The 129,776-nt window shown below is 45.0% G+C and overlaps 4 protein-coding genes across 9 annotated transcripts; 1 reads left to right on the top strand and 3 right to left on the bottom strand.

Annotated features, from left to right (window-relative positions):
- Positions 1–9,438: 9,438 nt before the first annotated feature.
- LOC106586717 (rho GTPase-activating protein 11A-like) lies at positions 9,439–22,239 on the bottom strand. 4 transcript variants are annotated; one of them, XM_014174316.2, is made up of 12 exons: positions 21,535–22,239; positions 18,841–18,908; positions 18,608–18,704; positions 18,233–18,489; positions 17,964–18,127; positions 17,715–17,855; positions 17,480–17,554; positions 16,898–17,071; positions 16,673–16,811; positions 16,309–16,417; positions 15,287–15,407; positions 9,439–15,142 (listed from the first exon to the last, which is right to left on the bottom strand). In XM_014174316.2, exons 1-12 carry the CDS (start codon positions 21,664–21,666, stop codon positions 13,563–13,565), a joined length of 3,057 nt encoding a protein of 1,018 aa, XP_014029791.2. In that variant the 5' UTR covers positions 21,667–22,239; the 3' UTR covers positions 9,439–13,562. The 4 variants fall into 4 exon arrangements, with proteins under 4 accessions (XP_014029791.2, XP_045571656.1, XP_014029878.2 ...); XM_045715700.1 differs by lacking the exon at positions 21,535–22,239 and adding an exon at positions 20,853–20,909; XM_014174403.2 differs by lacking the exon at positions 17,480–17,554.
- A 12,289-nt stretch (positions 22,240–34,528) lies between these two features.
- LOC100194557 (fast myotomal muscle actin 2) lies at positions 34,529–38,020 on the bottom strand. Its single transcript, NM_001139643.1, is given in 9 exon segments — positions 34,529–34,762; positions 34,885–35,066; positions 35,183–35,374; positions 35,513–35,674; positions 36,066–36,150; positions 36,260–36,370; positions 36,504–36,632; positions 36,799–36,949; positions 37,999–38,020. Coding segments are annotated over 8 exon segments (1,134 nt in total). The 5' UTR covers positions 36,928–36,949; positions 37,999–38,020; the 3' UTR covers positions 34,529–34,618.
- A 1,846-nt stretch (positions 38,021–39,866) lies between these two features.
- Positions 39,867–62,926, top strand: LOC106586505 (eIF-2-alpha kinase GCN2). Its single transcript, XM_014173926.2, has 39 exons — positions 39,867–40,259; positions 40,386–40,501; positions 40,806–40,908; positions 41,059–41,232; positions 41,309–41,389; positions 41,639–41,787; positions 41,877–41,977; positions 42,093–42,250; positions 42,369–42,907; positions 43,446–43,561; positions 43,707–43,861; positions 45,475–45,908; positions 46,005–46,068; positions 46,154–46,243; positions 46,480–46,602; positions 47,134–47,238; positions 47,477–47,543; positions 47,644–47,723; positions 48,041–48,142; positions 48,258–48,308; positions 48,499–48,735; positions 49,121–49,196; positions 49,609–49,730; positions 49,930–49,979; positions 50,106–50,274; positions 53,038–53,154; positions 53,291–53,356; positions 53,542–53,712; positions 53,862–53,996; positions 54,095–54,202; positions 54,470–54,598; positions 57,085–57,171; positions 57,393–57,505; positions 57,611–57,669; positions 58,067–58,170; positions 58,580–58,648; positions 59,937–59,981; positions 60,738–60,853; positions 62,468–62,926. The coding sequence occupies exons 1-39, from the start codon at positions 40,125–40,127 to the stop codon at positions 62,523–62,525; spliced, it is 4,974 nt and encodes a 1,657-aa protein (XP_014029401.1). The 5' UTR covers positions 39,867–40,124; the 3' UTR covers positions 62,526–62,926.
- Positions 62,927–63,884: 958 nt separating this feature from the next.
- LOC106586563 (cysteine-rich motor neuron 1 protein-like) lies at positions 63,885–112,308 on the bottom strand. 3 transcript variants are annotated; one of them, XM_014174117.2, is made up of 15 exons: positions 111,528–112,308; positions 106,748–106,909; positions 106,357–106,524; positions 94,829–95,071; positions 89,354–89,533; positions 85,976–86,179; positions 84,276–84,404; positions 83,310–83,463; positions 78,582–78,703; positions 77,193–77,411; positions 76,444–76,659; positions 68,816–69,037; positions 67,885–68,010; positions 67,137–67,315; positions 63,885–66,541 (listed from the first exon to the last, which is right to left on the bottom strand). In XM_014174117.2, the coding sequence occupies exons 1-15, from the start codon at positions 111,814–111,816 to the stop codon at positions 66,350–66,352; spliced, it is 2,805 nt and encodes a 934-aa protein (XP_014029592.2). In that variant the 5' UTR covers positions 111,817–112,308; the 3' UTR covers positions 63,885–66,349. The 3 variants fall into 3 exon arrangements, with proteins under 3 accessions (XP_014029592.2, XP_014029506.2, XP_014029673.2); XM_014174031.2 differs by having other exon boundaries at positions 106,357–106,527; positions 111,528–112,307; XM_014174198.2 differs by lacking the exon at positions 89,354–89,533 and having other exon boundaries at positions 106,357–106,527.
- Between the last annotated feature and the right edge of the window lie 17,468 nt (positions 112,309–129,776).

The following is a 129,776-nucleotide window of genomic DNA, read 5'->3' as shown; positions in this document are numbered from 1 at the left end:
CATTTTCTATAGGTTATGTTTACAAAGGGGGAGAGAAGTGAGGGGGCAGTTATGGTGTATTTTACATTCTGCTTTTTACATGATAGAAATTACATGATAATGATAATTACATATTAGTCAAAGCTCATCTCTAAGCTCAGGGCCCTGGGTCTGAACCCTGCCCTGTGCAACTGGGTCCTATTCCTGACTGGCCGACCCCAGGTTTTGAAGGTAGGCAACAACACCTCAGCCACGCTGATCCTCAATACAGGGGCCCCACAGTGGTTCATGCTCAGCCCCCTCCTGTACTCCCTGTTCACCCATGACTGCGTGGTCACGCAGGTCTCCAACTCAATCATCAAGTTTGCTGATGACACAAGAGGGGTAGGCCTGATTACTAACAACGACGAGACAGCCTACAGGGAGGAGGTGAGAGCCCTGGCGGAATGGTGCCAGGAAAATAAGCTCTCCCTCAACGTCAACAAAACGAAGGAGCTGATCATGAACTACATGACAGGAAAGAGAGCCCGCACCAGCCACATTGACGGGGCTGTGGAGCGGGTCAAAAGCTTCAAGTTCCTCAGCGTGCACATCATTGAGGACCTGAAAATGTCCCTCCACACTGACAGTGTGGCCCCTAAGACCCTCACAAACCTCTACAGATGCACTATCAAGAGCATTCTGTCGAGCTGTATCACCGCCTGGTATGGTAACTGCACAGCCCTCAACCGCAGGGCTCTACAGCCCGGTCAACCTAACGTATCACCGGGGGCACACTGCCTGCCCTCCAGGACATCTACAGTACCCAGTGTCACAGGAAGGCCAAGAAGACCAACAAAGGCCTCAGCCACCAGAGCCATGGCCAGTTCACCCCGCTACCATCTAGAAGGCAGAGACAGTACAGGTGCATCAAAGCTTGGGCCGAGAGATAAACAGCTTCTATCTCCAGGCCATCAGACTGTTATACATTCACCACTAGCCGGTCTCTGCCCAGTATCCTGCCTTGAACCTTAGTCATTGTTACTGTTACCCTGAACCTTAGAGACTGCTGCCCTATGTACATAGAGACATTGAACACTGGTCACTTTAATAATGTTTACATGCTGTTTCCCACTTTATATTTATATAGTATATTCTAGACATGTCTCATCCTATATAACTACTGCTGTATACACCTTTTCTTTTTATATATTCGAATCAAATCAAGCTTTATTTATACACACTGTCCATACGTCCATATATATGTCCATACTATATATATATGTCCATATGTCCATACTATATATATGTCCATACTATATATATATATATATATATATATATATATATATATATATATATATAGTATGGACAGTGTGTATAAATAAAGCTTGATTTATATATGATTTATATATATATATACTGTTCAAAAGTTTGGGGTCACTTAGAAATGTCCTTGTTTTTGAAAGAAAAACACATGTTTTGTCCATTAAAATAACATCAAATTGATCAGAAATACAGTGTAGACACTGTTAATGTTGTAAATGACTATTGTAGCTGGAAACGGCAGATTTTTTATGGAATATCTACTTAGGCGTACAGAGGCCCATTATCAGCAACCATCACTCCTGTGTTCCAATGGCACGTTGTGTTAGCTAATCCAAGTTTATCATTTTAAAAGGCTAAATGATCATTAGAAAACTCTTTTGCAATTATGTTAGCACAGTTGAAAACTGTTGTTCTGATTAATTAAAGAAACAATAAAACTGGCCTCCTTTAGACTAGTTGAGTATCTGGAGCATCAGCATTTGTGGGTTCGATTACAGGCTCAAAATGGCCTTCTAAGCAGAGTTCCTCTGTCCAGTGTCTGTGTTCTGACAGCTTCATTAAATAGTACCCACAAAAGACCAGTCTCAATGTCAACAGTGAAGAGGCGACTCCAGGCTGCTGGCCTTCTAGGCAGAGTTCCTCTGTCCAGTGTCTGTGTTCTTTTGCCCATCTTAATCTTTTCTTTTTATTGGCCAGCCTGAGATATGGCTTTTTCTTTGCAACTCTGCCTAGAAGGCCAGCATCCCGGAGTCGCCTCTTCACTGTTGATGTTGAGACTGGTGTTTTGTGGGTACTATTTAATGAAGCTGCCAGTTGAGGACTTGTGAGGTGTCGGATTCTCAAACTAGACAATGTAAATGCTGATACTCCAGATACTCAACTACATTGTAGAATAATAGTGAAGACATCAAAACTATGAAATCATGTAGTAAAGAAAAAAGTGTTAAACAAATCAAAATGTATTTTATATTTGAAGTTCTTTAAAATAGCCACCCTTTGCCTTGAAGACAGCTTTGCACATTCTTGGCATTCTCTCAACCAGCTTCAACTGAAATGCTTTCCCAACAGTCTTGAAGGAGTTCCCACGATTTTTCTTCACTGCGGTCCAACTCATCCCAAACCATCTCAATTGGGTTGAGGTGGGGTATTTTGGAGGCCAGGTCATCTAATGCAGCACTCTGTCACAACTTCCGCTGAAGTCGGTCCCTCTTCTTGTTCAGGTGGTGTTCGGCGGTCGACGTCACCGGCCTTCTAGCCATCGCCGGTCCACTTTTCATTTTCCATTTGTTCTGTCTTTGTTTTACACACCTAGTTTCAATTCCCCAATTACATGTTCATTATTTAACCCTCTGTTTTCCCCATGGTTTTTGTGAGTGATTGTTTTATTGTAAGTTCGGTCCGTTGTTTGTGGGCTTGGTATTACTTCCTGTATTTGGACATTTTGAGTAAAGTTCATTGTGTTACTCATCTCTGCTGTCCTGCTCCTGACTCCTCTGCACCAGCTACACCCAGAACCTTACAGAATCACTCACCCGAAAATGGAGTCAGCAGGAGCAGACAACCCCCCTTTGGCGGTCGAGGAGCGCGTCCAGCAGCATGCGACCATGTTGCAACATCTCGGCACCGCCATGGATCGCGTGCTGCAGACGATGGACTGATGGGAGAGAGGAGTTCTGCCTCCACCGGCACCACTACAACAGGCACCACAGTTCACCCCTCCTTCACCCGGTCCCAGTGGGATTCGCCGTCTGGGGGGAAGGAGAAGCAGTGTTGGACAATTACACCACCGCGTTCGGGCAGTTTTCGACCACCCGCCTGAGGGTAGAGCGGCGGGTGAACGTCTGTTCCACATGAGGCAGGGAACGAGGAATGCACAGGAGTTCGCCTTGGACTTCCGGACCCTGGCCGCCAGCGCGGAATGGAACGACAGGGCCCTGATCGATCACTACCGGAGCAATCTGCGCAAGGACGTCAGTCGGGAGTTGGCCTGCAGGGACACCACTCTTACGTTTGACCAGCTGGTGGACCTGTCCATCCGGCTGGATAACCTGATGGCTACCCGCGGGCGTCCGGATCGGGGCCTGTCAGTTCCATCCCCCAGCACCACCGCTCCGACACCCATGGAGCTGGGAGGTGCTGCGCTTAGGGCGACCAGAGGAGGGGCCGTTCCCTGTACCATCTGTGGTCGCAGAGGGCACACTGCTGGTCGGTGCTTGGGAGGTTCTTCTGGGAGTCGAGACGGCAGGCAGGGCACTCTCGTGTCACCCCAGGTGAGTCGGCACCACTCAGAGCCCCCTGTTGCTCACATGTTTTTGTTTATACATTTTCCTGAGTTTTCCCCGCATTCCCAGCATAAGGCGCTCGTAGATTCAGGCGCAGCTGGGAATTTTATTGACAGAGCCTTTGCCCATAGTTTAGGGATCCCCATTGTTCCTGTGGATATGCCCTTCCCTGTGTACGCCCTAGATAGTCTACCATTAGGGTCAGGGCTAATTAGGGAGGACACCGCTCCACTGGGCATGGTTACGCAGGAGGGTCACAAGGAGAGAATTAGTCTTTTCCTTATTGATTCTCCTGCGTTTCCCGTGGTGCTGGGCCTACCCTGGTTGGCCTGTCATGACCCCACTATTTTGTGGCAACAGAGGGCTCTCAAGGGGTGGTCACGAAAGTGCTCGGGGAGCTGTTTAGGGGTTTCCATCGGTGCTACTACGGTGGAAAGTCCAGACCAGGTCTCCACCGTGCGCATCCCCTCTGAATATGCCGATTTGGCTCTCGCCTTCTGTAAGAAGAAGGCGACTCAATTACCACCTCATTGACGGGGGGATTGTGTGATAAATCTCCTGGTAGACGCAGCACTTCCCAGGAGTCACGTGTATCCCCTGTCACAGGAGGAGACGGCGGCTATGGAAACATATGTCTCCGAATCCCTGGGGCAGGGGTACATTCGGCCCTCCACTTCACCTGCCTCCTCGAGGTTCTTTTGAAGAAGAAGGATGGAGGTCTGCGCCCGTGAATTGACTATCGAGGTATCAACAAAATACAGCTACCTGCTGCCTCTCATAGCCAGTGCGATAGAGTCAATGCACGGGGCGCGCTTCTTCACAAAATTGGATCTCAGGAGCGCTTACAACCTGGTGCGTATCCGGGAGGGGGACGAGTGGAAGACGGCATTTAGTACCACCTCAGGGCACTATGAGTACCTCGTCATGCCATACGGGTTGATGAAGGCTCCATCAGTCTTCCAAGCATTTGTAAACAAGATTTTCCGGGACCTGCACGGGCAGGGTGTAGTGGTGTATATCGACGACATTCTGATATACTCCGCTACATGCGCCGAGCATGTGTCCCTGGTGCGCAAGGTGCTTGGTCGACTGTTGGAGCATGACCTGTACGTCAAGGCTGAGAAATGTCTGTTCTTCCAACAGTCCGTCTCCTTCATAGAGTACCGCATTTCCACTTCAGGGGTGGAGATGGAGAGTGACCGCATTTCAGCCGTGCGTAATTGGCCGACTCCCACCACGGTAAAGGAAGTGCAGCGGTTTCTAGGGTTTGCCAACTACTACCGGAGGTTTATCCGGGGCTTTGGTCAGGTAGCGGCTCCCATTACCTCACTGTTGAAGGGGGGACTGGTGCGACTGCAGTGGTCGGCTGAGGCGGACAGGACTTTTGGTCACCTGAAGGCTCTGTTTACCTTGGCTCTCGTGCTGGCTCATCCGGATCCCTCTTTGACGTTCATAGTGGAGGTGGACGCATCCGAGGCTGGGATAGGAGCCGTGCTCTCTCAGCGCTCGGGTACACCACCAAAGCTCCGCCTCTGTGCTTTCTTTTTGAAGAAGCTCAGCCCGGCGGAGTGAAACTATGATGTGGGGGACCGGGAGCTGTTGGCTGTTGTCAGGGCTCTGAAGGCATGGAGACATTGGCTTGAGGGGGCTAAACACCCTTTTCTCATCTGGACTGACCACCGCAATCTGGAGTACATCCGGGCGGTGAAGAGACTGAACCCTCGTCAGGCAAGGTGGGCCATGTTCTTTACCCGTTTTGTTTTCACCCTGTCCTACAGACCAGGTTCCCAGAACGCTAAGGCAGATGCACTGTCCCGGATGTATGACACAGAGGAGCGGTCCATAGATCACACTCCCATACTTCCAGCCTCTTACCTGGTGGCACCGGTGGTGTGGGAGCTGGACGCAGACATCAAGCGGGCGTTACGTACAGAGCCCACTCCCCCCAGTGTCCAGCTGGGCGTCTGTACGTTCCATCTGCTGTCCGCAACAGTTTGATCTATTGGGCCCACACGTCACCCTCCTCGGGTCATCCTGGCATTGGTCGGACGGTGCGCTGTCTTAGTGGGAAGTACTGGTGGTCCACCTTGGCCAAGGACGTGAGGGTTTATGTTTCCTCCTGCTCAGTGTACGCCCAGTGCAAAGCCACTAGGCACCTGCCTAGAGGGAAGTTACAGCCCTTACCCATTCCACAACGGCCGTGGTTGCACCTATCGGTGGATTTCCTCACGGATCTTCCTCCCTCACAGGGTAACACCACGATCCTGGTTGTTGTGGATCGGTTCTCTAAGTCCTGCCGTCTCCTTCCATTACCCAGTCTCCCTACGGCCCTACAGACTGCGGAGGCCCTGTTTACCCACGTCTTCCGGCACTACGGGGTGTCTGAGGATAGTGTCTGATCGTGGTCCCCTGTTCACGTCAAGGGTCTGGAGGGCGTTCATGGAACGTCTGGGGATCTCGGTCAGTCCCCGAGAGTAACGGGCAGGTGGAGAGAGTAAACCAGGATGTGGGTAGGTTTCTGCGGTCTTATTGCCAGGACCGGCACGGGGGAGTGGGCGGCGTTCATCCCCTGGGCAGAGATGGCCCAAAACTCACTCTGCCACTCCTTCACTAACCTCTCCCCCTTCCAGTGCATACTGGGGTATCAGCCAGTTCTGGCACCTTGGCATCAGAGCCAGATCGAGGCTCCTGCGGTGGACGAATGGTTTAAGTGCTCGGAGGAGACCTGGGACGCCGCTCATGTGCACCTGCAACGGTCTGTGAGGCGTCAGAAGGCGAGCGCCAATCGCTACCGCAGTGAGGCCCCGGTGTTCGCACCGGGGGACCAGGTCTGGCTCTCGACCTGAAACCTGCCCCTCCGCCTGCCCTGCCGGAAGCTGGGCCCGCGGTTTGTGGGGCCATTCAAAGTCCTGAGGAGACTGAACGAGATTTGCTACAGGTTACAGCTTCCCCCAGATTACCGTATTAACCCCTCGTTCCATGTGTCTCTCCTCAGGCCGGTGGTGGCTGGTCCACTCCAGGAGCCTGAGGTGCGGGAGGTTCCTCCGCCCCCTCTGGACATCGAGGGGGCCCCGGCGTATGCTGTTCGAGCCATACTGGACTCGAGGCGTCAGGCGAGGGGCCTTCAGTACCTCGTGGAGTGGGAGGGGTACGGTCTGGAGGAGAGATGCTGGGTGCCGGTGGAGGACGTTTTGGACCCTTTGTTGCTGTAGGAGTTCCGGATTGCCCTGCGCCTCGTCCTCCGGGTCGTCCCCGAGGTCGGTGTTGACGCGCTGCTGGAGCCGCGCGTCAATGGGGGGGGTACTGGCATGACTTCCGCCGAAGTCGGTCCCTCTTCTTGTTTGGGCGGCCGTCGACGTCACCGGCGTTCTAGCCATCGCCGATCCACTTTTCATTTGTTTTGTCTTTGTTTTACACATCTGGTTTCAATTCCCCAATTACATTCATTATTTAACCCTCTGTTTTCCCCATAGTTTTTGTGAGTGATTGTTTTATTGTAAGTTCGGTCCGTTGTTTGTGGGCTTGGTCTTACTTCATGTATTTGGAAATGTTGAGTAAAGTTCATTGTGTTATTCATCTCTGCGGTCTTGCGCCTGACTTCTCTGCACCAGCTACACCCAGAACCTTACACACTCCATCACTCTCCTTCTTGGTCAAATAGCCCTTACACAGTCTGGAGGTGTGTTTTGGGTCATTTTCCTGTTGAAAATCAAATGAAAGTCCCACTAAGCGCAAACCAGATGGGATGGTGTATCGCTGCAGAATGCTGTGGTAGCCATGCTGGTTAAGTGTGCCTTGAATTATAAATAAATCGCAGACAGTGTCATGGAAGAAGCTTGGAACCACCAAGACTCTTCCTAGAGCTGGCCGCACGGCCAAACTGAGCAGTTGGGAGAGAAGGGCCTTGGTCAGGAAATTGACCAAGAACCCGATGGTCACTGTGACAAGAGCTCCAGAGTTCCTCTATGGAGATGGGAGAACCTCCACCATTCAGGCCTTTATGGCCAGACCGAAGCTACTCCTCAGAAAAAGGAACATGACAGCCTGCTTGGAGTTTGCCAAAAGGCACCTAAAGGATTCTCAGACCATGAGAAACAACATTCTCAGGTCTGATGAAACCAAGATTGAACTCTTTGGCCTCAATGCCAAGCGTCACGTCTGGAGGAAACCTGGCACAATCCTTATGGTGGTGGCAGCATCATGCTGTAGGGTTGTTTTTCAGCAGCAGGGACTGGGAGACTAGTCAGAATCGTGGGAAAGATAAATAGAGCAAAGTACAGAGAGATCCTTGATGAAAACCTGCTCAAGAGCGCTCAGTACCTCAGACTGGGGCGAAGGTTCACCTTCCAACGGGACAACGACCCTAAGCAAGACAACGCAGGAGTGGCCTCGGGATAAGTCTCTGAATGTCCTTGAGTTACCCAGTCAGAGCCCGGACTTGAACGCAATCGGACATCTCTGGATAAACCTGAAAATTGCTGTCCAGCGACGCTCCCCATCCAACCTGACAGAGCTTGAGAGGATCTGCAGAGAAGAATGTGAGAAACTCCCCAAATACAGGTGTGCCAAGCTTGTAGCGTCATACCCAAAAAGACTTGAGCCTCTAATCGCTGCTCAAGGTGCTTCAACAAAGTACTTGAGTAAAGGGTCTGAATATCTATGTAAATGCAATATTTCACTTTTTTTTCCTTCATTTTTAATACATTTGCAAACATTTCTAAAAACCTGTTTTTGCTTTCTCATTATGGAGTATTGTGTGTAGATTGATTAGGGGAAAAAACAATTTATTCCATTCTAGAATAAGACTAATGTGGAAAAAGTCAAGGGGTCTGAATATTTTGTTAATGCACTATTCCAGACTCTGACATTGCTCGATCTGATATTTCTTAATTTCTTTATTTTTTACTTTTTGGATTATGTGTTTATTGTTTTGTATTTACAGGCATTACTGCACTGTTGGAGCTAGAAACACAAGCATTTCGGTGCACTTGCAAATCTGTATGAGACCAATAAACTTTGATTTGATTCATTCCTTTTGGGGATGCCAATTGATACAGTGCCATGTGATAGGACTGTAGGCTATAAGAAAGTTTTACCACAAATAGGCTAACAATGTATGTGGCCCAACTGGATTGCACGCTACCATTTATTAATTCAATTTATAATGACAGAGCTAGTTTTGGCAATATATTCATGAGATGTAAATGGTAGACTCGGAAAAAATTGATCACATTTCATAGCATAGGCATAGTTCCACAAGACTAAATTGCAATTAAATTCATTTTTCAATAGAATAAACGTATTTACTGAATTATTCAAACTTTCCCCAATCCATAGGCTTCATGATATTAGCATTTTTGGCTAGGTAGTATGGGGTATGTTAATGCGAAACGTATCATGTTCTGTATCCTGAAATTATAGTTTTAGTGACCTGTTTCCGATTTGGAGAAATACAAAATAATTTTTTTATTTTTATTTATTTGGATGTATTACTTTGCAAACTGTTATAAATTAGGCCTACTAATATTTACGATTACTTAACGAATAAGCCACAAAACATTAGATTAAATTAGATCACAATATGTTCTGACCCAAGTGTTTGTCACCTGTCTCGCCAAATTGAGAAATGTTTGATTTCAATTAGACGTATGTTTAGCCTTATAGAAAACAGCCAAAAGTTGTAAAAATATATCATTAAAAACATATAAAAAGAGCTCATGCTTAGTGCGTTGGAAACTGTCATGGACACATGTGTGCTGTAAAGAAATTCTGAGAAATGAGCATGGCGTTTGAATATCTATTAGAGAAAAGCCCGACACACCCTACGGCAAAAATTGATTGTTTCGAAATGAAAACATAAGACATAACATAACAACATAAAACAAGTCACATTTTATTCCTGACATGTCCGCATATAGACTCCTTTGTCTCACTTGATTCCCGTCCATTTACACCTTTTAAGACCGTTTCATAAACAAAACTTTTATTGATTATGGGGCAAAGACAGTGCGTCAATATGTGTTATGTTTAAGCTTTAGTAGGCCTATAGGTTATAGCCTACACGTTGTTTAGGACAGGAACGATCCATATTTCACCTTGGCAAAGAAGCTGCTAGCTATGCATCTTAGAATATAAAAATAAAACAAATATGTTTTTCTATCGGATAAACCAGTCACAGTAATCTACCCCTTTGATTATTTTAGGCAACTTTACTTCATATTCGGTAGTCAGGCGTTTTTCCTGAGGCATACATATCCACACCCGTGTGCCAAATGACTGGCACAGCGCCTATGCTGAAGGTCTGCACAGGATATGTTGAGTTCTGAAACGAGTGGATTTGTTGATTAGGCCATGTTTGCAGTTATAACCGTAATCCTGAGTTTTACACTCTGTTGCTCGTCAGAGTCCTGCATTATTTGTAGGTCTACTGGCCCCATCTGCGCAACACATGGTTGGCGGTCAATATTCACAGCAACGTCAACATAATGCAAAGCCATGATAATATAAGGGGCTTTCAAACAAAAAGACATGCAGCGCACATTACGGTTGTGCACAGGACTGTGGTGAGTGTTGTGTGAAGGCAATTAATTGACGTGCCAGCAATGTGATGGTATTCCTATTGCTGAATCAATTCAATTAGTTGACAGAACTCGTCAGGATTCATTGTGTGCAATTATTATTTTCAGATTTAACACGCCATCATGGTGAAAAATGGTCTCCCTTTTAACCTAAATTAGTCTCAAATAATAAAACAATCTACAAATGGCTATTTTTAATAGGATAACAAACATCCATACTCCACTACCACATAGCTGATGTGTGTAGTGGGTCGTTAGGGACATCATATGCACTACATCCAGGATTTTTATTCCAGATAGTGACCATTGCGCAGTATTCAAGCATATCCACATATCCCCTCATCCCCTCCCCTCTGTCTATAATGTTTGAGGTCTAAACACCTCAATAACAACTATAGTTTATTTATTGATGTCCTCATGAATATTCCACTACCAGTGCTAAAGGTGTGCAGTGGTAAGGTCATTTGCCTGAGGTTATCAGACAAGCTTTTGATTCAACTGAGAGGAATTAGTGATATCATGTTGAACAAATTTTGTTATCCAAATTCTGTTACATTCCTATGGATCAATAGTGATATGCCTTCACAAGCTTCTCTTTCCCTGGTAGGTGAAAGTAGTGTCAGCACGTGGCAGACATTCTCAAAAAGACAGACAGGGCACCATCTGCTGGATTAAGCAGTCACATAAATCACAGATAAATCTCATATGAAATACAGTAGTGATGCTACACTGAACAAAAAATATAAACGCAACATGTAAAGTGTTGGTCCCATGTTTCATGAGCTGAAATAAAAGATCCCAGAAATGTTCCATATGCACAAAAATCACATTTATCTCAAATTTAGTGCACAAATTTGTTTACATCCCTGTTAGCGAGCATTTCTCCTTTGCCAAGATAATCCAGCCACCTGACAGGTGTGGCATATCAATAAACTGATTAAACAGCATGATTGTTACACAGGTGCACCTTGTGCTGGGGACAATAAAAGGCCCCTCTAAAATGTGAAGTTTTGTCACAAAATAGATGTCTAGTTTTTTAATCTTATGAACTTGAATATACTCTTCTTTCTAAGCAATTCATGATGGCTAACAAACTAGAGACGGCAATGTGTCTCTCGCAGCTCTTCATCTATTGCTCAGTAATGTTCATTCTACCTTTCTTAGGGTAAGGGCCAATGCTCCAATTGTTTTCTTTGTCTATATGTCTATTTAGAAAGCAATCCCAGTAATGTGAGATTGATAGATTAGGATCTAATTCATTTATTTCAATTGACCAATTTACTTACATGAACATAACTCAGTAAAATCTTAGAAAATGATTTCATGTTGCATTTATATTTTTGTTCAGTATACATTGCAGCTGCCCCAACAAGTGATTTTAGTACACCCCCTTCTGGAAGTAAATTGCAATTACCAGAGGTGATTGGCTCGATTCAGCCTCCGCACAATTTTTTCTTGAAGGATGGTCAGGTGGCCAAACAGTTATAACATTTGACTAAAACAATCATGTCAAACCTTTCATTATTTACATGATCATATCTCTCTATTATGCATGGGAATACTTTGGAACAGATTTCCAAAACTACAATCACTTGGAACGGATTTACTGTTATTTTTGTTTTGTTTTTTACAGTGTTTTAAAATCCGCCAGCTGGGGAACTCTGCCCTATATAATATGTCCTAAACAGCATGTGTGCAGACAGTATTATGAATTGTTCCCAAGTTAAGAAAAACATTTTTTTAATGTTTGGATCATTCTTTTTAACAAAAATGACAAGTTTTGAAATGGTCAGACTGCAATGTAGAGGTGCTTTAAATAAATACTGCTTGACAAGTTTAATTTATAAATTCCCCCCAAAAGTGTCTTGGTCAGTTCACATGTTTAATCCAAAGCAAATTAACAGTAAAAAAAATAGCCCTTAATTATATAAAAAGATGTAGGGAAACAGTTTTGTAGACCTTTAGCAAATTAGGACCACAAAGAAAAAATAAATAAAAGCAAAAATAAAACCTTAATGGGCAACTCCGCCACTTAACATTTGGGTTGTTATGAAGTATTTAGTGACGTCTTACACAGTCTGTGTAACTTTATGATTTCATGTATATTGACTGTTTAGTGATGCGCAAAACCAGAAATTGTTTTCAAGTAGGAGCCCTGAAATGACTAATAAAATAAATGGACAGTCATTTTCAGCTATCGATATAACCCATCTAGTTCTGATCATATGTTGCTCGGTTGTCTTCGTCTAATAACATCTGTAAATAGCCGCTCAAAAACCTATAGAATGATATGTATAGCTAGTTTACATCAATGTGTTTCTGTTGTTCAAGGCTCAAATTGCTATGATTCCATTTGGCAAAACCACTCCCACCATCAACAAAGTTGAATCTCCAAATAGCCTATATTCTCATTAGTTCCAATAGGCCTAATATTGTTGGATGGTTGCTAAGGCTGTATTTGGCAGCTATTGTTGATCACACTACTTCCAATGCAACAGGGATAGCTACTTAGCTAGCATTGCTAATGTCAAAAAATATACAGGCTTAAATGAGAGACTAGGATTCCATAGTGATTTGCCTGTAAATGGCATAATAAATGTGTTCTAACAGGCCTACATGTTGTGTGGACTGTTAATACAGTAGCTAAAATTAAACTCAGCTTTTATTGTTGCAAAAACCTATTTTGGATGTAGCAGTCAGGCTAGCTAGAATGCTAGCTAACCATCAGATACAGTAACTTATGCTTAGCATTCGTTAGCATCTACATTCTATTATTTAAGTGTAATGCAGTTGATTGGTGACAGTGGGATGAACATATATTCAGCATGATATACATGCAAGCATTATAATATGAAATGCACTCAGATGAAGCTTGTAAAGCTAACTGCCGACTCAACGGAGCATTGCATCCTGGTAGGTGAAACGCACCCTGGGAATTGTAGTATACTGTAGATAAGGGCCATGCAGAAGCTTAAATGACAAAAACTAGGAATCGTGCAGTATGACAGACAAAAATTTGTATCAGATCTTATGGTGGGGCATATACTAACAGCATAATAACTGGTTATAAAGTGGTGTTGTCCTTTAAACTCTAAAAGCTTCAAGCCATACACCCAACCGTTCAGCAATTGCCTTCAACACTAGTCTAACAGACTACAAACACCTTCAAAAATACACATTATTTTACACTGATATGGATGTGCAAAACTATTTTACCAACAGAGTAAACTACTAAGGCAATGCAACAGATCAGTCACCCCAAGCACTCAAAGAACAGCATCTAAGAAGTAAAATAAATTAAATCCCTGAAAACAACTGAAGACATAAAAATTGAGGGAATGTTTTGAAGCCATACAATGAGACAGCATATATCCAGATAGGGAGACCTGCATAGTGAAGGGTGAGTTCTACTAGACTAGAGGTCTATGGGCTTGGTAGCTGACAGCAGTCTGCCCTCGTTGAGGGGGTTCCTGGGGGAGCCTCTGTAGTAACACACATCCTTCTCAGCCACCTGCTGTACCACAGACCTCTCACCGTCACCTCCTGGGTCTTTAACAGGTGTGTCACCTTTGGCCTTCAGTTGTACCTTGTTGGTCACGTCGCTTAGAGTGTAATTCCTGGGTTTGCGGGCGATGCTGGCTGGCTTCTTGGGTGGGACTGGAGGAGGGCGGGTTTTTGTGGAGTGGACCTTGTCAAGTGTGGGGCCTCCTTGGCCGTCTGCCTGGCCCTGGTGAGGCTGGCACTGAGCCCCAGCAGACAGGCCACTCTCCAGGCTGACAGCCTCTCCCACAGGGATGGCGGTTACCTGGATGGAGGAGGTGATAGCAGCCGGTACAGGCCACCTGTCCCGAAGCAAGGAGTTGATCCTGCGGATAGACTGGCGCACAGGAGTACGCTGGAACTTGAGGGGGGACCTGACTGCTTTGGCCTGTGATTTGGGTGAACACAGGGTGAGCTTGTTGAAGCGCTGGATGTGGTCTACCACCCTTAGCCTGCGGGTCTCCAGCGTGCCTGGGGAAGGCAGCTCCACCGGCTGCTGTTCCTGCCTCTGGGGGTGGGCACTGGGTTCTGGGGATGCCACAGCCTCATCAACATGTACCATTACAGGCACTGTACCCACAGGGGGAAGAGGAGTCTTGAGCTCCTGAAAGTATTCCAGCCCTGAAGCTCTGTATGGAGTGGACTGGACCCCAGCAGCAATGCTGCGTGTGAAGTGAGCAGGGCTCTGGATGTCCAGGGCATCGATCAACTTGCTGCAGTTCACCTGCTCAGCCACAACATCTGCCTCTCCCGCCACAGACCTGTCACCAGCACACAGCGACCTGTCACCAGCACACAGCGACCTGTCACCAGCACACAGCGACCAGTCACAGGCCTTCTCTGACAGACTGCCACATCCTCCCACTTCAAACAGGGCACTATCTATATACAAGGGAGACAGAGGAACAAACTCAATCTGACCAAATGTGATGTTCTGGTCATCAGCCAGATGCCTCCAAGGAGTTGGCATGCCAGAACGCTCTTTGTTTGGTGACACACCTATGAGTGTAGAAGATTCAGAAGGAGTTGAATCTGTTGAATCGGTTTGAGTGTTCTCAGGCTGTGTTGCCTTGCCCCCTTCAGAGGGGGCACTGTCGTCCCTCAGTACTCCCTGTAGGTCGCTGCCGGAATCAGTGAAGGCTCTTTTGATCTTGAGCAGGGTGGGCCTGGTCAGAGTCTTGCTGAATGAGCCCTCACTCTCGAGGCTCTCTGCTCTGGAGGAACAGCACAGCTTCTTGGGGAAGCTGGCCACCATGGGGGGCTTGGCCATCACGATGGCAGGCTCGGAGTAGTAGTTGTTCTTCAGACACATGTTAATGGGGGTGTCGGTGAAGGAGCCTCCGCTGAAGACATGGCCCTTGTCAGGGGTCTCCCCACTCCAAGATGTCCGGAGGGCACTGCCGTCACACTGGGGGGTTAGCAGGTTGTCCTCTGACTTACTGTATAACTTGGAGCCTGTGGAGCAGTGGGCATTAGCAGACATCACTTCCCACAAGGGACAACAAACACTGATCCATTTCATGCATTACTTTAGCACTTAGCACAAATTATGAATGTACATTATAAATAATGTTAGTAGGTTTTAAAAAAGGGACTTACCCTTTGAGGCACTCTTGTTTCGCAAAACAGCAGGGCTAAATTTGGCGTCTTTGGTGAAGCAAAAACTGGTGGTGCTCTCTGGAGTGGCAAGTCGCCAACCAATGAACTCTGAACACCCTCTCTGAATCGCCAGCATGAAATAAGAAATTACATTGTTGGGATGGAGCCTTGTACTTTTTAGTCAATCATATAATGTTGCCTTACACTAAAACCTTGTTAAGTTATGTGAAATATTTCTTAAGTCTTCTTGAACTGCACTGTTGGTTAAGGGCTTGTAAGCATTTCACAGTAAAGACTATACTTGTTCTATTCAGCACTTGTGACAAATAAAGTTGATTTGAAAATCTGATGCATCATAATTTAAAGGGTCCTCAGGTGTATGGTAAAAAGTTACTCAGATGAAATTAGTGTTGGTCAATATTGTTTTATTAAATTGTAAATATACATCCGTATGCGCATTATAAAGTGACCCATGCATAAACCAAGTTACAGTTCAGGTAAATCTAATATTTGTTTAATATTAAATGTTTTTAAAGTCTTAAAATGTTAGATTTCACTTATTAAATATTTCAGATCCTAGAATATAAACATCTTGGTTCACTAGTTTATCAGTATAAACATTCCATCAAATGTTACAGAACAGTCATGCAGAAATAACGGAATTCTCGCCTTGAAAACAAGAACGTTTGATTTAAAGTAGAAGCTCACAACCTCAAAATGGTTTCCAGTCAATTTATTAACTGAGCATGCATTATTGAAAGTAAACATATGCCCAAACTGCCATAAAATCAACAGCCAAAAAAGAAAACCTAGAAAGATTAGAAATAAGTGCTACTGTGCAAAATTGTACCTTACAATTGCACCCCATGCATAAATGTAGATGATTTATTCTGATTAATAAAATTAGTCAATTTGCTAAAGGGAGGGTGTCATCGTCAAGGCTGGGATTGAGAGCAGTCTTTTCCTCCCATTTGAGGGGCAGATAATCAGTGTGAGGTTCATACATGGGTATCTGCACTTACAGGGTCTCTGCTGCTCTTGCCCAGGTTGAAGCGAAGGCGCAGGGACTTGCGAACATTTTCTTTCTTAGCGACCTTGGGAGAGAAGCAACCAGCCTTCCCCGACTCTACTCTGAAAAACAGACAAGAACATACTGTTTCAACCATTGTCAAGTTATAAATATTATACAATATAAACATTTAATAAGAAGGCCTCTTCTCCGATGCAACAGAGAGAAGTGTGACATGAAAAGGTTGGTGTGTTTGAGATCGTTATCAGCTTAGACATAACAGTTGTCATCTGCTTGAGCAATACAGGAACAGGATGCATTTTCAATTCCACATAGGATCAGGAAATAGCCTTTGATAAACCACATGATGCATGTACCTGTCGACAAAATGTCGGTGACTCAGTCGTTTGCTCTTTCTCCTTGCAGAGCTGGCAGACTGCCCGCTGGACCTCCCAACTGAGGCCAAAGCATTATGGGAGGAGTCGAGTGATTTTGAGGCACTTGGGTCAAGGTATCCTGAAAAACAGGAGCAACACACATGAATACTTTTTAGTAAAAAATAAAAACTGATTAAATACGGCTGTGAGTCTTTGTGAAGTTACCTGGTCCAGGAGTGGAGCTTCCACCGAACAGAGTATTAGGCAATAATTCTAAACCAAGGTTCTTTTTGATGGATCTCCGTTTCTTGTTGGAGAATCCATAACTATGACCAGATTCCAAAGGAATTTCTCTCTTGGAGCTGGGAGTAATTATCACAGGAGTTGCAGAAGAAAAGACTGTGGGGGGGGGGAAATAACAAGAGTGAATACACTATTAGGTCATAGTCTCCCACAGAAAAATATTCAGAACAGCTGAAATAATTCGCAAAAATTCTTGATTAGCATCAATTGAGAAAATTAAAGCCAAAAACAAGCACACAGACAGAGGAGGCAAGACAATTTGGCCAGGCATAAATCCTTAATGTAATAGCGGGAAAAGAATGACAAGACAGTGTTACTACTCATTCACTACAGAAGCGCAAATAAAAAAATATCTGAAAACAAATTTTAATTAAGAGTTGCATTTCTGTGAAAGACAAGCAGCTGATTCCTTGTTGCAGGCTGGATTAAATGAATGCGTCAGAGCTACGGGTCATTGATGCTCTCATTCGACGGCAGGAGGCGAAACCTAACCTCGGTACCTACCATATCTGTCTGACTGGGCAGTATTTGTGGGTGTTCTATTTGTTTTTAACTTATTCAGAGTTCCATTGACCATATCTGCAATGTAAAAACCATTCCATATCTTGAAATGCAATGGAGATTTACTGAGGAGGAAGAATAAGCCTATAACATTGGATCGTTTAATATAATTTCAAAGACGACCCAATGCTGGAAAAAATACAAATTCTACGGGCAATGTTCTTCCAGGGTATCTTACCCCCTAGACTGCGCCTGCATCTCCTCTTGGCCCCTGAATTTGAGTCCAAGTCCTCTAGTCGCTCAAGAGTAGGGGACAGAACACCTGCCTCACAGCCCAGCATGGCTGGAATCTTCTCCATGATGAACTGAGGTACCACACCTACCACACAGAGACACATTTTAGACACTGTTTGCTATGAACATCCCCTTTTAACTTTCAATCACCAGTTGATTGATGACACTACAACAACAAGGCTTGAACTGCTACCGAAGTCTGAAGCGTGTTCTATAAGGCAGTGGACCACAGCTGCCTGTTGCTTGAGGCGTTTCTCTGTGCTGGCGTTCATCTTGTCTGCCCCGTCTCCAGCGTGTAAGAGGTTGGGAGCCAGGATCACAGACAGGTTACTGCTGTCCATCTTATTCACACCACTCCTGAGAGGAAAAGCAAAACCAGATTGAGAAATAATGATTGACCAAGTCCAAAACGGTACAGTGTGAAATGATACCATTTAATGAGACAAACTTGTGAAATCATACCTTTGAGAGACTTTGTTGAGGAAGCCAAAAAAGTAACGTAGAATGCTCATGTTCCGGTCAGGCAGTACACAAGAGAGCAGCAGGGTGGCATAGGTCCTGTCCTCCTTTGTGGGCAGCTGCTGGGCCTTGAGGAAGGCATTATGCAGCTCTGTAGGCATAACAGGATCCGGCAGCTCCCTAAAGAACTGCTTGACCAAGCCAGCCACATCACACGGCAGGGCAGTGGACAGGCACCTCTCACCGTTATCCAACTTCACCTGCACAGAAAAAAACAAAAAAACTATACGGCCTTGTGTTTAACTATTCCAGCAGGCAGGGCCTTCCTATTCATAGCAAGGTCAACTCCAGCAGGGTCAATCTCTAGCCATCACTCACCCGGAGTGCTTTCAGACGAACAATGGAGCCAGACTTTCTGAACAAGCCCTCTGTATCCACATGCTCCAGCAGACTTGCACATGCATCCATGAGAAAGCTGGGAGAGCAAGGGAATGGGAGAAACATTAGACCTAAAAAAAGGACAGAGAATAGGCCTAACACACACAAATGAAGGACGACAAAATATTTTGTTAGAAAGTAGAAGTTCTAGCTAAGACAGGTGTTTATCTTACCATGGTATGCTCCCATTCTCCACATTGTACTGCAGAAGGCTCTCCAGTGGTACGCCAAACACTTTCACCTGGAAAACATGTTAAAACAAGTTCATTTTTGATTTCAATAAGGAAGGCTTTCCATGGCAGCTGGTTTAATTATCCTACATAGGCCTAAGCTCACTAATAAGCTTCGACTTGGTATCCCATCCAACTTCACGCCACAGAAATGTCTGTGAAAGGGCACAAGTCTTTACATGAGATTTGTCCCCATTTAACAGAAGGTCCTGAAAGCTGTTTTACAACAGTTGGGCATTTCCCTACCCAAGGAAGTAGTTTGTAACTCATCACCTGATCAAATACAAGCTAGCGCTATGTTGTGGCTACCAAGCGTCAAACATTCTGCTAAGTATTTTAGAGGGAGCGACTGGAAAATAGGTGCCTAGCTGTGCTTTTGAAAAACAACAGCCTATAGCCTACTACAGTATAATGACAGCCCTGTGCCTTTTACTTGGTACATTTTCTGCCAGTAAATTTCCCCTGCCCCATGGAAAGAAAGTACAACTTTAATGGACCAAACCAAGTGCCTTAAATCAAATTAGGCTAACTGCCAAAGGCACGCATGTGCCTTGTACTACAGTCTCATCACCAAGCCCAATTAAACAGTCCACTGCGCTATTATGTATGCCAAACGTGTCTACTATTGTCAATCTTTTGAATCATTTGCAACAATTCACTTCAAATTTTATTGGTCACATGCACATGGTTGCAGATGTTAATGTGAGTGTAGCGAAATGCTTGTACTTCTAGTTCCGACAGCAGTAATATCTAACAAGTAATCTAACAAATTCACAACGGCTACCTTATACACACAAATGTAAAGGGTTGAATGAGAATATGTAGATATAAATATATGGATGAGCGGCATATGCAAAATGCAATAAGATGGTATAAAATACAGTATATACATATGATATGAGTAATGTAAGATCTGTAAACATTATTAAAGTGGCATTGTTTAAAATCACTAATGATTCATTTAAAGTGGCCAGTGATTGGGTCTCAATGTAGGCAGCAGCCTCTCGGAGTTAGTGATTGCTGTTTAGCAGTCTGATGGCCTTGATAGAGACTGAAAAAAAGCTTCTCGGTCCCAGCTTTGATCTACCTGTACTGACCCCGCCTTATGGATGATAGCAGCGTGAACAGGCAGTGGCTCGGGTGGTTGTTGTCCTTGATCTTTTGGCCTTCCTGTGACATCGAGTGCTGTAGGTGTCATAGAGGGCAGGTAGTTTGCCGCCGGTGATGCGTTGTGCAGACCACACCACCCTCTGGAGAGCCTTGCGGTTGAGGGTGGTGCAGTTGCCATACCAGGCTGTGATACAGCCTGACAGGATGCTCTCAATTGTGCATCTGTAAAAGTATGTCAGGGATTTGGGTGAAAAGCCACATTTCTTCAGCCTCCTGAGGTTGAAGAGGCGCTGTTGCGCCTTCTTCACCACACTGTGTGGGTGGACCATTTCAGTTTGTCTGTGATGTGTACACGGAGGTACTTGAAGCTTTCCACCTTCTCCACTGCTGTTCCTTCGATGTAGATGGGGGGATGCTCCCTCTGCTGTTTCCTCAAGTCCACGATCATCTCCTTTGTTTTGTTGACGTTGAGTGAGAGGTTGTTTTCCAAAAACCACACTCCGAATGCCCTCACTTCCTCCCTGTAGGCTGTCTCTTCATTGTTCGTAATCAAGCCCACTACTGTTGTGTAATCTGCAAACCTGATCATTGAGTTTGTAGTTGTGCATGGCCACGCAGTTGTGGGTGAACAGGAGGCGGCTGAGCACGCACCCTTGTTGGGCCCCAGTGTTGAGGGTCAGTGTAGAGATGTTTCCTACCTTCACCACCTGGGGGAAGCCCTTCAGAAAGTCCAGGACCCAATTGCACAGGGCGGGGTTGAGACCCAGGGTCTCCAGCTTGATAATGCTTTTGGAGGGTACTATGGTGTTGAATGCTGAGCTCTAGTCAATGAACAGCATTCTTACATAGGTATTCCTCTTGTCCAGATGGGATAAGGCAGTGTGATGGAGATTGCATCTTCTGTGGACCTGTTGGGGCAGTATGCAAACTGAAGTGGGTCTAGGGTGGCCAGTAAGGTGGAGGTGATATGATCCTTGACTAGTCTCTCAATGCACTTCATGATGACAGAAGTGAGTGCTATGGGGCTGTAGTCATTTAGTTCAGTTATCTTTGCCTTCTGGGGTACAGGAAGAATGGTGGCCATCTTGACGCACTTAACTAGCTAGTTATGAACCCCCAACACAATTCAGACGGACAGACTAATCCAACAATGAACGCGTGAATTACAATGACAGGCTAACAAAAGTGCTCAGACTGAATGCAAATTAGCTAGTCAGCCAGAATGGTTCTCAAAAGGACTCTTTTCACACCACTTCGTTACGAAGTGACTTTCGCTAACGTTAACCCATCCATTTTCCTAACCTGCTGCCTAAATTACACTAATCTGTTACGTAAACAAACCACTTCCGTAAGTGTTTCTCAGTTTGCAAACAATGAATTTTAGCTAGCTAACGTTAGCTACCTAGCCCACCAACTGACTCATTCTGGCACTGTTTTACAACCAAAGTTTAACAATTATGTCTAAGAGTAACGTTATGCATGAGTGTTTATCTAGGTTGTAAACTAAACAAAAATAGACTTAGTTACCTTGTTGTTAGGTGTCAACTTGCAGCTGGTGCGTGCTTTGTTTTTGTTCCAATTCTTAGTCTTTATCCCATAAGCAGTACGAAGGTGTTGCACAATAGCCAGACGCATCACATTTCTTTCCATTACCTTCATCTTTCACCTTTCAAATTACTTTTACTGTGCCTTCTTAAACTTTCAACACATACTGTACCAACTTGCAGGTCTATGCTTAGCTATTATTATCCCTCTTGAATATAACGCATCAGCATAACAGCAAAATTAGTTATCGTAGCCCACGTCCGCACGTCCCCTTCCTTTTAAATTGCCAACAATTCTTTGCGTATGCCCTTCTCATTCAAAACAATCTAGCTAACTTGACATACCAAATCATTCTACATGTAACCTGCAACTAACTAGGTCGCCAAAAAGCAACCGCCGAGTCACTGCCAATTATCCAGACCCAGCTAGGCGCTATCATTCTCGTGTGGCTAGCCCACGTTCGAGATCATCTAACGTCAGCTAAATAACAATTCTCATAGCTAGCTAACCATAACTAATGTATATTACCGTATGCCTAATTCTAGCATTTACCTGAATACATAGCTATTCTCTTGTTTTTATATAATCTGAATTGCCGTAGCTAGCTATATTGCTTGCAGACTACGTTTCCCTGAAATATTTTTCCGCACATCTTTTAAACGGCAATAGCGTTTCTACTCGCTCTGCTCTGATTGGCTAGAGTGGGTTCAAAATATTAAGACCCACACAATGTTATTTTTCTTCTTCGTTGGGGTTTATCGGCTGTTGGCATCCAACATTATGGTGCATTACCGCCACCTAATGTACTGGTGTGTGGGCCAGAGAGAGCGAGAAACTAAATCCTAACTCAGCCCTGTTTCTATAAAAAAATATATAACAACATATTTGAGCCTATGGCTGCGTTTCAAACTCAAAGTACACAGCCCAATGGCTGCGTTTCAAACGCAAAGTAGACAGCCCTATGCCTTTGGGGGAATCCCCGCAGTCATATTTGTCGTCGGTCCAAATGATTAGCCAAGCAAGGGAAGTTTGCAACGTAAGGCCCTCAGCCTTTGTTTTTAATGGAGTTTGCGAGTGTCACTTCGGGGCCTGAAATTCAATTCGCAATGATTGTACATCTGCTAAGAAAAGTCCGCCAAAACTTAAAACCTCAATGTCAATTTGGAGTGAAAATACAAGTGCAAGTAAAAACGAATGTAAATAAGTTAGACATTTTGCTACTAATGTACAAACACGTCTCCTAAAAGTAATTATGTTTTAGTTTGGTGAGCTTTTGGAAATTGTCAAAATAAAACATTTGCCTTCTTCAGAAGTAGCTAGGCAGGCAAACATTAGTTTGCTTGCTATCATACAGTAGACATATATTAGTAATTATTTAGTAAATACAAGTTGACATGCAATCATAACTGACTGTGGTGCATATAAAGCACCCACAAGCTACTGTATCAATACATGCTCCACTGTCTCTGTTTCCTGGCAATAATCACACTTTCCTGTCGGATTATTTCCTATCACATTTAAAGTCTTACTCAACCGGCTGTGTCCCACCCTTAATCTTGTAACAATAGCCTCCTCTATTCTGCCCCTTCCTGCTGTCCTCCCTGTTTCAATATGCTTTGCGTTGTAGTCATGACAGACAAAGATATATAGTTAAGCAAACTTTACTTGGCATGTTGTCAACCAGCACATTACTAAAGTAAGTAACAACTGGTTTCTGTTTCCTGTGTAACATCAATATGAGTAACATCAATATTGCCTCATGTTCTTTTTTTTTTTTTTTTTTTTTTACAAGGGCAGACTCCTCCTAACTTTGGCTTGTAGTCCATGTGTGCAATAAACTGGAATGTGAATTGAATGTTTGTTTACTGTCTGACTGTCCATTCATTATTCAGGTGTATAGGTCTTTGGATGGCCATACAAGACCTTGTGTGGGTAGTGTTGATTACATCAGGAGGTGCTTGACCTGAGATGTTTGGATCTTCTTGTTGAGGTGCAGCGTTCACCTCTAGGTTCTGTTCAGCACCCTGCTGGGCATCAGCTGGTGCTCGGTTTACTGGCTCTGTGCCAGGCTCCTCAAGAGTGGGGAAATCCTCCTCTATTTCCCTGCTCTTCCTCAGGTGTCGCCTGTTCCTCCTGAAGACTTGTCTTTGTTCTGTCTTCACCTCATAGGACCTTTGCTCCTCAGGTCTGACTACTGTGGCCCTCTGCCACCACTGATTCTGTCCTGTGAGTGGCTGAACTCACACCCTGTCATCTCGTTGCAGCTCTGTGAGATCCTTAGCAGAGGTGGCATAGTACTTTGCCTGTTTCTGCTGTCTTTCTTTGAACTTCTCCAGCTGACAGTTTGCCATCCCCGGTCTCAGAAGATTTTCACTCATTATAAGTAGTGTCTTTGTACGTCTTCCCATGAGCACCATTGCTGGGCTGCTGTCTGTTCCTTGTGACAGGGTATTTCTGTGATCCAGCATGACCAGGTATTTTTTTTATTTTTATTTCACCTTTATTTAACCAGGTAGGCTAGTTGAGAACAAGTTCTCATTTGCAACTGCGACCTGGACAAGATTAAGCAGAGCAGTTCGACACATACAACAACACAGTTACACATGGAATAAATAAACATAAAATCAATAATACAGTAGAAAAATCTATATACAGAATGTGCAAGTGAGGTAAGATAAGAGCGGTAAGGCAATAAATAGGCTGTGGTGGCGAAGTAATTACAATATAGCAATTAAACACTGGAATGGTAGAATGTGCAGAAGATGAATGTGCAAGTAGAGATACTGGGGTGCAAAGGAGCAAGATAAATAAATAAATAAATACAGTATGCGGATGAGGTAGATTGGATGGGCTATTTACAGATGAGCTATGTACAGGTGCAGTGATCTGTGAGCTGCTCTGACAGCTGGTGCTTAAAGCTAGTGAGGGAGGTAAGAGTCTCCAACTTTAGTGATTTTTTCAGTTCTTTCCAGTCATTGGCAGCAGAGAACTGGAAGGAGAGGCGGGCGAATGAAGAATTGGCTTTGGGGGTGTCCAGTGAGACATACCTGCTGGAGCGAGTGCTACGAGTGGGTGCTGCTATGGTGACCAGTGAGCTGAGGTAAGGCGGGGCTTTACCTAGCAGAGACTTGTAGATGACCTGGAGCCAGTGGGTTTGGCAACGAGTATGAAGCGAGGGCCAGCCAACGAGAGCGTACAGGTCGCAGTGGTGGGTAGTATATGGGGCTTTGGTGACAAAACGGATGGCACTGTGGTAGACTGCATCCAATTTGTTGAGTGTTGGAGGCTATTTTGTAAATGACATCGCCGAAGTCGAGGATCGGTAGGATAGTCAGTTTTACGAGGGTATGTTTGGCAGCATGAGTGAAGGATGCTTTGTTGCGGAATAGGAAGCCGATTCTAGATTTAATTTTGGATTGGAGATGTTTAATGTGAGTCTGGAAGGAGAGTTTACAGTCTAACCAGACACCTAGGTGTTTGTAGTTGTCCACATATTCTAAGTCAGAACCGTCCAGAGTAGTGATGCTGGACGGGCTGGCCGGTGTGGGCAGCGATCGGTTGAAGAGCATGCATTTAGTTTTACTTGCATTTAAGAACAGTTGGAGGCCACAGAAGGAGAGTTGTATGGCATTGAAGCTCATCTGGAGGTTAGTTAACACAGTGTCCAAAGAAGGGCCAGAGGTATACAGAATGGTGTCGTCTGCGTAGAGGTGGATCAAAGAATCACCAGCAGCAAGAGCGACATCATTGATGTATACAGAGAAGAGACTCGGCCCTGTGGCACCCCCATAGAGATTGCCAGAGGTCCGGACAACAGGCCCTCCGATTTGACATACTGAACTCTATCAGAGAAGTAGTTGGTGAACCAGGCGAGGCAATCATTTGAGAAACCAAGGCTGTTGAGTCTGCCAATTAGAATGTTGTGATTGACAGATTCGAAAGCCTTAGCCAGGTCGATGAATACGGCTGTACAGTAATGTCTCTTATCGATGGCGGTTATGATATCGTTTAGGACCTTGAGCGTGGCTGGGGTGCACCCATGACCAGCTCTGAAACCAGATTGCATAACGGAGAAGGTACGGTGGGATTCAAAATGGTCGGTAATCTGTTTGTTAACTTGGCTTTTGAAGACCTTAGAAAGGCAGGGTAGAATAGATATAGGTCTGTAGCAGGTTGGGTCTAGAGTGTCTCCCCCTTTGAAGAGGGGGATGACCGCGGCAGCTTTCCAATCTATGGGAATCTCAGACAATACGAAAGAGAGGTTGAACAGGCTAGTAATAGGAGTTGCAACAATTTCGGCAGACAATTATAGAAAGAGAGGGTCCAGATTGTCTAGCCCCGCTGATTTGTAGGGGTCCAGATTTTGCAGCTCTTTCAGAACATCAGCTATCTGGATTTGGGTGAAGGAGAAGTGGGGGAGGTTTCAGCGAGTTGCTGTGGGGTGCACAGGGCTATTGACCGGGGTAGGGGTAGCCAGGTGGAAAGCATGGCCAGCCGTAGAAAAATGCTTATTGAAATTCTCAATTATAGTGGATTTGTCGGTGGTAACATTGTTTCCTAGCCTCAGTGCAGTGGGCAGCTGGGAGGAGGTGCTCTTATTCTCCATGGACTTTACAGTGTCGCAGAGCTTTTTTGAGTTTGTGCTACAGGATGCAAATTTCTGCTTGAAAAGCTGAGGTCAATATCCTTCCAGGATACCCGGGCCAGGTCGATTAGAAAGGCATGCTCGCTGAAGTTTTTTAGGGAGCGTTTGACAGTGATGAGGGGTGGTCGTTTGACCGCTGACCCTTTACGGATGCAGGCAATGAGGCTGAGATCTTGGTTGAAAACAGCAGAGGTGTATTTGGAGGGCGAGTTAGTTAGGATGATATCTATGAGGGTGCCCGTGTTTCCGGATTTGGGGTTGTACCTGGTGGGTTCATTGATAATTTGTGTGAGATTGAGGGCATCAAGCTTAGATTGTAGGATGGCCGGGGTGTTTAAGCATGTCACAGTTTAGGTCACCTAGCAGCACGAGCTCTGAGGATAGATAGGGGGTAATCAGTTCACATATGGTGTCCAGGGCACAGCTGGGGGCAGAGGGTGGTCTATAGCAAGCGGCAACGGTGAGAGACTTGTTTCTGGAAAGAGGGATTTTTAGAAGTAGAAGCTCGAATTGTTTGGGTACAGACCTGGATAACAAGGCAGAACTCTGCAGGCTATCTCTGCAGTCGATTGCAACACCCCCCCCTTTGGCAGTTCTATTTTGTCGGAAAATATTATAGTTAGGGATGGAAATTTCGGGACTAAGCCAGGATTCAGACACGGCTAAGACATCCAGGTTGGCAGAGTGTGCTAAAGCAGTGAATAAAGCAAACTTAGGGAGTAGGCTTCTAATGTTAACATGCATGAAACCAAGGCTTTTACGCTTACAGAAGTCAACAAATGAGAGCACCTGGGGAGTAGGAGTGGAGCTAGGCACTGCAGGTCCTGGATTAACCTCTACATCACCAGAGGAACAGAGGAGAAGTAGGATAAGGGTACGGCTAAAGGCTATAAGAACTGGTTGTCTAGCACGTTCGGAACAGAGAGTAAAAGGAGCAGGTTTCTGGGCACGATAGCATAGATTCAAGGCATAATGTTCAGACAAAGGTATGGTAGGAAGAGTGCATTGGAGATAAACCTTGGCATTGAGTAATGATGAAAGAGATATAGTCTCTAGAGACGTTTATACCAGGTGATGTCATTGCATATGTGGGAGGTGGAACAACATGGTTGGTTAAGGCATATTGAGCAGGGCTAGAGGCTCTACAGTAAAATAAGACAGTAATCCCTAACCAGGACAGTTATTGGCATATTGATATTAGGGAAAGACATGCGTAGCCAAGAGATATATTGTTAAACAAACTTTACTAGGCATGTTGTCAACCAGCACATTAATAAAGGAAGTAACAACTGGTATCCGTTTCCTGTGTAACATCAATATGAGTAACATCAATATTGCTACACTCCCCTCCCTGACTTTCCTCTGTACTTGAAATAAATGCCTGCCCTTAGTATCTCTGTTCCACTGCTCCTGCCATCTCTGCACCATCACTGTTCATATCAGGCTTTTTGCCTCTGCCTTGCTCATTGAAACTACAACATTAACATCCCCACTATTAAGTTCTTGTTTAGCCAGTACATCAACTGCCTCATTCCTCTTCACCCCTACATGGGCTGGGACCCAAGTAAATCTTATCTGTATACGCATCTGTCTTATCCTACTATGGGTTTGTAGTACATCATAAAGCAGGTCTTGTCTGCTACGTGAAGTAAATTACTGTAGACTCATCAACACTGCACATGTATCATAGCAAATAACTACTCTGTCTGGCTTGACTTCCTCCACCCACTGCAAGGCCAACAGTATGGCCATCAGCTCCGCTGTATATACAGCCAGATGATCTGAAATACATTTCCTGACTTTCACCTCACATTCCTGCACTACAAATGCTGACCCAGTACGTCTTGTCCTTGGATCTTTTGAACCATCTGTGTAAATGGCCACAAAATCCTGAAACACAGTATCCAGACATCTCTTAAACAAATCAGATGGATCAACACCCTACCTATCATTCTGTAGTCTCTCCAACACTTCTAGATCAACTACTGGAGGCGGGAGTAGCCATGTTGGGTTTACAGCAATAGCTACCGTTGGACTAAACTCCCTTCCATACAGTCCCATCTCTCTAGCCTGAGTATTAGCCACCCACCCAAAGCTCGTTTTCTATCCTCACTCATGTTCCTAGCATGCCTGTAAAATACCTTTTGCAGGATGAGTCACCCCATGTCCCTGTAGGTTGACCCAATAATTAATTGCCAGCTGCTGTCTCCTAATCTGCAATGGCATATCCCCCATCTCCACCTGTAGTGCAGACACTGGGGAGGTCCGAAATCCTTACCCCTGTATGACATCTAGCCTTTCCAATGAGGTCCGGGCTGTCGAACCATACTCTATACTGCCATAGTCTATTATAGATTGGATCAATGCAACATACATGGTCCTCAATGAGGAACGCCCAGCCCCCCACTCCTTCCCCGTCAGACAGCGCATCACATTTAGTACCTTCTTACACTTTCCCACCGCTCTCTCAATGTGTTCTGCCCAGGTCAGTCTAGTGTCAAAGCATACCTCAAGGAACCTGAAGGCCCCCACCCTCTCCAAGTTTATCACATATAACCTCAAGCGTACCTCATCTCCTACCTTCACCCCGGTAAAGAACACTGTCTGAGTTTTCTCTACAGAGAACCTGAATCCCCACTTTAATGCCCACCGCTCTACCTCATCAATTGCTTCCTGTACCTTCCTGACTATGTATGGCACATTTCTTCCCCTTTTCCATAAGGCCCCATCTGCAAATAACAACCTCCCATTATCCGTCCGTACCTGAGAGTAAACATCATTGATTATGATTGAGAACAACAGAGGACTAATCACGCTCCCCTATGGTGTACCATTATCCATCAGGCAGCTGCCTGATAGAGACTTCCCCACCCTCACCTGGATAGACCTTCCAAATGGGAAATCCTTTATCCAGTTCTACGTTCCTCCTCCTACCCCCATAATATCAAGCTTGATTAACAACCCCTCCTTCCACATCATTTCATATGCCTTTTCCACAGCTAAAACAGCCTCCTTGTTCACCTGAGCCTTCCTGACCTTTGTTTCTAAGTAGAGCACTGGGTCCAAAGTTCCCCTTCCTGAACACACTCCGATGTGGCAATACTAGCCCCCTGCTCTGCAGGAAGTAAGTTAGCCTCTCCGTAATCATACGTTCCATAATCTTACATACATGTGATGTTAAAGCTATTGGCCGATAGCTTGTTGGTCTCTTTGGATCCTTCCCTGATACCACTACTGCCTACTTCCAGCTGCTGGTAGTTTCCCCTCCTCCCACATTCTGTTGTACACCAATACCTTATCCAGTGCCTCATCACTAAGATGGGCCAACATACAGTAACACAAGTCATCTTTCCCAATTTAAGCCAGCCTTACCTATTTCCCTTTTCATCTCTGCCATGGTAAATGGTGCTTTCAAAGCATCATTTACAACCTCCCTCCTATCCAGCACTCCAGGGTGCTCCTCTCTTGTTCTCTCTCTTCCCCTCTGGAGAGCTATGCACTTGGATAAATGCTTTGGCCATCATCTCTGTCTTCTCCGCATCTATTACTGCCATTTCCACCCCACTCGTCAACATTGGATAATCCCACTGACCCACACAATGGAAATGCAGATGCCTTTAAACATTCAGTGCCTGTTGAGCAGCTACTGTACCAGAGTCTCTGACTGTTTATTGAAGTAAGTGGAAATATAGGTAGATTTGACTAATTTAAAGGCATAAAAAAACCACAGCCAATGCAGATTGCTAGACCTGCTCAGTATAGCTATCATATGTGTAGAATTATATCTACAACCTATTATCTGAGCTCCAGTCTGGCTTTAGGAAATCCCATTCCACCGACACTTGTCTACAATATCTAACTGACCACATCAGGAAGGAGCTAGATGGAGGTCTTCAAAAGGTGTTTGATACGGTGGATCATGACATTCTGTTAATCAAACTAAGAGCCATGGGCTTTAACATCTTAGCAGTAAAATGGGTTAGCTCTTATCTGCAAGGAAGAAAGCAGATGGTGTGGATGGGGCCCTGTCTAAACCCAGAACCCCAAGGGAGTGTGCTGGGTCCTCTTTTCTTTCTGTTGTTTATAAATGATTTGAAATCTGCCGTACATGTGACCTTTTCCTCTATGCAGTGGAGGTTCTAGCTTCTATGGCTCCCTGGGCGAACCCCCCCTTCAGCCCCCCCCTCAACAACAAAAAAGCACCATACTGCACTAACTGTCATTTTTATTCAGACATTTGGAACAACACAAGTACATAATCATAACATTTAAAACTATATAAATATAAAAATAAATACAAAAATAAGACTCATGAATATGAAGAAGAAGTAACAAAGACAAATAGAAACAAATTTGTGTTGATTTGGCACTCGAGCATCAATACATTACCCATTCCCCAACACTGTCAACCAAGAGTCAAGACTAAACCAATTCACCTTGGTGGTGTGCAGACTGGTATTATATTATTCTTAACAATTTCACACACACAAACCAGAAAGAAATGCAACAATATGTCTGTAAAACTATATATTCACAGTATTATCAATGAATTGTGGTTTATTTGGTAGCATTTTGTAGTGTGACTGAATTTACTAATTGCATTAGTACTGTACAAAGTTAAAGGTGCGCTATTTGATAGATTCCCCCGCTCCCCCTACCTCAGGCTTCCAGTGGGGAGACCTGAGGTCAACCTACCCTGCTCACCCTACCTCGGGATTCCAGTGAGGAGACCTGAGGTCAACCTACCCTGCTATCCCTACCTCGGGCTTCCAGTGGGGAGACCTGAGGTCAACCTACCCCCGCTCACCCTACCTTGGGCTTCCAGTGGGGAGACCTGAGGTCAACCTACTCTGCTACCCCTACCTCGGGCTTCCAGTGGGGAGACCTGAGGTCAACCTACCCCCGCTCTCCCTACCTCGGGCTTCCAGTGGGGAGACCTGAGGTCAACCTACCCTGCCTCCCCTACCTCGGGATTCCAGTGGGGAGACCTGAGGTCAACCTACCCCCGCCCTCTACCCATCTCGTACTTCTGAGTGGGAGATCTTCCCAGGCAGTAGCCTGCCTTGCTCACAAACTAGAATCAGGGCGCCCATTCCGACAAGGTTAATTGACCTACAGTCCCACACGGTGACATGATATCATTGACGTGACGTGCAAATGAGCGATAGAAAACCGATTGCGCAAATGTTTTTTGTGCGGTCGCCCCCGGCAAGATGCGCCCTGGACGGCGGCCCTTGTCACCTACACCTAAATCCGCCACTGCTTCTATGCAAATGATTCTGCACTGTTGGTTTCCCAAAAATACAAAAATGTGGTTGAGAAAGCCCTCAGTGCTGAACTTCTTAATGTCAGTAAATGGCTATATGACAATAAGCTGTCACTTCACCTTGGAAAAACAATGTCCATCTTGTACGGGTCCAAAGTGAAACTGAGGAAATCCCGTAAGGTGGTAGTAGGTGACGTAGTAGTCACAGCAAAAGACTCAGTTAATTATCTTGGATGTGTGCTAGATAACCATCTGACAGGGAAGAGCATGGCACAAAAAGTTATCTCCATCGAGAGCAACCCGTCAGGATGCTCTCGATGGTGCAGCTGTAAAACATTTTGTGGATCTGAGGACCCATGCCAAATCTTTTCAGTCTCCTGAGGGGGAATAGGTTTTGTCGTGCCCTCTTCATGACTGTCTTGGTGTGTTTGGACCATGTTAGTTTGTTGGTGATGTGGACGCCAAGGACCTTGAAGCTCTCAACCTGCTCCACTACAGCCCTGTCAATGAGAATGGGGGCGTGCTCGGTCCTCCACTTCCTGTAGTCCACAATCGTCTCCTTTTGTCTTGATCAAGTTCAGGGAGAGGTTGTTGTCCTTGCACCACAAGGTCAGGTCTCTGACCTCCTCCCTATAGGCTGTCTCATCTTTGTTGGTGATCAGGCCTACCATTTTGTGTCATCAGCAAACTTAATGATGGTGTTGGAGTCGTGCCTGGCCGTGCAGTCATGAGTGAACAGGGAGTACAGTGAAGACACTTTCCAGTTGGTCAGCGCATGCTCGGAGTACACGTTCTGGTAATCCATCTGGCCCTGCGGCCTTGTGAATGTTGACCTGTTTAAAGGTCTTACCCACATCGGCTGCGGAGAGCGTGATCACGCAGTCGTCCGGAACAGCTGATGCTCACATGCATGTTACAGTGTTACTTGCCTCAAAGCAAGCATAGAATATTATTTAGCTCGTCTGGTAGGCTCGTGTCACTGGGCAGCTCTCGGCTGTGCTTCCCTTTGTAGTCTGTAATTGTTTGCAAGCCCTGCCAAATCCGAAGAGCGTCGAAGCCAGTGTAGTACAATTCGATCTTAGTCCTGTATTGACGCTTTGTCTGTTTGATGGTTCGTTGGAGGGCATAGCGGGATTTCTTATAAGCTTCTGGGTTAAAGTCCCGCTCCTTGAAAGCAGCAGCTCTACCCTTTAGCTCAGTGTGAATGTTGCCTGTAATCCATGGCTTCCAGTCGGGGTATGTACGTACAATCACTGTGGGGACGACATCCTCGATGCACTTATTGATAAAGCCAGTGACTGATGTGGTGTACTCCTCAATGCCATCGGAAGAATCCCGGAACATATTCCAGTCTGTGCTAGCAAAACAGTCCGGTAGTTTAGCATCTGTTTCATCTGACCACTTTTTTATAGAACGAGTACTGGTGCTTCCTGCTTTAATTTTTGCTTGTGAGCAGGAGGATAGAATTATGGTCAGATTGACCAAATAGAGGGCGATGGAGAGCTTTGTATATGTCTCTGTGTGTGGAGTAAAGGTGGTCTAGAATTTTTTCCCTCTGGTTGCACATCTAACATGCTGATAGAAATTAGGTAAAACTGATTTGTTTCCCTGCATTTAAGTCCCCGGCCACTAGGAGTGCCGCCTATGGATGAGCGTTTTCCTGTTTGCTTATGGCGGTATACAGCTCATTGAGTGTGGTTTTAGTGCCAGCATGTTATGGTGGTATGTTGACAGCTATGAAAAATACAGAAGGAAACTCTCTAGGTAGATAGTGTGGTCTACATCTTATCATGAGATACTCTACCTCAGGCGAGCAAAACCTTGAGACTTCCTTAGATGAGTCGGATGGGAGTTATACACAACAGACACCCGACCAGGCCCAGATCCCCGTCATTCACTGGAGAAGGAAACAGAGATTTTGCAGAAAAAGAGGATGTGAGGATCAGGCGACCAGCTGTTGTTTACGTACATGCATAGGCCCCCGCCCCGTGTCTTACCAGAGGCTGCTGTTCTATCCTGCCGATAGAGTGTATAACCCGCAAGCTGTATGTTCTTAATGTCGTCGTTCAGCCACGACTCAGTGAATCATAAGATATTACAGTTTTTAATGTCCCGTTGGTAGGATATACGTGCTTTCAGTTCGTCCCATTTATTTTCCAGCAATTGAACGTTAGCTAGCAGGACGGAAGGCAAATGCAGATTAGCCACTCATCGCCTGATCCTCACAAGGCACTCTGATCTTTTTCTGCGAATTCTCCATTTCCTTCTCCAGTGAATGACGGGGATCTGGGCCTGGTCGGGTGTCTGCAGTACATCCCTCCCATCCGACTCATTGGAGAAAAACTATTTGTCTAATCTGAGGTGAGTAATCGCAGTTCTGATGTCCAGAAGCTCTTTTCGGTTATAAAAGACGGTAGCAGCAACATTATGTAAAAAACAAGTTACGACCAACGCGAAAAAACAAACAAAATAGCACGGTTGGTTAAGAGCCGATAAGACGACAGCCAGCCCCTCCGGTGCCATCTTCAAATAGCTGCATGTTGTAAGACTATAGCACGTGGGTGAGAAGAAAATGCCTGGGATAGCATATGGTCTGCCTCTTGGTGTCTATTGTGGATCATATTGTGATTGTCTTGTATACTGTATATTAGGGAATTATTGTTTTATATTCTAAGGGGTATGTGAGACAAGGGAGATGTACCTGTCCAGAGTTGTTGATTAGGAAATGGAACTGTACAAAGGAGCTTCCCCCTCCAAAAGGACCACAATGGAAATAAGCTTTAAAGCTTTATTGTGTTATCCTTGATGATTTTTAAAAAATGTTTGTGGAGGCGTCACCAGCTGGAGCGCCCTTATGTATGTATCTTAAAAAATAGTCTAACAAATGCAATCAATCAGTCAAAGGAAAACATGAATACCAAAAATTGTATTTACTTTTTCAATATTCAATATTTCTATGCACATTCCAGATAGATATGTAGATTGATAGATAAATTGATTAAAGTTGGCATATGGCATCTAGATAGGCCTATAGCAATGCCAAAAAGAGTTTAGAACAAATGTACTTACAAGGATCTATTTTTATTACAACAGTACATGTATATACAGTAAACAACACAGTATGAATGTAAGGATGAAGGGGGGGGGTTGATTATTTAGAAGCACTTCCTGTGGACAATAGAGGGGCCTGCCTCATCGTACTCCTGCTTGCTGATCCACATGGCCTGGAAGGTGGACAAGGAAGCCAGGATGGAGCCACCGATCCAGACAGAGTACTTACGCTCAGGGGGAGCGATGATCTAGAAGATAAACAGAGTACAGGGAATTGCTTAGTTTCACGTAGACCCACTGTAAATCAGAACATTACAATTAACTTGATGGTTAACTTCCTGAAGGTCAACATGGCGGGATTGTCCCTCACCTTGATCTTCATGGTGCTGGGGGCCAGGGCTGTGATCTCCTTCTGCATACGGTCAGCAATACCAGGGTACATGGTGGTACCACCAGATAGCACATTGTTGGCATACAGGTCCTTACGGATGTCAATGTCACACTTCATGATGCTGTTGTAGGCGGTTTCATGGATACCAGCAGACTCCATACCTGGTAGAAGATATTACAGAAGTCCATTAATTGGCACAGCAACACAAAACCATTGATTGTAGTAACACATTGTATTGCAACCATAATGTATAATGCAAACTGTAAGTATGAATTACCAATGAAGGAAGGCTGGAAGAGGGTTTCTGGGCAACGGAAACGCTCATTACCAATGGTAATGACCTGACCGTCAGGAAGCTCGTAACTCTTCTCCAGGGAGGAGGAGGAGGCAGCGGTGGCCATCTCATTCTCAAAGTCCAGAGCCACATAGCACAGCTTCTCCTTGATGTCACGCACAATCTCACGCTCAGCTAAGGGGGGCACGTTTCAATGATGAGAGGGAGAACATTTACATAACTGCACAGCAAGAGATTGCTCTAAACACACAGAAATTACAATAATATAAAAAATGAGGCATAACCTCATTGACAGAAGTTAGCTCTCCTTACCGGTGGTCACGAAAGAGTAGCCACGCTCTGTCAGGATCTTCATCAGGTAGTCAGTCAGATCGCGACCAGCCAGATCCAGGCGCATGATGGCGTGGGGAAGAGCATAACCCTCATAGATGGGGACGTTGTGGGTCACACCATCACCAGAGTCCAGCACAATGCCTATAGGGAGCAGGCAAGGCACGCTAGTCAGTCAGACAGACATACTGACAGAGGAATGGTCGGCTGTTATATGACAATCACTCCAAGCAGTTGTCACATCACAAACAAACAATGCCGCTGACATCAATGGCTACAGGTGTGCCACATACCCTGCCAAACAGGGATTAACATGTCCTTGACAACAGGGGAACAATTAATCTAGCCATCTCTGACAACTAAACAGCTCACTTACTCACACTATTGTTATACATGTGCATCAACTTGATTTGAGCTGTCTCCTGTTATGTTGACCACTAATGAGTGGAAGCGAACTACATATTGTATCAGTAATATAGCAACTATCCATGATTGACATTGGTACATATAAGAGGCAGTGTCCTGGAATACTGACCGGTGGTACGACCGGAGGCGTACAAGGACAGGACAGCCTGGATGGCCACATACATAGCGGGAACATTGAAGGTCTCGAACATGATCTATAACACAAGGATAAGAGAGACATTTCAGAAGTTTGCTTGACTGTTATGCTCTAACAGAAGACATGGATTTGAAATAAAGTGGCGGGAATAATGGAGTTAAAAGTACCTGTGTCATCTTCTCTCTGTTGGCTTTTGGGTTCAGGGGAGCCTCTGTCAGCAGGGTGGGGTGCTCCTCAGGGGCCACACGTAGCTCATTGTAGAAGGTGTGGTGCCAGATCTGCAAGGATACGAAAGAGTTCCCTGTTTGTTATGTTAATATGCTGCATGTATTTACTCCTAGTCTTGTGCCAAAGTCAATGCCAAAAACTCTGCAAGATGTTGTAAGAAGTGTGTAGTAATTTAGGACCCACCTTCTCCATGTCGTCCCAGTTAGTGATGATGCCATGCTCGATGGGGTACTTCAGGGTCAGGATACCCCTCTTGCTCTGAGCCTCATCACCTACATAGCTGTCCTTCTGACCCATACCCACCATCACACCCTGGATGAGAAAGAAGAGAGGTTAGGAGTGACACAATCATCACTGTAGCCTAGATGTCAGACTGCATACTAACATACTGCACCCTTTTTGACAGTTTCCCCCTATAAATGTGTGTCCGTACAATGGCACAATCTATACCCGCCCCAGTTACATTATGGTACAGTACCTGGTGACGGGGCCTTCCAACAATGGAAGGGAAGACAGCACGGGGAGCGTCATCTCCGGCAAATCCAGCCTTGACCAAGCCAGAGCCGTTGTCGCACACAAGGGCGGTAGTCTCGTCGTCGTCACACATGGTTAGGCTTTACTGGGATGGTCTGTGTGTGACAGTGAAACACAGGGGTGAGAACAGCTGCAACCCCCCCCCCACCATTGAAAGAATTTCAAGCAAGCCTATCCTAATTGGTTTGTTCACAACCACAGATTTATTACTGTACTCACATGAAAAATGTTCGCATCCGATATACAGCATTTTTTTTCTCTTGGAATAATATATTTATTTTACTACTGTAGTCAAATTCGTACAACTTGTCTTATAACTATTTTGAAAATGTTATCAATTCTTTGTATTTAAAATATCAGCTATCTACGATGTGTCCCATGTTATTTTTGTTCCAAACATGTTGTGAAGTTACTGATACTATGTATCAGCTGTCATGATTGTTCCTGGGACATTTTAGGGCTGCCTAGGTAGCTCCAAAAAGGGGCATATCAGTGGAAGCAGCAAGCAAGACCAGCTATCTATTTTAAGCCCCACCCCCTGGCTGCTCCACGCACAGCTACACCAAGTGCCACATTGACCTCCATGGATCCCTATCTGGAACTATTTCAGATATGGGAGAGTTGGAGCCAACCCAGAGAGCAGCTGTCGGCACATTGTAACACCTCTGTTTACAGCATGGCTCCTTGCTCCATCTGCCTATAATGGCTTCATTCATTAGACACTATTTAGTTCTGTCTCAATGTACCTGAACAAACCAGCGTTGGTTAGAGAATCGGTAACTGTTTACTAAGTTATTACACTGTATTTGCCTGCACCCTCCCCACAATCACCTGATGATAAATCGTTTATTATTCACAAATATCTGAATAGCTGAATGTCTTGTATTAATTTGGAGAGATAGCATGAATCCATTCCAATAAGTGGTGACTTCAGTTTGAAGTGTACTTCTAGTTCAGGCATGAATAAAGCTACAAACAACCCATCCAGGTAGAAAACACTATATCATCCAATGTCAGAGACCAGCTCTGTCTGGTCAGCGCCAGGTTAAGATGTACTCAAAGAACTAAAATGTGGACACCCAGTCCCCACAAGGTATTATTATTCCATAGAAATAAGTAGTAATATGCAGAAATATGCACTTACCAAGTTGTAGCGCAAGACTGATGCTTCCACTGGGACAAAGGAGGAGGGTGAGAGGACCCCTTAAATAAGAGTGGGATCTGGGGACCAGGGGTGGAGCCTGGAGTTCACACAAGTCCAAATAAGAGCTGCTAGAAAAAAGTAAAACAACCTACAAGTCAAATTATGCGATTGGGTGAGATGGAACTCCTCAAAAATGGTGAGATGCTTCCTGAGAAGACTGATAGGCTTTAGAAATTAGATGAGAAGTGAAAAGGGAATGTTTTGTTTTATTAAGATGTCTGGGTGTTATAATGGTAATCACCATTAAATGCAATTACAATGGTCTTCTTTATTTAAATACTTTTCTGTAGGTAAAGCTTTCATTTAAATTGTGTTTTTTTTTTTACAAACAGAATAGTTCAATTATAGCAAGTTCAGTGCATCCATTTGACACTTTAAAGAATTCTGAATCAAGGTTCTGATCAGTCATGATTTCTGAAATCACACAAAAAGGTACATTGTCATTGTAAATTTAGATTGATGGTGTTGTTGTTTTAAAGGACAGGGTTTGTGAGAAATCTGAAAAGTGATTAAGACATTTACTGAAATTGTACATCATACAATTCTCTCGAAAAACATTGAGCAGATGTGTCAGTGTTTTCGTTGACAAACACTAGGTGTGAGCGGAAATAGTAGACCTGTGGGCCTTGTTAAGGAGATGAAAAAGAGAGGCTTCGGTCCAGTCAGTAAAACACTGTATATGTCAGTGGGCCAGGCTGCCGCTGGAATGTGAGCTGAGCCCCTAAACGTGGTGAACAGCTGAGGGTTATGACGTCTCGTCCTTCTTCCGAGCTGGCGGTCTGACTGGTCTGCGTCCACCGTGCTGAGCCCTGATTGGTCCTGCTCTCTCCTTTTAGGGTCATGATGTGTAACAGGTGTCGTTAATGTCCATCCAGTGGGGTCCCTCTGTGTTGAGTTTGAAAACTGAGATCCTTATTCGTCCCACCCCCTTCAACAGCCTTTATTTTTCTCAATGTACCTTATGAGGAAATACAGTCTTTCAAGTTTCACCTTTTGAATGATCAGAATTATTATTTTCTGTAACACGTTTTACCCATATTACTGACCTGAACACTATTGGTACAGTGTATTATCAATGGCAGTGGTCCATCTGATGTTGTCAGGTATATTTTGAGTTGTAAGGCAGGTAGAACAGACAGGGGACACTGTAGCAGATGGCTGTCTTTGAAGTCTGTTAGTTTATATCCATGGCTGGATTATATGAGAGCATTTTTTCCCTCTAGGCTGTCCCACTGGATGTTAGGCCTGCCTATTTATAGGTGTTACTTTCTCTCTATGTCCACAGATAGATAGGTGTTGGATGCTATGGTTTAGAATTCCATTGCAGTGTAATTATGTTCTTCTGCCAGCCAATGAGTGATGGGAGTTAACAGTTAAACTGACACTGATGTTATCTGAAAGATGATTTTCAGAATCTCACACAACTCAATGTCACACAGCTTGTTCTGAGCACAGGCATCTCTTTGAACTCTCTCATTACACCCAGAGCCTTTTACACCAATAACTTATACCACTGAATATCTGTTATAAAAATATTTAACCAGAATATTTGTTTTTTATTACGGCCTGTTTTCCCTACTTAGCCACCCGACCTAGTATTGAGTCACTTGAGACAGGAATTATTGGCCTTGATAATTACACAACAAATTGTGGTTGCAAATTGTGGTTAATAATAAAGATGTCAGGTGGACAGATGTGTGATGAATGGGATTGCATAACTTCAGTTTAATGTTTTATTTCATTTTTCTTTAGAGATGTGCATTACTGCCATCTACAGTTATGTTTTAGAAATGTTACGTAATGACGCTACATCTGCGACGGCACGTATGACGCCTACCATGCACCAGCGTTGCGACTATGTTGTGATTCCGTGGTGCTGTCAATGCTGGAAGTTCAACGTTTTGGAATCAGATACATTATTGATCGCGTAACTTTATCCAAGGTTGATATTGTAATGTTTCTAAGTAACAAAAGACAAGTGTTACAATAGGTTGTAACTAATTCGCCTCGATATTAAGACGGGTGTATGCGCGAGACATGAGTGTCCATGTAGCTCAGCTAGTAGGATGAGTTGTCATCAGACTTCTGCAGCTGGGAGTGGGACCGAAGACTATTCTGTTCAACAGGAAAACGAACTAGAAGCGCTTGCATCCATTTTTGGAGATGATTTTCAGGATCTGCGGAATAACCGTCCATGGAAGGTAGGCCTACTTTCAACACAATTGTTTGATGAATAGAGTTCCTGATTGCTGACTTGCTAATGCAACGTGGTGTTGATTACACCAACAAGAATTCCTATATTTGTGTTCTGCTTTCTCCTCATTCAGATCAAAAGGCCACCCGAGGTATACCTGTGCCTGCGACCTAACGGACTAAGCAATGGGAAGGAAAGTTATGTGACAGTGGACTTGCAGGTCAAAATCCCACCAACGTACCCAGATGTGTGAGTATCATTAGATCAATCCATCGATGGAATGCATGTAATACAGTATATCTTGCCCTAGATTCAGATGTATAATGTTAGATATTTCCTAGTGTACACCGCTGGGGCCACGTGTAGTCAGGCCAGCTGTTGCTGTCTGATGAAATATAATAACAGCTGCCACCTCTGGCATTAGGAATACTGTGCCTGATTTGTACGTTCAATGTGTCTTTTGGTTTGCTACAATTGCCTAATCATTTCATCTGTCTGGAACAAAATGGTATATGTTTTTAAGCATTCATTCCTTTGTTTGTTTGGGAGACAGGCCTCCAGAGCTTGACTTGAAGAATGCCAAAGGTCTCTCCAATGACAACCTCCAGAACCTCCAGACAGAGCTCACTAAACTGGCTGCAGAGCGATGTGGGGAGGTGAGATAGACTTTTACAGGGCGGCAGACAGATGACAAACATCTCCACTGAACCCCTTGACACTACAATGATCATTTTGCTTTGGTCACATCTTTGTGGAAGTCTCAAAATGACATATTTTCTCCATCACCTCCCCCTCTCTTCCCCCAGGTGATGATCTATGAGCTTGCGGACCATGTCCAGGGGTTTCTGAGTGAACACAACAAGCGTCCGTCCAGCTCCTTCCATGAGGAGATGCTGAAGAACCAGCGGCTGCAGCAGGAGAGGCTAGCCCTGGAGGAGCAGGCGCGACTGGATCAATGCCGCAGGCAAGAGGAGCAGACGGTGAGGAGGACACACACACACACACACACACACACACACAAATGTACTATATCTTTAAACCCTTTCGCCTCTACAGAAATTTGAGATCATGGCTGAAATCCAAAGAAGAGAGGAGGAGAAACGAGAGGAGAAGAAGAGGAAAGAAATGGCCAAACAGGTGCCTTCATAATCTTCAAATGTTTACATTTAGCCAACTCACTTTTTTAGAAGATAACCAATACTTCTTATCCCTCTTTGGAAAAGTGACGGACTTTAGGTTTTTAGGATACTGATCATCAATTAATATAATATTGTTTGAAACCAAATTAATTAAAATCATGCTTGACTTGACCTACATATTCAAAATAAACCTCCATACAAAACAGAGCATGGAATGTAAACATATTCTGGCTTTGTGACTGCCCAGGAGCGCTTTGAGAGTTTGGACCAGCCGGCCGTAGAAAGTTGTTCTGTATTGGGCAGCTCACCTTGTTCCCCTGGGCCTCCACCTGAGCCCACTGAGCCCAGAAAAGGGGCCAACCACCGGAGACGAACCAACTCGAACACCCGCCACAGGCATGGACCAGCAACATACATTCCTAAGATATAGCTCTGTGCCTGAACTACACTGAGCTAACTCTGCATGTTGTTTTTGTTGTCACCAGACGGGACACATATAGCGAGGATAGCCAACGCTCACAGGAAGTGCTTCACTTCAGCAACAGTACCCTGGGGGACATCGTAGTGCATAGAGGGAAGTGCCTGGGTAAGCGATTATAATTTCCTGTAAATCTCTCTCATGTTGTTTTGTATTGTAGTTTACTGTACTGTCAGTGTTGAGTTGTGCGCCTCAGTATGCTATGTGTCTGTGTCTCTGGCAGGGGAGAGTGAGAGGCTTGGCCGTAATGTTTATAATGCGTTCGATGCTACCAACGGAGAGTTTGCTGTAGTATACGAGTGGATCCTACGCTGGAACAAGAAGATTGGCAAGTTCTTCACCAGTGAGGAAAACAGCAAGATTGACAGTTGTAAAAAGCAGGTGAGTAATTCCTTGCTGAGATCCTTCCCTGACATCAGATGCTATAGTCATAGATTTCAAGATATTGTAACACAGATGCCTACACACTAAGTAATACCCTCTATCAATTTCTTTATAGATCCATGGAGCGGAGAGTGAGCTGAACTCCCTGCTGAAGCTGGAGCACCCTAACCTGGTGCACTACCAGGCCCTGAGCTCCAGTGAGAGGGATGACTGCCTGGTGGTGGACCTGCTGGTGGAGTATGTCGGGGTCAGCAGCAGTCTGAGCCAGAGCCTGTCCAGCCAGACCGCCATCCCCCTGGAGCGCCTCCGCCTGCACACCACCCAGCTCCTGGCTGCCCTCGACTACCTCCACTCCAACTCTGTTGTCCACAAACAGCTGGGCGCCTCTAGTGTGCTGCTGGACCACCAGGGCAATGTGCGTCTCACAGACTACAGCCTCTCCAAGAGACTGGGTGACATCTGCAATGAGGACATCTTTGTGCAGGCCCGCGTGCGCTTCTGTGAAGACATGCTTCCCACCAAGGCTGGGAAGAAAGGGGATGTATGGAGCATGGGGCTTATGCTGCTGGCACTGAGCCAGGGGAAGGAGGTCAGGGAGTACCCTGTGTCTGTGCCCACCAGCCTGCCAGCTGACTTCCAGGACTTCCTTAACAGGTACGTCTGCCTGACAATAACCATCAACTCAGTTTGGCCAGACAGCTAGTCTCAGTGACAGCTAGACAGCCCAGTCTCAGCCACGTCTTCCATGCCTGGACCTTCTCACTTTTTTATGGTGGCAGTCAATTAAAACTAGTATTTTTCTGTGGTTAAATTAAAATGTGTTTTACAGATTATGACTCATTAGCACATGTTTTTTTGGATATCTAGCTAGATGATTTAGGAAACATGTCAGCTTTACTATTATTTTGATAGAAACCAGGCACACTGCACATACAGGTTCATTTGGATGTATTTAACTTTCCTGTGCCTTTTGGCCTATTGTCCTCCTATCATGGACAATGTGTTAATCAGGGTTAGGTTGTGTGGATGCAGAGTAACACAGTGTGGACCAGATATTGATGGCCACAGTGGGCCGTGCCAGGAATCCCCTACATTAATGTTTCCATGCGTAATGCAACGTTCACTGTGTGTGTCTGTGTGTGTGTGTGTGTGTGTGTGTGTGTGTGTGTGTGTGTGTGTGTGTGTGTGGTAGGTGTGTGTGCCTGGATGATGCTGACCGCTGGAACACCCAGCAGCTCTTGGACCACCCCTTCCTCAACCCTCCACTTCCAAAGACCCCTCTACAGTGCCAGGATGCTAGTCCAGAAGGTGACAACTTGTCTTTACAAAGTTCAGAACAGAGCCACTAGATATTTTCAGTCTTAAAGTCTATAAAGTTGTAAAAAAATTGTTACCCTTCAGAGTTCTGATTCACCATATAGAATCCTGACTGGTGTATTCTGTCCTCTCCCAGACAATGGGGATGACTTTGCGTCATCGGTCATCCCTCACAGTCACATCCTCAATGCCCCGTTCAGCACTGGGCTGCAGAGGCAGTTCTCACGCTACTTCAATGAGTTTGAAGAGCTACAGCTGCTGGGGAAAGGAGCTTTTGGTGCCGTTATCAAGGTAAACCATGTTTAACCTCTATGGGCTAGGTGGGACGCGTCCCACCTACTCAACAGCCAGTGTAATCCCGTGGCGCGTTATTCAAATTCCTAAAAAATGCAAAAACTTCAATTTTTCAAACATATGACTATTTTACACCATTTTAAAGACAAGACTCTCGTTAATCTAACCACACTGTCCGATTTCAAAAAGGCTTTACAACGAAAGCAAAACATTAGATTATGTCAGCAGTGTACCCAGACAGAAATAATCAGACACCCATTTTTCAAGCTAGCATATAATGTCACATAAACCCAAACCACAGCTAAATGTAGCACTAACCTTTGATGATCTTCATCAGATGACAACCCTAGGACATTATGTTATACAATACATGCATGTTTTGTTAAATCAAGTTTATATTTATATCAAAAACCAGCTTTTTACATTAGCATGTGACTAGCATGTGACTAGCATTCCCACCGAACACTGCCGGTGAATTTACTAAATTACTCACGATAAACGTTCACAAAAAGCATAACAATTATTTTAAGAATTATAGATACAGAACTCCTCAATGCACTCCATATGTCCGATTTTAAAATAGCTTTTCGGTGAAAGCACATTTTGCAATATTCTCAGTAGATAGCCCGGCATCACAGGGCTAGCTATTTAGACACCCAGCAAGTTTACCACTCACCAAAGTCAGATTTACTATAAGAAAAATGTTATTACCTTTGCTGTCTTCGTCAGAATGCACTCCCAGGACTTCTACTTCAATAACAAATGTTGGTTTGGTCCAAAATAATCCATCGTTATATCCAAATAGCGGCGTTTTGTTCGTGCGTTCAAGACACTATCCGAAAGGGTAAATAAGGGTGACGAGCATGGCACAATTCGTGACAAAAAAATTCTAAATATTCCATTACCGTACTTCGAAGCATGTCAACCGCTGTTTAAAATCAATTTTTATGCCATTTTTCTCATAAAAAGCGATAATATTCCGACCGGGAATCTGCGTTTAGGTAAACAGACAAAAGAAAATAAAGCATGGGGTCGACTCGGGCACGCGCCTAAGCCCATAGTACTCTGATCGGCCACTTGCCAAACGCGATAAAGTGTTTCAGCCAGAGGCTGCCTCGATATCGTTCAGCTTTTTCCCGGGCTCTGAGAGCCTATGGGAGCCGTAGGAAGTGTCACGTTATAGCAAAGATCCTCAGTCTTCAATAAAAAGAGCCAAGATGAAACACAACTTGTCAGACAGGCCACTTCCTGCATGGAATCTTCTCAGGTTTTGGCCTGCCATATGAGTTCTGTTATACTCACAGACACCATTCAAACAGTTTTAGAAACTTTAGGGTGTTTTCTATCCAAAGCCAATAATTATATGCATATTCTAGTTACTGGGCAGTAGTAGTAACCAGATTAAATCGGGTACGTTTTTTATCCGGCCGTGTCAATACTGCCCCCTAGCCCTAACAGGTTTTAATATAGCATAGCTGACAGTAGCTTTCATAGCCTTCCCCTTTTCTTTTAGTCCATGGTTATTGTTCACATAATGTTTGTATTCCCTTGTCTCCCCACCCATCTTTGTTTCTCTTTCTCTCTGTCCATAACGCTCTCTTTGTGTGCAGGTCCAGAACAAGTTGGATGGCTGTTACTATGCTGTGAAGCGTATCCAGGTGAACCCAGCCAGTAAGCAGTTCCGTAGGATCAAAGGTGAGGTGACGCTGCTCTCGCGCCTCAACCATGAGAACATCGTCCGCTACTACAACGCCTGGATCGAGAGGCACGAGACCCCCTCCACGGGGGTCCTGAGCTCAGACAGCTCCGAGCCCAAGAGCACAGCGGAGAAACTGCCCCAGGTCCGAGCCCCCTCTCTGCGACTCAACGAGCTGGGCTTCAGCATTCTTGACAACGTGGAGGACAACGCCCCTCCCCCCGCCCTGGCCAGCTCGGTGGAGTGGAGCACCTCCATCGAAAGGTCCTCTAGCGCCAAGTGTAGTGGCCACGAGACCAGCGATGAGGACGATGATGATGAAGAGGATGTCTTCTGTGCCTCGTTCCTGTGAGTTCCTCTGAGGGTACATCTGGTGCAGTGCCCTGTGCACTTGATATACTGAAATAAAATGCACTTTTTGATATTTGTTTTGTTTGCGTCTAGCCCATCAAACAGTGACTCAGAGAGTGACATCATTTTTGACAATGGGAATGGCAGCATATCTCAGGTTAGTGTTCACATTATTGCCATAGTGTGTGTTACTAGTGTGTACAATTTCACCAATTACATTCAATGTAATCTCCATTCCTTAGGAGGAGCCAAGCAAGGGAGTGGGGGGTGACACGATAGATAGCACAGACTCGGAGAGGCCACAGCTCATAGCACATTACCTTTACATCCAGGTAAGGCTCAGTTCACTAGCACTTAACTAATATCACAGTAGAGGGCACTGTTTTATGTCTGATATCTAACCCAGGGGTTCTCAAACATTTTGGGCCGTGACAGAAAATGAATCAGGGACCCCCTCATAATCAGAACACAGCTTATATATATGTATGTATGTATTATTATTTTTAAAAACAATTGTTGATCTGGCTGTGGACACCCTGATCTAACCTGTGTTCTCTCCTCCCTCCAGATGGAATACTGTGAAAAAAGCACTTTGCGAGACACCATTGACCAGGGCCTCCATCAGGACAACAGTCGCCTGTGGAGGTTCTTCAGGGAGATCCTGGATGGCCTGGCCTACATCCACGAACAGGTCTGTCTGCAAAGCCCCATCTCCCCTAATCAATGTCCCCTTCAGAGTGCACTGTAGGGTTCAATGTCTGCTTCAGGGTGTGGAACAGAGATGTCATATTAAGATCATAGAGTTGGAGAAGAGTGGAGAGAGAGAGGGTACTGTCCTGTCACATTCGATTAAGAAGGAGGAAGTCCAGGACAGTCGCTGTTTGTGACTATGTTGTTCCACTCCAAGAATCTGCTAAATCTTCAGATCCCAATGTCAAAGAAAGGTTTTGCTAGGTTCATGGTGGGACATTGATATGGGATATCATTTGTGCTGTACGAAGTGTTTTGAAATGTGTTTGATGCAAAACGGTGTTTTAAAGGATCCTCTTCTCGTTTTTTCAAACGTCAAATGTTCTGGCATACATGTTGCTTCCTACCTCTACACCAAGAAGCCAAGCTGTCACAGCACGGCCCAGAACAACAATGATTACGCGTATGACATGCTTCCAGCCATGGTTCCAATTAGCACTAATTGATCACCTCCCCATCACCCTTCCAACAGGGGATGATTCATCGAGACCTCAAGCCTGTCAACATTTTCTTGGACTCTCAGGACCATGTGAAAATTGGAGACTTTGGCCTGGCCACAGACCATCCTGCTAATGTGGTATGCCTTAATGTCCTCAGCTTCGCTGTCTCCTGGTGATAGAGATGAATGAACTGATACCTTGAAGTTCATGTTGAGGTCTATAAGTGGAATTTTGACACTGTATCAAGTTGATGTATTTCTTGTGTTTTCTGTCTTAATGTCAGAATTGTAATGTGTTATTTCCTTCTCTGCAAACCCAAATAAGTCAAGAATCAACAAATATTTGGTTTTGACTGTACATTTAATCTCCTCATAGGCTGCAGCAGGTAAACTGGATATTGAGGAGAGTGGCTCTGTTCTGATTCTCAAATCGGACCCAACAGGTACTGAGAAGCAACATCCTTCCACATCAAACTGCCCCAAGTGTTTCAGGCTTTGTGACTCTTTTAAGCTCATATTTTCTACCTTGTTATTTCTGAACAGGGAATATGACTGGTATGGTTGGTACTGCCTTGTATGTCAGTCCAGAGGTGCAAGGAAATACTAAAGCCACTTACAACCAGGTAAGAAATACAAAACGAATGGAACAAGCACCAAAGTCAATTCAGAAGAACAAAATAAAGAGGCATTGTCTCAGTACAATCATTCATCAAAGATCTCAAAAGAAGTCTCAAAAGAATTATACTATCTTATAATGACTTTTTAAGGCCCTTGACTCCTGGGTGGAGCACAGACTAATGTCCTCCGTCATTTTAGGCAGTTCAAGGTTTTCCCAACGGTGTTACTGTGTTCTCACTAGGAAATATATCATTCTGAATGGACTGTATGAACCTGATGTAAAGGGGAGAGGGTTCAACCCGTGATCTGTGTTTCTCCTCAGAAAGTGGATCTGTTTAGCTTGGGTATCATCCTGTTTGAGATGTCCTACCGGCCCATGACCACCGGATCTGAACGCATCTCAGTCCTGAGCCAGCTGCGCATGGTGAGTCTGTCCAGCAAATGGAACACAGATAGGTGTGGGGGGGGGGGTGCACGGGAAGGGTCTCAATCACTCATCTCTGATCACTGTCCCATTACTCTGTCATTCCACTCTGCAGGAGGACATCCACTTCCCTGAAGACTTCCCTGAGTGTAAGAGTGGAATGCAGGTGACTAAGGACATATTCAATTCATGTTACACAAGTTATACTCTCAGCTCTGTGAATTTTTGTGAAGCTATGTATAAAGTAGAAGTAGTTCACATTATAGTCCGACGACGGGAAGTTTAATGAAACCAAACTGAGTGACATTACACAGTATGGGCCGATTGACTGATCCTTAGCCCTGTGTCTATCTCAGAGGAAGGTGATTGGCTGGCTGTTGAACCATGACCCGGCCCTGCGTCCCACGGCCCAGGAGCTCTTGAAGAGTGATCTGCTGCCCCCGCCCCAGATGGAGGAGTCAGAGCTCCACGAGGTCCTGCAGCACACCATGGCTAACGTCAATGGCAAGGCCTACCGCACTATGGTCAACCAGCTGTTCTCCCAGAACACCTCCCCTGTCATGGACTACACCTACGATGTCGACCTCCACAAGGTACTAGGCTGCTGCTCTGGCCAACACACTGACACATTGGACCAGACCCCTCAAACCTGACCTAGCCACACAAACACAACACAAAGCCAACCAGACGTTAAAGCTTGGGTACGATTATTCTGTCTGCCATTTCATAGAGCCTCAAACCACTGTTTGTGACACAAGTATTGGAGAATTTGTCTTGAATGCTCAGAATAGAATGGTCCAAAGTGGGAAGAACTACCCATCTCCTCCTGTAGGTGTCACTGTAGACACAGTAATGATGCTGGTCCTGTGTTCTGCTACAGCTCTCCTGTCATCTGTTCCACATAATGCTGGGATTGTTTAAGCTTTAATCGATGCCTTTTGATTCATAACAGACTGCGTTTGTTTTGTTTTGCTGCAGGGTAGTTTTAATTTCAACAGTGCTAAATTGCAACAGTATGTGTACGAAACAATTACCAGGATCTTCAAGAAACACGGTGAGTCCGGACTTTTTTGTCCCATTTTAAGAGCTGAAGTCTTGTTTACTCTCTTGTGCAAACGACTTGACCCATTCCACTCTAACTCGCTGTTATGAAGACCTCACTGGGGGCCTTGACTTAAACATCTGCTCCCATATATACTGTTGTCTCTAGTGACTATAATTCTTAGCAGATGTTTGGTTATATATATACATGTTATAGACCTTTATACAGCTGCGATTCTTTATTTGAGTTGTTTATTCAGTTTCTATATTATCTGCTTCATCCAGATATATATTATGAAATATAAGAAGTAGATACTGTACATGGCTGAATTTGAACTTCCATATTGTGTTTGAGGTTATATTTTTATGTACATTAAACTTATTAACATACATTAAACATAGTGTTTCTGTGGCTGTCTGTCCAGGGGCTGTGCGTCTCCAGACCCCCCTGCTGCTCCCCAGGAATAGGAAGTTGTATGAGGGCAGTGAGCTGGCCTGCTTGATGGACCACAGCGGTATGCTTGTCACCCTGCCCTACGACCTCCGGGTGAGCATCAAGAAGCAGGAAGTACTACACCGTTAACTAGCCCTCAGTGATCGTGGCACGCAATCAGAATGGACTAGAGCCAGGATAACCTCAGGACAACCCTGGAACATCCTAGGGACTAACTGTCTGTTTCCACATAGGGATTTATTGTAGTCTTGCATGCACTGTTTATTGAGTCTCTCTTTTGTCTCCATTTCAGATGGCATTCGCAAGATTTGTGGCCAGAAATAATATTACCAATTTCAAGAGGTAAACCTCAAAGTCCGGAGTCAATCACTGAATTCTTGAGTCTATGCATGTTCAGTCTTTGCATGTCATCCGAGCATGTGTTTATATCCAGCATAATGTAACGGGTGTGTGTGTGTGTGTGCGCAGGTGGAGCATCGAGCGTGTGTTCCGGCCCAGGAAGCCAGACAGGGCTCACCCCAGGGAGCTGCTGGAGTGTGCCTTTGATGTCATTGTCCCTGTCACCAACAGCCTGCTGCCTGACGCTGAGACCATCTTCACCATCTCAGAGATTATCCAGGAGTTTAGTGTCCTGCAGGTACAAGTACTGGACCACTTCCTGTCTGGCTCACTCCTTTCACCATGTTACTACCCCTGTCACAGTCTAGTTCAGGTCACAGACCGTACTGTCCTTCCCTTATAGCAGGTCACAGACCTGTTCACTCCCTGGACACTACACAGGGATTTTTCTGCCATTGAAATTCTTGGGTGGGAAAAATGCTTTCAGTGTAAACGTAAACGACTAAAACCAGATATAAAGAATGTAGAAAGGATAAATGACCTATATAATCTTTGAGAACTAACAATCACCAAAATATAATCTAGGCAGTCAGGGAGAATTGAAAATTCTTAAAAACTATTTACTAGTATAGTTAGAACACAGCCATTGCAAAATGCATAGAATTGCAGGAAATTTGCTTTAAAACTTAAAAATCTTCTCTCAGCTCCATGGCAGAATATGCAAAATTACACCAAATTTGTTTTAAAACTGCAACATTTCTTCTCGGTTGCATGGCAAAATGTGTATTATTGCATGAAATTGGCTTTAAAACGGCATAAAGTGTATCTTAGCTCCATGAACAAATTTGTAGAATTGTAGGAAATTGGCTTATAAAAGCAAAAATGTCTCTACAACATCAAGATGGGGCCCTCTAAAATGTTCTCTAAAATTCAGCCAGGCCGACCGCAACCCCTGCCACGCTCACCACCTAAGCACCGTTTTGATCCAGAAAAAACCCGGGTACAGTAGGCCCAGTTCACTCAGCATGAGCCCAGTCCACCCCAGCCCTGCTCTGTTACAGCCAGAGGATCACCATGGCTCCAAGCCTCTCTAAAAGGCCCTCTCCCTGATTGCACCATTTACTGTATATTCCCTCTCTTTGTGTGAGAAAGCTGTTAAGAATGTGTGAGTCACTGAATGAGAGAGCAGCAGCCAGCCTCTGTGGCTATTTCATTGAGCAGTCCTCCTACAGTAGTGGTTTAGGGATGACCGGTCCTCCTACAGTAGTGGTTTAGGGATGAGAAGTTCTCCCACCGTAGTGGTTTAGGGATGAACGGTCCTCCTACAGTAGTGGTTTAGGGATGAGAATGGTCCTCCTACAGTAGTGGTTTAGGGATGAGAAGTCCTCCTACAGTAGGGCTTTAGGGATGAACGGTCCTCCTACAGTAGTGGTTTAGGGATGAACGGTCCTCCTACAGTAGTGGTTTAGGGATGAGTGGTCCTCCTACAGTAGTGGTTTAGGGATGAGCGGTCCTCCTACAGCAGTGGTTTAGGGATGAATGGTCCTCCTACAGTAGGGCTTTAGGGATGAACGGTCCTCCTACAGTAGTGGTTTAGGGATGAGAAGTCCTCCTACAGTAGTGGTTTATGGATGAGAAGTCCTCCTACAGTAGTGGTTTAGGGATGAACGGTCCTCCTACAGTAGTGGTTTAGGTATGAACGGTCCTCCTACAGTAGTGGTTTAGGGATGAGAAGTCCTCCTACAGTAGTGGTTTAGGGATGAGAGGTCCTCCTACAGTAGTGGTTTAGGGATGAACGGTCCTCCTACAGTAGTGGTTTAGGGATGAGAAGTCCTCCTACAGTAGTGGTTTAGGGATGAACGGTCCTCCTACAGTAGTGGTTTAGGGATGAACGGTCCTCCTACAGTAGTGGTTTAGGGATGAACGGTCCTCCTACAGTAGTGGTTTAGGGATGAACGGTCCTCCTACAGTAGTGGTTTAGGGATGAACGGTCCTCCTACAGTAGTGGTTTAGGGATGATCGGTCCTCCTACAGTAGTGGTTTAGGGATGAACGGTCCTCCTACAGTAGTGGTTTAGGGATGAACGGTCCTCCTACAGTAGTGGTTTAGGGATGAACGGTCCTCCTACAGTAGTGGTTTAGGGATGAGAAGTCCTCCTACAGTAGTGGTTTAGGGATGAGAAGTCCTCCTACAGTAGTGGTTTATGGATGAGAAGTCCTCCTACAGTAGTGGTTTAGGGATGAACGGTCCTCCTACAGTAGTGGTTTAGGGATGAACGGTCCTCCTACAGTAGTGGTTTAGGGATGAGAAGTCCTCCTACAGTAGTGGTTTAGGGATGAGAGGTCCTCCTACAGTAGTGGTTTAGGGATGAACGGTCCTCCTACAGTAGTGGTTTAGGGATGAACGGTCCTCCTACAGTAGTGGTTTAGGGATGAGAGGTCCTCCTACAGTAGTGGTTTAGGGATGAACGGTCCTCCTACAGTAGTGGTTTAGGGATGAACGGTCCTCCTACAGTAGTGGTTTAGGGATGAACGGTCCTCCTACAGTAGTGGTTTAGGGATGAACGGTCCTCCTACAGTAGTGGTTTAGGGATGAACGGTCCTCCTACAGTAGTGGTTTAGGGATGAACGGTCCTCCTACAGTAGGGGTTTAGGGATGATCGGTCCTCCTACAGTAGTGGTTTAGGGATGAACGGTCCTCCTACAGTAGTGGTTTAGGGATGAACGGTCCTCCTACAGTAGTGGTTTAGGGATGAACGGTCCTCCTACAGTAGTGGTTTAGGGATGAACGGTCCTCCTACAGTAGTGGTTTAGGGATGATCGGTCCTCCTACAGTAGTGGTTTAGGGATGAACGGTCCTCCTACAGTAGTGGTTTAGGGATGAACGGTCCTCCTACAGTAGTGGTTTAGGGATGATCGGTCCTCCTACAGTAGTGGTTTAGGGATGATCGGTCCTCCTACAGTAGGGGTTTAGGGATGAACGGGCCTCCTACAGTCGGGGTTTATGGATGAGGACTGTATTTGTGCTCAGGTGTAATGGTGTATTGGTTGTGTGGTGTTAGGAGAGGAACTATCACATCTACCTGAACCACACCAGTCTGCTGAAGGCCATCCTGCTACACAGCGGAGTCCCAGAGGACAAGCTGAGCCACGCCTCCAGTATCCTTTGTGAAGCCATGGTTAGTACTCCGCCCACCGCACTTGGGCAAATGAAACATACACCATGCATGCATAGATTGTGTCGTAGAAGTTTTGTCCATAACATCTTTGTTCTACCACTGGAACTATAAAATGGTATCCTGTCTCTGTTCATAGAGTGAAAAGCTGACTAGGCGAGAGGTGGAGGCCAAGTTCTGTAACCTCTCTCTGTCCAACAACAGTGTAAGTATCTACTGTTGCTTCTGGTGTTTTATGACATGTCTGGTGAAATCATCAGTATGTCCACTTTGACACTGCTCAGATACTGGTCAGCTTTTCTTCAACATTGCCTTGCTCTCAGCTACAGATACTGTATTTTCTCTCTCTGTTCAGATCTGTGTCTGATGTTGTCTGTCTTGCCCTGCCAGTTGCAGACGCTGTATAAATACATAGAGCAAAAGGGAGACCTTCGGGACCTGGTCCCCCTCATCACCTCTCTGACCAAACAGAAGACTGCCGTTACCCAGCTGGCCAAGCAGGGCCTCAGAGACCTGGAGGAGCTCACTGGTCTGCTCAGGAGACTGGGCGTCAAGCTGCAGGTACTGCTACTCCCTCTCTCTCTCCATCTTGATTGTTACCCCAGGTGTATGAAGTGCATGGAGAGAATGGTATTGAAATGTGTTTTGTTGTTGAGTGATTGATTGATTGATTCTCTCTGTGTGTGTGTGTGTGTGTGTGTGTCTTTTAGGTGGTGGTCAACCTGGGTCTGGTATATAAAGTGCAGCACCATTGTGGGGTCATCTTCCAGTTTGTGGCCTTCATCAAGAAACGCAGACGCACCGTGCCAGACATCGTGGCTGCAGGAGGGAGATATGACCACCTGGTAATGCCCCCATCCTACCCATGCCGCCAACAGATTATGTCCCAACTTCGGTCCTTGGAAGTGTTGAACTATCAGGGTTTCTGGTTCTCTTCCTGTAGATCCTTGAGTTCCGTGGCCCAGCGTCCTCTGCTCCTGTCCCCTCGGCAGTAGGGGCCAGTGTGGCTCTGGACAAGGTCTGTGCTGCCCTGGCCAACATGGAGGAGCCGGTGAGAACACTTCATCAGTGATAATGACCCACAGACACAGAAGGTCATATTTGAGGATGGCTTATTACTTTCAGCCTCCATTGAAGTTATCTGTTATTATCCTGCCTCTAAAATGTAGCAGTTTTGGGAAAGGCTCTACTGTATATTTCTATACTGTAGAATGACAGTTGATGGGTTTACCTCTGAACCCTCTGTAATCAAATCAACTGAATTTGTGTTGAGCTCTATGTGTGTGTGCATGTTTAAACCTAACTCCCTGTCTCCTAGCCCTCTATCAGTTTGTGTGATGTGCTGGTGGTGCCTGTAGGCCACACCTCTATGGGCAGGGCCATTAATGTGATCCAGAAGCTGTGGACAGCAGGGGTCTCTGCTGACATCGTCTATGATGTGTCACAGGTAAGTGATGAGCAGCATGTAGTGCCTTCTGCTGTGACAATACCTAACCAACAGGGGGCAACACCTTTATTCTATTCTACCCCACATTGACAGGGGGTCCAAACTGCCCAAGTTATTTACCTTGACAGTGTTTGGACCTGTAAACACTCAGGGGAATGGGATCCATTTTGAGGTTACTTGTATAAGCCTGTTAGTGTAGCACGTTTAAGAAATACGATGAAATACTACTCTGTTACTGTATAGAGTTTTCTACGCAGTTTTTATTTTCAGCTTGTAGTTGAAGTCTGTTGACCAACTTTATCCTGAGAAGAGTTTCAATGTGTTCCAGTGTACTTGTTGTCATCCTGTTGCATGTGGGTGGTGTAGTGTGACTGATGTTCTGGTGCCATGCCTCGTCCCATTCTTCATGTTTATGTGACAGCCTGATCTCAGGCCAGGAAGCTGTATGTCACTACTGCTGTGTGTCTTTCTCTGGCTGGCCCCCACAACCTGGCGTTAGCGGGCAGCTGACAGCTCTCCTCTCTCTCTTTCGTTGAAAAGTTCCCTCTTGTTCTCTTCTTTTATCCTCTTTTCCTCTGTTTACCTCACCCTTTTCTCCCTTGTCCTCTCCATCATTCCTTCCACCCACTCCAGTGTCCTCCCTCTCTTCTCTACTTTTCATTTGATCTCTTCTTTTTCTGTCTCTGTGACTCTCTATAACGTCACTGATTGCCCAACTCCATCCCCCTGAGCCCCAAGCAGCAATTAAAAGCTTTGCTTTGTCTGAGCTCACGCTGCTCTGCTGGAGAGGAACAACATGTCACTCCAAGTTGTTAGGGATGCCTGCCTTATGGACCAGCCAGCCAGCTGGGGGGAGGGGGTAGTGTGAGAGACAACATCCAGTGTTCAGAGTTTATTAAGTGCTGAGATTCTCCCCTCCTAACACCTTTCACATGCACTGTTTTTACTAGCCAAATCTCCAGTAAATTATAATTTATGGTCCGGAGATGGTTCCTTTTAGCTTTTCTAGCCAAATATGGTGAACCCAATCTGAGGTCAGCTGGGAGGCATATGGCCGAAAGCTGGTCGACCTTCAGGCATCCACAGTGGCAGAGCTATAGCCTCGGCAGTCTCGGAGAGAGAGCTGCTGTGAGGAAGCTGGTGGGGAGAGAGAAGCAGAGAGGTGATATACAGTACAGGGATTGTTCCTCAGCAGAGTCCGTCTGCTGCTCTGTTCTGACTCAGCATTGCCTGCCAGTTGAAACCTGTCTGTATTTGATTAGGATAAATCAGCTCTGCTGCTTACACACAGCCACGGGTGAGTGCACTACCCGGACAGGACCAGGTTTGTGCAATGGGCAGAGTTGCTCTCCGTTCCAAGTTAAACTTGGTTCTCCGCCACTCTGGAGGAATTTATGAGGCACAAGTGAAGCGTTCCCCCATCACGCATTTCATTTTCCAGGCTTTATGCTGCCGTGGCCCAGTGGTACCTCTTCCACCCCTGCTCTCTCTCTTTCTCCCACCACATCACTTGCTCTGATCTCAGTGTAAAATGGGGGAGTTTTCTGCTTTTATTATTACATTCCTGCCGTGTTGTCCAACACGTACGGCACACACTCTCCGTTTGCACAGGAACTGATGAGTCATAGGAAAGCCACTGAAGCCTGCCCGAACCCAGCTTTCAGCACACCACTAAACCACCAGGACTGCTTACGACTCTTACTCTTAAACAGACAGCCCACTTTGATAAATACGCCACAAACTAACTTTCCCATAACCCCACTGTCATATTACAGGAGAAACATGGAGTTGAGGGAGAGCTTATCCTAAAACTAATTCACTGTATAGTGTTGAAGGGGTCCACTTGCTCACTGTAACCACTTAACTTTGAAGCCCACTGTTACCACAACCCCTATAGCAGGGATCATCAACTAGATTCAGCTGCAGGCCAATTTCTTTCTTGAGCGGATGGTTGGGGGGCTGGAACATAATTCCAAATCATTTGTAGACTGCAAATTGACCACAAGAAGCCCAAATAGATGTAATATTTGACTAAAACAATCATTTCAAACCTTGATTACATTTGTATACGATCTATCTATTAAGCGTGGAAATACTTGGGAACAGATTTCCCAAATTAAAATCACTTGAAGCTGATTTCCTGGTGTTTTTTATGTCCAACAATGAAAAATTATACTTTTTGGGGGGGGGGGGGCTCGGAGAATTTTGGGGACCAAATAAAACCCTCCGCTGGCCCAATTCTGCCCACAGGCCACCAGTTGGGGAACCCTGCCCAATAGCAAGTACATGCATGTCACAATTCACCAAAACCATACAGTTGGTCAATCCACATATAGTAGTAGTAACAGTAAATGTTAATCTGGGTCTAGAAATAGGTTGCAGGATCTGGAGCCCGTTGGGACATCATCTTCTTGGGAGCAGTACCATATACGGCTATTACAAAGTAGTGTTTTCTTCCCCTCTGGATCTGACTGTGTTGTGTTCAGTCCCAGGAGACTCTGCTGGAGCACTGCAGACAGGCTGGCATCACCTGCATGGCCCTGGTCTCAGACAAGGAGGGGAACTACATCAAGGTAATAATATTAACTATTCATTTACTTAAAGCTTGTCCAGATGCTCAAAGCTTTGAGGGCAAACGGGGTGGTGAAAATCAATATTAGGAAGGTGTTCCTAATGTTTGGTATACTCAGTGTATATGGTATTGATATGAATTCCCTAAAATTTGAGAATTTGGAGTGAAAGTGTGTTTTGGAAGCAGGTCTGATTCCCCTCCCTATCCCCTGTGTGTCCCCAGGTCAAGTCCTTTGAGAAGGAAAGGCAGTCAGAGAAGAGGATTCCAGAGTCTGACCTTGTGGATCACATTGTTCAGAAATGTCGGACCAAATTCTATGAGGAGAAAAATGTCAGGTGACAACACGGTTTACTAACCCACGCACAAACTCTGTTCTAGACTTCCAGTGAAGTTGGAGCTAGAGACTGACACAGCGGTGTTGTTTGTCTCTCTTCCAACAGGGAAATCTCTGAGACTGTCTCTCTTCAGAACTCCAAGGGATCACTCGTTAGTACCTCAGGTACAGTTAAACAGCCTCTTGACCCTGTGTCCATGGATGACCCCATTACCTTTGACAGAGAGCAGAGCAGTAATTATGGTCCTCTGGTTTCCTATGAACCTCCTTTGTTCTGGGTTTAAGTCCCTACATGGTGGCCGAGCTTTGTTAAATGGATAATCAAAGAGCGATGGTGAACTGCAAAGTGCATTAGTGGTAGTGTTACATTTCTCACCACCTCTGGCTCAGATGTACAGTAGATATAAACCTTAATACAACACACTGGACTTATTAGTCTGGCTAACAATGATGGCTTCTCAGTCGACTGGTGTCTGTGGGTGGTGGTGGGAGAAGGCTGTAACAGCTCTGACATATTGCCATGGTCTCATTAGGATTGTGTGTGTGTGGTGTGATCTGACAGGATCATCAGAGCAGCACGGGAGCAGTGCCTCTAGTAACATAAATGTGAACCTCCTCACCCCGGAGAAGGTGTCCTCTAGCACCAGACGACGCTTTGAGACCCAGGTCTGTCAATCAATCACACCTGTCACTCACACCTTTCCTGGAGTAGGCTATAACAGACAGAAAGACATACACAACAGACAGACGGACCGAGCCAAGCCCAGTCATGCAGCCGATCACGAGACCGGGACAACCTCGCCGCCTCTCTCCCTCTCTGGCTGTGCTTCCCAGCTCTGTGTCACTGTAGCGTTCGTCACAGTCAGACAACACGCCGCCTTTTACACGCCGCCAGCCCAGGCATAAACCCCATTGGCTCGCGTAGAGATGGATTGCATGTGAGGATGAAGTGGCTTTTGTTTTCCAGTTTCATTGTGTTCATGGGAGCAATTACTCTTTTCCCCCCCCTCTCTCTCTCTCTCTCTCTCTCTCTCTCTCTCTCTCTCGCTCTCTCGCTCTCTCTCTCTTTGTTCAGATACAAACCAGATTGCAGAATCTAGGTAGCAATTTACAGAACAAGAGCAATGACATCGAAGTTCTGGCTGTAAGTCATTTTCTGTTTTCCCACCTCTACACCTTATCTGTTGAATCCATGTGTGAAATGAGGACAGATGTTGGCTGATCAGTTGGACTAGTGGTTTTCCCCTCTGTTTTTCTCTGCACTGCAGAGGGGTTTACAGAGCTCTCCTGGAGGTAGATGGCTACAAAATGATTCCAGTTGCTCCAAAACAGAAAACAGAAGGAGAGAGCATGTCATTTGGAGCTAAATTGCTAGCATATTTTGTTTATTTGTGGTTTTGTAGTCAATTTGAAAGGAGATATTCACAGAGTAAATTATACAGTGTATTATTTACTGATACGACATAGTCCAAATACATTTGTCATTCCATATGTTTGTGAGGATCAGAGGGTTAGAGGTTAGATGCTGGAGTGTGAGGTATTGAAGCATAACAGACATATTCACCTTGATGCCGGTATGTATTTACTCAGAGCTAGAAGTCTGCTTCCAGGTTACATCAGCAGTAATGCTACCCGTCTGTCATAGGTAATACCCCTAACTAAAGAAAAAGGCAATTTAACCAAAATATAAAAGGCATAGATTGAAAATCAGCACTGACAGTTCTATGATTTCCTGCCAAGTACATTTTACAGTAGTGCACTCAGTGGTGGTGAGCGCAGCGTGAATCAAATCAAATTTATTTATATAGCCCTTCTTACATCAGCTGATATCACAAAGTGCTGTACAGAAACCCAGCCTAAAACCCCAAACAGCAAGCAATGCAGGGGTAGAAGCACGGTGGTGGTGAGAGCACCGTGAATGAGTTACAGTGGTGGTGAGAGCACCGTGAATGAGTTACAGTGGTGGTGAGAGCACCGTGAATGAGTTACAGTGGTGGTGAGAGCACCGTGAATGAGTTACAGTGGTGGTGAGAGCACCGTGAATGAGTTACAGTGGTGGTGAGAGCACCGTGAATGAGTTACAGTGGTGGTGAGAGCACTGTGAATGAGTTACAGTGGTGGTGAGAGCACCGTGAATGAGGAATAATGAACAAAGTCAATGTTCTGCTCTGACTAAATTGCTACAGCACAGTGTGCAAATGATCTTCATGACCTTGAGCTGAGGGAACTGAACCTTCTGTTTTGTGCGATTGTGGAATGTTTCTTGAATATCTATAGCTAATATTTGAGTGCTGTGTCTGAGGTCACATATACTTCCTAAGGAAAGGGACAGCGTGGTATGTACAGTGTGGTCTGGGATTACATGGTGAGATACAGTAACATCCGTTGTGTTAGTGGAGTCTAACGCACCTTCCTTTGTTGTTCCGTCACAGGTGGACCTGACAAAAGAAACCCTCATCAACTTCCTGTCTTTGGAGGTCTGTACCCAGCTCTGCTTATCATGACCTCTGTCTGCACAACCAATAAAGTACATCTTGGCAGGATGGAGTAGGGGAGGGAAGGAAGAGAGGTCAGGCCTTCGGAGAGGAAAGATAAGGGAGTCCTGACTTCTTTAGCTCTGTCTGGGGAGGGGAGTAAACACCACAGAGTTACCCAACTATCAGCTGGGACAAGGTGTGAACACTCACATTCCAAACTCCTGGCTGCAGCGCCTGCCAAACCAAGCAGAAACCCCTAGCTTTCATTAAAAAAAGAGAATGTAAATGATATGGTGTTAAACATAATAAAGATTTAAAAAATGCTCCGAACACAAGCTTATGTTAGCAGACAAAGCGTAGAATGAATGGCAACTTTATACAGTTCCCCTCTCACATCATACATGGCTTTGTGATTGAGTGTCAGAGAAAACAACTTACAATACACAGTGTGCATGCCCAGACCCACAGGAAACCCTGCATCACACTGACTAATTACCCCACAGAGCATTGAGGGCCTGAGACTCTAAACTATCCTAGCAGTTTTACTGAACAGACAGTCTCAACAGGCAAAAATATACAATGTTTAAAATCCACAACCCGCAGATCTATCTTTGATATTTCCCCCCCGGTAACTGCAGATGGTGGAGTCTCCGACACGGTAACTTCAAATACAATAACAACCGTGTTTGTTTGATCACAGTGGCTATGTTGAATATCTGATTGCTCTCTCTCTCTTTGCCACTTCTCTCTCTGTAGTTTGATGGAGATGAGCCGTTCGATATCAGTGTTAAACATCTGCTGTCGCGTCTCCCCAAGCAGCGCTACCTCAAGTCCATCTGCGAGGAGATCCACCGCTTCAAAATCATGAAAAGGTGCGTAGTTGTACCTGTGGTTACTGGGCTGTTTTGAACAGCGTATGGGTGTCTCAGGGCAGGCGAGCCCAGCCAGAGTGTGAGAGCAGGGCAGTATACCCCATCGCCTCACCCCTGTGTGCTCCCAGGGCCTGACTCAGGCCCAACTCGCCTTTTATTAAAAATCATGAAACCTGAGGAAAATGGTAGAGATCATTAAAGGCCCTTTAAAAACCAGACTTCCTTTTATGACCAGCAAACACCAGAAAACCCCCACCCACACCCCAGGTGTGTGGATGTCAGTCAACTCTTCAAACAAATCAGGTCAGAGATATCTATAGTCTCTAAAACAACTCCTCAGATGATCAGGTCAGAGATATCTATAGTCTCTAAAACACCTCCTCAGATGATCAGGTCAGAGATATCTATAGTCTCTAAAACACCTCCTCAGATGATCAGGTCAGAGATATCTATAGTCTCTAAAACACCTCCTCAGATGATCAGGTCAGAGATATCTATAGTCTCTAAAACACCTCCTCAGATGATCAGGTCAGAGATATCTATAGTCTCTAAAACACCTCCTCGGATGATCAGGTCAGAGATATCTATAGTCTCTAAAACACCACCTCAGATGATCAGATTTCCATTTGGAATCTGGGGGAAGGATTTGGACTGTTTGTCTGTCTATTGTCTGGTTGTTTCCACTGTGAGTGACACCTAGAGTCCTGGGCCATAGGCCAGGTCACAGGCAGGGCTAAAGCCCCACTGCATGCTGTCTACAGGAGCCTGGGCTAATACCAGCCTCACTGCCTATAGCCCTGCTCAAAGACTCGGCTAAACTCTATTTTTTTTTGCGCTGCCTAGCTTTATTTGGATTCTCAGAACAAGGAGCCTATGTAGGATTTGATGGATGTTCTCTTTCATGAATGGGGATAATGTAGGAGAAAGCTAGAGCCTCTTTCTCTGGTTCCATCTGGGCTCTTCGTAGACTGTCCAGAGCAGTTGGTTTTAATTTCCTGTGTGTACTGTGTGTCTCATTCACCGTTAAGGGAAAAGTGTTTACTGACAAATTAATGTCATTTGGGCTCGATAACAATGGAGATATTCACAGTGGGTGTTTTTGTGTTTGTTTTGGCTGAAACTAGCGCACAGAGAAGACCAGATGAGTGGGCCAAAGGCCACAGTAGTCAACAGTTACTTGGCTGCACTGTGCCTATAAACTACCCATAGGGCCCCACAGTCATTGAGCTGCCCCAGTCTTACAGCTACAGCCACTATTTCATGTACTTCAAAACAGACTAGCTGCCCCCCAGGTCATCTGAAATGCCCTGTAAAATAATGGAAAGCTAGGGCCAATAATGATCAAGGTGACAATGAATAGAAATAGTCCAATTAGGCTGTTTTTACACAATGAACTGGCCAGTTAAACAGCTAAACAGACTTTACCTGGTGTGGTAGACTTACACAAGAAAACAGTTATAGGTTATTGTCTGTTTTTGATGTCCATAGCAAGTGTTATACATTCCCTTTGCATATGGAAACATCAACAGTCTGCTAGTGGACACACGGTGGGGTTGTTTTGGACATGCATTTAAATGTCAAGTTTTTGACTTGACGAGTGTGTTGTCTTTGCAGGGTTGCTGTGGTGGTTTTGTACAGCTACAGGGATGATTACTACAAGATTCTTCTGTAAAACCGAAGATGTTTCTGCCCAGGACAAGCTCCAAGCTGCTCCCAGCACAACGGGCTTCCTGTGCTTTTCAATTTACTGAAACAGTATCTGTTTGAAGAGGTTGACAGCTTTATTCTGTGACTTTTTCCTTTTCAGAGTGAACCCAAATTCAAAAGTCAACTTTTACTATGTTGAAATGTAATCCAGGTACAATCAGCTGTTACCCTGAAGCTCACAGCATTGTGTTACTCCCTACCACAAGACAGTTCCTAATCTTACTGTACCTGCCTTAATGGAACAGCTCATATACATTCTGAGGAGGAAGGGGTTTTTGATTGCAGATAACGTTTCCAAATTAATGTCCAATTCCATATTTTTTAAGTGACATGATTAATAATGGCAATAAATCACATTTTCCCTCAGTTTGTGGTTCTCTTCTTTGAGAAAACAGCAGTCTGCGAAAACAATGAATGTGTTCATAAAACAGCTCAAACCTTGGATTTAGCTGAGAAACTTGATAATTAGCTGTGGACTGTGGATATTCTATTACTGAGAGATATATAGGGTGTTTGACTAGTACTCTGAATTCCCCCAAATTTTCCTGTTGAATGTGACGGTATTGAAAAGCCGTTGTGACCACACTAATAATTGGTTTAACCGTTATGCTGTAAGAAGCTAATCTTTGGAAGAAATCTCCTTAAATGGTTGATTTCTTGTGTTTTCTGACAAATCTTCACTTCCTCATCTTGAGCTTTACTGTGACGGACAAGTCAAACGGAATTCTTCCGGTTGTCTGTTCAAGCCTTCCTGGCTCAGTATTTTTCTGTCTGGTTTTATGAAGCCCCGAGTGTGAGACTGAGCGCTGGCCGCTGGCCGCTGCATTCCCCACTCACGCCTCATCCGTATAGTCCTGTGGGCTGTGAGAAACACCAAACACACATCCCTGGTCTTCCACATTTGCTAACACAACACGGATAAGGAGAGCAGAGCAACTATGCTTAAGAGAAAGGACACTTTTTAAAGCCTTTGGGAAACTAAGTGAGAGAGGATTTTTTTTATTTAACCTTTATTTAACTAGACAAGTCAGTTAAGAACAAATGCTTATTTACAATGACGGCCTACCCCGGCCAAACTCGGACAACGCTGGGCCAATTGTGCACCACCCTATGGGACTCCCAATCACAGCCGGATGTGATACAGCCTGGATTCGAACCAAGGACTGTAGTGACGGCTCTTGCACTGAGATGCAGTGCCTTAGACCGCTGCACCACTTGGGAGCCCAGGAAGCAGATCCCCTTTGGCAGCACTGGGCAACAGTAGATAAAGGAACAGATGTCACATCTAACCATGCTATGATATGTTACCTCTTTTGAACCCAACTGTTGCTAAGTTGATATTTATTCATATGGATATTTATTTTATTTGTAGGGATTTCCAGTCTTTTTAAAAGCACGAGGCATCAGCCTGCTCCGTCACACTTTGCATTGCAAACATGATATCACCATGAGAATGTCACAAGCACTGAAATGTCTTCCCAAATGTTAAATGTAAAGGTCATTTTTGTTCACACATTTTGTTTTTCAAAATAAGTATAAATGTTACAGTTCAACAGCAAAGAAAAATGTATTTACAGTTTGCAACAATAAAATAAATAAGCTTGAAAAACAAAGCAGATAGAAATGGTAAATTGCTTACAATATCTAAAATGTACAGCAGCTTTGGCTACCAAGTTCATTTGCCAAAAACACATGTCATTAACTCAAACTATACTTTAGTATTAATAAATAAAGCTATGTGAAAAAATAAATAAGGTACTCTTCTGTCCTACTTTTATCTACCTTTTTTACACATAGGAAAAACGAATAACTTTTACAGGTCTCCTCATCCCTTCATTTAAACCACATGGTTGTGATTCAAACAGACCCAAATCTACTGAATTACTTTTGAAACTCTTCAATAGAAATCTATATTTGTCTCCACACAGTTTTGGCATCACAATGATCTTTGTATCGAGAGACTGGCAATGTAACGATGAAATCAGATCCAAAGATTTCCTATTAAACCCCAGTCTGTTTTGTAATGCTCCGAAGCACATCTATTTCACTAGGTTGATCAGATTGTTAAATAAGCCTATAATTTGCTGCACCATTATGTTTACTGAAGTGATTCATCATCTCCATGTGTTAAATATACCCATCAAATCCCTGATTAGGCCTTTATCCCGCCAGGAATCTCACCCACAGCTTTTTAAAACACTGGATCCTAACAAAAGTGCTACATTTTATGAACGTGCGCTGATGTTGGAATGTACCATTATTTGCATTTCATAGCAGAGTCTCCTTGAGACCCTTGCCCCAGTTCATTGTAATATGTTATAAACTGGGGGAATGGGGAGACCTTCAGTCAGGTTACCTGGGCATGGAATACGCGGCACAACAAATTGCACCAAAATTGGACTAGCATACGTCATTACAGGAGAAACAATGAAATATGAAAAACATTAAGGCTATAAAATAAAGGCTACTAATGTATATGTTAACATTCTCTGGAAACAGTAGCTCATGTTTACGCACAGCTGTAAATGAAGTTATATAAGTGAGGCTTATTGTATGTTGACATTCCTCATGAGTAACTCCAGAAAGTCTGGAATTGCTTCTGTAGTTTCCTGTAACGAGTCCTCTTATCTGCAAGCTATAAAATAACAGTCTGGATTAGTACTAATCCACCTAATCTTGAAGTCCATTCCCATTTCTAGATGAAGTCCAGCCAATGGGATGATTCCTTCTGAAGGGAGTTATTGAGTACAGAAGGATGAAGGACCATATTGTACTACAGACAGACACACTGGCTTCACAGCTGAGGCAGAATACATTCACACAGTGTTCCCTCTCCCAGGGTGGTTGGTTGTTTTTAGAATGGAATGATTTTGGTCATCACCTTTGAGGCAGACAGAAACCACTACAGTAAGTGGGAATAGAAGAGTGTCATTCCTTTGCATAGATGGGGAATGTTTAGTCTGGCATTTACAATGTTTTAATCTTGCCACCATGGAGACTTCCATAACAAAAACGAGGCTTGACCAAGAAAAACACTACAACTATTACACATAGAAATATATTTTTAAAGAAAAGCTAAGATGGAAACCACACGTTCTAAAGCAGGAGTTTGGGTTTCTTTTTTTTGTGGGCCATAGTCTGCTTGGTTCTGATGCTGCTCAAAGTCATTGACTGGGGAGAGGAGCGAGTCATGGAACTAGCCATTCATCTGATAATGGACTTACCCTCCCATCCAATATTGATTACAACTGGAAGACCAGCTAAATTGGCATCACTAAAACAATTGTTGATGGATTGCGGTGCTGCGCTGCGGCACATAGAAAACAGAAAACTAGAGACCCTCGACTAGAACCCAAACCCCTGTCCTAAAGCTGTTATATTCCTCCTATTAGTTTCATGTTCTAGTTCCAGAGGAGGCGAGAAGCGATGATGATCATGTTCATATTTCAGAGCTCTCTCTGTCTGACTAGTAGCCTCTATGGCTGACTAGTAGCCTCTCTGGCTGACTAGTAGCCTCTCTGGCTGACTAGTAGCCTCTCTGGCTGACTGTCACTCTGTCTGTGGTGAACTGTATGGCAAAGTCCCATAACGGCCACATCCTCCTGCCTCCCCAGTCTCTCCTCACTGCACCAGCAGTATGATAAAGCAACGGGCAGTTGCATGCATTGTTGTGGATCGATCACCATGAAAATGTGAGAAAGAGAGAAGAGGAGGTGCTTGGTAGCCCTTTGGGCAGCGTAGAGTTTGGGGGTCTGGTGAACGGGGGTTGGTGTTTAGGGGAAGGGGGGTCTAGCGCTGTCCCCTGCCCTGGCCCGTACTCAGCTTGGCCCGGGGGATGAGCATCCTCTCCCCACATGGTGAGCTCATCTCTGGGGAGAAGTTGATGCCACAGTCATTCTTCACGCTCTGGAACTTGTTCTCCTTTGAAGGTTCCATGTACACCACCGAGTTCTTATTCACATGCTTCTTCAGGATCACAGTCTAGGAAAGGAGGAAAGGAAAAATGTTAATATCAATTACTTTACTTTCACACAACAGGTTTTGTCAGCTATATTGATTAAATCCTACTGCTTTGTGTTATCATGTCTAGATTGGACGGAAGAGAGTTTTTCGGAAACCATGTGACGAATTACGATTTTCTGTGCTGCTCTAGTCTCATTTCATGGGGGTGTTGTAAAACGATCACATTTTATGATAAACTTGACACAGTTCAAAGTGCTCCTTCAGAATGAAGTGCTGGAAAAATACATTAATCCCTACTTTATGACACCCTGAACATGAATTGTAGCAGGAGCTGGAAGATCAAGGAAAACCCACGACCCACCCACAGATTAGATCCTAAAACAACGGCCCACCCGCCCCACTATGGTGCTATGATTTAGCACCATAGTGGTGTGAGTTTGGGCAGCAACCCCATACCAACAGCAAAAAAATTAAGTAATTGAATTGGTTCTATCGGGCAGAATCATGAGGCATTTCGGTGCTGGGTTGCAATTAATTTGTGAATAGTCTTTTTACGCAAGCTGTACGTACAGTACTGGGCCTAATGAGCGGCTTTACCCACAATGCCTCTCACCTTCTTGGGGGCGCTGTAGCACGACATCTGCACCCACTTTTTCTTCTTGTTAATGAGGACTGCCACAATGAGGAAGATGACGATGGCCAGGAGGAGACCGGCCAGTATCCAGGCAGCTGATTGGTAGATGAGAGCCATCTCAGTTTGACTGGGGATGTTCTCTCCCAGGCTGTTCCCATCTGCAGGGAAAATCAATATCAGCTCTCCCCCACAGACTGGACTACACATACTGCTGTCACACAGGCCAATATTTCCATTACATTATTCCCCTTCAAATCAATTTAAATGAAAAAGCAGCTCATGTCCTTCCTTAGTGTTTGGCGGTTTTCCCTGGCCAATACGTTAGATACAATCTCCAGAATAATGTCTGTCAGTGTGCATTTAGCTCATTTGTCAAAGCATTCCCATTGTCCCACAACTATGTAAACATCATCAACAGGCTGGCTGGGAAAGTGGACAATGATACCAAGTCACAGGTCTGAAGCAGTTGCTACCTATCAGTAACCTATCATTTAACCATCTCTGTGGGCCATAGGAGGAGTGAGTGAGGGAGAGAGAAATAGTGAAAGAGAGAAGGTGAGCTAGAGAGAAAGACAGACAGACAGACAGACAGACAGACAGACAGACAGACAGACAGACAGACAGACAGACAGACAGACAGACAGACAGACAGACAGACAGACAGACAGACAGACAGACAGACAGACAGACAGACAGACAGACAGACAGACAGACAGACAGACAGTACCTGTAGCAGCAATGATAGGAGGCAAAGTGACAGTGGTGATCCAGACTGTATTGTCCACTGTGGTAGTAACCCTGGTCTTGGGGGCCTTGGTCGTCACCATCATTGGAACAGATGTTGTTGTCATTTCTGTAAACCAAAGAGGAAAATCACAAATAAGTCACAAAGCAACCCACGTACGTAATGTCAAACACAGTTGAGCTGAAAACAAATCCCACATCAATGTAACAGAAGGTTATGGTTGGGTGGAGTGACTGTAGATAAGGTGTGTTTACGGGATGTGTTCCCTAAGCTTCCATGACCTCCCTTTGTCAAGAGTCTTATGTAAAAGTGCTGTTTTCCACCAGCAAATAACCAAAACAAAGCTGAGATGAAACGGTTACAAATCAGAGGGAACAATGCATGCCTGTGCTGAGGTTTTCCTCTATAGGAAAAGCTGACATGGAGCTTTGCCTTCCTGTGCCGGCATTGAGAGTGGCGGGTCGGCTCAGCCGGAGACAGGAAACACGTGTGAATGTGCGGATGCTTGGGGAATGTTTTCACTCTGAGTGAGTTGTGTCACATGGAATGTTGCTGTGAGTAACGGTGTTTGCCCAAGCAGTGCCAGCGAAACAGGCACTCAGAACGCCACTCACACACGCTTGCTTTATTCTAACTAACCGAAAAAGTTTGAAAACTGTTCCTCCCTTCCTACAAGTTACACTGGGAATAATAATGTTCTCAATAACAAGCTGTACCTTGTCCCAAAGGAATAACTTGTTTTAATGCATACTTAATATGGGATTTTTCCACAGGACACAAATATACTACACACTAGAATTACAGTGGACAACATTAGAGAGGCTAACAAGGCAGTGTGCTCTCACCCATCTAAACATTCCCAGGAGTTTAGTTCCACGGACAGACTCACTCTCACACATACAAACTCACTTACCCAGACAGTGAGGGCAGCACTGGCCCTTGCGCAGGACGGGCACCCTGCAGTTAGCAGTTGGGCAGCGCTGGGAGAAACACTGAATGGTTCCATTGTTGCAGGTGCAGCTGGTGCAGGCATTGGTCTTCCAGGTGTCCCCAGCCAAACGCACGTCTCCCTCGCTGGAGATACAGTACTCCTGCTGACTGGTGCTCACCGGGAGCTGGGGACCCAGCTTGTCTTCTGTGGATGGAAGGATGGAGAGAGAGGCACACCAAGGCAGTATAACATGTTAATCCAGAGTGGTTATTAGGACTGTTCACCTGTGTTTGCAATAACATGGTTTTACTGTATGGTAAATACTAGCAGGAAGCTAGCTGATGACTAGGGACTATGGAACACATGGCTGCTGTGCTGAGCTGTGTCAGTTAACTCTCAGGTTTATCTCTGTGTCGCATAGCCATAGGCCCATAGATCAATGGCCTGTCTGTGACCAAAGCTTAGTTAGACTGTACACATCTCAACACTAATGTAAATCAAATCAAATGTTATTCATCACATGCTTCGTAAACAACAGGTGTAGACTAACAGTGAAATGCTTACTTACAGGCCCTTCACAACAATGCAGAGAGAAAGAAAATGGAGAAATAATAGAAAAGTAAAACACGTAATAATAGATACACAATGAGGAACGATAACTTGGCAATATACAAGAGGTTCCAGTACCGAGTCAATGTGCAGGGGTATGAGGTAATTGAGGTAGATATGTACATAGAACTAGGAATAAAAGTGACTAGGCAACAAGATAGATAATAAACAGTAGCAGCAGCCTATGTGTCAAAAATGTTTGTGCAAAAACGGTCAATGCAGATAGTTAAATAGTTAACCAAACAGCTACCCAGACTAACTATTTAGCAGTCTTATGGTTTGGGCGTAGAAGCTGTTCAGGGTCCTGTTGGTTCCAGACTTGGTGCATCGGTACTGCTTTCCGTGCGGTAACAGAGAGAACAGTCTTGGAATTGGGTGGCTGGAGTCTTTGAGAATGTTTTGTGCCTTCCTCAGAAAATGCCTGGTATAGAGGTCCTGGATGACAGGGAGCTCTGCCCCAGTGATGTACTGGGCCGTATACACTACCATCTGTAGCGTCTTGCGGTCTGATGCCAAGCAGTGGCCTTACTAGGGGGTGATGCAGCCAGTGGCCATACTAGGGGGTGATGCAGCCAGTTGCCATACTAGGGGGTGATGCAGCCAGTTAAGATGCTCTCACTGGTGCAGCTGTATAACTTTTTGAGGATCTGTGGGCAGCCAATTCTTTTCAGCCTCCTGCCACCCACGACTGTGTTGGTGTGTGTGGACGACGATAGATTTTAGTGATCTGGACACCGAGGAACTACAGCCCTGTCGATGTGAATCGGGGCGTGCTTGGCCCTCCATTTCATGTAGTCCATCATCAGCTCCTTTGTCTTGCTGACATTGAGGGAGAGGTTGTTGTCCTGGCACCACATGGCCAGGTCTCTGACCTCCTCCCTACAGGCTGTCACATCGTCGTTGTGGGTGAACAGGGAGTACTTGTGGGGCTAAGATTGCACCCCTGTGGGCCACTGTGTTAAGGGTCAGCGTGGCGGATGTGTTGTTGCCTACCCTCACCACCTGGGGGAGGCCCGTCTGAAAGTCCAGGATCCAGTTGCAGAGGGAGGTGTTCAGTCCCAAGGTCTTTAGCTTAGTGATGAGCTTGGAAGGCACTATGGTGTTGAACGCTGAGCTGTAGTCAATGAACAGCATTCTCACATAGGTGTTCCTCTTGTCCAGGTGGGAGAGGGCAGTGTGGAGTGCAATAGAGACTGTGCCATCTGTGGATCTATTGGGGCGGTATGCAAATTGGATTGAGTCCTGGGTGTCTGGGATGATGGTGTTGATGACCAGCCTTTCAAAGCATTTCATGGCTGCAGATGTGAGTGCTATGGGGCAATAGTCATTTAGACAGGTTACTTTGGATTTCTTGGGCACAGGGACTATGGTGGTCTGCTTGAAACATGTATGTATTACAGACTGGGTAAGGGAGAGGATGAAAATGTGAAAGAAGACACCAGCTGGTCAGCGCATTCTCTGAGTACGTGTCTTGGTAATCCGTCTGGTCCTGCGGCCTTGTGAATGTTAACCAGTTTAAAGGTCTTACATCGGCTACAGAGAGCGTAATCCGAAACTGCTGGTTCTTTCATGCAAGGTTCAGTGTTGCTTGGCTCGAAGCGAACATAGAAGGTATTTAGCTTGGGTAGCTCGCGGCTAGGTTTCCCTTTGTTATCTGGGATAGTTTTCAAGCACTACCACATCCAACGAGCGTCAGAGCTGACGTAGTATTCGGTCTTAGTCCTGTATTGACTCTGCTTATTTGATGGCTCGTCGGATGTCATAGCGGGATTTCATATTTCTTATAAAAAATTATCAATGGAAACGCCTGAGCTCATTTTTGAGTCTAATAGCCAAGGGTCTGAATACGGATGTAAATAAGTTATGTTTTTTATTTTTGAATACATTTGCAAAATAAAAATGAAACATTTTTTGCTTTTTCATTAAGAGGTATTGTGTGTAGATTGCTGAGAAAAAAAACTATATTTAATCCATTTTAGAATAAGGCTGTAATGTAACAAAATGTGGAAAAAGTCAAGGGGTCTGAATACTTTCCCAAAGTCACTGTATGCCACGCCTGTCATGTGGTTGGATTATCTTGGCAAAGGAGAAATACTCACTAACAATGATTTAAACACATTTTTGCACAACATTTGAGAGAAATATACTTTTTGTGTGTACGAGAAATTTCTGTGATCTTTTATTTCAGCTCATGAAACATGGGACCAACACTTTACAAATTGTGTATATATTTTTGTTCAGTACAGTTATGGTCAGATTTGAAAAAATGGAGAGGGAGAGCTTTGTATGGGTTTCTCTGTGTGGAATAAAGGTGATCTAAAGATTTGTCACCTCTAGTTGCACAGATGACATGCTGGTAAAAATGAGGTAAGACCGATTTTCAAATGAAATTTTATTAATCACATGCACCGAATACAACAGGTGGACCTTACAGTGAAATGCTTACTTACAAGCCCATAACCAACAATGTAATTAAAAAAAAATATGGATAAGAATAAGAAATAAAAGTAACAAGTAAATAAAGAGCAGCAGTAAAATAACAATAGCGAGACAATATACAGGGGGGTACCGGTACAGAGTCAATGTGCAGGGGCACCGGTTAGTTGAGGTAATATGTACATGTAGTTAGAGTTATTAAAGTGACTATGCATAGATGATAACAACAGAGAGTAGCCGCGGTGTAAAAGAGGGGGAGAGGAGGGGGGGGTGCAAATAGTCTGGGTAGCCATTTGATGAGGTGTTCAGGAGTCTTATGGCTTGGGGGTAGAAGCTGTTTAGAAGCCTCTTGAAGCTAGACTTGGTGCTCCGGTACCACTTGCCGTGTGGTAGCAGAGAGAACAGTCTATGACTAGGGTGGCTGGAGTCTTTGACAAATTTTAGGGTCTTCCTCTGACACCGCCTGCTATTGAGGTCCTGGATTGCAGGAAGCTTGGCCCCAGTGATATACTGGGCTGTTCACACTACCCTCTGTAGTGCCTTGCGGTCGAAGGCTGAGCAGTTGCCATACCAGGCAGTGATGCAACCAGTCAGGATGCTCTCGATGGTGCAGCTGTAGAACCTTTTGAGGATCCATGCCAAATCTTTTCAGTCTCCTGAGGGGGAATAGGTTTTTCATGCCCTCTTCACGACGGTCTTGGTGTGCTTGGACAATGTTAGTTTGTTGGTGATGTGGACACCAAGGAACTTGAAGCTCTGAACCTGCTCCACTACAGCCCCGTCGATGAGAATGGGGGCGTGCTCGGCCCTCTTTTTCCTGTTGTTCACAATCATCTCCTTTGTCTTGATCACGTTAAGGGAGAGGTTGTTGTCCTGGCACCACATAGCCAGGTCTCTGACCTCCTCCCTACAGGCTGTCTCATCGTCGTCGTGCGCATCCACGCAGTCGTGGGTGAACAAGAGGGGACTGAGCACGCATCCCTGAGTGGCCCCTGGGTTGAGGATCAGCGTGGCGGATATGTTGTTACTGGGGGCGGCCAATCAGGAAGTCCAGGATCCAGTTGCAGTCAATGAATAGCATTCTCACACAGGTGTTCTTTTTGTCCAGGTGGGAAAGGGCCATGTGGAGTGCAATAGAGATTGCATCATCTGTGGATCTGTTGGGGCGGTATGCAAATTGGGGTGGGTCTAGGGTTTTTGGGATAATGGTGTTGATGTGAGCCATGACCAGCCTTTCAAATCCCTTCATGGCTACAGACGTGAGTGCTACGGGTCTGTAGTCATTTAGGCAGGTTACATTAGTGTTCTTGGGCATAGGGCATGGTGGTCTGCTTAAAACATGTTGGTATTACAGACTCGGACAGGGAGAGGTTGAAAATGTCAGTGAAGACACTTGCCAGTTGGTCAGCGCATGCTTGCAGTACACATCCTGGTAAACCGTCTGGCCCTGCGGCCTTGTGAATGTTGACCTGTTTAAAGGTCTTACTCACATCGCTGCGGAGAGCGTGATCACACAGTCTTCTGGAACAGCTGGTGCTCTCATGCATGTTTCAGTGTTATTTGCCTCGAAGCGAGCATAGAAGTAGTTTAGCTCGTCTGGTAGGCTTGTGTCACTGGGCAGCTCTCGGCTGTGCTTCCCTTTGTAGTCTGTAATGGTTTGCAAGCCCTGCCACATCTGACGAGCGTCAGAGCCGGTGTAGTACGATTTGATCTTAGTCCTGTATTGACGCTTTGCATGTTCGTCAGAGGGCATAGCAGGATTTGTTATAGGCTTCCGGGTTAGAGTCCCGCTCCTTGAAAGCGGCAGCTCTACCCTTTAGCTCAGTGCGGATGTTGCCTGTAATCCATGGCTTCTGGTTGGGGTATGTACATACGGTCACTGTGGGGACGACGTCATCGATGCACTTATTGATGAAGCCAATGACTGATGTGGTGTACTCCCCAATGCCATTGGAGGAATCCCAGAACATATTCCAGTCCTGGAGCGTAGCATCTGCTGCATCTGACCACTTTTTTATTGATCAAGTCACTGCTGCTTCCTGCTTTCATTTTTGCTTGTAAGCAGGAATCAGGAGGATAGAATTATGGTTAGATTTGCCAAATGGAGGGCGAGTTTTGTACGCGTCTCTGTGTGTGGAGTAAAGGTGGTCCAGAGTTTTTTTTCCCTCTGGTTGCACATTTAACATGCTGATAGAAATTAGGTAAAATGGATTTAAGTTTCCCTGCATTAAAGTCCCCAGCTACTAGGAGCCGCCTCTGGGGGAGCGTTTCCTTGTTAGCTTATGGCAGAATACAGCTCATTCAATACAGTCTTAGTGCCAGCCTCAGTCTGTGCTGGTATGTAAACAGCTACAAAAAATACAGATGAAAACTCTCTAGGTAGATAGTGTGGTCTACAGCTTATCATGAGATACTCTACCTCGGGCGAGCAATAGCTCGAGACTTCCTTAGATATGGTCCACCAGCTGTTATTTACAAAAATACATAGTCTGCCGCCCCTTGTTTTACCAGACGCCGCTGTTCTATCCTGCTGGTACAGCATATAACCAGCCAGCTGTATGTTGATAGTGTCGTCGTTCAGCCACGACTCCGTGAAGCATAAGATATTACAGTTTTGATTGTCCCGTAGGTAGTTTAATTTTCCGTGTAGGTCATCTATTTTATTTTCCAAAGATTCCATTCTGCTAGCAAAAGTGCAAGGAAGTGGGGGGGTTTATTCGATCGCCTACGAATTCTCAGAAGGCAGCCCGCCCTTTGCCCCTTTTTCTCCGCCTTCTCTACACGCAAATCATGGGGATCTGGGCCTGTTCCCAGGAGAGCAGTATATCATTCACGTCGGGCTCGTCAGACTCGTTAAAGGAAAAAAAGGATTCTGCCAGTCCGTGGGGAGTTCTAATGTCCAGAAGTTATTTTCGGTCATAACAGATGGTAGCGGCAACATTATGTACAAAATAAGTTTAAAAAATAGGTTACAAACAACGCAAAGAAACAAACAAAAAAAACACAATTGGTCGGGGACACGTAAAACGTCAGCCTTCTTCTCCGGCGCCATCTCATTTATTTTCCTGCATTAAAATCACCAGCCACTAGGAGTGCCGACTCTGGATTAGTATTTTTTTGTTTGTTTATGGCCCTATACAGCTCGTGAGTGCCGTCTCAGTGGCAGCATCGTTTGGTCGTGGTTAATAAACGGCTGCGAAAAATATTGATGAAAACTCTCTTGGAAAATACTATGGTCTCGTTCTCTTCCAAGTCTTTGGGATTGGGGGCTGGTCCGGGGTGAGCAGTATGTCCAGTGCCGCCAACTTGTTGAAGTCGAAATCTTCATCCAAATCAACGTTAGTGATCGTTTTCTGATGTTCAGAAGCTCTTTACGGTCATAGATAATGATGGTGTAAACATTATACAAAAGAATCCCACTCAAAATAGCCTGTGAAACGGCAACTATCCATTCCAGCGCCATTCTTACTCTTCCATGATGTACACATATATCAAGGGGCCTGTCATTGCAATGTGTATTATTCCCACATTTCTCATTGACAGAACCATACATATATCAAAGGCTGCCTCTTTCAATCTGATTTTGTGGTGGGAGATGTGGTGATAACGCAACAAGCCGAGCCTTCCCAAGGAGGCTCTGTGGGTTTCAGGGGCTTTCATGCATTTCTGATTTGTGAGGCTCTTGCTTGGGGGGCTGGAGGGAGGAGTGAGGGGCGGGGGAGGTGGTGGTGGGGGAAGGTGGTGATGGGGCGGGTGGAGGGGGAGGAGTGAGGGGCGGGGGGAGGAGCGAGGGGTGGAGGGCGGTGGTGGTGGGGGAGGAGTGAGGGGCGGGGAAGATGGTGGTCGGGGGGACAGTGGCCTACTTGGTCCAACTCTATTCTTCTCAGCAGCTGGTGAGGTCACATGACCTGAATAGGGTTGCAAAATTCTGGGAACCTTCAATAAATTGCCTGGTTTTCAAGAAATCCTGGTTGGAGGATTCTGGAATTTCCCTCTTGATTCCGGAATCTTCCAAATGGGATTTCTGGAAAACCAGGGAATTTATTGAAAGTGCCTGGAATTTTGCAACCCTAGACCTGACCAGGAGAAACTAGTTATAGGCTATAACTAGGGCCTAGAGTTTTTCCTAGTCATATCACATTGCCATGAAAAATCCTGTTCTTGGAAACAGACAGGCTTGTCCCCATGTGTTCCTTTCTGGAGGATATATCACCATGTAAAGCAAGCCGGTTTGGTCTGGTTTCTTTACTAGCTTGTGTGTACTGACATTAAACTGTGGGACAGATTGCAACATGCACCAAGACAAGGCAAGACCCTCAATCCACCACCACATGCTGCTGATAATGGCTCCAGATCAAATTTATCCCACTCTATACTGATCACAAACTGACATCGCTTCTGGAGTCATTCCTGGATGTAAGTGCTTTTGATATTATCTGAAATTGCTCTTGTCAAGGCTAATACGATGATAGAGTTCTACATTTACAGAGAAGAAAGTGGCTTAGTACTAGAGGGTTCCTAGTAAAGCAGCCTATGACAGATGCGGAGGATGTAAGGTACTTTACCTGGGCAGACATGGCAACAGGTGTCCTTGTTCCTGGTTGGGGCCTGACACACAGCAGGGGGACACACTTCAGTATCGCACAGGACGCGGCCCTTCCTGCAGGTGCAGCGTGTACACTCATCCAGGTTCCAGGTCTCTCCCTCCACATAGAGTTTCCCCCCAGGGGCTCGACACACCACCAGGTCCATGCCCTCTGGCTGACCACTGCCTGACTCATCTGGACAGACAACACACAGGTTATGAAAGGCAGATAACAGTAACACAACAACACATGAAAGACTACAAAGAATAAGGTTCACATCTTACTAGAACTAAGCTTGGTAGTTACACAACAATTTGTGTTCGGACATACTTTCCTCTAGTCCAGTACAACAGTACAGATAAAACAACTGACTGCGATAGGGTTTATATCTGTAAGGAGTTAGTCTGTTGTCTCCTGACAAACTGTGTTGAGCTACTGAAAGTTGTAGACATTCTTTCACTTATAAATATTTGAACAGTCCACTGAGTCACTCCCCTATAAATATCCCCAGTGACTCCGAGGGGTGTGGATGAAAAGGCGTGGGAGTGTAACTGTGTATCAGTGTGTGTTGCTCCTTACACAAACACAAAGTGTGAGTGTTCATGGAGCCTGAGACCTGACTGATGGGGCAGTAAGTGGACTGAGCTCTGGGGTGTGATCTCCTATGGGGCTGTGAACTGCCAGATGTGTGTGTGTTGATACACCAGGCGGCTCCAGACAAGACGTACCTTCACAAGTGGGACAGCACTGGTCAGGCCTGACCACGGGGTTGGGACAACTGGGCACAGAGCAGGATATGAGCACACACATCTCTCTCCCAGCAAGGCAGTAGCAGTCTCGGCAGCCGTCGTGCCAGCTCTCGCCCTCCTCATAGCGGTGCCCGTTGGAGGTCAGGCAGTAGCTGGGCATGGGGGCGGGGGCAGTGGTGCTTGGCAGGTGGTCACTCTCTTGAAAAAAAAACATGAACACAGACAGATGTTAGGCAGGGAGGGAGACTGGTGACTTGAACCTGTGAGAAACCGTCAACAGGGATGTTTCAGGACATGACAAACGCAGAAGTGAATTCAAAGTGGAAATGTCATTAAGAATAACTATTTACAATGGATAGTAAAGCTATCCAATGTTATTGTGTTGGGTCCATTAGAGGCTAACGAGAAGGCTCTGCTAACCATCCCTGGTTCCTCTCAGCTCCACCTTCACCAAACACCATTATGTGCTCTTCCTTTTAAAGTCGCTTTATTTCCCAATAATCCATTTACAGTTACAACACAAATAAATCAACTTTCATCATTTCCCTCAAGTTTTTGGGACCTGACCCAAAACTGAGGTCCTCTGTTTCTGTTGAGAGATAGGTTGAGGTTATAAAACCCCACATCTGCCAATAACTGGCCCCCAAGTGGGATATAAACCCAGTGTGGCTGTTAAGTCTGGAGAGAACAGTGTTTTTGATAGAACGTTGTATTTCAGTGAATCACATCATGTTTCCACATCCAGGGCAGATGTTATTGTGTCTCTTCTCTCTCAACACACTGTTATACAAAGGGAAAAAGGTACACTTCACAAAAAAGTTTCCTATCCATAAATATTTTAACAGTCCACTGAGTAACTGATCTAACAGTCTCAAAATAAGATAAACATGATTGGGTGCCACTGCACCGGCATCTTGCTGAGCAAGAAACCCCAAATACATTCCAAGCTAAAATATTTATAATATTACTGGAAAAATTAAATAAACACATAAAAAAGTATAAATAAGCCGTCCAAACTTTTTTAAACTTGTGTGGTTGGTGAATCTAATCAGACATGCACACACAGGCCTCAGCGGGAGCTAAGTAAAACACAAGAGTCAAAACATCCATTCATAACAGGCTTCACAGCAGATCAGCTAATGGTTCCAGCAAATCAAATCTGCTACATAGTGGGAGAAAGTCAACACACACACGGTCACACACGGTCACGCACGCACGCACACACACACTCGCGCGCACACGCACACACACACACGCACACGCACACTACTGTTGTTGTTATTGAACTGAAGTCGTGTGACCGGCTGACCCAGACAGATGAATATTGATGCGGACCAGATGAGACAGACAGATAGATGAGAATCATACCTTTGCACATGCAGATGGAGCAGCCCTTCCTGTTCTGCCGGTAGCCATTGCTGCATTTCTTGTCACAGGTGAAGGGGGGACACTTGACACAGCGACACATCTCACAGCCGTGCTTATTCCTCCTGTGGGATAGATAGAGCACACATATGTCTATCAGATATGTAATGAGGGAAGGAACAAAAAGAATGCTATTTTACATCTCAAATGGGGCATATTAAACTCATATTTGAATGAAAGCTCAATAGCCAGTGGTCTTGTGAGTGGTCTGGTGGAGTACTGCCATGGAACCAGATGGTCAGGTCTGGTATAATAGACATATGGTTCTGTTTTCACCCTGCTATATTAGCTGGCTTTGAAGAGGCCTGATAAAAGCAGCACCCTGGAACACGTGAGAGCCCCATGGTGCACGGCACACACACCATACCAATGCTAGAGTCTAGGGCACTGGGTTTAAAGCAAATTCAGATGCCGTCCATTTGATTCAACCTATTCAGATGGCTACTATATTGCTACCAAATGCGAGGTCCAGAGCAGGGCCAGATGATATTAATGCAGCCAGGTTGATTAAGGATCGTAGAGACTGAAGGGCTCTGCTCTCCATTGACTATGAGCTCATCATGGTTGATTTGATGACAAACAGATTTGTAAACGGAATAGACACAGGGATGAAATAGTACCAGAGGAAAAACAAACCCGGAAGAGTTTGAGAGACGATCTACGCGGCTACTGAAATTAAACTAAACCCCCACTGATTGGCCAAAAGCTAAGGAGGATACACGCAGAGAGAAAACAAACCATAGATGAGTTAGGAACGGACACAGAGCATGTGACCTAGTTGGATCCATATATAGAGGTCATAAAACATAGATGAGCAGCAGGATGAGAAATGCTGATCCAGATGGGTTCATCTATTACAACTCCAGTCTCTCTGTCTCGTTCTCTGTGTGTGTCTCATTCTCTCTGTCTCCCATACTCTCTTTTTCTGGAACCTGTAACCCATAAGACCTTTTTCATTTAAACATGGATTCCATTAGGTTGGATTAATTACACTATTAGTCTCTATAGGCCACATAAATAAAACAGGAAATTAACCCAAATCAAATGTTATTTGTCACATGCTTTGTAAACAACAAGTGTGGACTAACAGTGAAATGCTTACTTACAGGCCCTTCCCAACAATGCAGAGAGAAAGAAAATAGAGAAATATTAGAAAAGTAAAACACGTAATAATAAATACACAATGAGTAACGATAACTTGGCTATACACGTGGTCCCAGTATCGAGTCGATGAGCAGGGGTGCGAGGTAACTGAGGTAGATATATACATATAACTAGGAATAAAGTGACAGATAGTAAATAGTAGCAGCAGCTTGTTTGATGAATCAGAAAAGTTAGTGCACGCAGGGTCAATGCAGATATTCCGCTAGCTATTGGGCAGTGATGTAAAGTAACTAAGTAAAAATACTTTGAAGTACTACTTAAGTATGTTTTTTGGATATCTGTACTTTACTATCTATAATTTTGACAGCTTTTACTCCACTACATTCCTAAAGAACATATGTACTTTTTACTCCCATCCATTCCCCCTGACTCACAAAAGTACTCGTTACATTTCTATTGCTCAGGCAGGAAAGCAACATGGGGTGGCAGGTAGCCTAGTGGTTAGAGCGTTGGGCCACTAACCGAAAGGTTGCTGGATTGAATCCCTGAGCTGACAAGGTAAGAATCTGTCGTTCTTCCCCGGGCAGTTAACCCACTGTTCCGTCAGATGCTGTGGATGTCATTTATGGCAGCCCCCCGCACCTCTCTAATTCAGAGGGGTTGGGTTAAATGAGGAAGCCCCCCGCACCTCTCTGATTCAGAGGGGTTGGGTTAAATGAGGAAGCCCCCCACACCTCTCTAATTTAGAGGGGTTGGGTTAAATGAGGAAGCCCCCCGCACCTCTCTAATTCAGAGGGGTTGGGTTAAATGAGGAAGCCCCCCACACCTCTCTAATTCAGAGGGGTTGGGTTAAATGAGGAAGCCCCCCGCACCTCTCTAATTCAGAGGGGTTGGGATAAATGAGGCAGCCCACCGCACCTCTCTAATTCAGAGGGGTTGGGTTAAATGAGGAAGCCCCCCCACACCTCTCTAATTCAGAGGGGTTGGGTTAAATGAGGAAGCCCCCCCACACCTCTCTAATTCAGAGGGGTTGGGTTAAATGAGGAAGCCCCCCACACCTCTCTAATTCAGAGGGGTTGGGATAAATGAGGCAGCCCACCGCACCTCTCTAATTCAGAGGGGTTGGGTTAAATGAGGAAGCCCCCCTCACCTCTCTAATTCAGAGGGGTTGGGTTAAATGCAGTAGATACATTTCAGTTGTGCAACTGACTAGGTTTCCCCCTTTCCCAATATTGTCCAATTCATGCACCTATCAATATGATGTGTTGTCATCCCTACTGCCTCTGATGTGACGGACTCACAAATGCTGTGTTTGCAAAGAATTTCTGAGTGTTGGAGTCTGTCCTTGGCTATCTATACATTTTTAAAACAAGAAAATCGTGACGTCTGGTTTGCTTAATATAAGGAATTTCATATGAGTATTTACTTTTACTTTTTACTTTTACTGAAGTATGACAGTTGAGCACTTTTTACACCACTGTTATTTGGTTAATTATTTAATTAACCATTTTTCAGTCTTATGGCTTGGGAGTAGAAGCTGTTCAGGGTCCTGTTGGTTCCAGACTTGGTGTATCGGTACCACTTGCAGTGTGGTAGCAGAGAGAACAGTCCATGACTTGGGTGGCTGGAGTCTTTTACAATTTTTAGAGCCTTCCTCTGACACCACCTGGTATAGAGATCCTGGATGGCAGGGAGTTCGGCCCCAGTGATGTACTTGGCCATAAGCACTACCCTCTGTAGCGCCTGGCAGTCAGATGCCAAACAGTTACCATACCAAGTGGTGATGCAGCCAGTCAAGATGCTTCCAATGGTGCAGCTGTAGAACTTTTTGAAGATCTTGACTTTTCAGCCTCTGAGTGGTGTTGCCGTGCCCACTACACCACTATGTTGGTGTGTTTGGACCATGAAAGATCCTTAGTGATGTGGACACTGAGGAACTTGAAGCTCTCTACGCGCTCTACTACAGTCCCCAGAGGCAGTCGGAGACAGAGCCGTGCCACTAGCAGCGGTCACATCTCTACTGATTCAGCAGTAACGACAGTATGGAGAGGCCAGGCTGAGCTTTGAGCTGGCTGGGCCCTCAGTGTACAAACACAGAGACAGAGAGTCTGGCCATCTTGGTAACTGGGCTTTGTTTAAAGGTGGTGTGTGGAATTTCGTGCACAGAGCTGGGCTCTGGGGCTGGGACTGCTGGCTCTGCACAAATTCCAGCATGCTGGGCAACAGGAGAATTTCGTGCACGTCCTATCAGGTCCGATGATGATTTAGACCCATTGAGGAGGGGAAACGCTTTAAGTCCCCCTTTGTGTCCTGCCCGAAGGCGCTCAACTATGCCAAATGTCAATGTAAACACACCTTTAGGGCTCTGACCCACTCTGACAGCCCACTGCTCACTGCTTACATGATGTCCCCCTCTACCCTATGGAGATAAGAGAACTGGACTGTTCATACATAGCAAGGATAGTGTTTGAGGTTTATTTTAACCATGTTTCAGTCGCTACGCAACAAATGATATAGTTGAGTTCTCTGTAGAGGTTAGAAATGCAGCCAATTTATACAAAGCCGTCTCTGTGCCACCTCTTTGTGTCTTCTCACTAGTCCATTATAGGAGCACCACTCTGCTAGAAGATTGATGCATTGCTTGGCTCATCGAGGATTCAGACTTCTGAAGCCGGCCCTGAACTGGTGCTTATGAATGCTTCCTGCTCCTCTTCCCCCTCGGGGGGACTCTCTGCTGGTATCCTGTGCAGACATATCAGGCCCATCTTGAGCGGAGGCTCCAGAGAGCATGGTTCAGATACCAGAAGAATCCCACTGTATACACTTCATAGAGGCCGCTTTAGTGCGGATGTGTTTTTGATCGTTGTTTTGAGACGGAAAGATGATTTCTGAAATGAAAGTGTGGGGGAGCGGGGTAGAGGGGCTGAAGCACCGGACACTGCACTGGTCTCACAGAGATACAGATTGGCCCCTGATTGGCCCTGATTGACCCTTTAGATGTGAGCAGGTGGAGAGAAGGTGAGGCTGCCAGGTGTGTAACAATATACTTCCTCTCAGCCCAGTGAGACCTGGCACTGCACCCTGCCAACTACTCCACCTGGAGAATGATGATGTTGTCTGTACACACTGACCTACAGTCATGTTTTTACAGAGTCTGATAGTCCTGTCAGCCAAGATACAGCGCTTGTGTTCCATTGCCAGAGCCAAAGATTTCACAGTGTGAGTAGTAGTGCACTTGTCAAATAACCAAAATCAAAATAAAAGCGTTTACACAGTTGAAGTCTACATCATTACAAAATACACGACTGAACAAAACAAACAATGAGAGGAGGAGGCCTATTTATAACTACATAGTAGAAACATAGTGTGTTTTTCCAGCTAACGAGAGTCCGGATTGTATGTTAGGGCCCATGTCAATAATAAACCAGACAAATCACCATTACTTCAGGCTTTGGCCTTCAGTCGTAACCAATGGGGCTGTAACAGCCTTTGATCAGTGTGGAAACTAAGGGGTGAATAATGAGCAGTGCTTAACTTGAAGATGTGGAGACCATTCAGAGGACTTACACATATCCGTAGGGACAGGTCTTGCTGCAGGTCAGGGGTCGGCACCTGGGCATTGGAGAGCTGCACTCACACACCTCACAGCCAAAGTTATCCTTCTCGTATCCCATGGGGCATTGCAGGGAGCAATATGTCCCCAGGTCAGGGCAGGATTCATCTGAAACAGTTCACATGGAGGTCATCTTACCATCAACACCATGTTAGTTTGCATTAGGGTTTTTCATTTGAGAATTCCTACAACTTAAAACGGCAAAATACTACACAGCCATGGAAACACATGAGATGCAACAGATATTTCTTAGTGTGTGTGCTTATGTTTGTGTTATGGAGATAACGTGCCAGGGAATCGTCATTTTAAGCAAGTTACAGTATGTGTGTGTTTACGGTATGTGTGTGTTTACAGTATGTGTGTGTTTACAGTATGTGTGTGTTTACGGTATGTGTGTGTTTACAGTGTGTGTGTTTACATTGTGTGTGTGTGTGTTTACATTGTGTGTGTGCGTTTACAGTGTGTGTGTGTTTACGGTGTGTGTGTTTACAGTTTTTGTGTGTTTACAGTGTGTGTGTGTGTTTACAGTGTGTGTGTGTTTACAGTATGTGTGTGTTTACAGTGTGTGTGTGTTTACAGTGTGTGTGTGTGTGTTTACAGTGTGTGTGTGTTTACAGTGTGGGTGTGTTTACGGTATGTGTGTGTTTACAGTGTGTGTGTGTTTACAGTATGTGTGTGTTTACAGTATGTGTGTGTTTACGGTGTGTGTGTGTGTTTACAGTGTGTGTGTGTTTACGGAATGTGTGTGTTTACAGTGTGTGTGTGTTTACAGTATGTGTGTGTTTACGGTGTGTGTGTGTGTTTACAGTGTGTGTGTGTTTACGGAATGTGTGTGTTTACAGTGTGTGTGTGTTTACAGTGTGTCTGTGTTTGTGTTTGTGTATCCGGGTTTAACCCTTTACATCCAGTATGAGACTCACGGTTGAGGCACTGGCAGAGCAGGCAGCCGTTGTTGTCCTGCTGGAAGCCGTAGGGGCAGTCTTTCCCTGATCGAGAGCAGTTCTCCAGACGAGGACACAGCATGGGGCTCACTGTCTCATATGAAGGCTCTGTGAGATAGAACAGTAGGTTATGAACTTCTTATGATGCTGCTATAACTCTCTATGACATGCCATACTATACTTGACACTATGAAGCCTATAACACTCACAGACAGGTCATACTATTCTCAAATGAGGCTTTTATGAGAGTTCAGAATAAAGAAACATACATTTAGACACGCAATGTTACACATCTATCTCCATGCCAATAGAAATAGTTCAGTGTTCACGTTGCTCCCATCAGAGAGTGCTGTGATAAGAGATAAACGCAGGCCCATTACAGCAGATACTGTAGGTGCTCTCTATCAAAGGGCTCTGATGAATGAGCACCTCACATGTTGTCTAAATGACCTGGAGTGCAGGAGCACACCTTGCCTTGGTTCTCTCCCCTAACAGAGGATGCAATATGTGGGAGTCTGGTGTGTCAGAGGCTGGTGCTGGACAGACACAGAGGGCTTCTGGCCCTGGTCAGGGCCTCATCCTCACTGGAGCCGGTCAGCGATGAGGTGTTCTGCTGGCCTGGGTCACACATGTACGAGCCATAACCAGGGGATGTTAAGGTGGGGGTCTGGGTGGGAGCACCCCCATTTTCTTGCCACGTTCAGTGGGAGGAGCACCAAACAAGCTGTAACTAATTATGCTCACAAAAAAACAGTGATCCACTGCAATTAAGCAGCCTTAAGCCCTCAGTCTAAGCTGCACCTCATGCAGGTGGGTCTCATTTTGCAGGCTGGACCAATAAAAATAACAAAGGAGCCTGCAGCTGAAGAATGCTGTGCGGCCTCCCCTTTAATGAGCCACCAACATGGCCTCCACATAGCTGCAGGGGGGAGAGACTATCCTACAGTTCTGTTCCACCAGTCAGGTTCTGAGCTCAAAGCGACTGTATTGTAAAACACAACTGAATTGTAGCTTGGCCCAACGAAGTAGGAATTGTTCCATTTACAGATGAAGACGTCTGTTGGCGGACGTACATTGATTTGTTGCACATCTGATACAGAACATCGACATTTGAGGGGGTTGCGTTAATGGCGGTGTTTTCCTGAAAATCAGCTGCCGAGTTGTAAGTTGTTTATGACAGCAGTTTTGACAGATACACTGCGTTGGCTAAATGAAGAGCTCAATGGAATGACAATTTATGGTGCCCCTGATCCTTAAACATCAGAAACATTGAAGTTGTTGTGCTTTCAAATATGTTATTAGATTAAATACTGAGTATACATTATATTATACAGTCTTTACTGCCCTATTAGGCTAGATGAAAGGAACATTCAATCTTCCATTAAAACCTATGGTATGTCAATTGCTTGCACATGCAATATTAAGCTTCTGGAGAAGTGCAACGTCAGATATTTCCTTATGAGGAAATTGCTTGCTTTTGACAATAAGGGGTATGTCTAGAACATGCTAAAATTGGACTTGTTCCTTGCTATTTTCAAACTTAAATCTCTAACTACTTCAATGCTGTATGTGATTAGGTACAGTATGATCATACATTTATGAAGCAAGTGTGTGTGTGTGTGTGTGTGTGCGTGTGTGTGTGCGTCTGTGTGTGTGTGTCTCGCTCTCTCGCTCCGTACCCTCGCAGAAGGGGCAGCATTCTCCCGGGATCTTGACTGGGTTCTGGCAGCTCTGTTTGCAGGCCATGGCGGTACAGTGAGGATCTCCATCCACACACTGACAGAAGGTGCAGTCATCCTCCTTCCACTGCTCCTCGTGGCCACGCAGCTTGTTGTTCACCCAGCAGCTGGCCTCCGTGCTGTCCATAGACAGGAGCTCCACATCTGGACACACAGAGAGGGAGACACAGATAGAGGCTGGGATCAGAAGGGGAGACGTGCGGGAACTATACTGTGCTGTTTGGTATACCATCCTTACTTGTAAATGCTGTGTGGTACATATGCTGTATGACACACAACATTAGGAATGTTTTGCCCTCAGAACAGCCTCAATTCGTCGGGGCATGGACTCTACAAAGTGTTGAAAGCATTGAGCATGAAAAACCCAGCAGAGTTGCAGTTCTTGACACAAACCGGTACACCTGGCACCTACTACCATACCCCATTCATAGGCACTTAAATGTAGTCTTGCCCATTCACCCTCTGAATGGCACATATACACAATCCATGTCTCAATTGTCCCAAGGTTTAAAAATCCTTCTTTAGCCTGTCTCCTCCTTCATTTACACTGATTGAAGTGGATTTAACAAGTGACATTCATAAGGGATCATAGCTTTCACCTGGATTCACCTGGTCAGTCTGTCATTAAAAGAGCAGGTGTTCTTAATGTTTTGTATACTCATTGTATGTACATATCCACGTAATTGAGTTAACAAAGTACTGGGTGGAATCAGAGGTGTGGGAAGCAGGATATTGCTGGAGGAACCAGGAGAAACTGGCCGCCACCAAGACCGGTGGAAGAACACTCCAAAGTTCTTTAGGAGTCAGAGAGGATGTAAAGAAACTGTACAGGGATCTAATGTACATACAGTGTTGGTCTAATGTATAATGTACATATAGTGCAGGTCTAATGTATAATGTACGTAATTAGAGCTAGATGGAAGAACATGGGATCGGAGCATTTCATATTGGAGCGAGATGAGTTAATTAAAAGCAAGACAGACATATCTAATTTCCTGTCTCTGCAGTGTCCAGTCATTCCCTTTAAGAGGAGTTACCCTCAGCCATGTGCATGTCACACAGATCCAGTTTCACCAGCGCCCCCGAAGGCCAAAGACCAGTTCAGGGTTCACCGTCAAAAATTTCACTCCAAGGCAAGAAATCCCATTAAGAGCATTTCATGCATAACATGCGGTTTTGCCCATTTGTTTGAAGTCTAGGAACAGCAACATAATAAAGCCAACTGTTTAAGAGGCAAACCAGAAAACACATTGTGTTTAGAATTCTGGGAACCTGTTCTGATGACTTAAGAGTTTAAATAACCATAATTGTTTTTTGTTTAACTGTTTATTGGTAACAGAGGCAGGCCATTACCACAGCAGCAGTGTGAGGTGGAATTGGTTAGGTGGTCTGAGGGTTGTGTGTGTGTGTGTGTGTGTGTGTGTGTGTGTGTGTGTGTGTGTGTGTGTGTGTGTGTGTGTGTGTGTGTGTGTGTGTGTGCGTGCGTGCGTGCGTGCGTGCGTGCGTGTGTGTGTGGTGAAGAAGGGCGGTATCCCTAAGGCCAATGTCCTATTTGCCAGATTTGATTCCAGCAGAGATTTGGCTGCTGTGATTCCTCCATCTGGGTGTGATTACCACGAATATGAAGCAGTTCTGCGTTCCTCTCTATCTATCCCTCTATCTATCCCTTTCTTTCTCTTTCTATCAATCTCTCACACTATCAATAGTGAGCCTAAAAATACACATTGTATTGCACTCACACACAAGCCTTCAAGCACTTTTAGGGTTTTATGTGACTTGATCAGCCTACGAAAAGGATTAGAACAGGTATGCAGCTGTGCCTTGTAAATGAGACAGCTATCAGGTACAGAACCGGAGGTTCCTCTTAATAACGACCATGAATCAGGTGCTACCCCCAGCTTACCACAATAACCCTGACTATAGCCTCCTCAATGACTGGAGCTTTGGCCAAGCAGGGGTACAAGATGAAAGCATTCCCCACCATCTCAGGGGCTGAACATTCCAGGTGTACCTCCGACCCTGTCTCCCTCCCTCTCATGTGTCTGATCAATTACAAAAACACAGGCAGACAAATCTGGCCACCACCATCACCATTATACACTGAACAAAAACATAAACGCAACATGTAAAGTGTTGTTTCATGAGCTGATATAAAAGATCCCAGACATTTTCCATACGCACTAAAAGCTTATTTCATTAAAATGCTTATTTACATTTGTTTAAATCCCTGTTAGTAAACATTTCTTCTTTGCCAAGATAATCCATCCACCTGACAGGTGTGGCATATCAAAAAGCTGCTTAAACAGCATGATCGTTACACAGGTGCACCTTGTGCTGGGGACAATAAAAGGCAACTCTAAAATGTGCAGTTTTGTCACACAACACTAAATGTCACAGATGTCTCAAGTTTTGAAAGAGCGTGCAATTGGCATGCTAACTGCAGGAATGTCCACCAGAGCTGTTGCCAGATAATTGAATGTTCATTTCTCTACCATAAGCTGTCTTCAACATCGTTTTAGAGAATTTGTAAGTACGTCCAACTGGCCTCACAACCGCAAACCACGTTTACCCACCCCAGCCCAGGACCTCCACATCCGGCTTATTCACCTGCTGGATCGTCTGAGACAGCTGATGAAACTGTGGGATTGCACAACTGAAGAATTTTGTCCTCATCAGGGTCTTGACCTGACTGCAGTTCGACGTCGTAACCGACTTCAGAGAGCAAATGCTCGCCTTCGATGGCCACTGGCACGCTGGAGAAATGTGCTCTTCCTGGATGAATCCGGATTTCAACTGTACCGGGCAGATGGCAGACAGCGTGTATGGTGTTGTGTGGGTGAGCGCTTTGCTGATGTCAACGTTGTGAACAGAGTGCCTCATGGTAGCGGTGAGGTTATGGTATGGGCATAATTGCATTTTATCGTTGGCAATTTGAATGCACAGAGATACCGTGACGAGATCCTGAGGCCCATTGTAGTGCCATTGTAGTGCTTCACATACAGTCCTTGTATGTGAAGCATGTTAATAACTCATGAGTCGAGCTGGATGTAAACGGAAGCGATTAGGGTAAGGCCATTGTATGGCGTGTTGGGTGCCCTGGGAGAGTGTACTAAAGCCTTATGTGCTCGATACGTCTGCCACCCTGCTTCCCTAGTGTCTCCCCTGCCAGTCTGGCCACAATCAACACTAATCACAAACGGCCTCCCTGACTGTGTCAGCTCACCTCCACAAATCCAGTCGTGTCAAACAAAACCTCACTTATGTATAAAACATCTCTATCTGTTATAGATACTGTTGTTTAACTTTGGATGTGTGTACCTATGCATACGGGGCAGCATTCTCCCTCCGGGATGTAGAAGTTCTCACAGTCGAGTTCGGCACATTCTGCTTTGGAGCAGAAGGATATCCCTCCTCGGCACTGGCAGAGCCAGCACGGGTCCATACGGTACACCTCCTCCTCTGAAAACTCCTTCCCGTTGTGGACACACTTGGGAGAAACTGGGAAAAGTGGAAGAGGAAACAGATGCTGTCAACCTGAACGATATGTAGGGCTCTTGATAGCTAACATACGCTAACGGCTGGCTCATTCATCCCCCCTCCTCTCCCCTGTAACTATTCCCCAGGTCGTTGCTGTAAATGAGAATGTGTTCTCAGTCAACTTACCTGGTAAAATAAGGGTTAAATAAATAAATAAAATAAATGAACATACTATGCTAAACCATCCCATTTGGTATGTATAAAATACATTATCCACCCCGGGACAGAATGAGTTTGTTGCTTCTGTATCCGTGTACAGAATGAGTTTGTTGCTTCTGTAACCGTGTATTAACTCAGAAGCAATAATTACAGTGTAGCTAGCTGTGGATGGAATGAGCAGTGTGTTGTGGTAAAGTCGTGTGGAGCTAGGCACTTGGGCCGAGAGCCCTGGGCACTGGGCTCCAACAGCATTAGACAATGAAGCCAGCACCATTAGGTGGAATTCAGCAGAGATTTGTGAAGTCTTGGTGGAGACAGCACTCGCGGCGTATCTCAGCTCAGCTCATCCCAGTGCTGGGTAAAAGAAAACAGCAGCAGACTGTGCTGGTACAGTGTGGTCTGGAGAGCTGGGATGCAGACAGCAGACAGGCCCAGTAAAGCCAGCGTAAGTACCGGAAACCTCAGCTGTCTGTCTCCAAATGCCGGCTCATAGATCAATGACTACCGTACGGATCATTAGAGACCCATAACAAGCCCCGAGCAGCCGCCTTGCAGACACAACTGTCCGCTCACTGCACGCGATGCTCCTGGAATACTCCGGGAGAGAGAGAGAGTGTGTGTGTGTGTGTGTGTGCGTGCATGCGAGCGAGCGAGTGAGAGGTGAAGTACAAGCCCATTCTCTATTTAGTATTTAGTTTATTAAAGTTCCATCATTTACATTTCCATAATTTCATTAAAATGGATTCTGTATTATTGCCAAATAAACAAGAGGGGATGTTGACACTGACAATGCCTATGACTCAGGGTCTTGAAAGACCACATTAACTTCTCATCAAAACCATGACGATTTAGCTACTGCAGGAAAGTGATTATGTAAACAAGTCATGGTCATGGTTTGATATGCCATGGAGGGGAAGGAGGGGTAAATAACTGCCCAGATGCTAACAGATGTAGCTAACCCCACTAACGTTTCCATCTGTATACCATACCCTGGTAGAGCACTGCTCTGACCCCTCGCCTCTCTCCTTGCCCTCTGGACCAGCCCTGCACTCTAATACAAAGCAGGTGGGCCAACTGAGTTGAAAGTAAAGCAGGGATTTGTTCCCTCCCTCCCTCCCTCCCTCCCTGCCTGCCTGCCTGCCTGCCTGCCTGCCTGCCTGCCTGCCTGCCTGCCTGCCTGCCTGCGTGCATTGCGTGCAGCATAATCTAAGAGAGAAAATACAATAAGCACTTTGCCAGGCAAAAATGTAAATGCATGGAAAAAATAGGAAGTCAAATGGCAGGATGTTCACGTGATTTCCACAATATTTGTTAATGGTAATCCCTAAAACAAACTTGAGGCTGGGACACTAAATTCCATTCATTCTTTCTGATTCCCAGTCCTATCCTAATTGAGGATGTGATAGTGGTTGGGGCTGAATGTGCCATAAAACCAGTGGATCAACTTTCACTGGGGACATGGGGGACATTCTGAAATTGCATTTTTGTCCCACCCCAGTTTTATCATTAGAATGTGATACAAAACGAGGCAACGGTGTGCTTTAGGACCATGCGGACGCCTCCGAGCGTTGGGTAGGCGGTTTGGACTGATTATCCGACTGGATTAAACTTTTTTTTTTTAAATGTCCTCCCCACTTCTAAAACCAATGTTGCGCCCCTGCATGAAACCCTGACTTTGGCCCACCCTAAAACATTCATTACATCCGACATTGTGTGACCGTCTCTTCCAGCAAACAAAAATGTAAAACCAAATTATAAACAAAAAATCTGAGGGAATTGCCTCAATGGAGCAGAAAGGTCTCAGCATATTAATTCTGATGAATCCAATTTCCTCCCATATAATGCACATCAAGACTTCTACCATGCATTCTTGATTAAAATTGCCAGACACTTCGTGTGGTTGTAGAGCTTGATTCAAGTTCACAGCTTTAATGTTCTTGGAAAGCAAGTACCATACTAGTCTACATCAAGCTGTGGTTAAACCTAAATGCTACACGTGATAAAGTCCATACTGTTTGCTCATGGAAGGGCTGATAAACAGTAGGCTGCTGTTAACACAGTCGTTTGGAACCATCTGTAATATCAGATGACATCAGGTCAGGAAGGCCATGCCAGCTCCTGCCCAGCCACCCAGACCCATTCTTCAGCCAGAGCTGGAAACGTCTCGTCAAACATGGCCAAAACACACAGGTCAGACCCATTGTCATAGTACTCTGTACACTGACCCTGACCAAATACCCACCAAAAGCCAACCTCTGGTCTGTAAAAACATTTGTTCAATGCCTTAGGTCACTGATAGTTGGGTACTATTATGTGTTCCATTGCAAAATACTCTAGGAATCCCAAACTTTGTGATTAATGAACCTGATTATAATTTCATATGTTTTGTGGATGGGCTTTAGTGTTTGTGAGTGACCCAACCATTAGCGAACAGTCATTCATTTTGAACCCCACCTGTTCAGCAAAAAATAACAAAACAAAAAACAATTGTTTTGTTGTTGTTGCCTGTTTTGTATGTCATTTTGGCATTAATACATGCCACATATCAGTTTGCAAACAATGTAAAAAAAAATCATTGAGTTAATAAAGCCACATAAAAACCATTTCAGCCTAGCTCAGTGCTTTCTGTGGTGGTGGGGCAGCCAGCGGAAAATACAGAGCATAGGAGTTGGTAATGTTCTCTAGTTGCATCATGATTGGCTCAGTGTTCTGTCACTCATGTGGACACAACGTCACCACAAAATCTACTGGGTAGAGCTCGAAAATGTAAGCCCCTTGGGTGCTGCCATAGATTTACATTAGAAGTGCCCATCCAAGAAGGCTTAAGGTCATTGGCCACAGGTAAAATGACGTCAAATCACGTTATATCTACCATAGCTTTGATTGGACTGATCATGTCAACATCATACTTTCAAAATCTTAGCTAGCAAGCTAGACAAGCAGTCATCATAATGAATCCAGTTGACAATCTACTGGGAAATAATTTTCAAGCCTTGTCATACGAAGAGAAATTATAGATGAAACGTATCGGTGCTCATCGGCCATTGGACATAACCATTACACAACAAGCTGGAAATTGCAAATTAGCTAACTGCAAGCATTGCAAAGCAATCACTAGCCTGCTATTCAGTGGAGAGGGTGTGTGGTCCAAGTCTGGGTTTAAGGGTCTCTTTTCCAAGCTTAAAAGGATAAACATTCACATGCAACACCAAAGGTTGAATACATTGGGCATGCTGTCAATCCAGCATGACTTCTGCCATGTTCAAAACCACTGGGAACTCTGAAAAAAATGAGCTCAGACTGGGAAAATACGTTTTGAACGGTCATCCAACTCGGAATTCCAAGTCGGGATCTCTGGCCTCTTTTTAGAGCTCTGACATGAAGATCATTGACGTCCTGATTCAACCTTGTTTTTCAGAGTTCCCAGTTGTCTTGAAAGGTGAGCCCAAAAATGTATTGTATGCTGCTGCATAAATTATGTAATATGCCAGGGAGATATGTATACTGTAGCTAAAAAATTAATACTAAGTGTATGTTGTGTAGTAAGCTGTTAGTAGGCCATGTGCCTCACTCTAATACTTTGGTTACTTTCCCCCTTACAACTTATAATAATGTACTAACTTGGTGGTGTACATGTAGCCTACAGCCTGTGTTAGAGAAATAATAATAATCCTTGATTATTGTAAAAGCTTTCAGTGTCTGCTTCTATGCCCCCTTTATTTATCCTACGGTTCTGACTTGGTGTACAAGGAGAATACTGTAAGAACAGCCCATGTTCTGAATTCTGTCGTTGTACATTTCAAAACAAATAGTTATATTGACTACGTCTTAGTTCACGCATTAATGTCTTAATCGAAATTACAGATTGCCTCTCATCCGCTCATCATTCCCTTAAGCCATAGTTTGTACATCTCAATTTTCAGTAGAAATCACATCTGTTTAAGCAAGTCAGCCATATCTTTTTAAAAAGGTATTAAATGAGGCTGAATGAACTGTTTCGCTGCCATCAGGCTCCGCTGATAGTCAGGTGTAGTGGTGGTAAGGATTCACTCCATGATGCTGAAAAGAAAGCTCTGCTGTTGGGACAGCTTTATATAGGCCCTAATAGTTTGTGGGAACCGTTTGTCACCGTTATAGTGCAATTAATGTATTTTTTAGTGTTGTGTTGTGAGGTGGCTTTGCCCCACCAATATTTACATGCTAAAATCTTTGTGTGATTTCTAATGTGGACGCAGTCATGCAGAGCTAACTGCCAGTAGGGGAGGCACAAAGGGCATCCAGTCCAGACCCAAAGAGCAGCAGACACTTGTTATCAAAACACTGATCCCCTAGCTTCTGCAGCCGCCATTCAGCCCCTGCCAGCCTGCCTGACTCGACTACACTCCCCCTGGAAGACTGGAGCACATTAAAAGCATTCCCATCAATTAACTGTTGAACCTTTTCCTTTTGGATATGTGACCAAGCAGGAACTCTTTGACACTACACAATTTATTCTGTTGGTAAAACAGCAAATATTTGCTGGGAGCGCAGAGTAAACAGCCAGGTCCACCCTCAGCCACCCTCCTTGCCTCTCTCTGCTCCTCTCCCTCACTGGCTGATTAGCTAGCTTCTGTGAATGTGCTTTTGAGAAGGAGAGTGAACTGGCCGAACTACCTCTCTCTCTCTCTCACACACACACACACACACACACACACACACACACACACACACACACACACACACACACACACACACACACACACACACACACACACACACACACACACACACACACACACACACACACACACACAGAGGGTGAGAACACCAGTTGCGAGCACGCTTCACACACACAATATGCATAATGAGATCCATTATGTTTAATATGCCTTGTGGCGTTGAGATTATTTGCGGCTACACCCCAGAAAAATCTATTTGGACAACAAATGACCATCTATTTAGTGACTCTCCTTTTCATCACAGAACATTTGGTAAACTGGGACTTTGGGGGAAAAATTGTGTTCTGATTAAAATAATCACATCCGAAAAGGTGTTAAATTTCACACCAGAACCACTTCTCTCATCAAATTCATGGCTTGCTACGGTTATATACATTACCTTTCTGGCACTCGAACATGTCACAGCAGTCTCCTGGCTCGCCGGTGGCCTGACTGAGTGGTACAGTCTTCTGGCCAGAGGGGCACTGGAGCTTGTGGCACGCGCGGAGGTCACAGGTGCACTGGGGGGGCACAGTGGGGCAGCAGCCAGCAGGGGGAATGTAGCTCTTGGTCAGAACCGAGCCCTCAGGACAGGAAGGCACCGGCAGAGCAGGACATGTGGTCGCCGCACACCTCAGCTCCTCTGAAATACACACACGCACACACACACACACACACACACACACACACACACACACACACACACACACACACACACACACACACACACACACACACACACACACACACACACACACACAGACACAGACTCAGTCACATACAACAACAAGCCTCTGTAAGGCATGCTGTAACACCACCTTCAACCCAGCTCCAGGCTACAACAGTGCCCACACTGTTTGCTAGGTGGCAGGGGAAAAGGGGGGAGAGGAGTGGGGCTCCCTGGCCTGCGTACAGTGTTAGTGGAACAGTGTTGCTCATGTTGCAGTCATCAGATCCCCTTCACTCCGTGACAGCTTTACAGCATCCTGTTAGGACGGAGAGTGAGAGCTATGCTCGTCTCTAGACACGACAAACCTCTCAGCACATCCTGTCTAAGACCTTTCCTGATCCCTGCCTGGCCACCCACTGGATCCAGCTCTCAATTCAAACAGGCTCTCCATCTCACCAGCCATTAATACAAGGCCATGTTTTACTCAGACTTTTTATCCTACCCTGAGCCTTATTTTTGAAATCACACTACACTTAGCATACTAGGAAGCGTTTGTGTATCGATATGCCAGAGCCAACATAATGGTCTTCATACTCTGGTTAGGGAGTGCAGGGGGCACAGGGATGTACTTTGGACACTTTCAGGAAAAGAAAAGTGGAGTGCCCCTCTGTCTCATATTGTAGAAGAACAGTAGCTACCTTACGAAGCTTTGATTACCCAATCCTTAACCACTGCTTATTTTGGTTCAACCGTGTCACTGTTATGCATACAGAGTCGAGGGACTGGGTGCTGCAAACTCATGTCCTGTCCTATACAGTGCCTTCAGAAAGTATTCACACCCCTTGACTTTTTCCAAGTTTTGTTGTGTTACAGCCTGAATTTAAAATGGATTTAATTTAGATTTTGTGTCATTGGCCTACACACAATACCTCATAATGTCAAAATGGAATAATGTTTTTTGAAATTTGTACAAATTAATTCAAAATGAAAAGCTGAAATGTCTCGAGTCAATCAGTATTCAACCCCTTTGTTATGGCAAGCCTAAATAAGTTCAGGAGTAAAAATTATCTTCACAAGTCACATAATAAGTTGCATGAACTCACTCTGTGTGCAATAATAGTGTTTAACATGATTTTTTAATGACTACTTTGCCTCTGTTTCCCACACATACAATTATCTGTAAGGTCCCTCAGTCAAACAGTGAATTTCAAACACAGATTCAACCACAAAGACCAGGGAGGTTTTCCAATACCTTGCAAACAAGGGCACCTATTGGTAGATGGGTAAAAAAAACAATTAATTACACTTTTGATGGTGTATCAATACACCCAGTCACTACAAAGATACATGGGTCCTTCCTAACTCAATTGCCTGAGAGGAAGGAAACAGCTCAGGGATTTCACCATGAGGTCAATGGTGACTTTAAAACAGTTACAGAGTTGAATGGTTGTGATAGGAGGAAACTGATGATGGAGCAACAACATTGTAGTTACTCCACAATACTGACCTAATTGACAGTGAAAAGAAGAAGCCTGTACTGAATTAAAATATTCCAAACAATTCGTCCTGTTTGCAACAAGGCACTAAAGTAATAGTACAAAAAAATGTAATTACATTTTAGTAATGAATACAAAGTGTTATGTTTGGGGAAAATCCAATACAACACATTACTGAGTAAGACTCATATTTTCAAGCACAGTGGTGGCTGCATCATGTTATGGGTATGCTTGTAATCGTTAAGGACTGGGGAGTTTTTCATGATAAAAAAGAAACATAATGAAGCTAAGCACAGGCAAAATCCTAGAGAAAAACCTGGTTCAGTCTGCTTTCCACCAGACACTGGTCGATTAATTCACTTTTCAACAGGACAATAACCTAAAGCAGATGGTTATTTAATCGATTTTGAATTCAGGCTGTAACACAAAAAAATGTGAAATAAGTCAATGGGTATGAATACTCTCTGAAGGCACTCTAATTGTCAATGGCTAAATAATTTCACAGATCTCCTGTTTGTAGGATACCAGGTTGGATCTGTGGCTGTTACGGAGGACTGGGAGAGAGTGTGAGGAAGGGTGGAATAAAGCAGTGTATGATTGATGACAGTGGAGAAAATTGGTAATTACGTTTCTGCTTAATGTCTTCCCTTGGGCCTTTAGGAAAGCAAATGCCATGAAGCTAATAAATAACTAATTGCCTCATAAGAGAGAGAAATGTAATGGCTATGATTGCGTATGAGGAGAATACTTTACAATCTTTGCATGCATTATGGTTTTGGTGGAAAGAGAATGAAATAGAATGAAATTGCGTAACAAGGCTTGGGGTTTGTGGCTCTTTCAGAAGCTAGTTTGTTGATGTCCTTCCCAGACATTTGGCGTTCCCTGGTGCAACACGACTCTAGCAGAGGATGTGTCTCATCCCTGACATTTGAAGGCCTGAAAGAGGATCCCTGAGGCTGTTCCTACCAGATGGGAAACTGAAATGGCAAACAGAGGGACTGGAGCCCAGGTTCTGCTCCACAGACAGACAGTTCAACTCCACATACACCGATGATTGCAGTATTACTTTCAGTAGTCAAACCCTCAAGGGTTGAACACATCGGTGCGACCCAATGCTCACCCGGCATGTTAATCTTCCATCTATGCAATCGTTTGAAGTTTGCCTGACCCGTAAAAGTTAAGTTGTGACTTGAGCAGGAGAGTCATATTTAGGGGGGATATCTGACAGATGAAATTGAGGATGAAGGAAGTGTTGGATTTTTTCTTCCCTGAATAAATAGTGCATGGGCATGAGGTATCTGCACTGTACTGTTTGCTCTAGGAGGAACCTGTGAACAGTGGGGGCAGGCACAAAGCTTGCATTGATCAACTTTGTTACTGAATAGTGTCAGAGAGAAGGGGGGAAATTCCCCTGAATTAGGGCGAGCAATGACCCAGTCAACGGTTTTTGGCCTAATTCCTGCATTTGAGTTAAATAAACTTTAGTTACAGGATAATTTCAGAGGTTTTATATCTAATAGCAGTAACACAGAGCGTGCTGCTGTCTAACAGAGGGATGTGGCCTTGAATAAAATGTTGTCCAATGTTTGCATTGAATAAGACTTTCTGTGTGCCCCAGTCAAAGAAAACAGATTGCTTACTCACATCTAACAATGGGTGGACTGGAGTACGCTGGGAAAACCAGCTGCCAGACACTCTATTGTCATTCAAATGAATGATATTGTAGCCATTTATGAACATAATAGGCAGACACAAAGCATGGAAACGGTATGGTAAACTCAGTAGAGGATGGATTTCAGCACATTCTGTTTGTGTTCTATCTAGAAGCACCAATGGGGTAATTAGCTAGTCAGTGGTCACAAAAGCAATCTCTGTATTACAATGGTGGCTATTCTCCAGCTTACGCAAACAAAAACACAAAGACCTAATTTGGCATGCTTAATAAATTCAGTCTGTAGAATGGTCAAAACCTTCTCTTGTTGTAGTGGTGAGATAGTATGGAAAACCTAGCAACCCCCTAGGAAAGCCTTAATACACACACAAACACGCACACATGCGCACACACACCCACACGCACCCTGAAGTTGGGCTTGAGGTAGGATTTAGAAATTGGTTTATTACTACAGAATGGGCTATTGTAAACAATGCATATTTTTGGCATCTCCGAGAAGCCCATTCGGGAAAGGAAAACACCTCTATGTAAATGTGCTTTTTTCTACACAGAGCACAAGGAGCACAGTATTCATCTGACTGAAGCAGCGCTGGTAGGCAGAGGAGGCTGTGTTGACAGCCTGAGTTTACTCATGGAACAAGTGCACAATGTGAGTTTTGTTCAATGACTGACTTTGGAAGCAAGTCAGCGGAGAACAAAGCTGTCTTAGTACAGCTGCCCTCTATGGGCCTCTGGTACATCCTCTGGTTTTATACAGTTTGTCCGCAAAGGGACCCATCAGGCTCATCTCTCACGTAAGCTGTGGAGGTCTGGCCGCTTGCCCACTGGCGGTTGAGGCTAAAAATGTCTGTATTGTTCTCTATTTTAAAGAACTAAGTCTGGGAGGTGGTTCAGGGCAAAAGGCACAGGGTCACAGGAGAGGGAAACATAGACGTCTGAACATCACACTCTGGTTAGGGCAGTGTGTCAGGAGAGAGAGCAGCAGCAGCAGCAAGAGAGAGAGCTGCTGCAGCAGCAGCAGCAGCAGCAGCAGCAGCAGCACACACACACACACACACACACACACACACACACACACACACACACACACACACACACACACACACACACACACACAGACTTCACAGCTCCTCGCTCTCTCACGCTAAATATTTGAGGATGAAAAACGTGATCCTGGTGTCCCAGGCAGCAGAGCTGCGGGTCGAGTGTTCTCTGCTCAGAGTAGCTCAACACAGCCTTCTTCGTATTGTCAGATGAGATTGGGCCAGGGAGAGTGAAAGAGAGAGGCTGAGCTTTTATCATGCTGAACGGGCTGAACAATGTTGCAGAGAATACTTTTCTATGGACAATTGTCTACTACAGAGCTGGCACAAAATGCATGGGAGTGAAAGGATGGCACAAGTGTGGTCCAAGTTAAATGAAACAGTAACAAATGGGCCATGAGGGAACCTTCAAACAGAGTTAAAGGTCTCTGGATCTGTCTTAGAGGAAACTGAACATAAAACATGAATTGGGCTGTACACATAAAAGTCAGTCCAGGGGAGTACGGGGCTACGCTCTGCAGCTGCCCAGTCAGTCCAGGGGAGTACGGGGCTATGCTCTGCAGCTGCCCAGTCAGTCCAGGGGAGTATGGGGCTACGCTCTGCAGCTGCCCAGTCAGTCTAGAGGAGTACAGGGCTACGCTCTGCAGCTGCCCAGTCAGTCCAGGGGACTATGGGGCTACGCTCTGCAGCTGCCCAGTCAGTCCAGGGGAGTACAGGGCTACGCTCTGCAGCTGCCCAGTCAGTCCAGGGGAGTACGGGGCTACGCTCTGCAGCTGCCCAGTCAGTCCAGGGGAGTACGGGGCTACGCTCTGCAGCTGCACAGTCAGTCCAGGGGAGTACAGGGCTACGCTCTGCAGCTGCCCAGTCAGTCCAGGGGAGTACAGGGCTATGCTCTGCAGCTGCCCAGTCAGTCCAGGGGAGTACGGGGCTACGCTCTCCAGTTCGTGGTAGTTGAGGCAGTTGAGTTACATAACATTGTTGGTCATCTGCTCATGTTTTCTCACAGACAACCAGAAAAAGCAGAGGCTGGCGGCCTGGCTAGAGCTGGAGAGCTGGGGCAGGGGCTGGAGGGCAGGAATGGATCTGAGACTGGAGGCAGGGGCTGGGGCTTGGGTTGGGGCAGGGCTTGGGAAAAGTTGTGGTGCCTGGTAAGCAGAGCTATCAGCTGGGTGACTGGGAGCAGTGAGAGGACAACAGGCTGAGACAGCGATCCCACTTCGCCTAGCAGGAAGCTCTTTGTCTGAGCCAACAGATAAACTGTGTTTTGTTTCCCCTCTGAAATCACTGCCAAGAGACAAACACGCACACGTGCGCACGTACGCACGCATGCACACACACACACACACACACACACACACACACACACACACACACACACACACACACACACACACACACACACACACACACACACACACACACACACACACACACACTCTGGGACATGAGCAGGATCGCTGGGCATGACAGAGGCCATAGCCTCTGCAGACGACACACAAACACAGAGACGTCTAGCATCCCTGCCAGCTACTGGCGGTCTGGACTGGCGAGTAATAGTGATGCCACAAAGAGGCTGCAGCCAAGCAGAACTAATGATGCTTTCAGGGGAAGGAGACGGGCGGGAGGGAGTGTGGTACTACTGGTGGGCCAACTCTGTGGTGGCGAGGTCTGTTTGCACCATGGCATCATGGTGGGCATGGCTCCAGTGTCTGACCCACCTCAACTCCACTTCCTCCCTTGTAATGTTCTTTTAAAAGTATACACTTATACTAAAAATTAATACTGCCCCATTTCACCCATATTAACCTTCTGAGGTTAGCCATGAGGACCAGTCACATGTTGGGAGTTTAAAGTACATTGATGTAATATGACATACAATAGCTGTGTAACAACCCACAGGTTTAAATCTGCCTTCTGTTTTCCCAGAGCCGCTCTCCGCAGGGACATTACAACATCAGGTCATATCAGCAACATCAATCAAAGTATTACAGAACAAGCTCCTCTTCTGAAGGCCACATGGGGAAACTCCTTGTGCAAAGCAGCTTAAAGACTTATAATTAATCAAAGCCATAAATGTACACACAGGGCCAGAGAACTAAATACAGGCCCCAGACCATTTCCTGCACTTGACACACATAACTTGTCAAAAGGGCTTCCCCTAGCTGGCTCCCTGGCCTGACCTCTTCCTCCTCTTCCACTAATTTGATCAATCCTCAGAGATTCAGTCTAATACTTCCTTATCAGCAACACAGGGTGCCTGTGTTCATGTCACCACCTAGCACCCAACATGACATTGACCCCTGTTTGAAGTCTAACAACGGGCGTCAGCATACTGACAGTACATATATAGAGATACTTAGCGATACTAAGAGATGGCTGTTGGTGATCAGGCGCTGCAGACGGTGAAGCTGCAAACGAGGTTTGTGCCCCAAGTCTTCGAACAAACAGTAAACAGGAACACAAGCCAGGACAGTCGGCTGGCCTCAGAAGGCTACTCTACTCTCTGAGTCAGAGCGAGCATTAAGAGCCAGTCCCAAACCACTACCATGTGTGAATGTACAAGCCCCAAGCAGAGGCAGAGGATGCTATTTTCAAATGGATGGCTGAAAAAGTGCTTCAAGTACTGGCAACAAGGTCCGCTTTCATCTTCAACAGCATGTGAAGATTGGAATCGCTGTAACTCTCATGCATTGAAAGCACAGCTTACAGAATGTGTAGACATCACAAGCTAAGGGACACATTGACCCAGACCTAAATCACTACTTGATCAGATGTGTAGCTCCATGACCTCTCAGGAGCACTGCACTCAGGGTTACTCATCATAATGGAAGCACTGATGACAGACAGCAAGATCTCCGCCAAGCCAGTCAGACAAAACAAGTTAATTATCACTGCCCTGAACACACACACACACACCCTCCTTAATGCATGGCCGTCTGAAGGGTGTGTGGAGTAGCGACAACACATAAGCTGCAGAAAAATGTTGTTTACTGTTTTCAGTGTTGTGATTTCACGCTGTCGTCCTCTCTTGGCTGCTCTAGACAACTGGAAGTTGAGAAATGCAGCAGACGACTTGTATATTATTCATAGGGGCACAGGAGAGGGCAATGACACTGTCTCTCAGTAATACAGTATGTATACTTTTCCACACTGCTAGAGGGATTTACAGAACAAACAGCTCAGTACAAATATCCAAATACACAGCCAAGGGACTGTAAATGCTCTGTAACAACCATGTTTGTTTGTAGATCTTGTTTGTAGATCATATAACTGAAGCTTACACATTTTGTGGTCCTCTCTAGCTCAGTTGGTAGAGCATGGTTCTTGTAATGCTAGGACGGTGGGTTTGATTCCTGGGACCACTCATATGTAAAACATTTTTTCACGCATGACTGTAAGTCGCTTTGGATAAAAACGTCTGCTAAATGGCACATCATACAATACTCTCAGACCTTACATTATCAGGAATGGTACAAATTTCCCAACTGAACTATCAAAGAAAAAAAGGGATGAAAGCACAAACAAAGCTAAAACAAATGTCTTAGTTGTGGATCGAGTCACTTGTTGTCACGCCCTGACCTGAGAGAGAGGGTGTGTTTCTCTATGTGGTTAGGTCAGGGTGTGGGGTGGGCATTCTATGTGTTATTTTCTATGTTTTGGCTGGGTATGGTTTCCAATCAGAGGCAGGTGTCTATCGTTGTCTCTGATTGGAAGCCATACTTAGGCAGCCTTTTTCCACCTGTGTTTGTGGGATCTTGATTTTGTACTGCTCGTATTTAGCCTGTAAGACGTGACGGTCGTTTGTATTTGTTTATTATTTTGTTTAAGTGTTCCGATTTAAAATAAAGATGAACACTCACCACGCTGCACCTTGGTCTAATCCTTTGGACGATCGTTATAGAAGATCCCACCACCAAAGGACCAAGCAGCGTGGGCCGATGGACTGGACATGGGAGGACATCCTGGATGGCAAAGGATCCTGGACGTGGGAAGAGATCCAGGCCGGAAGGGATCGCCTTCCATGGGAACAGGTGGAAGCAGCGAGGGAGGTACAGCGACGTGATCAACAGGCAAGGCAACAACGGAGGCCCGAGAGGCAGCGCCAAAAAACTGTGTCGCCAGTGCGTACTCACAGCCCGGTGTGCTCGGTGCAAGCTCCTCACCGTTGCCGTGCTAGAGTTGGCCGGCAGCCAGGAAGAAGTGCGCCGGCTCAGCGTATCTGGCCTCCAGTGCGTCTCTACGGCCCAGGTTATCCTGCACCTGCTCTACGCACGGTACACCTCATTCACCAGCACAGCCCAGTTCGTCCTGTACCAATGCTCCGCCCTTGCCGGGCGATAGTCAACATCAAGCCAGGACGGGTTGTGCCAGCCCTAAGCGCCAGACCTCCAGTGCGCCTCCAAGGCCCAGTGTACCCTGTGCCTGCTTCGCGCACTCTCCCTCCAGTGCGCCACCATAGCCCAGTACGTCCTGTGCCTGCTCCTCGCACTCTTCCTCTAGTACGCCTCCATAGCCCAGTACGGGCTAAGCCTCCAGTGATGATCCATGGCCCGGAGCCTGTAGGGATGATCCCTGGCACGAAGCCTCCAGTGATGATCCATGGCCCGGAGCCTGTAGGGATGATCCATGGCACGAAGCCTCCAGTGATGATCCATGACCCGGAGCCTGTAGGGATGATCCTTGGCACGAAGCCTCCAGTGATGATCCATGGCGCGGAACCAGTAGTGATGATCCATGGCACGGAGCCTGCAGTGAAGGTCCCCGGTCCGGAACCTACAGAGACGCTCTCCAGTCCGGAGCCTCCAGCAACGCTCCCCAGTCCGGAGCCTCCAGCGACGCTCCTCAGCCCGGAGCCTCCAGCGACGCTCCTCAGTCCGGAGCCTCCAGCGACGCTCCTCAGCCCGGAGCCTCCAGCGACGCTCCCCAGTCCGGAGCCTCCAGCGACGCTCCTCAGTCCGGAGCCTCCAGCGACGCTCCTCAGTCCGGAGCCTCCAGCGACGCTCCTCAGTCCGGAGCCTCCAGCGACAGTCTGCAGCCCGGAGTCTTCAGCGACGGTCTGCAGCCCGGAGTCTTCAGCGACGGTCTGCAGCCCCGAGTCTTCAGCGACGGTCTGCAGCCCCGAGTCTTCAGCGACGGTCTGCAGCCCCGAGTCTTCAGCGGCGGCCTGCAGCCCAGAGTCTTCAGCGGCGGCCTGCAGCCCAGAGTCTTCAGCGGCGGTCGGCAGTTCAGAGCCTCCGGCGCTGATCCACGGTCTGGTTCCTCCGGCGACACAGAAGCGGGGGGATCAGCGGGCGGTGTGGGGGCTACGCCCCGAACCAAAGCCGCCGCCAAGTATAGATGCCCACCCGGACCCTCCCTATAGGTTCAGGTTTGCGTCCGGGAGTCCGCACCTTTGGGGGGTAATGTCACGCCCTGACTCGAGAGAGGGGGTTTGTTTCTCTATGTGGTTAGGTCAGGGTGTGGGGTGGGCATTCTATGTGTTATTTTCTATGTTTTGGCCGGGTATGGTTTCCAATCAGAGGCAGGTGTCTATCGTTGTCTCTGATTGGAAGCCATACTTAGGCAGCCTTTTTCCACCTGTGTTTGTGGGATCTTGATTTTGTACTGCTCGTATTTAGCCTGCAAGACGTGACTGTCGTTTGTATTTGTTTATTATTTTGTTTAAGTGTTCCGATTTAAAATAAAGATGAACACTCACCACGCTGCACCTTGGTCTAATCCTTTGGGCGATCGTTACACTTGTCTTGAATTGGGCCTCCTAAACTCAACAAATGTCCTTAGTAAACTGACCTGAGTCTAGCTTTTTGGCACAACATGGCTACGCAGTATTATGAAGCAGATGATGAGATCTTCCCACTAACACAGCAAGAGAGTATCTGGGAGCTCACTCACTGGCACTTTCTCAGTGAGACCAATGTTCTTCATACATACAGAGAGCTGCCATGTTGGTTTTATGCATCTCTCACACAGTTCTGTCAAAGGGGTGAAATAGAACGCACCTCAATAACAATTATCAGTTAGAAGTGCCAGTCAGAGAGGCAGCTACATGGGTATTTACCCTTAGACCCTCTATGAGGCACATTTAAACAAACAGCTCATAATTGTCACTCTGGTTCCTGAGCTCTTTGGAAGTCTATCTTCCTCCTCACTCCGTGCATTAACCCTGGACACAGGCTGAGAATTCAGCCAACACACTATACTGTTACACTTTACAGCCTGAACACTGTGTACGTAGACTTCTATCACCTCATAGGTCCACAGTATATTCTCCTCCTTATAATAGAACCTCTCTCTGCTACTCTGTCTCTCGGTGTTGACATAGTAAGGACTTTGGAATAGACTGACTGATTGTCTACTATACCTCTGTGATTTTTCACAGGTTGTGCTGACTCGCTGTACTGTATGGGTCTAGGTTGAAGAGAAGGTTAAGACAATGTAATCATTCCATGCAGAAGTGTTCGAAAATAAACAAATTCATTGGACCAGTGCCGGACTGGAAGTGAATGTTAGCAGTACAGAAAGTTTGCCATCAAAGTAGAGAATAAACACAACCGTAATGAATTTCAGCTAACTACTCAGCAAACACATATAACTGTTTTACTGTAAATCTATTTATTTAAACGTTTTTCAAATGATCTACAGACACTTTATTACTTGATTTCCCGACCACTGGTCACGTTATCAATGCTAATCATGTATAATCAGCAACAGTGCTGGCACAATTAATGTGCTTATTTTTGAATGCTCAGCATGGAATTATTACTTTGTCTTAAACTGCATTTTTTCAACCTAGACATGAGTCAGGTATGAGTCAGTTAGCACATAACTCAAGGTATATATTAGGGTACATAGGGTACATATGCTTAATAAGCTGAGCTCAACTCAAATAGAGATAGTGTAAAAGACAGGGATTTTGTCGGATAAATAAGGTCAGCTCTTTTTTTTAATCTACATTTTGTGTATCACTGTATCAGCCACTGTTTCAGCCACCTTTGTGCAACATGACTTGAGCAGTTGTTGGTTAGTTTTAGGTTAGTTCTAGGTTACCTGCGGCCTCCTGGCACTGGCTGCGGTTGATGTAGGAGTGATAGTGGCAGCTCTGGGATTCACACACACAGCCCTGTGCTGTCAGGTTGCACCCAGAAAACATGCAGGCTGGGTCGGAGGGTCCCACAAACTTCTCCCTGTGCCTTTCCTGGTGCTCATGTCTACGGCCTTCTAAAAGAAAGAGAAGGGGGGACAGGACATAGTCCGTCATAATGAGTCACTGACAATGGCACCACACAGATTCATGCTGGGGCCACCCTCAGACTGAGCATGTGTGTCATCACTATGACATGTTAGTAGCATTAGTCACAGCGTACAACATCTGGTATGGATTAGCAATGTTCAATGGAATGTATTTTTTGCTCCTGATGGCTAGCTGTGGGAAACTCACCTGTCTTGCTGGCCCTCATGCAGGATTCCATGTCAGGGTAGGAGAAGGAGCCCAGGCAGGAGTGACGGGCGTCACACACACACATGGCCCCGGCCCTGTCACAGCCTGTCTGCAAGGGGCAGCGCTCATCCTCCAACCCAGCCTCTGGATTGTCAGGCAGAACTGTGGAGAGGAGGAGACGAGATATTAGAGGAGGGGAAAGGAGAGGAAAGGGGGGGTAGGGGAGAAGAGAAGCATCATCAAAGCGATCCAGAGCAGACATCTCTGTTCTGTTCCTGCCATGCATTGCCTTGCTACTGCCATTTACCTTATGTGTTTGTCCCATGCCCAGCCAACCATCCCTACCCCTACCTCTGAGATACTGTAGCTAGCTCCTCCAGGCTGAGCTTAACACAAACAAACACATCTAATGACACATCTAATGACAATGGGGAGTGGAGGATGGAGGGGAGACAGGGGCCGTCTCACCATATCCACCAAACCCCTGGGATCAGAAGACCCACCACGTCAGCTGCCTCTCTGCTCCTCAGGGACCCCACAGGGACCCCACAGGGTGGTCGTGTTCATGCCTGATGCATTGCCTGCGTGCCACAGAGTAAACAGGCTCAAACAGAAAACACCACAATACAGCGCTCCTCTCCCTTCAACGGCTTGTCTTCCAGGCCTCAATCAACAATGTAGAGACTTGATTACTGCTTATCAAAATACTCTGGCTTCTCTCACAGACACATTTAGAAGTATGAGTAGTAGCGTTCCCATCAGAATGTATTACAGGACCTGGGCGAAATAAACTGGTAAAACACTATAGAGTGGCAATCGGTGAGTAAAGGTGTACTTCTTCTTTCCTCTCAGAAGGGGAAGCCTTGCTTTCATACTCTGCTAGGGGCCGGGAGACACTGATGATTCAACATGATGGTATATGAATGGACATCTAGGCTGGCGATAATGAAAATACTTAAGAAAATGTACATTGTTAATTTATTAATACCAAACGAAGGGAAAGCAGGGATGAACTTCTATTATCATACAGCACATTCAGTCATTCCTTTCAGAAGTGGTACTTGAGAAGTGCTCTGTATGTAGCCTATAATGGTCAACTATACAAACCCACATCTCTCTCTGATGTGCTATTTCCAGAGTTGAAAGAGAGAGAGGTGAATCTTGGGTGGCAGACAGTCATGGTCCCTGTGAGTTAAACCAGCCAGGACATTAGGGAGAGTAGAGGGGCAGGCAGGCTTTTCAAACGGAGCTCCCCTGCCACGCAAAAACTCTCCCTCTTATTTCCTGTTACCTTAAAATGATCCCCACCTCCACATTTGTTCCATCTCTGGGCCTTTCTGTGCCTGGGAGGGTATTTTTAAATAGCAGTCATTGAAGGTGGGTGTCTGAGTGTGTCTGTGGGGTGCTAAAGGGGGCCTCCAGGAGTAGGAGGCAGGAGGTAGACAAAGCAAAATGAGAGGTTAGGGGGGGTGAACCTCTAATTACTGTAGTTAATGATTAGGCTGACCCCCCGGCTGTGATATGACCCCACTCAGCTGGCCTGGATCACGGCTGCGTCTCTGGGGAAGTCCTCTCAGCCATGGAGACTGCTTGTCTTGGCATCCAGAGCTGCGATGGGAAAGTTGACCTCTGAGGCCCTTTGGCTGATAGCAAGCTCAAAAGGAAGTCTTTGAAACATTAGATAATGCTGGAGGAAGAGGGAAGTGGACAGGATTAGAAGGAGTAGTGGACTGGACAGGACGCAGAGTCCAGTCTTTGCGCTTGAGGACAGACATTCTGTGAGGTGGTATTGTTAAGTGCTCTGGACAGGGAAGAGGTGGCACTAACACAGTGAGACAGACAAAATAAAAACACCCTGGGCCAAACATCGATATCACTCAAGTGGTGAAAAACCCTTTGGGGATTAAATTAGTTACGTGTTTGGATTCACAGGCAACTTTCCCTAATCATAGCTGTCATAACAATACACAACCACTTTAACTGGCTGCACTTGATATACAGTATGCACATAGTATAAAAGTCCTCATAAGCATACACTTACTGGATATTTAGCATTCTGTTCAATATCATGTGCATCAGCTATTTTCTCACTGACTTTACACATGTTTGTCTACTACAGATGTCACCTGAAGACATGGTCTACTTTCTTCAACCTCCATCACCCTTCCATAGTGTGCGAATTATGGGGGGAACACAGAACCCCCAAATCAGACATGAGATCCCATAAATGCAACGAAAGTCCAACTTTGGGGGTGGGGGGTCTCTAATTTAACCATTCTCCTATTTAGAAAAATGAAATTGTGTACTGATACAGTGGTAAATATGAAAATGAAATATTTTTCCAAATGAAACGAACACTTCCACCTCTCGGTCATGGTTAGAATAAGTGACAGTTGGTTCAGGTTCTTTCAATCGCATTCATCTCTCTTCTCCGCCTGCTAGCAAACTTACAACACTGTTTCAATGGTGCCTTACAGTTTCCTGCACCGATGAGCTTGGGATGGACACAGCTGTATTTAACGTCCCGTATTTCAGCCCCTTTCAGGTTTCCCGACTTTTCTTTTTACAAAAAAAGGTACATTTGTCAGCAAGACACATCACTCAATTCAGGCTACAATAGTATAGGCCTAATGACAATTCACACTCTGCCCTTCCATATTGACCACCCAGAACAACAAGACTTAGAGCAGAGGAGCGGAGAGAGAACCAAGGGTCAGAGACTGGAAACATTTACCCCCTACTCCTGATTGCAACCCTAATCACTTTAAGACCCTACCCCCGGCTTGGGAGGGAAATCCCGGATCAGCCTGGCCCTCGTGGCCTCTGCAAACACACAGGGAGGTGTTGATTTACCCTCACCCACCCACCCAGCCAACCCCCCCCCCCCCCCAAGAGGACCAGAGGCACGACTCAATCATGGAAACCATTAACTTTTACATTAGACATTTTAGTAATTTAGCAGACGCTCTTATCCGGAGCGACTTAGTGCATTCATCATTTAGAGACATTCAAAGCAGTTAATTTCACAGAGGGGGTAGCTATGGGTATGGAGGGGGATTAAGGCCTGCCAGCATAACCTGTAAATAAAGCCCAATCAGGGACACTGTCTCCTGGGATACCTTGGGGCCGGAGACCCAGGACCACTAGACCCAGGATCAGGTAGATCCGGCCCCAACGTGGGACTGCTTTTCCTCACCTCTGGTAATGTCAGTCCCATGCAATCACTTTGTTTCAGTCTGGACAGAGTCCAGGTGAGGGACTGGCTGGTGCTTGATGTGATCCTGACCATGCCCCATGCCCAGCTCTCTCAGAGGGTAACTCCTGTTCTGCCTTATCAACTGTGTGAAAAGTTGATCTTGGCTGTCCTTTTAGAATGCTACATGCACGTACGCGCACACACTCAAACACACACTCACAAACACACACACACACAATGGTCATGGATGGGTACCCTTGAAGCCCTAAAGGATTTAGAGAGCCATCCTCTGGAGTATAATTTTCCTAGGAGCCAGGGATATATTGTGTACAACAGCTTAATAAACTGTCAGTAAAAGACTGGTATAGGACATGGATCTGATAGGAGGGAAGGCAAGGACACCACAGTGGGATTCATGGTAAGGTCATTCAGATGAATCTGCCAATGAAAACCTGCTGGTGAGACTTTTGCCATTTTGCCTTGACCCCAAGGGAGCCCTCAGAGGCACATCACAAGCCCATTGATTGTGCAACCACATTACAGCAAAACACTTTCTACAAGGACAGCTAACCTGTTTCAGGATCAAATGAAGACATAGTAAAGTGTACACACGCACAGATACACATTTCCCATTGTTAGGCCGCCTATGCTTTTTAAATCAGACAAAGGAAAATAGTCATTAACTTTTAAGAGGTTCAAATTGGGCCCTGGCAGGGAAGCCTGAACGTAAGTAATACTGACGTGGAGGCATGGTGTAAAGGTTTGTTGCCAAACCTATTGTCATGCCTGCAAGAGAAGCAAGCTGAGGTTTCAAGGGGGGAAATGAACAGTCTAACATGAGGTCCTCTGTTGGCAGTCAAGAGCTACTTAAACCTGTAGACCTGCTTCAACCAGTCCACTGAGCTTAGAGACAATGTCCACACAGCACAGTCGATGGAATCATGAACTAGCTGGCCACTGTGGTGTGCTCAAGCTAAATTAGAATAATCACTTACTATGGAGACTTTCTGCCCAGAGCTGAGAGTGATGTTAATGAATAACCGTGTTACTGAAACCTCAATGTCAAAACCTCCCATTCTTCTATCAATTTTGTATTTTTTTTATTTTTAAATGTAACCTTTATTTAACTAGGCAAGTCAGTTAAGAACACATTCTTATTTACAATGACGACCTACACCGTCCAAACACGGACGACGCTGGTCCAATTGTGCGCCGCCCTATGGGACTCCCAATCACCACCGGTTGTGATACAGCTTGGATTCAATCAATGAGAAAGAATTACCACAATTCCACAATAACTGAATTATGATGAGACTCTGAATTTTCACTGTAAAATGTATGCCAAACAAAAACCATTGACATAAAAGTTTAACAAACCATACACCTCTATGCACAATGACTACTTGCTGAAAGATCTCTGCGTAATTCCGTTATCATGGAATTGTCCCTTTAGCCTACTTTAGAATAAAGATGATTGTGCCATTCTAGGTCATGCTTACATTTCAGAATGGGAAACAAGACCAATATTAAATTGAGCCTATTTTATTCATAAGTTAAGTCTTATTTTAGACATAGGTTACCCACCTTTACAAACTCCTATTTCAGGGAGCGTTACAGCTCCCGTTTGGTTGACAGCCGCGCAGGTTAGTCCCAAGGCGCAGTAGCCCAGTGTCCAGTCCTGGCCGGCGCACGGCTCCCACTCCATCCGGGTACACTGATCGCAGCATCCGCACGGGTCCCTGGCCAGAGTCCGACCGGTCTCGCAGGCTTTCGGCGGACACGTCCGGAGGTCACATGGCGTACATTCATGAGACATCAACACACGCACCAGAATTGAAAAATTCAAGAACGCGACCAAACACTTCCTGAACATATTTCAAATTTGATAATGAGCCCAAGATCGGTAGCCTATGTTAGAAATGTAGGTCTAAGCAAACTATGTCCTTCTGTCAAGTAAATCGCCGAATTAACTCCACGAGGTCCGTTAGATGTAATTCCAGAAGTTATGACGTTACGGTTAAAATGGAATGAGAAAAATTGTTGGTGCCCGCGCTGTCAGTGCCTTTACAATAGCATAGGCAGCATGCTGCCCGAGAATAGGCTACCTCGGAAAGTGCACGGAAAAGTGCACGGATGCTCCTGGTTTGGTCTCTCCGGTAGGCTGGTTTACCTTTTACTGTCAATGGGCTATCCTCAGAAAAAATGATTCAATGCCTACTGTAGGTAGGTGCACTTTCATTGTTGTTTCAAGTAAAATAATAGCTGCGTCCTACGACAACCACATAGTGTGAGTCTTCTGCGTTTGGAGAGGAGTGAGGATGCCCTAACACCGAAACATTGGGATGCAATATGAGACCCAAATTGACATTACAGGCATAGACATTAGCTGCACCCATTCGTCTTGACTGACATGTACGCCCAGCCTGGTGTACGCCATCCAATCACAAGTAGCGAACGGAGGGAGGATTTGAATTGAGATATCCTCTAATCGTTCTGCTGGTCCTCTCATTTTGTTGCGCAATAGGTAGCGTATTCGCAATAACCTTGACATTCCGTTGAACGAAATGTTATTTTCGCTTTTACTTTTCATTTATACATTTATTTTAATGACAAATTAATAGTGAAAAAAATGTATCACATTTTCATTTCAGAAAAACAAGCTATTTTCTATTTCAATTCAACTGTTGATTATGGTCAGCCTACATGCTCATTGTAACTGATTCTGAAATATCAAATAGATTTTTACATTTGTATGCAATTCAACATATAAACTATTGATCAATCAGTAGGCTGCACACTAGGGCATCTCAAGAAGGAAGCCCGTAACTTAACTGATGTAGCATTTAGATGTGATCTCAGTCAAACATAAACATAACAACATGCTGGGCACATTGCTTCATTTCTGGAATATAATTTCCTTAGTTGCGCACTGGACATCATTCAATACCAATAATTCCAGTTAATGGCCAATGTCAAAGCATCATCTGCCTATCCAATAGCCCTTGACCACTTCAGAGAGCTGTTAAGCAAGGTGCAGCCACATCTTGAGTTTTCCCTGCCTGAAAGACAGTGCAGTGACCCGTGGAGACCTCTAGCAGTGGTGCCAATGACCAGCGGACACCAGGGTCAGGTGTATATGAGGTAGGTCATATTGTGTCATTCACAATACTGTTTACAAAGTACATTAGCTGTTTAACTCTCCAGAGTTAAGACATGTACTGTATGTTGGCTACAGGCCCTAGTGATGTGTATTGTCTTGAGATGTTCAGTATGACTTAGCTACTGTTAAAGATAACTCCTTAAGACTGGACATTCTGTGCTTTTGAAACATGGTGGGTCTCTCTTAGAGGGTCCACTGCTGCAGCTCAAAGTGTGGTTCCTGATGGCCGCTGGAGACCCCAGCTCCATGTCAGACAGTCAGGGTCATGGACTCAGACCTACTCTCACTGAGGACAGGCAACTTTCAGATAGGCTATCAGTTGTTTTTAATTGACATTATTACAACGACACACCAGATATTGGGCCAGAAAAGGTCTCGTAACACACAATATTTCCACATTTGTTTATGTTCCTTGTAAGGAAAGCACCAAAGATGATTGAATATTTTTCAGCTCACTGTCACTCCAGGAGAGGATCTGTTTTGTGTATACAGTATGTCTCCCTGCTTATGGTCATGATCAGAAAACAGTGCTACTCACTAAAACTCAACAAGTGTTGAGAAATAATCTACTGTGGATTGATACTGGATTTGGCAAAGTATAAACGAGTCCTTGTGTACACATTTGTTCATTTTCAGGTGAAGATGTTCATACCAGTAGCATTTCTATTAAAGAGTTGGTTACAGCATGTCATTATGTTGTCATTAACAGTGATTTATGTATTATCATTCAGTAAACAAAGATGACGCTATGGTTTCAGTCATGTAGCTTCCTCTGTCTGGCATTCTATATTGTTTAGTTCACATAAAAACTCATGCTTACCAAATCCTTGTCATCAGGCACTATCACTCCTAGATTAATACATTTGCTTCAGACAGTGTGTGTATGTGTGTAGCCTAATAACGGACTCAAACTAGCCAAAGGTCTTCAAGTGCAGAGTGCAGGACGTCAGTATGTAGTCCTACAGTGAATAAATGACTAAAAGAAAAAAGAAAAGAAAAGGAAATTGACTTACAAACAAGTCTTAATTGAATATACTTTTTCAAGAATAACAGGCTAAGTATAAATGCTTAAAGCGGCATGGCACAGCACAGCAGCATGTGCATCAGGACAACAGCCCCCTATGCTCCACAGCCGATAGCAGATTGCTATAATCCAAAATGCAATCACCTATCACTTCTCTTCTCAATGACATCACACCAGTGGTGTAAAGTATTTAAGTACAAATATTTTAAAATACTAATTCAATCTTTTTGGGGGGTATCTGTACTTTACTTCACTATTTATATTTTTGACAACTTTTACTTTTACTTCACTACATTCCAAAAGAAAATAATATACTTTTTACTCCATACATTATATAGAATGGCGCCGGAGGGGATGGCTGCTGTTTTACGTTCTCCAAACCATTTTTTTCGCTTAGATAATACATAGATAATATACAGTTAGCAGGGTTTTCTGTGCATCGACAAGACAAAACAACTACCTCCGGTAAGACGAGGGGTGGTGGTCTGTGTCAATTTGTCAGTAACAGCTGGTGCGTGAAATCTAATATGAAAGAAGTCTCTAGGTTTTGCTTGCCTGAGGTAGAGTACCTCATGATAAGCTGTAGACCACACTATTTACCAAGAGTTTTCATCTATATTTTTCGTAGCTGTCTATTTACCACCACAAACCGATGCTGGCACTAAGACCGCACTCAACGAGCTGTATAAGGCCATAAGCAAACAAGAAAATGCTCATCCAGAGGCATCACTCCTAGTGGCCGGGGACTTTAATGCAGGAAGACTTAAATCCGTTTTACCTCATTTCTACCAGCATGTCACGTGCAACGAGAGGGAAAAAACAGTAGACCACATTTACTCCACACACAGAGACGTGTACAAAGCTCTCCCTCGCCCTCCATTTGGCAAATCTGACCATAATTCTATCCTCCTGATTCCTGCTTACAAGCAAAAACTAAAGTAAGAAGTACCAGTGACTCGCTCAGTACGGAAGTGGCCAGATGACGCAGATGCTAAACTACAGGACTGTTTGCTAGCCCAGACACAAAATTGTGTAAGTGCTTCAGAACCAGGAAGTATTAACTGTGAGTTTGAAATGGACGGTAATGGTTGCAGTCCACATTACCAGTATGTGTGTAGGTGTTTAATGTTAGGTGTGAGTGCAAGTGGGTTGAAAAGGTAAAAATGGTTAGGCTGTGTTTGTTAACCTGTGTGTTTGTTTCCTTGCAGATTAGGAAGATGTGGAAAACAAGCCTAGGAGAGGGAGGAGTAATAGTCATTATCTGGCCTATACATGTTTAACACCTTCTACTACACATAGTACATTATAAGGCTTGTTATATAACAGACAGACACATTGAGAGGGTTGCCGTAGAGGTGAGTGACAATATAGAGGAAACATTGAATCAACAGTCTACTCTCATACCACATGATGTTATTCAAACAGTAAACATCCAATAACACATCCTTCATGTGCAACATCTGCTGTGGGCAACAGGTTCTAACACAAACATTGCATCCAAGAAACCAGCCTCCAACACGCATAATCAGCTCTCGCTAGACAACCCGGCACGTCTCCCTAACCCTCCTTCCTTCCTCCCTCCATCCCTCCTTACAGATCCTTTCAAACAGACCAACCGCTGGTTGCTGGTCGCCCGCCTCTCTCCAACGACAGATCGGAGGCAGAGGTTAGTTTCCATTAACTCGTAAAGATCTAGCCCCCCAAGAGATACAATGACCTATTTGCTCATGATCAGCTTTTAACCAGGGCCAGCTGGCCACTCGCAAAGTCCACTCATCTTTCTCTTTCGTCCAGGAGAGTTTGCTTTGGCAGGGTGGAGGGACACCAGAGCTAAGGCAACACTTCTCCCTCCTCTCTCTCTCTCTCTCTCTCTCTCTCTCTCTCTCTCTCTCTCTACTAATCAGATCTGGCTTTGTCTAGAACAACAGCACAGAGCCCACATCATATCTCCTGGAAGAGAAAGCCAGGGGAGGCTGAGGTACGTTAAGAGCAAATCATTAGGCGTCATTTGTCTGTCAGAACCTCAGTGAGAGTGTGACTTCAGAGTTCACTCTCATTATACCCTAACCCTGACATCATGGCCAGTTGGCCTCAGGCTGATTCCAGGACAACAAGGATTTTGGATGCCTACTGAAAACCTTTGCTGTCTCTGACCTCAAGCACCTAATTTTTGCTGCCGTTTTATGGGGTCCTAAACAATTGTGTTATTGTGTGTGTTTTTTTGCATCATTTGTAACTTATTTTGTACATAATGTTTCTGACACCATCTCTTATGACTGAAAAGAGCTTCTATCAGGACAGTGATTACTCACCTCGTACTGGACGAAGATTTTTTCTTTAACGAGTCAGACGCAAAGGATTTACTTCAGACACCCGGCAAGGCCCAAATCCCTCTCTTCGCATGAAGAAGAGATAGAGATATCGGTGACGTAGGATCTGCCGTTGAGTGAGTAATCCTCCTCTACCATCAGTCCTATTAGCCAACGTGCAATCACTGGATAACAAAAGGGATGAGCTCCGATCAAGACTATCCTACCAATGGGACATTAAAAGCGGTAATATCTTATGTTTCACCGAGTCGTGGCTGAACGACAACATGGATAACATACAGCTGGCGACGTTTTCGGTCCATCGACAAGCTAGAACAGCTGCCTCCGGTAAGACAAGAAGGTGGCGGTCTCTGTCTATTTGTAAATAACAGCTGGTGCATGAAATCTAATATTAAGGAAGTCTCAAGGTTTTGCTCACCTGAGGTAGAGTATCTCATGATAAGCTGTAGACCACACTATTTACCAAGAGAGTTTTCATCTATATTTTTCGTAGCTGTCTATTTACCACCACAAACCGATCTTGGCACTAAGACGGCACTCAACGAGCTGCATAAGGCCATAAGCAAACGAGAAAATGCTCATCCAGAGGCGGCGCTCCTAGTGGCCGGGGAATGCAGGGAAACTTAAATCCGTTTAATGCCGGGAAACTTAAATAATTTCGACCAGCATGTTAAATGTGCAACCAGAGGGTTAAAAACTCTAGATCACATTTACACCACACACAGAGGCACGTACAATGCTCTCCCTCGCCCTCCATTTAGCAAATCTGACCATAATTCTATCCTCCTGATTCCTGCTTACAAGCAAAAACTAAAGTAAGAAGTTCCAGTGACTCGCTCAGTACAGAAGTGGCCAGATGACGCAGATGCTAAGCTACAGGACTGTTTGCTAGCCCAGACAGGAATATATTCCGGGATTCATCCGATGGCATTGAGTAAGTAGTATACGACATCAGTCACTGGCTTCATCAATAAGTGCATCGATGACGTCGTCCCCACAGTGACCGTTCCTACATACCCCAACCAGAAGCCATGGATTACAAGTAACATCCGCACTGAGCTAAAGGGTAGAGCTGCCGCTTTCAAGGAGCGAGACAGTAATCCGCTATGCCCTCCGACGAACCATCAAACAGGCAAAGCGTCAACACAGGACTAAGATTGAATCCTACTACAAAGGCTCCGACGCTCGTCAGGTGTGGCAAGGCTTGCAAACGATTACGGACTACAAAGGGAAGCACAGCCGCGAGCTGCCCAGTGACACAAGCCTACCAGATGAGATAAAGAAATTCTATGCTCGCTTTGAGGCAAGCAACACTGAAGCATGCATGAGAGCATCAGCTGTTCAGGATGACTGTGTGATCACACTCTCCGTAGCCGATGTGAGTAAGACCTTTAAACAGGTCAACACTCACAAGGCCGCAGGGCCAAACGGATTACCAGGACGTGTACTCTGAGCTTGCGCTGACCAACTGGCAAATGTCTTCACTGACATTTCAACCTATCCCTGACCGAGTCTGTAATACCAACATGTTTCAAGCAGACCACCACAGTCCCTGTGCCCAAGAACACCAAGGTAACCTGCCTAAATCAACACCATTATCCCAGAAACCCTAGACCCACGGCAATTTTGTATACCGCCCCAACAGATCCACAGATGATGCCCTCTCTACTGCACTCCACACTGCCCTTTCCCACCTGGATAAAAGGAACACCTATGTGAGAATGCTATTCATTGACTTCAGCTTAGCGTTCAACACCATAGTGTCCTTAAAGCTTATCACTAAGAATAGGACCTTGGGACTAAACACCTCCCTCTGCAACTGGATCCTGGACTTCCTGACAGGCCGCCCCGAGGTGTTAAGGGTAGGTAACAACACATCTGCTACGCTGACCCTCCCATAGAGTGGATCAGGCTGTTGATTGTGGCCTGTGGAATGTTGTCCCATTCCTCTTCAACGGCTGTGCGAAGTTGTTGGATATTGTCTCGAACTGGAACACACTGTCGTACATGTTGATCCAGAGCATCCCAAACATACTCAATAGGTGACATGTCTGGTGAGTATTCTGGCCATGGAAGAACTGGGACCTTTTCAGCTTGCAGGAATTGTGTTCAGATCCTTGCGACATGGGGCCATGCATTATCATGCTGAAACATGAGGTGATGGATGCAGATGAATAGCACTACAATGGGCCTCAGGATCTCGCATGATGCCATCTGCCCGGTACAGTTGAAACCGGTATACATTCGTGAAGAGCACGCAGATGAGCTTTCCTGAGACAGTTTCTGACAATTTGTGCAGAAATACTTTGGTTGTGCAAACCCACAGTTTCATCAGGTGTCTGGGTGGCTGGCTGGTCTTAGCTGGTTGTGGAGGTCCTGGGCTGGAGTGGTTACACAACGTCTGTGGTTGTGAGGCTGGTTGGACATACTGCCAAATTCTCCCCCAAAATGTGGGAGGTGGCTTATGGTAGATAAATTAACATTAAATTCAGCTCTGGTCGACATTCCTGCAGTATGCATGCCAATTGCATGCTCCCTCAAAACTTGAGACATCTTTGGCATTGTGTTGTGTGACAAAACTGCACACTGGTCTTTTATTGTCCCCAGCACAAGGTGCACCTGTGTAATGATCCTGCTGTTTAATCAGCTTCTTGATATGCCACACCTGTCAGGTGGATGGATTATCTTGGCAAAGGAGAAATGATCACTAACAGGGATGTGAGCAAATTTGTTCCCAAAATTTCAGGTATCTTTTATTTCAACTCATGAAAAATGGAACCAACACTTTACATGTTGCGTTCATATTTTGCTTAGTATACATAGAACCCAAAAGAGTTCTACCAGGAACCAAAAATAGTTATGCTATGGGGACAGCCGAAGAACCCCTTTGGAAGCCTTTTTTCTAAGAGTGTAGTGAGTAGATGTACGTGTCTGTGTGTGTTAATACCAGGGCAGGGAGCAGAGAGCAGGGCGGGTTACCAAACATTCTCAGGTCCTGAATGGGTGTAGTGTGCTGGTGGACTGACTCAGGGGCACTGCTGCTGTGACTAACTCACCCAACCTCCAGCGTGTCCATGAGGTCAGCTCCCTGACTCCAGGGTGCGGACACGGTCCCTGGTGGTCGGTTCGTCATCCCCTACATGAGGAGGCCTACAGTTCAGCTGGAAGGGGTTATTAGGGTGGGGGGTCTCAGGCCTGAGTGTGGGGGTCTACCTCTGTCTCTGCTTGCCCCTCACACTCCCTCCATTGTTATAGCTGTTGGATTTACACCCTGCTGCTGTGGAGGGCTTGGCTGGTGTGTGACTGACTGGCCAGGGCCAGAGGGTGTTTCTGACACATTGGAGGGGCTTCCACAGACCCACAGTACAGGGCCTATGGTGAAACAGCAAGCCCCCTCCATGGCCACAGCTTACAGGGCTATACAGTGGCTATGTGTTACAGCTTATGTATTGAGTGTGTATGGAGTGGACAGTGTGGGGCACACCTTATTACAGGCCTGAGGATGTGTTTCAGGGGTTTTACTGTAAGGACGGACATATGGGACACATGCTACGCTTATCAGTGAACTCATGGCGCTGATGTGGGATTTAAGGCCATGGTGATGGCAATGCAAAGTGAGGGTTGAAAGAGTTTTCCTGACACTTATACACTATATATACAAAAGTAGGTGAACACCCCTTCAAATTAGTGCATTCGGCTTTTTCAGCCACACCCATTGCTGACAGGTGTATAAAATCGAGCACACAGCCATGCATTCTCCATAGACAAACATTGGCAGTAGAATGGAATGAAGAGCTCAGTGGCTTTCAATGTGGCACCGTCATAAGATGCCACCTTTCCAACAAGTCAGTTCATAACATTTCTGCTATGCTAGAGATGCCCCGGTCATCTGTAAGTGCTGTTATTGTGAAGAGGAAACGTCTAGGAATAACAATGGCTATGCAGCGAAGTGGTAGCCACACAAGCTCACAGAACGGGACCACCAAGTGGTGAAGCATGCAGCGTGTAAAAATCATCTGTCCTCGGTTACAACAATCCCTATCGAGTTCCAAACTGCCTCTGGAAACAACATCACTACAAGAACTGTTCGTCTGGAGCTTCATGAAATGGGTTCCATGGCCGAGCAGCCACACAAAAGCTTAAGATCACCATGCGCAATGCCAAGCGTCGGCTGGAGTGAGTAAATCTCGCTGCCATTGGACTCTGGAGCAGTGGAAACGAGTTCGCTGGAGTAATGAATCATGCTTCACCATCTAGCATTTCGACGGGCGAATCTGGCTTTGGAGGATGCAAAGAGACCACTACCTGCCCGAATGCATAGTGCCAATTGTAAAGTTTGGTGGAGGAGGAATGATCTGGGACTGTTTTTCATGGTTCAGGCTAGGCCCCTTAGTTCCAGTGAAAAGAAATCTTAACACTACAGCATACAATGACATTCTAGACGATTCTGTACGTCTAACTTTGTGGCAACAGTTTGGGGAAGGCCCTTTCCTGTTTCAGCATGACAATGCCCTCATGCACAAAGCGAGGTTCATACAGAAATGATTTGTCAAGATCGGTGTGGAAGAACTTGACTGGGTTGCACAGAGCCCTGACCTCAATCTTTTTCTTTCTTTCTTTCTTTCTTTCTTTCTTTCTTTCTTTCTTTCTTTCTTTCTTTCTTTCTTTCTTTCTTTCTTTCTTTCTTTCTTTCTTTCTTTCTTTCTTTCTTTCTTGCTTTCTTGCTTGCTTGCTTGCTTGCTTGCTTGCTTGCTTGCTTGCTTGCTTGCTTGCTTGCTTGCTTGCTTGCTTGCTTGCTTGCTTTCTTTCTTTCTTTCTTTCTTTCTTTCTTTCTTTCTTTCTTTCTTTCTTTCTTTCTTTCTTTCTTTCTTGCTTGCTTGCTTGCTTGCTTGCTTGCTTTCTCTCTCTCTCTCTCTCTCTCGGAGGCTACCTGTCCTGATGACTCCTTGCTGTCCCCAGTCCACCTGGCCGTGCTGCTGCTCCAGTTTCAACTGTTCTGCCTGCGGCTATGGAACCCTGACCTGTTCACCGGACATGCTGCCTGTCCCAGACCTGCTGTTTTGAACTGTCTAGAGACAGAAGGAGCGGTAGAGATACTCTGAATGATCGGCTATGAAAAGCCAACTGACATTTACTCCTGAGGTGCTGACCTGTTCCACCCTCTGCAACCACTGTGATTATTATTATTTGACACGGCTGGTCATCTATGAACATTTGAACATCTTGGCCATGTTCTGTTATAATCTCCACCCGGCACAGCCAGAAGAGGACTGGCCACCCCTCATAGCCTGGTTCCTCTCTAGGTTTCTTCCTAGGTTCTGGCCTTTCTAGGGAGTTTTTCCTAGCCACCATGTTTCTACACCTGCGTTGCTTGCTGTTTGGGGTTTTTAGGCTGGGTTTCTGTACAGCACTTTGTGACATCAGCTGATGTAAGAAGGGCTTTATAAATACATTTGATTGATTGATTGAACCCCATCGAACACCTTTGGGATGAATTGAAACGCTGACTGTGAGCTAGGCCAACATCAGTGACCGACCACACTAATGCTCTTGTGGCTGAATGGAAGCAAGTCCCTGGCTATATCAGTCTGCTAATACAGGACTATTAAAGGCCCAGTGCACTACTTTTGTGAGAAAGAAAGAAATCTTGTACTTTTTATAATTCTTATTTTTCAGGGGGTGCTGCTCAGAACCCCTACTTCCCGGGAAGGTTTATTTGCCTGGTCACAGATAGCTGATGTGTTGTGCACTGAAGTCCACAAGCGAAGGGAAAAGGTAAGAGGAGGAGAGCGCGTGGATGCGAGAAGGAATTAAACAATAATCAAAGGGATCATGCTGTTTGTATGGGGCTGCTATGAAAGTGAATTGTGTTTGCATGTCATCAGGGGTGTATTCATTCCACCAATTCTGTTGAAAACGTTTCTTAAACGTAAGCAAACGGAACGAAACAGGGATAAACATACCTGAATTTGCAACTGTTGGAGTAATGATTATACCCTACTGTAGGTCAACTAGATGCAGGCAAGAGTGTGCAAGGCCCTACTGAATGTGTCAATTTCTGTCACTTTGATTACTCAAATTTCTCCTGTGCACATACGTCATAAACTCTAAATCATAGGTAGGTTGTAGCAACCTCATGATGGCTAGAAGGAAAATTCTAAACCTATCGATGTTACATTCAGCTGGGTGAATGGAATATGAATGACAGTCATCCAATATGCTGTAATAGAAATAAGGCCTGCTCATTAACAAAATAATCGTCCTCCCTAATCTTAAAGGGGGGCGGCAGTTAGCCTTGTGGTTAGAGCGTTGGGCCAGTAACCAGAAGGTTGCTAGATCGAATTCCTGAGCTGACAAGGTCAAAATCTGTTGTTCTACCCCTGAACAAGGCAGTTAACCCACTCTTCCTAGGCTGTCATTGTAAATAATAATTTGTTCTTACCTGACTTGCCTAGTTAAATAAAGATAAAATAAATAAATAGGGCAACTTTCATCTGTATTTGGCACTGAGGCACTGACTGTCGCTGGTGGGGACCCGGTGTCCAAGTAGGCTACAGGTTTCTATGTGCGTGGAAAACATTTCATCACAAGTTAGACATTTAACTTGTTTAGTATAGTCTGTTTGTAACTCCACTCACTACTTGTAGCTGCAAATCCTGTTTGTTTGTGTTGTTGGTCTTGGCTAGGTTATTGTTCTGGTCGGTAGCACTCACTCATGCAGCTGCTAGCACCGTCATGAAAAGGGGCATGAGGGAAGCCTTACAATATGAAGTGTTTTTAAGTAGTGAGAATGCTCGGTAGCAGGCAATGTTGAAAAATAATCTTTAGACATGTTGGACTTTTCTTCAACATAGTTTTGTAATAGATTTAAACAAGCACACAACAAGAAAATTGTGTTTCAAAAAGGTCAACATTTTGCTGTGAGCCAATGGGGTAACCTACAGTAGGTAACCACAAGTGGTTTTCCCCACTGGTGGGTAGGGCCGCAATGTTCTATCTAATACCGACTGGGACTATATCAGTTAGCATCATTTGAATGAACATTCTACATTACCATGGACATTATTGCATCACAATACCAGGCAGCCATTGCGAGGGTACCCATGAGCAGTAAATCAGGCCTGACCCATGACAATGTGTGAGAGGGAACCCCGTCAATTCTGTTAAACCTTTAAGATAATGGGAATGTTTTAATCCCTGCTTTCTCAGGGGCGTGAAGGGATACAGGAAACATTACTGGGAAACTGACTGGGCATTTAAAAACTTTAAATATTGCATCAAACATTCATTACAACATGAAGCCAGGCTAGCAGTATCGTCTTGATGTTTATAAACATTTCAATCAGGATTTCCTTATCATCGAATACTTAAATTACATCAATCCAAGAGGCAAGCTTTGTTTTTCCATCTGCGGTCCATTGGCTGGCATATGAGTGCAGTCCTTACCGCATGGCTTACTTTACTAGGATTTGTCAGAGGCCTGGGTAGAGTTATAATGGCATACACTTGGGCCTTACACCCGTGGTATTGCTGACCTTGACTATTTATTCGAAAAAAGGACCAACAGCATCACTCACACTAATAGAGATGTAGTGACACATAGTGGTTCTGGGTTTGGTGGTTGGCACCTCAGACCTGTTGACTCACCCACTCATGTAGAGTTGGAGTATGGAGTTGGAGAGGGGCCTCAGTGAAGCTTTACTTACAGTTCTGGCTGAGCTCCTCTGGACGTGGACCATGCCTGTGACATATGGCTTACAAACTTATGACTTACTGCACATTACTGTTAAGATGAAAAATTACCAGTTCATTTTTGTTTTACTCTGGGTGACTCCTTTAATGTCTAGAGAGTTAGGTAAATCAGCCTTTAATTTCCTTGCCCCTTACGTTTGGAATGGTTTACAATACACTTAAACATTTTAGGAATTAGTGCCTTTAGGGCATTTCAGATGGTTGTTTTACTGAGAATGTCTCTGTTTTTTATGACTGTCTTTTGTTTTTTGTGTATTGTTGTGTATAATGATGTGTATTTTATTGTGTATATGGATGTGCAGTGGTGGAAAAAGTACCCAATTGTCACACTTGAGTAAAAGTAAAGATACCTTCATAGAAAATGAATCAGTCACCCAGTAAAATACTACTTTAGTAAAAGTATAAAAGTATAAATCATTTCAAATTCCTTATATTAAGCAAACCAAACAGCACCATTTTCTTGTTTTTTAAAATGTATTTACAGATAGTCGGGCGCACTCCAACACTCAGACATAATTTACAAACTAAGCATGTGTTTATTGAGTCCGTCAGATCAGAGCTAATAGGGATGACAGGGATGTTCTCTTGATAAGTGAGTGAATTAGACCATTTTCCTGTCCGGCTAAGCATTCAAAATGTAATGAGTACTTTTGTGTGTCATGGTAAATATATGTAGTAAAAAGTACATCATTTTCTTTAGGAATGTAGTGAAATTAAAGTGATATTAAAGTAAAGTTCAGATACCCCCAAAAACGACTTTAGTTTAGTTTAGTTTAACGTATTTTGCTTAAATACTTTACACCACTGTGAATGTGTTTATTGTATTTTAATGTTTATTGTGGTGCTATACAGGGCTCACCTGGAAAAGACACCTTGGTCTCAGCATTGACTCCATGTCAAAATAAAGGTTAAATAAAATAAAAAATACTATAAGCTTCTCACCCTCCACTACCACTGGGAAAATATGACCTTGGAGAGGGATGGCCATGAGCTTGTTTGACATTTGTAAGTGGCATACTAGCTCACCCCTGTAATGTTTGAATGGAACTTTAAGTGGGACCTCTCAGAAGCTTAATCTGTAAATCTTTGTGTTGATGGAGAATTCCAAAGTGGATCGGGAACTTAAAAGAAACGTTGTGTCCAATTCCCACAACACCTGCCCATTATAATCTGTCACTTCATATGTGGGATCAGGGACACTATGGAACCAGCATAGCTTGTAGAGGATGCGTTTACATCGTCAGGAGTCAGAACCCAGATAGCCTGCTAGTCTCCCTCCCTGATTGTAAACAGATCTGGAAACCTCTTGCCCTTTGTGAGTGTCCGTCCGGCCGGTGGGAGCAGGGCGGGCCCGGCGGGGGGATCACCCCAGGTAACCATCCCAGGTAACTGAGGCTCTAGATTTATAGTCAGACATCCATCTGGCTCTGGAATGTCAATGCTCCCTGTTTCAGCTGTAAATTCTCCCGTAATTACAGTGTCACAAACTCAAACATTAAGGTGAAACAACCACCTTGCTGGTGGAAAATAATTGTTGCTTAATGTTATTTCTAAGACGTGTACATGCAGTTTGCTGATTTTAATATTTAGAGTTAGGTAGGAAATAATGTTTATTTGACAAGAATATAGAGGAAGAAGCCTTGAGGCTGGAATCTAACATGTTTATATTATCTTATATAAGTCATATGTTTTGATCATGGCCGGCTCCAGGCATAAGTGACATAAGCGGAATGTCATTCACCTTTTAACTTCAGCCTATGAGCATGGCTCACTAAGGCAATTCCACAACACTTGCTGACTAACCTATGGGCTCACTCGTGCAATAATCACTTTCCTTTTCTTCAACCAATGGGCATGAATCTAGGGGAGTATTTATATGTCAACTCAAACCTTGTGTCTCCCACTTGCTGTTTTGAAGCAACAGTCTTCTAATGACCTTCCACCTCTCCACCACCACCAACTGAAGGACCGCCATCGGATCCCCATTCTGCCAGCTGCCCAGCATATGGGCGGCAGGTAGCCTAGTGGTTAGAGCATTGGACTAGTAACTGAAAGGTTGCAAGATTGAATCCCTGAGCTGACAAGGTAAAAATCTGTCGTTCTGTCCCTGAACAAAGCCGTTAACCCACTGTTCCTAGGCTGTCATTGAAAATAAGAATTTGTTCTTAACTGACTTGCCTAGTTAAATAAATAGGGCAACCTGTCATCTGTATCTGGCACTGAGGAGCATTTAGCAGAGATGAGGCCGACCCCAAACTATTCAATAAAATTCTCTGAATAAAATATGTTCTAAAATTGCAACATTTTCTCTTCACCCCATTGTAAAATGTGTAGAATTGCAGAACATTTTCTTTTAAACTGCAACATTTTCTCTACACCCAATGTCAGAATGTGTAGAATTGCAGGAAATTAACTTTAAAACTATTTTTTTTTCTCTCCGCCGTCAAAATTGGAGACACTAAAATGTTTTGCTGTGAAAGGTGAGAGGGGGGTACTAAAAGGCCCTAAGCCTTTTGCTGTGATAGTTTGTTTAGTGAATGCCAGGACGTCTCTTCACCATTTTTGGTAAATTAACCTGTACTTATTACGCTATGTGGTGCTGCCTCCCAGTGGTATACATAGACATTACCGCTTTCTCAACCACTTTCTGGCTTGTCTTTCACCCATTCATCCATTAGGTTAAAAAGATACAAGTGAGAGTGCTGAACCAAACTGATGAATATAGAGATGTCGCTCAGAGATACAGCATCAGCTTGCCTCTAAATTCAGGACTAGGGACAATGTGTCATGGCTGCCAGTCTCTAGCCTATACCCTAAGGCCTGCATCCTCTCACCTCTGTCCTCGCTCGCCTCCTTTTGAAAAAGGTCAAAGCAATCTAGGAGAGGCGGCGAGGAGAGTGAACCTGGACGAAAATGCACTTCTATGAAATGAGAAGCTCCTTCTCCTCTCGCAAAGGACGTTTACAGGGGTGGATCTCAAAATAAATATTTAAAGTAATAAAGGCAAATTAAGTTAGTTGTGCAAGACATTTTATTGATAAAATGATAAGTAGCATATTGTTTTTAAATGTGTGCATGCTTTTCTCCTCCAACAATACAGCTGATTCAAAGGGGGTGTGGCTGATATTACAACTCTTCCTCGGTAGTAAACGGTTGTGCTTTCTAGCCGAAAGGAGGCTATCGAGGAGGACCGTCTTCCATTTGCCTACTAACAAATTGACACTCCTCGACCACTTGGCCACTTATCGGTTTCTGGGTCATGGAGAAGCGAGGATGGAGGAGAGGACGGAGGATAGACTTTTCACCAAACGAGAAAAAGCCAGACTACTGAGGAGCGATCTAAAGCAGGAAGCTGTGTTGGCTCACAGTTTTTATTGGCCGGACTACAGATCACTTCCTGTTTTTCCTGCTGTGAATTACCAACAAACAATGATAGGAAGGTCATTTCTCTCTGTCTAGACATGAGTCTATCAGGCCAGGGACTACTGCTCTCTCTGCTGTCTTGTCTGGCTCATGTCAACATGTCCCAAGGCTGATTCATAACAGCATACAGTGTCTTCAGAAAGTACTCACACCCCTTGAATTTTTACACATTTCGTTGTATTACAGCCTGAATTTGAAATGTAGTAAATTTAGATTTTGTGTCACTGGCCTACACACAATAGCCCAAAATGTCAAAGTAAAATGATGTTTTTAGACATTTTTACAAATTAATTAAAGATAAAAAGCTGAAATGTCTTGGGTCAATAAGTGCTCAACCCCTTTGTTATGGCAAGCCTAAATAAGTTCAGGAGTAAAAAATTAAAAAATTACTTGACAAGTCACATAAAAGTTGCATGGACTCACTCTGTGAGCAATAATAGTGTGATTTTTGAATGACTACCTCATCTCTGTACCCCATAAATATGATCAGTGGTGGAAAAAGTACCCAATTGTCATACTTGATTAAAAGATACCTTAATAGAAAATGAAACAAGTAAAAGTGAAACCCAGTAAAATCCTACTTGAGTTAAAGTATAAAAGTATTTGGTTTTAAATATACTTAAGTATCAAAAGTAAATGGAATTGCTAAAATATGCTTAAGTATAAAAAGTATAGGTATAAATAATTTAAAATTCCTTATTGTTTTTACTGATAGCCAGGGGCACGCTCCAACACTCAGACATAATTTACAAACAAAGCATGTGTTTAGTGAGTCTGCCAGATCAGAGGCAGCAGGGATGCTCTCTTGATAAGTGTGTGAATTAGACCATTTTCCTGTCCCGCTAAGCATTCAAAATGTAACGAGTACTTTTGGGTGTCAGGGAAAATGTATGCAGTAAAAAGTACATTGTTTCTTTAGGAATGTAGTAAAGTAAAAGTTGTCAAAAATATGAATAGTAAAGTATAGTACTTAAGTAGAACTTTCAAGTATTTTTACTTAAGTACTTTACACAACTGCATATGATTATCTGTAAGGTCCCTCAGTCGAGCAGTGAATTTCAAACACAGCTTCAACCACAAAGACCAGGGAGGTTTTCCAATGCCTCGTAAAGAAGGGTACCTATTGATAAAAAAATCTAAATAAATAGACATTGAATATCCCTTTGAGCATGGTGAAGTTATTATTTACACTTTGGATGGTGTATCAATATACCCAATCACTACAAAGATGATATGTTGAAATCACCTTGGTCTCTCTAATCAGCTACTGGCACTACTTCACAGAAGCCTCCTGATGGTTGTTGTCACCGGGAAACTGCTGCTTCTCAGCTGACCTCTCCATACTGACCTCTCAGCTGACCTCGCGATATTGATCTCTCAGGTGACTTCTCCATATAGAAAGTTCAAAAATATGAAATATGGAACATATCAGAAGCATGTCATCTAACTATATTTTGACCTGTAACTGGTTCCATTGTGACAGATATTTCATGACACCTGTTGTTCCCCCGAAATGTTGCTTGTTTGTTTGTTCACTGTACAATGCCATATGTTACATAACTACAATGGTGGAAAAAGTACCCAATTGTCATATTTGGTTAAAAGTAAAAATACCTTAACAGAAAATGACTCAAGTAAAAGTGAAAGTCACCCAGTAAAATACTACTTGAGAAGAATTTAGAAGTATTTGATTTTAAATATACTTAAGTATCACAATAAATGTAATTTCCAAAATATACTTAAGTATCAAAAGTAAAAGTAGAAATAATTTCTAATTCCTTATATTAGGCAAACCAGACGGCACGATAAAATGTACGGATAGTCAGGAGCACACTCCAACACTAACAATTTACAAATGAAGCATTTATGTTTAGTGAGTTCGCCAAATCAGAGGCAGTAGGGATGAGCAGCAATGTTCTCTTGATAAGTGTGGGAATTGGACTATTTTCATGTCCCGCTGAGCATTCAAAATATAACGAGTACTTTTGGGTGTCAGGGAAAATGTAAGGAGTAAAAAGTACATTATTTTCTTTAGGAATGTACTGAAGTAAAAGTAAAAGAAATAGTAAAGTAAAGTACAGATACCAACAAAAAAAACTACTTAAGTAGTACTTTAAAGTAGTTTTACTTCAGTACAATCCACC

Source organism: Salmo salar, chromosome ssa01, assembly GCF_905237065.1.
Source record: "Salmo salar chromosome ssa01, Ssal_v3.1, whole genome shotgun sequence".
NCBI classification, from domain to species: domain Eukaryota; kingdom Metazoa; phylum Chordata; class Actinopteri; order Salmoniformes; family Salmonidae; genus Salmo; species Salmo salar.
Note: the sequence above shows the minus strand (reverse complement) of the source record. Positions and strands in the feature narration are given on the sequence as shown.

Excerpts from the sequence above, each read along its gene's own strand:
- LOC106586717 (XM_014174316.2), bottom strand. The coding sequence starts at position 21,666 with ATGAAGGTAATGGAAAGAAATGTGATGCGTCTGGCTATTGTGCAACAC. Across the intron at positions 18,705-18,840 it reads GAGAATGGGAGCATACCATG|CTTTCTCATGGATGCATGTG; the intron begins GTAAGATAAACA and ends TTGCTCTCCCAG. Across the intron at positions 18,128-18,232 it reads CTCAACAAAGTCTCTCAAAG|GAGTGGTGTGAATAAGATGG; the intron begins GTATGATTTCAC and ends TTTTCCTCTCAG.
- LOC106586505 (XM_014173926.2), top strand. The coding sequence starts at position 40,125 with ATGAGTTGTCATCAGACTTCTGCAGCTGGGAGTGGGACCGAAGACTAT. Across the intron at positions 48,736-49,120 it reads ACGATGTCGACCTCCACAAG|GGTAGTTTTAATTTCAACAG; the intron begins GTACTAGGCTGC and ends GTTTTGCTGCAG. Across the intron at positions 58,649-59,936 it reads ATGACATCGAAGTTCTGGCT|GTGGACCTGACAAAAGAAAC; the intron begins GTAAGTCATTTT and ends GTTCCGTCACAG.
- LOC106586563 (XM_014174031.2), bottom strand. The coding sequence starts at position 111,816 with ATGTTCAGGAAGTGTTTGGTCGCGTTCTTGAATTTTTCAATTCTGGTG. Across the intron at positions 68,011-68,815 it reads GTGCTGCCCTCACTGTCTGG|AAATGACAACAACATCTGTT; the intron begins GTAAGTGAGTTT and ends TTTGGTTTACAG. Across the intron at positions 66,542-67,136 it reads GCTACAGCGCCCCCAAGAAG|ACTGTGATCCTGAAGAAGCA; the intron begins GTGAGAGGCATT and ends CTCCTTTCCTAG.